General features: G+C 35.0%; 9 protein-coding genes and 1 long non-coding RNA gene across 18 annotated transcripts; 4 read left to right on the plus strand and 6 right to left on the minus strand.

The window, feature by feature from the left end:
• Positions 1-2,863: 2,863 nt before the first annotated feature.
• Positions 2,864-5,456, minus strand: rdgBbeta. The gene is made up of 7 exons (XM_053753252.2): positions 5,261-5,456; positions 5,031-5,179; positions 4,289-4,377; positions 4,179-4,186; positions 3,800-3,871; positions 3,362-3,616; positions 2,864-3,007 (listed from the first exon to the last, which is right to left on the minus strand). The coding sequence occupies exons 1-7, from the start codon at positions 5,309-5,311 to the stop codon at positions 2,864-2,866; spliced, it is 768 nt and encodes a 255-aa protein (XP_053609227.1). The 5' UTR covers positions 5,312-5,456.
• A 690-nt stretch (positions 5,457-6,146) lies between these two features.
• Positions 6,147-7,960, minus strand: LOC128674579 (uncharacterized protein). The gene has a single exon (XM_053753234.2). It carries the CDS (start codon positions 7,461-7,463, stop codon positions 6,255-6,257), a length of 1,209 nt encoding a protein of 402 aa, XP_053609209.1. The 5' UTR covers positions 7,464-7,960; the 3' UTR covers positions 6,147-6,254.
• Positions 7,961-8,828: 868 nt separating this feature from the next.
• Der-2 (Derlin-2) lies at positions 8,829-10,996 on the plus strand. Its single transcript, XM_053753244.2, has 5 exons — positions 8,829-9,229; positions 9,402-9,635; positions 9,965-10,087; positions 10,327-10,490; positions 10,575-10,996. Exons 1-5 carry the CDS (start codon positions 9,137-9,139, stop codon positions 10,672-10,674), a joined length of 714 nt encoding a protein of 237 aa, XP_053609219.1. The 5' UTR covers positions 8,829-9,136; the 3' UTR covers positions 10,675-10,996.
• A 123-nt stretch (positions 10,997-11,119) lies between these two features.
• On the minus strand, positions 11,120-22,395 carry LOC128674580 (uncharacterized protein). Its single transcript, XM_053753236.1, has 5 exons — positions 21,870-22,395; positions 19,794-19,973; positions 19,187-19,385; positions 15,275-15,534; positions 11,120-12,614 (listed from the first exon to the last, which is right to left on the minus strand). The coding sequence occupies exons 1-5, from the start codon at positions 22,096-22,098 to the stop codon at positions 12,565-12,567; spliced, it is 918 nt and encodes a 305-aa protein (XP_053609211.1). The 5' UTR covers positions 22,099-22,395; the 3' UTR covers positions 11,120-12,564.
• Positions 22,396-22,518: 123 nt separating this feature from the next.
• Positions 22,519-27,346, plus strand: AP-2alpha (Adaptor Protein complex 2, alpha subunit). Its single transcript, XM_053753231.1, has one exon. It carries the CDS (start codon positions 22,773-22,775, stop codon positions 25,560-25,562), a length of 2,790 nt encoding a protein of 929 aa, XP_053609206.1. The 5' UTR covers positions 22,519-22,772; the 3' UTR covers positions 25,563-27,346.
• Positions 27,347-27,436: 90 nt separating this feature from the next.
• LOC128674582 (uncharacterized protein) lies at positions 27,437-31,469 on the minus strand. Of its 4 annotated transcripts, none has more exons than XM_053753242.1 (6): positions 31,346-31,469; positions 30,800-31,006; positions 30,315-30,499; positions 29,689-29,803; positions 29,213-29,409; positions 27,437-27,589 (listed from the first exon to the last, which is right to left on the minus strand). In XM_053753242.1, exons 2-6 carry the CDS (start codon positions 31,001-31,003, stop codon positions 27,535-27,537), a joined length of 756 nt encoding a protein of 251 aa, XP_053609217.1. In that variant the 5' UTR covers positions 31,004-31,006; positions 31,346-31,469; the 3' UTR covers positions 27,437-27,534. The 4 variants fall into 4 exon arrangements, with proteins under 4 accessions (XP_053609217.1, XP_053609216.1, XP_053609215.1 ...); XM_053753241.1 differs by having other exon boundaries at positions 31,327-31,452; XM_053753240.2 differs by having other exon boundaries at positions 31,224-31,438.
• Positions 31,470-32,656: 1,187 nt separating this feature from the next.
• On the plus strand, positions 32,657-59,631 carry clu (clueless). Of its 2 annotated transcripts, none has more exons than XM_053753041.1 (24): positions 32,657-33,061; positions 42,848-43,060; positions 43,135-43,814; positions 44,888-45,049; positions 45,161-45,314; positions 45,825-45,958; positions 47,390-47,526; positions 48,704-48,933; positions 49,135-49,271; positions 49,744-49,938; positions 50,101-50,313; positions 50,718-50,892; positions 51,255-51,360; positions 51,439-51,818; positions 52,298-52,500; positions 52,841-53,047; positions 53,184-53,414; positions 53,756-53,838; positions 53,922-54,051; positions 54,654-54,926; positions 55,146-55,271; positions 55,612-55,827; positions 56,238-56,458; positions 56,863-59,631. In XM_053753041.1, exons 1-24 carry the CDS (start codon positions 32,944-32,946, stop codon positions 56,984-56,986), a joined length of 4,848 nt encoding a protein of 1,615 aa, XP_053609016.1. In that variant the 5' UTR covers positions 32,657-32,943; the 3' UTR covers positions 56,987-59,631. The 2 variants fall into 2 exon arrangements, with proteins under 2 accessions (XP_053609016.1, XP_053609015.1); XM_053753040.1 differs by having other exon boundaries at positions 32,658-33,061; positions 42,845-43,060.
• A 415-nt stretch (positions 59,632-60,046) lies between these two features.
• Positions 60,047-63,929, minus strand: caly (calypso). The gene is made up of 8 exons (XM_053753042.1): positions 63,438-63,929; positions 63,118-63,265; positions 62,338-62,521; positions 62,078-62,226; positions 61,731-61,922; positions 61,394-61,464; positions 60,874-61,083; positions 60,047-60,524 (listed from the first exon to the last, which is right to left on the minus strand). Exons 1-8 carry the CDS (start codon positions 63,810-63,812, stop codon positions 60,330-60,332), a joined length of 1,524 nt encoding a protein of 507 aa, XP_053609017.1. The 5' UTR covers positions 63,813-63,929; the 3' UTR covers positions 60,047-60,329.
• A 789-nt stretch (positions 63,930-64,718) lies between these two features.
• Positions 64,719-119,827, minus strand: LOC128674552 (uncharacterized). 5 transcript variants are annotated; one of them, XM_053753168.1, is made up of 4 exons: positions 116,321-116,472; positions 108,692-108,803; positions 67,331-67,572; positions 64,719-66,547 (listed from the first exon to the last, which is right to left on the minus strand). In XM_053753168.1, exons 1-4 carry the CDS (start codon positions 116,345-116,347, stop codon positions 66,248-66,250), a joined length of 681 nt encoding a protein of 226 aa, XP_053609143.1. In that variant the 5' UTR covers positions 116,348-116,472; the 3' UTR covers positions 64,719-66,247. The 5 variants fall into 5 exon arrangements, with proteins under 5 accessions (XP_053609143.1, XP_053609145.1, XP_053609144.1 ...); XM_053753170.2 differs by lacking the exons at positions 108,692-108,803; positions 116,321-116,472 and adding an exon at positions 119,484-119,827; XM_053753169.1 differs by lacking the exons at positions 108,692-108,803; positions 116,321-116,472 and adding an exon at positions 113,125-113,280.
• On the plus strand, positions 87,602-94,995 carry LOC128674554 (uncharacterized). The gene is made up of 2 exons (XR_010370058.1): positions 87,602-88,051; positions 94,012-94,995. It is a non-coding gene; the product is annotated as an uncharacterized LOC128674554 (long non-coding RNA).
• Positions 119,828-121,580: the final 1,753 nt, after the last annotated feature.

Consider the following 121,580-nt stretch of genomic DNA (forward strand, 5'->3'; position numbering starts at 1 on the left):
TTTGTATAGATAGATACACGCAGAGATGGTATTTACGCCTGGTAACGCCAATACAACTATTAAAATAAGTACATATATAAACATCACAATTATGGCTTAAACATAGCGTCATTCATTAAATGAAGTTATACATATATATAGTGCGACAGAGAAAAACAAAGCATCCGCCTACATTCTAAAAAAATAATTAAAATATTCTGATAACAATAGGTTATACTGCCGCACCCTGAATGAATCATTGCACCAGCAGCCGAACCTTGGTACCTAAAAGGTACATGATTCTACAATATAATTCATACGGAACTATTTACAAGTAAACTCCAAGATTAGTATTTTACTGTAGGTAGGTATTAAAATAAATCTCATCTTCTTGAATAAGGTAAGTAAAATGAGTGTAGATAATGAGATGAATTTTAAACGAAAATATGAACAAATTAGATATATTTTTATAGTCCCTATAACATTAGTTATAAAAATCAAGGAACCATTCAGCAAATCAATGTCATATCAAATACGTCGACGCACCATTTTTGCATTGTTCTGTGTTGATTCTTCGACGAACGTCAACGCAACGGAATATGACGGAGCAATGGGGCCGCGCCCTTGTTTCACTAATATCATTAAGTTTCTATAAGGTTAGCCTATAGCATATACAATTGTTCTAACATATCATTCTGAAATCTGGTTATTATATAAAGAAGGATATAAATACTATAAATATATCACGCACTTTGTACTTTATTGAATATCGTTTGAAGATTAAAATAAAGCCTTCCGGACCATTATGTAACCAATTGTGTAATTCCAGAAATGTTGAAATCCAAGTATGTTGAATTCCAATAAAGTTTAATAGATCCAATTTTGCATTTTCAAGGTCTAATCTATATCAAAATCGGTAAATAAAGTACTTATGAATTTTATCAATTCACTGAAGACTGTTGTAAACTCAATTCAAATAGAGTTCACAGCAGACTTTACTTCTAACACCTAGAGTGTGAAGACAGCTTTCAAAATTTCACTCATGACAATATGTCCACAGAAATATAACAAATAGAGAATAAATACATCTTATAGATAAATCTTATATTGTGAAACTACAACAAATATCCAGCCATTTTATGAAATTCTTCTAAGTAAAGCGCCAAAATAACTTTTAATTTACTTACGTTAACTATATAACTTTGGTCTAGATTATCAACTAACGGATTTTGTGTATTATACACATTATTTGTATTAATATATTAAAGTGTGTATTAAAAATTAATTCACTATATTGTTATACACACAACCTGTTAAAGGATCGTATTTTTTCAAATCATTATGGGAAGTTTAATTTTAAAGCTGTTATGTGATAAATTTGGACAAAGTATAGTAGCTAAACCAACACAGTTTGACTAGTCTACAGAAATGCACAAAACCGTGATCTTAAATTTAATATTACTAATAGAAACATTTAGGTATAAATATCATGACCTACATTTTGTTCCATGATTCAGACAAAACTCACGATCATTCCATAGCAAGAAATTCACTATCACACTTTGCAAATAATATAAATTATATTAAATAATATCAGCTATTAAGCTCAATGCTAAAGTGTATATTTTCGTCATTCATAACCAATTAAAGTGATAGCCAACGGTCTTATTTTTAAAACAAGACTAATTCGAGACAGTTACCTTATAAGGCTTTTATAATAATCATATAATTGATTAACATTTAAAGATGTAAAGTAACAAGAATATAAAACAGATGATCCATTGCAATTATACCTGAATAGCACAATGGCTGAAAAAAACATACGTCGCATTCATATTTTATATCGAATGATTAGTAGAATCAGCCTATGCTTTCTGCAACTTACGTTGTATTAGACAGAACATGAAAAAATACCTAAAAAATATATGAAAATAGGAATTAACATTGGAAGCCTTCCATAACGATGACATGATATGGTTTCAAAGGCATCACATGAACACATGTCGAAAATAAACCCTGTTTGGACAGCATGCTGAGACCATAATGAACAAGTTGTATATGGGCCATAGCCGATTTATACGACACTGCCACTCGACATAATTATGTTTATTGAAAAATGAACTTTAGACGTACTTCACATTGACAACAGAATATAGACCGTTCGCTGAATATTCATTAAATATTGACAAGGATATCTGGCCAGAAGTCCACGATAAATTCTTGTTATCGGCAACAGTATCCGCTTAAGAAAAAAATGTTATATCATAATGGATTACTGGACTGAGCATTTCTGTCCTCCCTCTCTATTAGCAGAGAAGCTAATTAGAGAGGGCCATCTGCCCCTAGGCTTTCTATTTCCGCGCGATAACAAATTCCAATTTTGCTTGCCGGATATAGGTTATCATTCTGAGAGCTGTAGCTCTAAGTGATGGAAAGTATGTCTACAGAAGAAGCTCTAAAGCTCACTTTTCAAGGAACGGTTTTTTTGCCAGGTAGTTGCGGTGCGGTTCCAGTGTGACCTTAAGACCACATGAACCATGATCTTCCTTCACCAGTCGGTGTAGAGCTCGAACTTTTAGGTGTTTTAGGGCTCTTAGGGCTCTCGGGTACAGATTTTTCACCTTCTTCCTCTTTGCCTTCAGCATTTTCAATAGTAGTTTTCAACTGAAATAGAAGTGATTTTTTCTTAAGCTTTTATTGACATAATGTACCATTAGAAATTTTAATGCAATAATTATGTATTTATCATTAACATAAATAAATGAGGTCGTTGTCTTCTTAGATGGCAATTTTCATCAACCAATCTTGACCATTCTACTTGGTATTGCAATGGCATAAAAATATTGTTTGTTCAAAATACGTTTTCTTCTCTTTAAGAGATTCTTTATGATGAATGGTTTACCTTAATATTAGTTTTCTCTTGCATTTCGCGTTCATACTGCCGGACATCCTCGATAGTCATATTGTACCAGTCGTCCATCCAAGCGAATGCTTGTCGATGCCCAAGTAATAGAATTTCCCTAATTGCCTGTAATATTATAAAATACCAAATATTAATATTGATTATTAAAATATATTTTACGACAGAACCAGTCAACAGATACTTAACCTAGACCCAAATTTATTGTTAATGCATATAAGAGTGCATATCATGGCAGTATAGAAATCCAGGCACTGGATAACTTGACAAGCTACCAAATTTTGGTTAACAGATATATTTATTTTACAACCATATTTTACAAACACCCTACATTTCAAAACAAAGTAAGAGTTATAAGAAAAATGTTTTTAATTAAACAACATAGCAACCTAAAAATGCATTGTTTACTTATACATATGCCTAGCAGTTTAAAACATAAATTGATCATGTTAAAAAACTTACACCTTGAACATATTCTTCAACTTTGGTCTGCAAACCCCACACCTCAAACTTGACATTGACCAATTTGTAGCAGCACATTATAGGTTTCTGAGTATCTCTCCATCCTTCAACCAACGGTCCACGCCCAGTCTTCTCTGACTTAAAGAATTTAGGGTCTTCAGCTTCCTTATAATGGTGTGGTTTTATTTCATCATAAGCTATGTCCAGAAAGTCCACTTCTCTTTGCTCCAACTCTTCAGGACTTAGCCCCAAACACTGAAAAAATAATTTATTATTCAAGCATTAGGTTCACTATAAAGAATATTTTTAATAATTTTATTTCATTTTTTTTTATTTCATGCACAATCTTCTTCTTTCTTCATTTGAGTTGAAACAGCAAAAAAAACTATAATAAATTATTTTAAGTACATTAATATATATAACAAAAGTTTTACTTACATTGTCATTAGTTCCATTATTATCCTCATATCTTGTTTGAATGGAAATAGAAAACTTCGGTATGAAAGAACACTATAAAATAAAATTTAAGCAAGCATTATTACTATAGAAACAATTTACCAACAAAGATGAAATAATTAAAGACACTATATCTCAAGGGAAAATCGTTAGCAATAGTATCCCGTTTTATCTAACATTTTAGAATATTTTTAATTCCTTATTCAAAACTTGATTGTGCAACATTTTAAAAAATAGGTATACATAGACTTACACCAATTGGCTTTCTCTACCAATAAACAATTACACCCATCAGATATAGCAATGTGGTGTAATAAATACAATAAATAAAGTAATATAAACTCAATAATACAATACTCACTGTGTATTCTGGTGTGATTGGAGGAAAACATGAAAATAAAACATAGTATCATACATTTTGTAGGCAAAAATAAAAAACAAACTTATAAAGTACACCAAGTAACTATTTACCTGTTATGGTATAAGGATAATAATTCCATGCTTTCTCAGTCACATAAAATATTTTTGGAATGAGTGACTGTAACCAGTAGGGCAAATGACTGAAATAATAACAATTTCATGCTTTAGTTGCAAAATAAAATTAATCACTAGTTTATGAATTCATAACACATAGGTAATATACAATTAGTTGTAGGTGATATAGGATCACTATGTTTTAGCTCAATTTAGTAGTACCTAATAATATAAATGCAATTAGAATACATAATGATACTCATAATTTCATTAAATTTTTGTACAGTTTAATTTATTTCATTTATATCATAAATTGTAATTAAAATTACATTGTAACAAACTGATATGAGATTTAATTCACTGACACAAAAAAGTAACCATCAATACTTATGCCTTAAAATTGAACAAAATAGATATGTATACGAAATTCTAGCTGTGTCATTCAAACTCCTCCAATTTATCAGATATGTGTTATAAACAAACCATCATTTCTGCTTTAGATATTATCTATTCCAAATTTAATTCAAATTGATCTAGTGGTTTAAATGTGAAACTGACAAACAGCTTATTCACTTTTATAATATTGATTGATGATTGATATGGATGATATTTCATTGAAGTAAGCCTTACCAAACTAAATAAATAAATTTTGTGCATTTAAAACAACAAGCAATCAATAAGAGAACTGAATTCTGCTCATATCAACATGGTATTTTGGTAAATCTAATTATGTGATTACCTGGACAAATGAATCCTTTTTTCAGTAAATTGACCAGTACCATTTTTATCATCATTGACTTCTTCATTGGCTACCACTTCCACACCCTCTCCATTACTGGATTGCTCAAAACTATGACGTGCTATCATGTACAATTGGCCTATTTGATACTGAAATATTTCAATTTGTAAATGCAAAATATCTTTCAATTTGCAACAACGTAAATTAACTGAAAATGAAAATTCTCTCACCTCTTTAACCTCCATAGGCATACATATTCTATATTCTTTAGACAGTACCATATTTACTTAGGTAGCTTATTTTTCTTCTAGAGGAATGGAAAATCTGAAAAACTATTTAAAAAACTTATTTCTTCAAACCAGAATTCCAGATCCAAGAACAAGATTAAAGTACAGGATCAGTAAAAATCTCATTGGTTTTGTCAATGTCAACTTGAGTGACATTGACAAACTAATAGTCTATTTTTTTTTTAATTTTTTGCTAAAAACTTTTCATTCATATTAAAATTAAAAATATAAATAAATTAGGACAAATCACACCACACAGATTAAGCTAGCCCCAAAGTTCCAGACTTGTGTTAGGATACTAACTCAACGATACTATATTTTATAACAAATACACATATAGATAAACATCCAAGACCCGGGCCAATCAGAAAAAGATCATTTTCCATCATGACCCGACCAGGGATCCAACCCGGGACATTTCGGTTCACAGGCACTTGCCTGTGAACCGTGGTGGTGGCGCAGTGGTTAAGTACTTACTTAACCACTGCGCCACCGAGGTAATCATTTTAAACTTCTTGAAAAAACTTGGGTTTACATTCCATGATTTTAATCAGCTTAATAATCACAAAGTAAATAGAAAAATATTTGATTGACAGTGGCTAGGTGGCTACAAAACATTCGTTAGATCTAGACACTGAATTTGATATGCAAAGGGGTCAAGTTTATCTGCTCCAGACATTTTCTCCATAGTGTGGCTACTATTTTGAAGACTTGTGAAAATAAAATTTGCATAGCTTTGAACATGGAAGAAACAATAATTGTCAAATAAAAGTTGCTGAACCTGATTGTGATTATTGAAGAATGATTGAAATATTAAAAAAATATATCATTTGCATTACTTAACTATTTTATTTTTACAGATTACAATAATAGTAGGTAATAGGTTTGTTAAATTACTTAATTTACATATTGTTTTATACAAAGAATTGACATTTAATTAACATACATACACATAAGCTAAATCATCATAGTCATAGGTTCTTTTTAGAAATAAGTCCACAAGGGACACTCCTGTGATACTATGCAGACCAGTGTTAATAGGTAGAGCTGTCAAGCTGAGACAAATTGAGTTGCCTGGCTCCAGTGGGCCTAATTTTCTATTTGAAATGCCACACCATATAAGGCTAGAGTCCTGCAAAGATCGCAATTTTAAAATAAGATTTAAGGTGCGTTCACTGGCATTTGTTATTTTGCACTGGAACATAAAAGGCTGATCCACTGGAACCCTACTTGGCAGCTTTTCATATGTTACTCTAATGTCTCCAAAATCTGGAGTCATTCTCTGTAGCTGGCTTGTCTGTAGTCTACCCTTTTCACCTAAGTTAGACCTCCATACAATATCTAATTTTCCTATATTCTTTGCTGCAGCCAATAACTTAATATCATTGGATATATTTTCTCGGGGTCTCAGACAATATAAGTACTGACAGCTCTCCTGAGGTTGAAGTAAAGTTATATCTCCAAACACAGATTCTTCATCTTTTACTTCATTCAGCGACTTGACAGAAAACTGCTGAGAGCTTTCTAGTGATACTTGTTCTAGGGTAATTGCTCCAGATGTGATATTCTGCACCTGAGCCTCTAGGTATACATCATCAGATTCTGCATTATAAAACTTAGTTTTCACATCCAATGGTTTCATTACTTCAAACTTGAAAAACTTGCGGAATGATTGCAATGTGTTATAAATAGACATATAAGTTACTTCACAAACCAGGATGTGTGTTCCTAGATCCTTAACTTCATGATGTATGACATCACTCAGAGTTTCCTCCACATCTAGCATTGATGGTGTTTGACTTTGTTGTGTAGTAAGTGGTATTCTCTGGGAATTTGTTTGAAGGTCTGCCTTTATAGATACACTTTGTACTGGCAAATTAGTTTCATTATGAACACAAACATAACATGAAAACGTCTCTCCAAGATAAATATTACCAAAACTCTGGGGCAATAATAGAAATTGGCCTGCAGCAAGAGTTTCCATTTGAGAAACTGATGTAGCGTCATCCTTTAGGTAGTTGTTTAGAATGTTTCCTGGCAAATCTTTCGAATCACAGGTAACGATTTTAGGGCTTATGAGCGCCGGTTTAGTTAGTCTCATAACTTTTAATGCAACAAGATGCTCCACAACTTCTTTCGGATCCATTGTACTGAATCAATTGCTTCAGATTCACCTTCCAACAAACTATTTAGTGAGTCAGCCGTAATTGCAAAATTTTGTCGGAATGAGAATACCAATATTATTTCTTCTTTTTCTCAACAAGGGGAGGAGAAACTTGTATTTTAGAATAGGAAACAATAGTGACGGATACAGAACAACTGTATGGATGGAAATAATTTGGAATGAAAATGTTCCTTTCCGTTCCGTCCGTATCATGCAGGGTCTACAACGTCTACAAATAGGTATTGGCAATTTTTGACATTTTAAAATATTATTAAAATTTATTGTATTCGCGAGGTCTACGTTCGCGGCGAACAACTTGTAGATCTACGAAATTGTTTTGTATACCAATATTGAAAAGATTTAAGATCCTATTATGTTTGTGTACGTACATTTTGACGTATTTTGTATATATTCATTTTTATGAAATTAGCAGCTATTATTATGTTTTAAACGGCAACACTGTCTCGTTCGTTTTCCCGTTTTCATCCAAAATGACATAACAGACAGCTAAGAGTATAAGGGCGTTTGTCCACCACCGTCGTCACCGTCACGTCACCGAGAACGAGATGACGCTACGGCGCTGAAGTAGCGGTACATACATTTACTTAGCCGCGTGTCCACCGCACATTCGTCACCCGATACTCCCAATTAATACGAAGATTTTGGATAAGTTAGTAGGTACTCCGTAGTACTACTAAATCCATGGTCTATATAAAGTTATGTAGGTACCTTTATCTTTAACATGCTTAGTTAACATGGAATATTACTGCACATTTATCCCGCTAGAGTACAGCACTGTATGTTAGGTACATCTTCAGTCAAAATCAAGTTTATATCAGTTTATGACCACATTTGACCAAATAATGGAGAACATAACTTAAAATAGTGTTATTATTTTCAGGATAAGACACTAAATCCTTCTTTTGTAGAAGGTATTTTTGATCGTAAATCTGCAACAACTTTGAAAATTGGCGCTTTTTGCCTCCATTGGCAATGTTTATGTACCTTAATATACATAAACATTGCCAATGGAGGCATATAAATAATAGTTATACCACAGCGCCATCTGCGCTGAGCTTTGCGTAATATGTCATTATAGAAGGTACTGCGTAATCCGAGAATAACCTGATAGGTATAGGTAATTTCTTTAATATTGTAGTGAAAGTTAATTTACAGCCTGCCTTACCCTTCACGCACGTGAACATTTTCAAGTACATTCAGTACTTGATCATGCATGAAAGTGGACAGCCTTATTCATTTCGTCGCAGTAATAGTAGAAAATCGAATTTTATAATAGCAACATCAATACACATATAGTGTCCTTTTTTAATTATCAAATAAAGAAAGAGAAAAATACTGATGGATGTCATTTTGTCATGTCATTCATTTTATTCTACGAAAGTTTTGTAAATGTTTCCTCTTCAATAAATTTAAACGAGTTTGCGCTAAAAACAATAGTTTTAGGGCTCTGTCGCTTTTCTATTTTAAATATTATGATATCATTGAGTAATCTGTGATGGTGTGATAATGAAGAAAATCAAATAAACATGCCGATTGTTTCGTAAAATTACTGATGTGGACCAATCATGTTCAAACTAAAAGTGACATATTAATTGGCAAATTCGTACGAAAATCGTTGGTTTATTTTAGTTAAAATGGCATATCAGACTTTATTGCAAGAATATATGCTTATACCTCCCGTAACACGAGCATATACAACTGCTTGTGTTGTTACCACCTTGGCAGTTGTAAGTACTACCCACCTATTTAATTATTTAAACTGCTATATTGAGACTATTATCCTAAAAAACATAGAAAGTTTATATAACACTACTTTTAAATTAGTAATGTACTTATTGCACTTTTTTCATGTTATTCATATACTGAAGTTTCCAATTCAAGATTTTTTTTTTGTTTCAGCAACTGGATCTAGTGTCGCCCTTTCAGTTATACTTCAATCCAATTCTTATATTAAAGAAATACCAACTATGGAGGCTGTTAACTACATTCCTTTTTTTTGGAAATCTAGGATTCAACTTCTTTTTCAATATAATATTCACATATAGGTACTGTAGGATGTTGGAGGAAGGATCATTTCGAGGAAGAACTGCAGACTTTGTGGTCATGTTCATGTTTGGAGGTGTTCTCATGATTGTATCCTTTTTTATAGCACCCTGTACTTTGCATTTTTATTACTAATGTAAGGCTGCTAAATGAACAGTGCCTGTTAGTGATGCTAATACTGTTAAATTGGATGTTTATCTATATGTGCATGTTATAGAATATAGTATCATCTAATTATTATCCTAAGACAAGTCTCGAACTTACCTTTTATGTTTGTCCCTATATATTTATTTATTTATATTATTAGTTTATTTCTTCGAACAGCTAACTAAGCTAGTTGGCTGTGATATGTAGTATATTTTAACAATTATGTAAATTAGGATCTTATGAATACAATATTTTCCTTAATGACAATACAGTTGTGTGCTTTTTTTGTAAATTTATTATTTTTAGGTCAAGCTTTTACCATAATGATAGTGTATGTCTGGTCAAGGCGTAATGTGTTTGTTCGAATGAACTTTTTCGGCCTAATGAACTTCCAGGTAAAATATTTTTTATTGCATTTTCTTTCAAATTTGGATTTGTATTTCAAAGTTATGGATCCAGGTTATCTATCAATGGTGTTTCATATAAACTATGACCTTTGACATAAAGTATTCCAATAAGAATAAACAAGATTGTGTAGAATTCTTTCATATAAATCCAACAGTGTTCATAAAATAACAGATCCTTTTTTTGTTCTATACAAAATATATGATAACACTGATGTTTTAAATTTCAGGCTCCATATCTTCCCTGGGTTTTGCTTGGGTTCTCCGTACTCCTTGGCAATGCAATTTCTGTTGATCTTGTTGGCATGGCTATAGGACACATCTATTTCTTTATGGAAGATGTATTGCCACTACAAAATGGAGGGCAGAAGTTGTTGAAGACACCGAAGTTCCTGTAAGTCCCATTTCAGTCAGTCTACATATGCATATGAGACACTTAAGAATGACTATGTGACTATATGACTATATTTTCTTACAGGAAAAAATTATTTGATCCACCTGAAGAGCAAGAATATGTTCCTCTGCCTGACATGGCAAATATTCGCCCCGGTGGGTTCGACTGGCAAGGAGGACAATAAATCAATCAGTATATTACTATAACAGTTATAAAAATACAGTGATTTTTTCAGGCCAAACTTTTAAAATATTAGAATAAGGTGATTTTTTTTTCTTATCTTTGTTTCAAGTAGCAATTAGTCTGGTGTTTATTTTTAAAATGGTTATTTTCAGAAAACAGGTAAGAATGAAGTGTTATTAATGTAAATGCAGTCATACTGATATTAAAACATTTTGGTACAAAATGTATATTTCTTCCAAAGGATATTAATTTGTTTTGTAATTAGAGTTTTAAGTAATATAAGACTAGGATTTGTGAATATATGTCATTATAATAAAAAACAACATTATTTTTAATCATCATAATATCAATAGCATCCCATAAAATCAAACATGATTGTTTTTGTAGATTGAAAAAATTTTTAAAGAAAAATGAAGTCGTTTTTTGATCAGCATCCTTTATTTCAACTTTCCACAAAAGTTTAGAGTACATTGATAAAATTGACGCAGATTTTGGAATTTCTAATATTTTCATTCAAAGGGCATGGGCTCTGATAATTACGAAATTGAGATATTACAAATTCAACATCAAATGTCTCCAATTCTCCATATAAAATAATCCAGGCTAAAATCCGCAATGACTATAAGGACAAAATAAGACTCGAAGAAAATTACTTGATAAAAATGTACAAAAATGAAATAAAAACGTTGCATAGAATCGTTAATAAATGATTGTTTGAAATGTGAATTTATAACATCTTATCAAATCTACAGTAACAACAAGAATAGTAAAACTATATCAGTCTTCATTCAACCTTTGAAACATACATCCTCAAGTCCCATAATGATTTGATTCCCCATCTCCTAAAAGATGTTTTTAACATTCTCGTATACAAGAAAAAATATATTATAAAATCAAAATTGTAAAGTGACAAAGAATGCCCTCAATATGGTAAGAAATCAAAGTTGTGTTGTCAATATGTTATATATGTACCAAAGTTACATTACAATTTTAAAAATCAATATTTGCATGTCAATTGAAGTGAATTGATATGGCATAAGGTAACGTTTTAGCCCAATTTAGCTCCTGTACATGTTTTTTTTGTAAATGTACATCACAAAATGTTCATTTTGAATTATAATTATACACAAAATGACAAGACAATGTTTTTATACAATGTTCATTGCGGCTGTTATATTCAACATAAGAGATCAGGTTAATTGTAAACATTTCATTCATTAATGACAACTGCACATATAAAATTCAATATCACTATACAAGTGACTAGTGTTTGATGCTGTCATTTGCTAGGTAATCACAATTTGCAAGCAGAATATTCAGATCATACCATGGGGTCTTTGCCCAAAACACTGCCCGCGAGCTCGTCATATATACAAGTAATGAAAACCCAATATGACGTTGCGTGGTGGGTAATGGTCCATACTCCTTATCCATCCATAAGGAAGGCCTGTACCCCAGCAGGGGACGTTTAAATGGTTGCTGCTGAGTTATGTTTTTGTACTATCCAGATAAAATCCAGGCGCAACATTTGCAAACCACAAAGGCTTTCCAATTCTGAGAAACCATACAATAATGACATTAACAATTAGTTTTTATTCCAACAAAATATATACGGCGAATTTCCAGTGCAAGTTAAAAAACTACACGAGCAGTGTATTCGGGAGTTGTTGCCCATTTTCGCAACGTGAACCAAAAAAATAGCAAACATAATAACCGCAATAGATAAAAATATGTTTAGCTACTTACATATCCTGATTAATTTAACAATATTAAAAAAAACATGACACAGTTTGATTGTTTTGGTGTCGTTGTATTGCTAATTCTCCTAATTTCGCATATGTCTTGAATAAAACATGTGCCTAAAATCTACCTAAATCACATGGAGACATGTTCATAGTGCTACAATTGCTAGCAGCACCGTAATGTCGTCTGGTTTTCCGCCTGTAAACAAAGATAATCCAATGTCAACAGAGTCATAGCGAGTGTAGTCACTGATTGCAAATGTTGAGATATGATAATTATCATTTACAATAAATTCCTGGCACTAACGAAATAATGAAGTACATTAATACTTTTTATTTATTTTACCTATGTATTAATGACTATATAAAAAAATTTACTATACGTATGATATCAAAGAGATGAAAGTGAAAACTGAAGCGTATTCACCAAAAATAAATAACCGGCCATGTGCGTGTCGGGCTACGCACAATGTAGGTTTCCGTAGTCTTATTACAACAGCCAAACAAGTAGGAGTCGGATTCACCGACCGAGAGTTTCGTACCATGACACCAGCTGTTCGAAGTTTTATAGTAGAATATATAATACTAGCGTGAATTTCATAGCAATATTTCAGTATTTTTTATCGCGTATTCTGTAAGACTGGTAAATATATATGATTCAAATTAGTATTTTTTCTCATATAGTTTAATTTTCTGTTTCCCGCTACGTGCCTCGTCTCGCAACTTGTATGTAGGTATCCCGTATCGTTTCCTCCAATTGTGCCATCATGGTTTTAGGATTGTCTACTGCCCCTTTTCCACTACTTGCCTCGCCCATTGTCCACTACGTGTCTCCGTCGCATTTCCCGCTACGACTCTCACTTCCGCTTTCTGTAACGCATGCCATCCCATTTTCCATGACATGTTACGTCCCGATTTTTTATTAACATAAACGTAAATTAAACATTTTATGGGTCTCTTCAAAAATAATGAAATTTCCACCCCTATATCATTTCCCTAGAGATGCAATTGTCAAAATATAACTTACCTAACATTTCAAATTATTTACTACAAAGAATGTGTTTACCAATTTTCAGCTTTTTATCTCGAAAATTGTATTAAGTCCCATACAATCTTTCACCCCCCTTTTAAAGGGATTGAGGGTTTATTTTCAGAAAAATCATAAACACGTATTCATTAATTTGTTGTAAACAACTAAAGTCCAAATTTAACTTCAACGGTGTAGAACTTTCGGGGTGGAATTTCCAGAAACCTCTCTTAGTGCTCACCTACATACACTCTTCAGGGAACCTAACTAGGCTATAATTGTCTGTAAGAATACGGACCAAAAAATCTAAATTTGAAGGCTAGATGTGGCCAGTAATCGTGGTGATAGTAAAATAAGATCAATAAAAAGTAGGTAACTGTAAAACTCTGCTTGCGAAAGAGATTGAATTATAAAGCAACTAGCTGCGCCCCGGAGCTCCGCTCCGCTCCCGTGGGAATTTCGGAATAAAAAGTACCCTATGTGTTATTCCAGGTTATTTTCTACCCGTGTACCAAATTTCATAACAATCGTTACGGTAGATAATGCGTGAAAAGGTAACAAACAAATAATCAAACTTACTTTCGCATTTATAATATTAGTTGGGATTGGGATTTGCGCCGAACTCCTCATAATAAAGAGCATAATTCAATTCATAGCATGATAATTCTAATTAGTGCCGTCTGCTGATGCGGTTCAAGATTAGTTGTTTTTCGCGATACGATGCAATAATTCCGTGCAATCAATCCTAATATAGAAATGATAATAGATAAGTAATTAGAAACACTAGTTTATGATACAATACTACTAATTCGAAAGCGTAGAGATTTCACAATTAATACAATATCGCCGACATTAATAAAATCCGTACTTCCATTACGAAAGTCTCTGTCACTTTTTCATGGCTAAGCCGCTGGGCTGATTTCGATGAAATTTGGAATAGATATAATAATCAACGATCCGGGGTCAAACATTGGCTACCGAAGGTGGGGCTGCTGGCACCAGTTTATTTCATATATTGGTATAGTATAACATGGTATTCAGTGTGTAAAACTACTTTTTAACTCTAATTTCCTTCGGGAGTGAGCCCTGAGGCGCAGCTTTGGTTTAAGAACTGCTTTCTTAATGTTATTAGTAAAGTGAGTGGAGAAATATGGTACCTGATACATAACTAGCGTTTGCAGGCCATATGCCAAAGATTATTTCAAACTTCCTCCTATGAGAAAATCTTATCGCCGTACATTTTACAATCTGTTATTCTGACAATCCTATGAAAAACATCAATCAACACGTCAACATTATCATTACAGCGAGTTTATCATATTTCGGTTTATAGATCAAGGTTTATGTCGGAAGAAAAATCCTAATATATTAAAAAATATTCAGTGCTTAGTTATTTTTTATATACCTACCAATATTTTTAAGTACCTAAATGGTTTCACTGTTTTAAATAAGCATTTGCACAGTACGAAGATAGGACTCAATGTAGAAATTCGAGTACTCGATATTGCAGGATCCCATATCATTTTCCAATTATTGTCCCACATCGATTACAGATGGCACTGTGCGTGTATCGAGCTCCATATTATTTTGTACTCGACTTAACTTAGAAACAGACTTAATTTAGACCACAGTGTCAACGTAATTGCCATGTAGTGATTGTTGTTAATCGAGCACCTTTCTTTTTTTATATTATTATCACTAACGTTGCAATTTTAACGTTGCAAGGCAAGGCAGTAGAAGTACATTAATTAATCGACAAATAATTTAAACGCGCACTTAGACATCGTCTTAATTTGTTGCAAAAAATTTCTAGAACGTTGAACAAAGCTCACCAATAGCATCGATGCCATTCTGACGGGCACTCTTCGCGAAGGGCGACATATAGCATCCGTCGAAGGAGAGGTTCCTGGCCATCCAGGCGATGGAGTTGGCGACCGCCTGCAGCCGCTCGGCGTCGCCCGCGTGGCTCTGTGCGCGCCTCATCTCCGCAACTAACACGGGCTCGGGCACGTTGTCGAACACACCGTCGGTGGCCACAAGGATCACGTCCCCGCATTCCACGGGAAACTCTGATGTTTCCGCTGACTCTGGCCTGGGGATGATTGTTTTTATTTTAGTCGCGATTGTTTCCAGCTAACGATGTGAAAATATGAGGAACTATAAACAACAGATGGCCCGTATTCTTGTTTTCAGCGACGTAGCGCTACGACTGCGGGACTTCTTTTGTGTTGCGGACTCTAATATTGATTTCTATAAATGACGAAATGCTTTTGTCATCATTAACGTTTGTAACTATTTTAACATTTTAAATACACTTTAGAACACGATGACACCTTATCTTACATCAGCAAGTGAGCTATGCTGTCACATATGCAACAATGTGATAAGATTTTCACGAAACGGTTTTCTATGTTAGTGGCAAATTTATGGCCTATTTAACTATAAATCCCGTTAATCATAAAACAATAAAGCATACTTTAAGCTAAAATATGTTTTGTCACTATCGTACTTTATAATATTTGCCATTGACAGAAAGAGACATAACATACTTTAGCTTAAAGTATAACTTTTTTTATGAATAATAGGGTAGACTACTAACAAAATAACTTTCACTCAAACCAGCAATTACGCAACTTGAGCGTGAATTAAACTAGCAGAACAACAATGCAACTAGCTTCGTAATAAGTTTGAAACCCTGATATTCGCTGTTCCATAAAATTGGTAAGTCCCTTGTTCTCAGCAACACAAGACAATGTCCGGGTCAAATTACACCGCATTGAATAACATCACATCTAATTTCCTACAAATAGATCCGGAAGTTTACATGTTATCTATCATTATTACGCTCCACTGGCTGAATGGAATGATGACTACATAATTTACACAAAATCCATCGATATATGTAGAATTAAAACGTTTTTATTCTATAATCTAACTAAAATAGTTACAGAGAAACTTTTATACTTTTGGCTACTATTTATTAATACTGGATCAAAGTTTGAACGGCTTTGCTATCTACAACGTTTTAAAATATTGTATCTCCAACTGTAACTGTGATTTTGGAGCATGTTTGGTTTTCATGGTTATGGTTATTGTTTGTAAATAACCAACGAAGACGTAAATAATAATTCGTTGAGCATGTAATATACTCGTAGATACTCGTGTTAGATTATAAATTCTGATGTGGAAATTACTTGTGACATAAGATATTACAGATAATCAGATCAAGAAACATGAAATTTCACTTTGTTTCATATTTATATACATGTAACTATAAGAAAATTTCATAAATTTAAATCAAGCACGTGAGTCTTGGCGTCTATCCAATAAGCTAAAAATTCTAATATTAGTGCATGCAGAAATACAAGAGCGGTGATTGTGGAATGAGCACATGACTGCTGATCCCGAGGAAATCGGTCTCATGACTGTGGAAAACGTAAAAATACCACGCACAAAGTTGTATTGGACTTGTAAACATCTCTAAATTTGTCACTTTATCGCTGTGAAACATTTTTATAGGTAATTTGGACCGTGTTCTCAGAAAACCCTTTGGTACATTATGTGGAAAAACACAGACATAACTTGTTGACTCGTCAGTTCTGTAGAAGCACTGAAGTGTTTAAGATTCAACACTTATTACTATTGAATACTTGAAGGATTCCCCTAACTAAAATTGTACAATGATAACTGAACACATTATAAGGTTACTAGCTTTTGCCTACAACTTCGTATGTGAGTAGCAATTTCAACAAATCCCTTCTTAGTACTCCCCTACAATGTCCTAGGAAATTACACACCAAATTTCAGCTTTCTACGCCCAGTAGTTTAGGTTGTGCGTTCTCTGTCAGTCAGACAGTAATTCAGTAACGCATGATTTTTATATACATAGATAGTGATATTCTTTTAGACAATGTAAATTCTATTTACTTTAACTCATCGTGCTTTATCTCTTCGTGCTCTTTTTAGAATAAATTACATGTATAAATTTTAATTCATTTACAATTTACACATGTAAATGAAACACTAAGAATAGAGAGAAAAAGGCTAACTGATAAAAACATATTTGTTTTTAAAAAAATAAAATTTCCATCCATTTTTTATCTGAGGACTAAAAACAAATAAATTAGAGCTCCGTCCTACTTCGCTCGGGTAAAAACATAATTAATTATACACCTAAACCTTCCTCAGGATTCACACTATCTATTAGAGAAAACCGCATAAAAATCCATGCAGTAATTTGTAAGTTTATCGACAGATACGGCAGAGGACTTTGTTTTATATGACTGGAAGAGATCGCTTTAGCGACAAGTCCGCCTTTGTGCCTTTTTATTTTATTTTTGTATTGTTCTTTTTTTGTAATTTCGCTTTTGGTGCAATAAAGAGTATTGTATTGTATAATATGTATAAGGATAACGATATCCAAAATAGCATTTTAGGGTATTTTTCTAAATTGTTCATAAAATGTCTGGCAATGAGCCAAAGCCAAGTCAATAATGTGGCTGTCACGAGTTCCATTAGCGACGGTAAATCTATATTTAAATCCTATGATTTACAACAACCATGTATGTAACTGATGCTGCAATAATGGATGGCACACACGCTCAACTGACACACACAGACACATGTACAGTCGACTGCACGTTATGTGGATCTTTATGCGCGGTAATAGAGGATAGTCTGCAATTAATTTGAGTGGCTTGATTTGCTGTTGCCTGGAATTGCAAAAGCAAGACCTTGAATATGAAATTCACACTGTTATCTTTATTGAAATAACCTTTTGCTATTTTACTAAGCATATTCTGCAATTAGTGACGTACTTTCGTCTTGTCAATATAACTTTGGAAGTTGTACTGTATATATATTTTAAAAATATTTATTAGACTGTCTATAATTGTCTAGTACACCACATTGCTATTTGATCTTGTATTTTACTGTTTCTCGCCATAATAAATATAATCTAGAATTCTCATACTAAAAAACATTTAATGCGATAATTATGTAGATAAAGTTTGGGTGGTATATACGAGATATAGTTTTACAGTTTGTCCCGGCATCTAATATAAATTCATTTCATACTCAAGATGTTGTTTTAGGTCATGTCTGCTGGCCGCATTTTCGTGGAAATTTTTGCCTTTCAAGTACTCTAAACTACTAGTTCTAAACTACTCAAGGTATTTTTTTAGGTTTATCACATTGTTTAAAAAATACTTAATATTAATATGAGTGATAATGGCAAAGGAAGTAACCGGCCAAAGCCTTTGACCGGTTACTTACAGTTAAATTCGAAGAACCTTTGGCAAAGGTTCTTCGAATTTAACTGCGTGGGGAGTAGTATTTTATAAAAAGTACACCTACTAAATAACAGACAAAATTAAAATTTTATACACTAAGGCTAATTGAATACTGTAATCATATTTTTTTTGAACTATTGATTTTTGTATAAATGTTATATGTTTTATGGTTTGAATAAAATTCATAAATCATAATCTGTCATTTCCACATGTTCCCAACTTGGTTGTAGCGCCGCGAAGACACAGAGTAAAAATAACCTAAAAATTTTGAAGATTCTGCTGTAATTTTACAACCGGATACCTGCCCGACGTCAACCCTTTTTGGGAATGCCATTGTTGCTTATCAGCTGTCTAGGCTGTGTGTCCCTCAATCTTACGACATCCACGGCATGATATTGAGTTGTTCTATTCTAGGGCGGAAGCACGCGCTACCAGATGTGTTGAAAATGTCACCTGTCGCTCAAGACGTTCCTGTCGTGCCCAGGGGGCGGCAGACTTAGCTGGTAGGGGGTGTTAAAGTAGTGCTGCTGTTCGTGAGAGCGGTGGACGACCCGGCCGCCGCGCACCAGCATGTAGCCAGAGTCCCCGATATTGGCCGCGCGTATCACGCTCTCTGTGCGGTCCAAGATCATAACACATGCTGTGCTGCTACCTGGAATTGGTAAAATTTAATTGCTTCCGTCTTGGAGTTCCGCCTAGCGTTTATTGGTATATTATATTTGCTCAGTTGAAAGGTGAATTTGAATATTTCACAAAGAATCATATAGATATCAGTGAACAATATTTTTTAATTATCAGGGCAAAGCTTTTTTTCGAGAATAGACATATTCCGCCGACCCCAGATAATGGGATTAGGTAAAGGCAGATGATTATACGACAAACAGTGATAAAAATGTAACAAATACATTAAATTGAAGAATGTTCACATTATTGTATTAAGATACTAAATACAGCATCACATTACCTATATACAAGTCCATTTCTAGGAGAATGACACAGAAAAGTTTCTTGATAAAAACACGACATATTATGTATTATTTATCTTTGACTCATACTGTACCTAATATTGGTTTCTTGTGTTCTAACAATTCATAGTAGGACTTCGCCAGCAAATCGCTAGGTTCAGAAAGTTTGAAGTGGCCCATTTGGACCAACCTCTCGCAGGTCCTCATGAGATACGAGGAGAATTCGCCCGGATCGATGCCGTACGCACGCCAGCCTCCCACTCCATCTGCGACACCTGGAAATGAAAAATAAATATTAATTTTAGAAAACATTTAACAAATTGCCTGTGTTACATCCAGTTCTTTGGATTATATGTGACATTCCATGGTTAAAAGGTACCTTATGGTTGATGTTTTGTTGCCCATATTTCTGCAATATGCTACTCAAAACTATTAGGATTTAAAATAAAAACACATTTAAAAAACATTAATATGGTATCTTTACCCCCTGGAATGTCATATGTACATGAGCAAACCATTTTTTCTTACACTTTGGTGTGGTAAACATGTGCCCAGCTTTCTAATATTTTTTGCTGTACACTCATTCACAAGAAATATAGCCACCTTATGGGGTGCAGCAGGTTTATAAAATGAGTTATTTTACCTACAACTAAATTAATGGTATCTATTATTTATTATGCATTATATTAAATAGATTTAGTTATACCTGTATGTTGCAATACTGCATACCTTAGAAATATTATTCAATTTCAGGGATTTGGATTTTAAAACTTTTTTTGGTGAGTGTGTATGTAAACTAAACAATAGCCCCAGAATGGCAAAGCAAAAAAGTACTGAAGTGCAAATTATTTCAACTACCTAGTTGGTAGGTTTCCATTATCAAAATTTTATCTAACAGATTCAGTGTTGAGAATATTATCATGCTTGACTTTCAATTAATGAATCTATTGTTGTTATTTATGATGTTATGTGTAGGAAATGAGCATTAAGTATGACCCAATTTAGAATAGCAGGAGAGTGACCTTAGGGTGTGGCAAGATAAAGTTAATGCTTTATTCTTATCATTTTTCTGCATTCTCTCTTCATAATAAAATTAACTGTTTGCTTGAACAATTCCTAATATGTATAAGAGCTAGTATGAATGAAGACTCATACTTTTCAAATAGGTAGAAAGGGGCAGGGGAAGAAATAGGCTTAAAAATCCTTTCAAATAGAGTAAAAGATAACTAAGCTTTGCCATTCTTCTGATGTTTCTTACAAAATAAACTTTTATTGCAACAACTCTCTTAGTTACAATTCTCACAAGTTTTTGTTTATATCTAAATAACCTCAAAGACCTAGAAATGTTACATGCTGCCTGTACTCTTCCTCAGGTCTAAATATATAGCTTACTAGCTGCGCCCCGGGGTTTTGCTCCCATAGGAATTTCAGGATAAAATGTACTCTGTGTTGTTCCAGGTTATATTCTACCCATGTACCAAATTTCATAACAATCGTTCAAGTACATTTTGTATGAAAGAGTAAACAAACATACATACTCACAACTTTTGCATTTATAATATTGATTAAATTGTAATTTTGGTTAATTAATTACTTATAATTAAATTACAAATGCTCCACAAAATATTGTCTAATAAATTTCCATGGATATTATTTTCCTAATAATAAAATAATAATTTAGGTTTATACTTCATAAAATATAAAACATTAATTGAGTGGAGTCCTCATAGCTAATAATTTGACCTGAGTTTTGTTATAAAAATGTAAGAAGTTTTGTTCTCTTACATTGTCAGGGGTTACAGATGAGGGCAGAACCTCAAGTAGGTAGGTTCTGTTTCAGAGGGATAGCCTCAAGTAGATTCTGTTTCCTGTGTAAATGTTACATAGTAGGTAATGTCCTTTTTCTGTAAACTCTGACAATGTAAGAGAGCAAAGCTCGTTACATTTTAATAACAAGGGAATACATTCTTACAATGCCTAGTGAAATCTAACTAATAAAACATGAAGTTAGATTTTTTTAACATAAAACGACGACGATAAGAAACTAATAAATTAACTTGACATGTTATTTTGTTTTGGGAAAATAACAAGTTCAAAGGTTAAATTGGAGATATAGAGAACTAACAAGACTAGATACTAACTACTACTAAATTATGATAACCCAGACTTACCAATAACATCCGCATTGTTATAATTTGTGGAAAACCATGCGTCGTCTCCGAATTGACCTTTACGGGTTCTTCCATGAGCAATGTCTTTAGGAAAACCACATACCACAGAAACTAAGTACGGGTGTTTTTTATTCGACACATTTAATTCAGTAGCACTAGATAAATTCGAAATTCCATTTCTTATAGCACGTGATAGCACTCTGCCTGTCCAGAATATAGACTGCATCATTCATCAGTTGTTCTGTACTTTGACACCAGCCATTCACAATTGAATACGCATTATATTCATTTTGGACACCATGATTATAGAAAATGAATTACTTTTATACAGCAAGTCACACAATCCACAATAATATTAAAATTTCGAAAGCACACTGCCTACATTCAACAATGAAGACGCATTTCTACTTTTTCGTCTGTCTTGTGATCGAGCAAGCAACCATAAACTAAAACCTAAAACAGTCAAGCAAGACTAAGACAGGCACACCAAATAAGATTGAATGAATAAAAATGTTGTGCTGTTCTGATGGAATGAAGAACTGAATTAAATATCATTGTGTTGCCATTTGTAAAATAAAATCATGGTAGGATTTGCAAGAGAGGTAACAACTACCAACATGAAGAACAAAGTGATTTGACATTTCGATATTGATCCATAAACAATTGAGATCTGCCTGACGTTTCAATTTCAGATCTATGGATGGAAGGCGTTGTAGAAGAAAACTCATCTTAGTCTTTCGGCCTAAATGTAATGACGGCGGCTGATTGATTTATCGTAATACTTCGATACGAATACTCTTCTTCTTCAAATCTTAGTGTAGTGCCGGTGTTCAGGAAGTGCCGTTTTTCGCCCAAGTGTAAAGAAAAGGCATAAAACTGGTGTTCGATAAGTCACTTGGCAATATGCCTGCCGTCAGGGGCGATGGAATGCGAGGGCTCGCAGTATTCATATCAGATATAAGGAACTGTAAAAGTAAAGAAGCTGAAATCAAAAGAATCAACAAGGAGCTGGCAAACATAAGGAGCAAGTTCAAAGGCGACAAAACCCTCGACGGTTATCAGAAGAAAAAATATGTCTGTAAACTTTTGTTTATCTTCTTACTTGGTCACGATATTGACTTCGGTCATATGGAAGCTGTCAACCTACTATCATCAAACAAATATTCAGAAAAGCAGATTGGTTACCTTTTTATATCTGTGCTGGTGAATACAAACAGTGACCTGATTAAACTCATCATCCAGAGCATCAAGAATGATTTGCAATCACGCAACCCCATCCATGTTAACCTTGCTTTGCAATGCATTGCCAATATTGGCAGCAAAGATATGGCAGAAGCATTTGGCACAGAGATACCTAAATTGTTAGTATCTGGTGATACTATGGATGTGGTGAAACAATCCGCTGCTTTATGTCTTCTCCGTCTCTTTCGTAAGTCCCCAGAGATCATTCCAGGTGGAGAATGGACATCGAGAATTATTCATCTGTTAAATGACCCTCATATGGGTGTGGTGACAGCTGCAACATCACTCATAGATGCTCTTGTTAAGAAAAACCCAGATGAATATAAGGGATGTGTAACACTGGCTGTTGCAAGATTAAGTCGCATAGTTACAGCAAGTTATACTGATTTACAAGACTACACCTACTATTTTGTGCCAGCACCATGGCTCTCGGTCAAGTTGTTGAGACTCTTGCAGAATTATACCCCACCATCGGAAGAACCGGGTGTGAGAGGTAGACTCTCTGAATGTCTGGAAACAATATTTAATAAAGCTCAAGAGCCTCCCAAATCTAAGAAAGTTCAACATTCAAATGCCAAGAATGCTGTTTTGTTTGAAGCTATAAGCCTTATCATCCACAATGATAGTGAACCCAATTTGTTGGTCCGTGCCTGCAACCAACTTGGTCAGTTCCTTAGTAACAGGGAGACTAATCTCCGTTACTTGGCTCTTGAATCAATGTGTCATCTGGCCACATCCGAATTTTCACATGAAGCTGTGAAAAAACATCAAGAAGTTGTTATACTCTCCATGAAGATGGAAAAAGATGTGTCTGTGAGGCAGCAAGCAGTAGATTTGCTGTATGCCATGTGTGACAAAACAAATGCTGAAGAAATTGTTCAAGAGATGCTTGCCTATCTAGAAACTGCAGACTATTCAATCAGGGAAGAAATGGTTTTGAAGGTTGCTATATTAGCTGAAAAATATGCAACTGACTTCACCTGGTATGTTGATGTTATACTCAACCTCATTAGAATTGCAGGAGACTATGTTTCTGAGGAAGTATGGTACCGGGTCATTCAAATTGTTATAAATAGGGAAGAAGTGCAAGGTTATGCTGCTAAAACTGTTTTTGAAGCTTTACAAGCTCCTACCTGCCATGAGAATATGGTCAAGGTGGGAGGGTACATTCTTGGAGAATTTGGGAACCTGATTGCTGGAGATACTCGTTCCTCTCCGCTGGTACAGTTTGAACTACTGCATTCTAAATATCACTTATGCTCTGCAGCAACAAGGGCTCTCTTATTGTCAACATACATTAAACTTGTTAATTTATTCCCTGAGATAAAAGCTCGTGTTCAAGAAGTATTCCGGGCAGACTCTAATCTGAGATCAGCTGATGTGGAGTTACAACAGAGGGCTTCAGAATACTTACAGTTAAGCATAGTCGCCAGCTCTGATGTTTTGGCAACAGTTCTTGAAGAAATGCCTGCTTTCCCAGAAAGGGAATCTTCAATACTAGCTGTTTTGAAAAAGAAGAAACCAGGTCGTATCCCTGATGAAGTCAGAGATTCAAAAAGCCCACAACCTTCATCAGTTCCTGCTCCAATAATAAATGCTGCTAACACTAACAATAGCTCTAGTGCAGATCTCTTAGGATTGTCTACCCCACCTGGCACCACTGCACCTTCTACTGGTAATGGTTTACTTGATGTTTTGGGTGATTTATACACTGCTCCTAAAATCAGCCCCAGTTCTGTTCAACAAAATAACATAAAGAAGTTCTTGTTTAAAAATAATGGTGTACTTTTTGAGAATGAATTAATTCAAATAGGAGTCAAAAGTGAATTTAGACAGAACCTGGGCCGAATTGGTCTTTTCTATGGAAATAAAACCCAGTTTGCTATTCAAAATGTCCGTCCTGAACTGCACTGGACTGATCACCACAAGCTGAATGTTCAGATGAAGCCCATGGAACCTGTACTAGAAGCTGGAGCACAAATTCAACAAATGTTGACTGCAGAATGCATTGAAGATTTTGCAGACGTACCTAGTATGTCTATATCATTTATGTATAACAATGTACCACAAAAAATTACAATGAAATTACCACTTACATTGAACAAATTCTTTGAGCCAACAGAAATGAATGGGGAATCTTTCTTTGCAAGATGGAAAAATTTGGGTGGTGAACAACAAAGAGCACAAAAGATATTTAAAGCACAGGGTGCAATTGACTTGGCTGCTGCTCGTACTAAACTTGCTGGCTTTGGAATGCAACTGCTGGATGGCATTGACCCCAACCCTGATAATTTTGTGTGTGCTGGAATTGTACATACAAGAGTTCAACAAGTGGGCTGTCTCATGAGGTTGGAACCTAACAAACAAGCTCAAATGTTTAGACTGACGGTAAGATCTAGCAAGGAAACAGTCTCCCAAGAGATTTGCAATCTACTTGCAGATCAATTTTAAATATATTTACAGAGGACCATAATAACAACAACTATGTGCGACAATGAAATTAATATATACCTATATTATGCTTAGAGATTCACCATTGTTTATATGTAATTGCTGTGTTGCAGCACTATCTAGAATGTTAGCATGAGCAATACACTTGTGAACTTTGCACTAACACAGTACGAAGTAAAAATCTCTTGTACAATTTTAATTTTATTGTATGAATAATTATTTTTGCTAATTTAGAATTAGGTGTTTTGTATACTGAGACACATTTTATTTTACAAACGAAATGAAATCCATTTTCCTTTCAAATCATAAATTTATTAAGCTCCTCAAACCTTATATTTTGTGTAAAATACTAAAGATTGAGGCCTTATTTATCAACATTTGGTTTTTTACATATGTATTCACAATATCTATAACATATATTTTTTTTCAATCTGGTATTAAGAAGTTTTATTACTATTTTGTGTATTACATATAGAAAAATTTTGGGAGTAATACCTATGTATTCTTACTTTAAACCTATGTCATATCTGTAAGTCTTGGTTCCATTGAATCATTTATCATTATACTCAATATTAAATTATATGATAAAAAGCACTTCATTTAGGTTTACTAGAAATATATATATAAGAAACTGTCTCTACTGTTTTTCTGATGAAGTTTATGTATTGTAGGTAATGTAATTGTACCAAAGTAGGTAAATAATTTGGCTGTTATGCTTTTATGCATTTTGTATGAAAAGGGAAAATTTATGTGCTAATTGTATTGGAAATTTACCCATACATATTAAATTGCCATCTGGGTATTCTTCTGAATAGTGCATTATACTATTGTCTCAAATATTACTTGGTAATATAATATCTAATATAAGCAAATATCATGTTAAAATGCTATAATTGTTACATAAAATAATGTATATCACAAACAATATAATTTTCTTTGATTAGAAAATTCTGTGTTTGCTTGATTTTGTATTAACTATTTATGGTATTGTTATTACTAGATACCTAAAAATAAATGCAAGTAGATCTCGCTTTATATTCCAATCATGTTTAATATCAGAACTATGATTTTGAAACAAAACTGATTTTTTTTCATGACATTCCTAAGATATAAGAATATAAATGTTCGACTAAAAACAAACCTACAAATGTCTGCAATATATTTTAAATCTTTGTAAAGTTGGCCGCCAAAAGTGTGGACTCACCAACCAAACAGCGGATGTGCTGAATCACAGACGTAAAATTAATGATAATGAAATTAAACATACGTAATGTCAAGAAAATGGTAGCTTTGTCTATGTGGAAGAAGATATATTGATTAGAAGATTGTATAATTTCATTTAACTCATTTGCGCATGAGTTGACTATACGAATCTCACGGCACTAGATGATTTTTTTTCTTATATATCATGGAATAAATAGGTATAGAGTAGAGTTACACAATCTAGTATTATGGACATGAAATGTTGTTATCAAATCTTTAGCATACTGAATATTGCATGATAGATTTGGTTGAGATCAGAATAATATATATAATTTAAAACATTAATGTATTCATCTTGTTAAGAAAATGCTATAACTATATGTATATTATGAGATTTATTAGGGCAATGTTTAGATGCTTACTTGGTATATCATAATGTACATTATGTATGATGTGATTTATCAATATGTACAATATTGCATGAGAAATTTGAGTGTGAATCAGTTATAGAAATAGATGTTTGTTCTCGTGCTTCAAAATATTGTAATTGTCTTAAATAAATATTTATCCGATATATATTACTTTTTTTATAAGATCCTCAAATTACCTCAAATTCACTGGGCTTTTTGGGTTCGGCGTAAGAAGTTATAGGAAAAAATAAAACTAAAAAGTGGATGAAAAATTCTATATTTTTGTTATGACTAATCTTACTCTCTATCGTAAATACTACGAAATGAATACCTATTATCATATCGAACCATATGGTTTGCTAATCAAACCACTCTTCCACATTTGGGGAGTTTTCCAACACGTCATTAGATTCACTGAAACAAAAAAATATTGACTTGAAAATAATACATTAGGTAGTATTATAATAGCGGTTTTAAAAGTATCGGATGAGGCGCTACGAAGAAGATATTGGTCAAATCAAAAAAATACTAACATTTACTAGTTAGTATTTTTTACGAATATTTATAATATTGATATATGATTTGATTAATTTTGCTAAGCCAGAGTTCATGAACTTTATACAAAGTATTACTAATACTAGTTTCGGCCGTTACGAAATTACAAGTTTTAATTCAATTTTACAAAAACGTTCTATCTTTTAAAAAAATTGAGAACCACTGTCCTAGATAATGAGTTACTAATCGGCTTACCACGATAATAATATAAACCTATCTATTTACTGTGGCTAAAATCAATTGACGTTGGCGAATTTCAGCGTTTTCGGTACTTATATGGAAATAGAAGTACCTAAACTATATGGAAATAGATTTTTTCGATATTATTAATTTTTGGGATTTGAGAAATATCGCCAACACGGAATTCTAACACGATATAAAATTACGTCGTGGATGAATCGTAAGGTTATCTATCTCCTGTGAAGTATTAAAAATATCATCATAAATTCTTGTTTTTAACCTAGCTGCGCACACTAGCGCCACCATCACATTTTTGTCAGTTGTTTTAGTATAGCATAAGATAAAAAATATCCGTACAAATACCTTACTTGATAGATAATTAAAAAATGAATTTTAGCCTTTTCAATATTGTTGCAGATTAACAACCAAAAATACCTTCTACGCAATCGTGGTGCGAGTTTAAACTCGCAAGGAGGTAAGGCAAGGAAAAAGGAAGGATTTAGTGGATTATTCTGAATAATAACACTATTTTAGGTTATGTTCTGCATTATTTGTTCAACTGTGGTCATAAACTGATATAAACTTGATTTTGACTGTAGAAGTCCATATTTTATTAAGTCTTCACGTGTGAAGTGTTCCGAGCATTTTTTCGACCGTATACTGGCTTAAAAATTTTACAGCGTGAGGCGTATCCCATAGTTTTCGAAGTTTTTTATCTTATGGGAAACGATTTTTCCCAATATTTCGGCACCCGAATATGCTACAGTGTTGTAAATTTTCATAAACGAATGCTTACATAATGAAAGGATTAATAAAGTACTCTAAAATAAACGTTTTAATCGACATAGCAAAAGGCGGCAAAGCTTTTGTGTACCTAACATACAGTGCTGTAATACTCCCTATTAGAAATTATATTGTATTGGAAATAGTTTTGTAATAGTTGATTGTTGAGATTGTAAAGTTTTGCATTGGACACTGTTGCCAATTGCTAAACCGAAAATTGGCCCAAAATCCATTTGTAGAGAATTGTGGCTACATTGTATAACGTAAAACAATATTTTTTAATAATAACACATACTGGTGTATCAGTTAGTGGCAACTACACCATTAAGAATCTTTTTAAGATTAGCCAATTATTTAACCTTAAGATTCTACCCGTTTAGAGCTCTGGCTCTAAGTGCAATTTTAAATTGGTGCTGTACTTAATAGGAATAATTTGAATATTATTAAATAGCAAAAACAGAGACAGGGAAAAAAATATTGATAAAATGAATTTTATTTTTTAATTTTAATGTTGAATACCTGTCTAAAGAAGGATCATTGCTAAACATTTCGGTAGGGACGGTGGGTGGTGCCCTCTCAGGTAATAGCTCCAGATAAGACTGCCGCGACTGCAGATGTCGTTCCACCTCTTCCGGCGTCATGTGGCCATCACTGGTTGACAGCCCGAAGCCCAAAGCTGGAGACGCTTTCGTCAACATGGAGCCGCTGCTCTGATGCTGAAAAACCAATTTTCACTAATATACTTATTAGATCCATCTGTCTATTTATTAACAGTGGCGGGCTGCTATACTTTGACCATGCTGGGGCGAACACGTCTTACGGACAAATCAAATACACTTAGGACACCGGACGCGCTGAAGACGTGGTCGCCTCAGTGTGGTCAATGACTAACAATTTTCTAAAATTTCATTTCGCCAATTTTCCCGCCTATTGTAACCAAAGTTGCATATTACATGGATAGAACACAAATTTTATAGCTGTCATAAATTAAATACCATGTGGGCCATATTTGGAGTCTTTTTCGGTGCAACAGCTCTCTTTCTTTTGACTGGTCCTTTATTTGCAATTGGTGCAGACACATTCTGATGAGATGCAGTGTCGAGTTTCTTTCTGAAATGATAAAACAAATATTTATGATTTATTTCTCAACTGGGACTTCACTTTTGTGAGAAATTCGAGATAAAAAGTTTATTTATTTATTGAGTAATAGACAGGCAGCTTCAGCACCTGTGTCTATATCAAGCAGCATTGAAAGTTTCTAGATATTTCACTATAAAAAGTCACTGATAACTTTATTCTAATTCAGATTTTATGCAATTATTATTTATTTTCAGATAATATTCTACACACATATTACAAAAATTTCATTGAAATCTGTGTAGTAAATTTTGTTTGATTGAATTAAAAATTCTCATACATATTTAAACTTTAGCAAACTATATATCTGAGCATTTTCCTGTTTTCTTCCTATGCCATGAAGAGATATTGTTTTAATCAAAAAGGTAACTCTAATAAAATAAAATTAAACTCTGTAAACTATATATAATCCAGGCGCAATGCCCGGTCAGGTCAAGATAGAAAATGATATTTTTCAGATAAGAATAATATATTTTCAAATCACCTTTTAATAGCATCAACTCGGCTGTAGTCAGTGTCTTCTGATGACTCTGTGTCCTCACTTTCAGATGTAGTGCTTTCTTGCTTCTCATACTGAAGCAATCTATCCAGCAGGAATGAGCGATCTCTTGATACTTTTAGTAGTCTCTTCTGACTGCATCTCAGTGCATCTTGAAAACATTCATTTTCCTAAAACATAAAAGAATTTATTGGATCTTTTTAATCAATATCAAACAATTTGCACTGACTGTCAATTACAAAGAAATAATACAAAAAAATATTTTAACTACAAGAAGGATAATTTAAAATTGGGAAATTTTGATACCTACTACAAGACATATAAGATGCAGCAATTAATTTCTGCAATATTTTATTTTCTATATATGTTTAAATTTGTTTTTATTTATATCAGACTAGGACATCAATAGCTAGGTACTAAAGAAGTACTAGAATAATAAAATGATTTAGGCAAAAACAGCATATACTTACATATATAAGATATTTCAGTTTCTTCTTTAGGGAAAGGTATTGGGCGCGGAAGTTTGGCTCCGGGTCTGGCTCACTGCTGCTGTCACTTGAATAATTCCGTGAGTCCCTTGTGTTTGATGTTTCAGCAGGAGTGCTACTGCTTACACTCGCTGCCTCGCTTGCCTGCATATTCGCTATAGAGCGACAATACCACCCATCCAACATTTTCTAGAAATTATTGATTGAAGATAAATTAAAAAATTTCAATATGTATGGACATAGAAATATACTCTCTATAATGGGTTGGTATCCATGGATTACTTTTGTTGACGAACTAAAAAATAATAATATTTTTATAGATCTATCTGTTAAGTGCAAGCAATTTTTTTGAGACATTAACAAAATAGAATAGCCGGGTAGGTAAGTTAATTAAAACTACCTGTACCTTGGTATAATTTTCGGACGCCAGTTCGATGAATAATTATTTACCAATAAAGGTGTATAAATTAAATATAAATATCTTTTTCCTCAAGGAATATCATACAAACCAACAACAATTTCTTTCACCTATTTTATTTGGGGTGTACCACGGGTTGGGTGTACAATACAAACAAGGGTACCTAGAGGTACTCCTATTTATGTCAATGTCATGTCATTTAGCGCGGCCGCACTATAGGTTTAAAAGGGCGGCGCGCGGGCCGCAACTGGTTTCTGTAATCCGTGTTCGGAAACCACTTCTTTTCTTTCTTAAAATGTTCACACTGTCACACTAGTTTCTTCCTTTTAATATAGTTTATTCTAAAATAAGTAAGTAACTTTTGTAATAAATTCAGTACGTTTCTCCAATAATATAAACTAGCTGTTTACCCGCGGCTTCGCCCGCTTGAATTCCCTCAGGAACAGTTTTTTCTTTGGGACAGTTGAATTAAAATATCCATACCTAGCGCATTTAAAATACACACAGCACCATCTAGTGTTTTTATATTTAGCGCCACCTAACATAGAATACAGGTTTTTCGCAAATTCCACGGGAACAATAGTTTTTTCCGAGTTGTAAGGTAGCTATGTCCTTCTCCAAACTGTTGAATAGATAACGCGTGAAGAGGTAAGAAACAAACAAATTTAGGTACTTTCGCATTTATAATATTAGTTGGAATTGGGATTGGTAGGAATCTGCATATCCCACTCGTAGCGAACAGAAGCTTTGTTTTAAACGAAAGTTCCATGGATTTAGTAAGTACTACGGAGTACCTACTAATTCTATGGAAAGTTCTAATTCACCTGCGAAATGATTCACTTCATTTCTTCTGTAAAATGACAATGAAATATATCTGAGGACTTAGTGCGGATTTGTATTTCACTTCTCATCGTTTCGAGTCGATTTGAAGTGAAATTAGTGAGACGCAGACGCAGCGAACCAATCACATTTCGCTATTGTAACGCAACGACAACTAACACTATGATGTGATTGTCAACTCACACTAAGCCCTATGACACTGTAGTGAAAGAATATCAACCAATGGTCACGAAGAGGTCACGAAGTATAAATGTTCTCTAGGGCACAAGTTAAGTACTGAGTTCGGTCCTGTTTAAATTGTAGAAGTCATTTAAGGCAATCCATTTCCGATAAAACCTAACCTTGTATTGTAGTCCGTTCAATAGAGACAAGTTTAATAATATGCCTAGGTAGTCAATTGGATTATATTTGCATATTGCCCTCTCATTTTGTTCATATTTTCACCAAAACATTACTGCGGGATAGCGAGTGTCCTAAAATATGTTGTTTTGATTTCTAAACGAAAAGTCGTACGTCAGTATCTGTCATTGATTAAAATTTGTTTCCATTTTATGTCAACAGATGTCGCGAACGCGTATTACGAAATAAATTAAAATAGACTTTACCTATGCATTTTCAGTAAATTCAACACTAAGTTTCACAAAATAAACATCAGGTTTTTCATTACTACAAGGCTACTCAAGTACTAAATCAAAGTTTTCTATTCTACGACGTTTACAACATGGAATTCAAATTGTCTTAATTCCTTGGACTTCGTCCTCTGCATGTTCAAAATTGAACCTTATTTCTACCGCATGTGCTCTTGCAGCTGAGTGTGGAGCCGTGCTCGTCGCGGTCAGTCGCTGGCGGATTGATTCCTCGTGTTGTGATGGCTCTCGGTAGTGAAGTGAATGATAACTCTTCTAAAAATACTACTCAAAAAGTGAAAAAATGTCCTGTAAGCAGTAATGGGAGCGACAAGAGTGGTAATGAAAATGTCACTAAAGGTAAGTTTAAAAATGTTCTTGCCCTCAGTTATGTAACGTTGAGTTTTCAGTAGTTCTAATTAATAATTAGACTATTTGGAAGGTATCAGTTTAATGCACTAACTGAATGCAGTCATGTGATGATAAAAATCATGTGATCCCATTTATTACTGATAACCATACCTGCCATGTGCACCTATTTTTTTACTTATCAGAACCGTCTGAGTAGGTATCTAATTATCATAAAAAATGACATTGAACAATAAAAGCACTACTTATTGATCTGTTGAATAATAAAACAAATATAGCCGTATCGACGGCAAGTTGCGTGAGTGATGGGAAATCATTACACAACTTGCATGTTGTGTTGCATAGGCTTACTTAGGTATCTATACCTACCTATATCTTCCTTTTTATTCTCATCAGTTGCAAGAATGTGAGACGCATAGTTTAAAACAGCTAAACTACAAATTTTATAACTTATGATTATGATAACTATTAGGATTTATGGACTTAATTATTTTTGGAATTTAAAATGCAAAGTCAGCAGGAAAGTCATTAATAATTACAAAGTCAGCAGGAACTTAATGTTATTTCTATCTCATTTACTTACATATATCTTCATTCTTCAAATTTATTTAGATGGTCAAACTATTTTTTTAATTTTATGTACTTATTTTTTTTTTACCTAGATATGATTTACCATATCCATTAACTATATTGATTATTTAGTACAATTATTAACAGGCATTTTATGGACTGTACATTCCATACAAATCTACTACTGTCAGGTAGTAAGTATGTACATTATTATTTTCTATTATACCTAGTTCAAAGACAAAAATTATATAAATACATTATCTATTATTTTTTGACAATGCCTAATGATGGACATTTAAAAAATAACCCTCCGTCATAAAAAAAAGTTTACTTTAGATAAAATATGTTATCATGCTTGACAATAATTGATGGAATGAGATGAAACATATTTTAGCTTAAAGTATGTTTTAACTTTTTTATGAATTTGATTTTTATTACTGTTGACCTCACCTACTTCTAAGAGTTAGGTTATCACTGCATTATCTATGTCTGGCCATGATTTACAAATATATAGACATCAGTTAATTTGTGTTAAATTTTAATTTTATTTGGTGTCATAGAAATAGTCTATTAGAAAATGGTTATATATGCTTTTTTGTAGTTATCCACAATATTAATAATTTATCTATCCAGAGAGGATTGCAAGATTTTATTTACATCTGTCAGAATAAAATTCATCTGTCAGAATAATAAAAGTTTAATCACATAAAATAATCATAATCCTATATACAATAAATTATGACATCATTTGATAGGAAAAATGGCAAATATGATTTGATTAAATATTTATTTTTATTATTCAAGCAAAAAAAAAAATTACGGACAACAAAGTGATCTTAAAGGTTTTTAATTTTACTTTTGAAGTATCCAAATCCAAACCCTGAATAACCATTTGGACTATAGTAATTCTAGAGAGTGAAGCAAAAAACTTTTTTATCTTTTGTTCATAAAGGGATTTCAATGGAAATAATATTTTGTTATGCTTGACAAACCTTTCAATCAACAATGATGGATTAACCTCCACTAGGGACTTTTTGTTATGATCACATCTGTGTGACATGTGTTGAAAATAAAAAGACAACATCTTATTAGTAAAATAGTCATATTCAATATTTTAAATGACAATCTTTATTATTATTATTTACTTTCAGTTGTTGCCACTTGTATAAAAGAAGTATGTTGTATTTAACAAATAAACTTATAATTAAATTTTCTTTTTGACTTTCTTCAAATGTTTACGGCTTATATATTAATGTTTACAGATGATTTGGTTTGGCTAACGCCGCCAACCGGCCGACAGAGTGTGAAGCACTAATTTAATAGAATCATCCTGCTTATCTTTCTTTTGTTTCTTGAGAGATATGGTGGCAATCATAACTCTTTCGGTCGGTTAGGTTAGATTAGGTCTGCCACAGTTTCGTCTGATCGTGTCAACACAGACTCGACGTTATCCATTAACACTTTGTTAAAAAAGCATACTTCCAGGGCAACTGCTAGTACAAATATTGATACCCTCACTTGACTAATCGAAATTTTCGAAATGTTAACGGTCAGGTTCAATCCTTAAATTAGAGAAATATCCTTCTCAGAATAACTTGCTACTAGGTGGCGGTAGGTAGTCTGAAAAGTAATGTCAGATGCGTTTAGGCGACGTGAGTAAAATCTGATACCAATGTTAGCAATGACACACTCGATAAGAAGACGAATCGGAGTACGTCCTGAGATTGAGTTAGGTTTAAACTAACCAACAGAGGGAATCTTATCACAAAAAGTAGCCTAATCTACGTAGTTCTTATGCGCAGTATACCTTTCTACATAGATTTCCCATGAAGTGGCGTAACTTGGGTGTAGGCAACCTGTCAGTCTCAAGACGCTCCAGCGCAGGTTAATGTAACCAGGAGTGGCTGGTGCTGAGGCGAAGGAGAATTGAAGTATTAGCAGCCTCTGTGCATATTGTAAAAGTCAATCAAGGAAAGGAAAGAAAAAGAAACTGTCATCTATCAACAATAGGCATTTATACAACTGAACGTGGCTTTAAGTTTCGCAACTCTTGGCTCTGTAATAAAATAATGTCATGATACTGTAAAGTGGTTACCTCTATAGTCACGTTCCACACACTCCACAATACTGTATCATCCCATGATGCAGTTTTTGAATCCATATTCAAAAACTGCATCACCTAGCAGGCTTTTAGTATACCTAATTACTACTCCGTGATTTAGAACGATCTAAAGACAGGAAGATATATTTAATTGTTGCATAATAATGCAGGTTATATTATAGTTGTAAATGATTGGTAAGAAACTAGGGACGGGTCTTACGCTGGTTATCAACTATTTCGTCATCTTGTACACGCTTCGCCGTCATTCGTATGATAAAGAATTCTGCATATTATCATAAGCAAAAACATAAATTGTTTCTTAGTTTCATACAAAATGTGCACTAAAATTAGATTTCTCTCTCGAAATACCAATATGATAAAGTAGTGTTATCCATACATATGTAGTGTTATCAAGATCGAAATGTATCTTATAATGTTGTGGGGCGTTATTGGCAGGTTTGTGATTGATCTGTGATATCAATGTAGGTAGATGTTTACTTACACATGATCTGATAAGAGCTTGTGATTTTAGCACGAATGATAAGACCACCCTGAATTTGTATTTTTCCCGTAATTACTTGTCTCATGTTGTTATCAAATAACTCTAAATTCGAATCCATGTCATCAAGAATGATATGCGTGCCAACGGTCTGTCTGACAACTAGCGACATTGACGACGATCGTGTAAAATGGAGATGAAAAAGTCGGAAAGCGGACCTGGGGCTCCGACGCTCAACTATGAATACAATCAGATGAGAGAGAGAGAGAGAAGGAACTACGTAAATCCAAGTGTCACTTTACTGGATATTGAAAAGATAAAAAGCACGAAAACATACTTCTAAATTTTTGTTATTTAAAAATAGTTTTTTTGTAGCCGAAAGTGACTATAATTTTTATGTTAATCCATACTAATAATATAAACAGAAAATATTTGTATAGAGTTACAAAGGCTATTTTTTATTATGGTTTTACCCGAGCAAAGCCGGGCCGGGCTGCTAGTTTATTTATATTCCGTTACGCCTGTTTAGCCACAGATTATGCCTATCACAGAGAACCGACTGTGACAAGAGAGGAACCTATAGGTTCTGTTATTTTTATTTGGATGTAATGAACCTTAGAAATATGACCGCGCTACCATGTTGAAGTCACTGACGAGTTAGTTCAACATTGCAGCATACTATGTCATTCGTGACCGAGCAATTTGAGGGCCAGTAAGAATACCAGAGTCAACAACTTTTATTATTAAAATATCAACACAGATGTTGAATATTATATGTAGGTATAATTGGTGTAAAAGCTGCATTCAAAAAAACCAAATAATTCGATTCGTATTGTTCAATTGGAACAACATATAGAATGTGAAAATTATCTAGGCATAGTATCTAGGTAATACTATTGGGGAACAAAGGTGATATCTGAAACTACACATTTTCTTTTAATCTTGTTATTATTCCAAGCCATTAATGTTTCAAGAATTCAGCCAGCGCTCTACTTCGCTTCGTACGCTCGTAATTAATTTATCATTCGTCAGTAATCAGAAGTTTATCATTCATCTGTTCGTTTTGCGAAGCCGGTTGGTTGGCTGAGGTCCGCGCTGATACTTTTTCTCCTCCACTTCGAATGGTCTTCGGCGTCTTTAGTTGTCTCACGATTGGCACACATATATCATGACATATTAAGCTAAAATCCTTGGTTTTGCCCCTTCTGCCAGGACCAGAATCAGATTATTTACTAGTAATTATTTTCAATTGATTTGGAGGTTTCTCTTTGAGTTTGAATCAGCGCTACCACTAGGTTTTACTTCCAGTAGGTCATTGGCGGCTGCACGCTTGACTGGCTGGCCGCTTCATTAGCTCTTAAAGCTGCGTAGCGCAATTAAAATGTTTCGGTTGATGTGTATTTACTTAACTATTAAATTTTAAGTTGTAAAGGCCGATTTCACTAATTGCCAATAAACGTTCCGTTTACCTAATCATATTTATCAGCAATATGCAAATCGTGTTTCAAAGTGTCAAGGATAAATTAATTTTGGTCGTAGAATCCCTGTACGTACGTATGAGGAAATTTATTTCCAAATCCAATCATATGCTGGAAAACGATGAATGTAAGCTGTAATGGGAATGTTTGTAAGTGTTTTGTAAAACATTAGTTTGCAGAACAATCGAAGTTTAATTCCTATGCTCAGCTCATCTTCGCATTAACTTTTTTGGCAAATGGAGTCGTCATTTAATAAAAAAGCACACCGACAAGAACAGAAAAAGGCCCAGACAGACTGTGACCCAGTGGACCTTAGTTAACGTGCTATACAACCGAACTACTGCTACTCAAAAGTTGCATTCGTTTTTTTTTAACTTATGCGATTTATATATGGAAAGAAGTTGACAGCCAGCAGACAAAAATTTAAGCAATCTAGGAAGCAACATTTGTTTGTGCAAACCGTGTCAGTTGCTTTTTAACACGCTTTTATTATGTCGGCCTGTATGTATGTAAAAAACTATGTACTGGAATCTGAGGTAACTAACTTAACCATCTTCCAAGGATCATAAAAATTGGCAGCTGTATGTAGTTCTGATGACAACACAATAATATGGTACTGTCGATCTGATGATGGAGCCGGAAGATATTGGAACTTCCTAATGGAACATCGTATCATACCTGTGTTTGGGTTGGACTTGTTAGAAAAGTTTTGTAATGAATTTTGACCACGATTAGGTATCAAGGTCTTGATGATGAAGCTGGAAGATATTCACTGGCACTCCATGAAGGAATATCGTATCATAGCCGTGTTGGGACTTGTTAGAAAGATGATGAATGATGTTGTACTTGGACCACGATTAGGGTGTTTTTCAAACTATTAATTTATTCCTCTCTATCTGCTCTGGTTGACTATGGACAGAGATACATCTGAAACTAAACTACAAATTAGGATTCATTTGTTAGTTTAAAGCGGCTTTTGTGAGAAATAGTTTCTAATTTAGGATAGCCGGAAATACACTTTGTAGAATACATAAGTCATACAGATAGCGAGATGACATTTTGTTTATTCCTAGTTACCCGTGCCGTGAGCTGTGTGTTCAAAGGAACGTATTGATTAATGATAATTTTTACATAGCTTGAAAAGACGAACTCTGTTTTCTTCAAGGAAATAACAATAGTTAATAATAATAATCGTTTTACTCATTTCTTTAGACACGATTTGTACGCTTGAGCGATAATTCACATCGCCTCTTAAGAATTTATCCATGAGTGAAATTACTTTTCAGTCGTCCAACTTTTAATTACCTTCTCATCTAAGGAAGCCTACTGTTGTCCAATCCAATTACAGTCAGCACTTGTAAAAATACGTCTAAAGTCTGTACTTTGGACGATCTATTATGAGAATCTATCGCGTCAGTCGATTGAACCGGCGACATTACAGCCCGTTCATTATTGACTGTCTATCCAATGATTTGCAACGAGAAATGGCTTCAGTAAATATTCAGTGTCTCCCCGCAACGTTCGGAAGCGCCGACTCGTGCCACCGATTCATACAAATAAATGCATTCAGCTTGTTGCCATGCCCACTATGCAGCTATTTCGAACCCGACGCTTGTGCCACTATAAAATTTTAGTTGTACATTTAAGCGTATAACCTACATTCGACCCCCAAACTTCGTAACAAAATAGTAGTTCTTATCATAATTGTTGTAACAACTTTTTATTTTATATATGTAAACATTTATTTTTATTGCGTTTTCGAGATTTTCTATTGCTAAGATCTATTTTATAGGTATTCTCAAGTTTAATTGTCGCATCCCCGTACTGTCTTGATTTGTTTAGGTCTTATTGGCGCCTTGATGTTCTCAAGCTTCTTCTGATTGTTATCAACTGGAAATATCCCATATCGTTTCCTAGTTAGCCAATCCAATTCTTATCATTAATCGATTAGGGAAAAAGATCTGATTAGATTTTTTATGGACCTTTGTGCGTATTTGATTTATGTCAAATGCCAATCTTAGTTTGTAAATACGTCAAGTCAAAATATAAACAAAGTGCAGGATATTCTAATGATTTTTCCTGCGTTACTTAGAGGGCTAAAATAAGTATCGTCGCTCGAGGAAAGTTAAGGTCAAGGAAATACTTCAAACAATAATCCGTGTGCTAAAGGTTAAATATTCAAGCTCCGTCACCGCCACTTTGGCGTCTTCTTGCATTATTCATTGATGGCCGTTGTTGCGTTTCGAACAACAAGGGGCGATACGATGCTTATCTAAATATGGAATCTAAAATCCAGGAGTTTGGTCTATGTATGTATCGACTGAATGTGCTATATCGTCACAACATTCGTAAACTGTTCCTGACGATTTAAAAAATAACTAATCTAATAGGCTTTTTTGTGCCTTTATAATTTGTTCCATTTCCACATCGTTTATTTAGTTAGGTAACGTAGGTATATTAAATAACTAATTATTATGTTCATTAGGCTTGGATGCTTTCAAGCGAAGGCGTAGTAGCATAGTAGTTTGTTTTGTGGCGGCATAGCTATTGCATCTGTTGTGTGTCTTTTGTGCCGACATGACTTTAGTATTGTGCAACTTGTAACGATGCTCATTGTGTGCATTTTTTGTTATGTTTATGGGGCTTATACACTTCAATTGGCTTGACTACAAAAATACTTGAGTATGTATCAATTTGATTTTCTTGGTAATAATAGTGCAATATTCTTAAAATGTTAGTTTTAGAAACAAAATAACTACTCGTATCCTTAGTCCTAGTCATAATTTTATAAACAAATCCTTTCTGATTGGTTTAGTTAGTTTAATTTCAATGCACTCATATTAATAAAAAAATAATATGTAATATTGTAATAAATTAGCGTAGTCTTATTTTCCTTTGGGTCCTTTTTGTTGTGTAGCAACCCGGAAAGTCAACGTCTTGTTATCACAATTTTGATTTGGGCCTTATCTTGAGTCCCAGGCGCTTGTTTTGTTATCTTGTTTGAATAGTTAAGAAAAGATAACATCAATTTTTTGGTGATAAACACGTTAATATTAAGTTATCAAGCAAGAATGAACATGTTGTAATAAATGTTGCAGTGACTGACAGCACTAAAACCCCAGAACTGCGGAAATCAAGCTGTCTGACATAATTTTAAAATCGTAAGGATGTGCTCATGAAATGTTTTGTATTTCGATACAACAACAGTGGGCGAAGTGCGGGTTTGCATTTCACTTCTCACCATCGAAGCGATTTGAAGTGCGACACAGCGAACCAATCACATTGCTCCATAGTGTCGCAACAGCAACCACACTGCGGTGTGATTGTGATTGGTTCGCTCCGTCTCACTTCGGATAGATTCGATGGTGAGAAGTGAAATGCAAACCCGCACTAACCACTCAGGATTAAGATAGTAAGGACATAGTTAGTCGATAAGACGCGACGAGATAACTTGACCAGCAAGGCTCAACGAGTCTGGTCTGTTTTTATTTTAAGTGACTAAGATCCTGCAATTATAAATTTTAAAGTTTATAATGATTCTTTAGTCGTTGAAAAGACGAAACTTTTATGAATTAGCGAATGACGTAGAAGAGTTAAACAACACAACAATTTTTCCCCATAGGTATCAAAATTCAGAATTTAGGAATGTAGACACATTTACGGAACATGCCAAGGGACCATGAACTACCTATGCAATAGCAACAAAACACCGGAAAATGTTAATTTACATTAATTTCAACTTGCAATGGGGTTTATAATCATAAGTTACAACGACAAATGTATGTTGTGAATTGTCTCTTTAGAATAGCGGGCGGCCTATCAATTACTATAACTATCTTTTGAATTTGGGGACTCTGCTCTAACGCTCTAAACGGCTTCTGAAATAAGAGAAACAAATAAAGTTTGGATTGGCGGAAGGAAACTCAAACAAAAACAAGCATTATGGCCGATTTATTTTTTGGAATTTTTACAAAACGACGTCAGACATCAGAGAAATATGTGTTCCCATAAAGGTTTATTAACGTATGCATTATGACCAATTGTCAATGTTCTCCTTATCATGTTTGTGTGAAGAACTTAGACTCGATTGTAATCTAGGCCACGTCGTACTTTATCATCGTCGTCGTAATATTATGCGTTCAGTTAATTATCTTACGGTTTTTAACTGATATATTAAAATAGCCTGTTCAAACGACAACGACCTAAAAATAAGTGAAGATCGGATACGAAACGGTGAGCATAAGACAGAAAAAATAACAATTACATATTTGTACTGAGATGTAATTTATTATTCACCCAATAACTATGTTCACGATGTCGTCGTCAACCAATGCATCAGTGACGTATTTATTAGTAGTTGTGTACAATAAAAATAAAAAAATAGTACATATGCAGATAAAGCTGTTTCGCCGTCGATGGCGTCTATTGTTGGCGGCATCCCGTTGCCGTCTATTATTGACTCGCTGCTGGAGATAGTTGGCGTTGCGCCAGCGAAGACCACGTGCTCCGTCGCCATGGGACGCACTATCTTCTCTTCGCTACCGCCTCTCTATTCGCAGACCCAATACTACTTTTAAAAAACAACACCGTCTGCCACGCATTCACCAAGCTGACAGATATTGAAATAAATTACATTTGTCGACCGTGAGAAATGTCAGTAAAAAATGTAGATGTAATACCGGGCGCGAGTTTTCAGATTATATGAAAAGACATTTCATTATCATAATCCCATATTTAAAAACAAATCTTTATCGAAATCTAAAATACTTTAATCAATTGGCAATAAACAGGACCTAACTTATCTTTTGGTGGGAGTGGCACTTATGTTGTGAGTAGCTGATAAATGACTACCTATTTCCTTCTTCTTGAACTTTCATTTACTTTAAACCTCAGGTAATCCAATATATTCTATACAGAAGATTTAAACTAAAGACAGATACGGAATTATGGATTATTTTAGACTTATTAATAGGCGCTTAAATAAATTTTACTTCTTTTAGTCTTGCGTATTTGACAAGTGACAAGATATGTTATTTTATTTGTGAATGAACTGGAACAAAATGATAACATTCTATAAAATGATTTTTTTTTTTATTTAAGAACATAAGTATGTTTCCTTGTTACAGTAGAGAAACATGAAAAGAAGGCTCCTAAAATGAAGAAGGAAGTCAGTGTAAATGTGTCATGTAGCAACGGGCATGCAAACACACCGAATGGCCGCGCAGATGACGAAGGCGGTGGTGGAAACGCGACTGCTACGCGTGTTTCGTATGCGGCCGCTGCGCGCAAGCCTGCCTCCCCGCAAACTAATAGCACACCTGTGCCCTTTTCATTAAGTACAGGTAGGTACTCATAAACTTGAAATACATACATAGGTACAGTACGTTTGTGTTACTTACATGTTATTTTATTTCAGAATCCCAGAAGGGCAAGGTAAATGATAAGTCATCACATCATAAATCCGTTAATGTTACGAAAGTAAATGGGGATACGTTGTCCAGCGACCCAAATAAAAAAGATTTTGGTACCAAAGAAACAATAGTGAACGGCACACAAAACTCAATTGAGAACATTTTGAATGGTGACCCCAAAAAAGATACAGATTGTGATATTATTAGTAGTAGTGATAACCCTAAAGTAGTTACTAATGGAATTAACAGTGATTCAGACGAGACTAAATCGAGTAAGTCTGACGAAGGGAGTGTAGTCGATGTAGCATTACCAGCAGTTTGCCCCGTTAAAGTGTCTGAAAATAAGGTATCCGATAGAAAGAAAGAAAATAAAAAGGCTAAAGCGACTGATAAAAATAGTGACACTGAGAAGAAAAAAGAACCTATTAAAAATAAGGTTACTGAAACTAAAAAAGAGGACGACAAACCCAAAAATGTTGAAAATGACAAATCCAAAAATGTTGAAAATGTATCTGATAAAGTTAACGGTGAATGCAGTAAAATACTTAATGGAGAAAAGGACAGGGAGTCGACTCCTAGTGAAGATGGTGATGACAAGAAACGAGATGCTGAAGTTGTATTTATACAGGACATGGGATTCACTGTCAAAATTGTTAGCCCGGGAGCAGAGCCTCTGGATATTCAGGTAAGTTTAAAAGTTTAGAATTTTTATTTTTTTTTAAATTATCACTGCATTTCAAAAAGAGCGCAATATACATAATCCATACTAATATCACATATACGAAAGTCTGTCTTTTCCGCTTTCACCCCCACAAAAATCTACCCCCTAATGACTATAATAGAGGAAAATTTGTATGGGAATCATGTCTGTACCGTTTTCGCAAAGAAATTCACTCTGTCCCGGACAAAAACTAGCTATAGTAAGAACAAGAAATAGACTAGATAATCTATCGGAAAAAAATGTGCTCGATGTTACATTGCAAATTGTTGTATGATATTAAACAGCACTCATCAATTGATACGGAGTTTAATATGGATTTACGGATATCTTCAGAAATGTACATTCTCATCTCTCTCATCTCAGAGCAAATTCTTGGATAAATTTATTGTACATCGATAGAATTGTCTTGAATTCTTTTCTGAGTTGAAGCAGATTGTTTATAATTAAACAGTACAGATGTTGTCATTGCTACTACAAAACAAAGAAGAGGCAATTGTGACATCTACAGCTATGAAAACAAGAACCGCCGTACTTGTCATATGGTTCGGTAAAAAAAGTTCCAAAATAAATCAATAACTCTTGAGAGCTTGAGACCCTAAAATACCTAGCTATTGTCAGAAATGTAATTACGACAGTTGAGATTGTATTTTATTTTCTTTACTTATTCTTATTATCTTAATAGCACATTAGGATAAATGTATTATCTGTAATAGTTTGTTTCAAAAATGTCTTTAGCCATGTATGCAGATTAGTCTTGGCAGGGTCGCCATGTGGCGATGACTGAATATTCGATATTCATAGTTTACTCAATATTTTATTATTGTCGAACGCACATTATATATTTTTTGCTCACAACCAAGCTTAGTAGGCTTGGATGAGATGACAGAGATTGAATATAAATCCCTATAAGTCATTCAAATTTTAAGCACCGACCTCGTGTGACAAGACGTTTGTTATAAATTTAACCCGTTTCGAAAGTCACTGTTTGTGTTCTTCTAAATAGGAAGAATACTATGTTTAAAGTATATTATTTGTAGGTGTCCAGTATGGAGCTGGTACAAGAAATTCATCAGGTGCTGATGGACCGCGAGGACACGTGTCACAGGACCTGTTTCTCGTTGCAACTTGACGGCGTAACGTTGGACAATTTTGCCGAGCTGAAGAATATCGAAGGGTTGAAAGAGGGATCAATAATCAAGGTACACTTATGTTCTATTTTATATCTGAAAATATTTATATGATAGCTTTTGCTTAAGCCAAAATAAATTTATTTGAAATATGTATGGTAAAATTGTTTATTTCGTCTACAGGTTGTGGAAGAACCTTACACTATGCGCGAAGCTAGGATCCATGTGCGTCACGTCAGAGACCTACTGAAGTCCATAGACTACACTGACGCATACGCCGGACAAGAATGCAGCTCGCTCGCTTTCCTCAATGTTATCACGCAGGGTGATATCTTAGGTACCTACTTTCGATACTTCGTTGATATTATGTCATGCCTTGTAAGTGATAAGAAGAATTTCGAGAACATAAACTACTCGAATTTTCCAGTTTCACAATAAAAATACAATTTCTCTACAAAACATTTTTACTGAAGAGTAAACTACGCCAATTGCATGCGGTTCATCCGACAAAGCAACACTCTATAATGCATTAATAAAAATAAAAGGTGTGCACGATTGCTTTTATCTCCATCATTAAACTCTTGAAGAAAATAGAATCCAATCACGAGCCAACATTGAACAACATTGAAAAGTACCGCTTGGCTAAATAATAATGAAATTGTAATTATTCAGAATATTTAACGATATATCAAATTTTAACACTGAGAAGTCTGATTTTCAAATTTAGATTTTAAATATACTCTATACACTGTGTAGTTTCGTTTTCAAAGTTCTCTATTAAAGATACATGAGTTTTGATTTCAATGCCACATTGGCAAGCTATATTTGATGTCATTTTGTTTGACAGAGAAAAAGAAATCACGCCCGGAAAGCGTAGACTGCACCCCTCCGGGGTACATAATGCCCGGGAGCACTGAGCGACCTCTCCTGCCCTTGCATCCAGGACTGACCAAGGAGAACAAGGCTCCTCAGTGTCTGAAGGTAATGTCAACTCTTCACAGGTTCTGGGTCAAAACTTTATGATTTTATAGATTTTAGTGCTAATTTGCTATAATAAGGGCCGCCAAATATGATGGAGTAATTTCTTCGTAATTCGTGTATAAATTCTTTGTCAAGATATTTTGAAAAACTAAGTAGGTGAGTTGATTTTGTTAACTCGTTGAAAACTTTTCGCCTTCTTCTAGAAATCTATCTTAAACCCAAAATAAGTCGAACAGGAATTGGTTTTTTAGGTCACATGTTAGGTAAATTTATTAATCTGATAAAATCATATCGCGCGGAATTTTATTTGCAATAGTATCTATAGATAAAAAAACAAGAATCATGAATTATATAATTTATTATTACAACCAAATTAGCTTTAAGTTCAGGACTTATATAATTTATAATTACAATCAAATTAAGTACTTTTTTATTAGATTTGTCCAGTCATTAGAACTTTGAATAGTCAATTTAAAATTATTTTTTTGGGGGTCGGAATGATTACTGCTGGGAATTGGGTTTGTTTAATGTTATTATATTATACTACTGCTAAGTAGTATAATATAATTGTTGTTAGTGTAAGCAAGCTGTCCCTGTCCCTGTAAAATATAACGTTACTCAAAGCCATTGAAACTAGATGTGTCCTACTAGAGTTACATGTCAATTAAACAAAGCGCTAACCGTCGCAGTTTAGTACCCCTTTATGTGGTAGCCGAACAGGCAATTAGAATGATATTTTAGATGCACTATTACGTGACACGCCTTTATGAGCTGTCTGAAGGTTTAGCAACACAATGTACGTTGTGTAAATAGTTTGTTACACTTAAGTAAATAAATTATCAAATGTTTTAGATTTTTCACTGCAATATCATGCTTTGCCCATCTTGAAATTTTTTATAACGTCAGAAAAAGTTTTACTAGACTTTTATATAAACCGTAACAAAATAAACAAACCCAATACTAATGTACAAAAACCAAATGAATAGGTATCATAGAAATATGTATTTAGTAACGCTATTTTTTATATATTTTGAATTTATCAATGAGATGTTTGTAGATTTTTAAAAAATCTATGGAATTTTATCTATTACATTACGAAATTAAAATGTAAATAAACTATGGACATACTTATGTAAAAGTGGAAGAGTATGTTTTATTAAGATTGTTATACATTTTCAGGACAGAATCTGATAACCATGCAAATTCAGTCTGTCTATAATGTATAGAAAACGAGTTTTTAACAAAGTACATATTTTGCCACTGCAATACCAAATGGAATGGTCAAGATTGGTAAACGTCCAGTGTGCTAGCCAAGTGCCCTCAATTATTTTCTACTCTTCATACACAGTATTAAAAATAAGTCTAGTTAATTGATTAGTAACAAAGTCCACCAAAAGATTTACGATAAACAACTATGAATTTGATCAACAGGTTCTGACGACATCAGGTTGGAACCCGCCCCCCGGGCCCCGCAAGATGTGCGGGGACCTCTTGTACCTTCACGTGATCACGCTGGAAGACAGGCACTTCCACATAACTGCGTGCCCGAGAGGTTTCTACCTTAACCAGTAAGTCTCGACTATAACTAACAACTTAATTTTACTTCAATAGACTGCCACAAGGGGAGCTTGTGCTCCCCCTGTACATGTGTACAGCTAAACGCTGCCCCATAAGATAAAAAGATGTTATACTTTATTTATATTGATTTACTTCAATAGAAATGCGTAAATTGTGGACTTGAAATCAGAAAGAAGATTGGAATAGAATAGAAGATTGGAATTAGTGATAAAAATACGCATTAGAAATTACACACCTACTAATATCATAAACCTACACAAATATTATTAGGATCATTCATCTATATACGTATATAAATTATCTGTATTAACGAATTATGTACCTTGTGAACCCACGGCAAATTATGATGTTCACAATGGAAATAATTTGGACTTTGTTTTTTTTTTTATATACGCACATATTAAAGTCATAAAGATAAATATATGTTTATGACAGACAGAAGACTTTTTTTATGCAGTATAGAGATATGGTTTTATCTCTATATTAATGTTCCCATTGTAATTTTACATATTATTAAGAACCATGAAGTTTATGCATACCCTATTATTCGTCAGAATAGAGAATAATATTATAGAGAATAACTATTGTAAGTAAAGCCAGCTTTTCACCGAGCTCATTGTGATAATGCGTTTCTTTTTTCTATTGATATGTAAGTTGGCTAATTTGACCTGAGGGTTATTTGTATTCTTAACTATCTATTAGCGTTTTGTTACCTTGATGGTTTTGTTTCTAATTATTTCCACTTTCATTTTTAATTTACATCGACGTAACTGTAAATTGAACTAGAACTCGAATGCCTAGTTTCGGCTATTTGATATATTATGTATGTCATCTTTTTATAATAATATTGTAGTAAGTTTTAGTATAATCTGGCAATGCTTTTGTTTTAAAATAATAATTTGTCGCGAGTTATATAGCTCCGAGGGAAAAGAACCGGAATGTCAACCAAAGTTGGAGATGGCGGGACGATATTGACAAGTTCTTACTAAAATGATACGAGACGATTGAGACCTTGTTATTGGGAAAATGAACCTTTGCCCAGCAGCGGGACATAACAACAGGGTATTTAAAAATCATCGCTAACCAAAACATATGTCATATATTTAATTTATATAATGTCAAACTTATTATGACTACAGGAAACGAACAATATTTTTTCATTTTTAGGTCCACCGAAGAAGTGTTCAACCCTCGACCATCAAGTCCGTCTTTACTTTGCCATTCGTTGATCGAGCTGCTCAGCATCATCTCGCCAGCCTTCAAGCGGAACTTCACACTGGTCCAGAAGAAACGCATGCAAAAACACCCCTTCGAGAGGGTCGCCACCCCTTACCAGGTGTACCAGTGGGCTTCGCCGGTCCTTGATCACACGGTCGACGCGATTCGTGCTGAAGATAGTAAGTATCTAGAATTTAGAAATTGATGCGTCGAACGGAAGTACGCAGCGGAATGTGCGAGTCTTAGTTACTAATCTTACGTGCGAAGTAGATAGGTGCGAAGAATTGAATTAAGTATTGAATTGTTTTAAGTCAATAATTTTGAATTTATTTTTATATCCAGTAAAATGGCCAATTGTAATGTATGGAATATGATTGCAGCTTTCTCATCAAAGTTGGGGTATGAAGAGCACATTCCGGGTCAGACGCGGGACTGGAACGAGGAGCTGCAGACCACGCGCGAGCTACCTCGTGCTACGCTGCCGGAGCGGCTGCTGCGCGAGCGAGCTATCTTCAAGGTAATTATATATTTACTGAAGAGTTTCCATCGAAGTTGGGGTACGAGCACCTCATCCCGGAATAAACGCGGGACTGCACTGGACACTGCTGCTGCGTGAGTGGTACATATTGTATAGGCAGACAAACCCCTCCACCTCGTTTTCTATTGGACACAATTGCTACAATTTACTAAAAAGAAAACGATGGCCACCAAAAACCTTGTCGTAAATTGTGACTACATTTTGTCTAATGGAGAACATAAATGTCTAATAAAATCCTGTTATCCAGTGGGTTTAGCAAAGTGGTATTATTTTTTAGTTTAGTAGCTGCACTTAGCTACTAAACTAAAAAATAATACCACTTTGCTTGGTTTTGCTTTCAGTCTTAACTATTAATTAAAAGAAATTGGTGGCGCTAGTGAGCTTTCTTCAAGTAGCAACCCCGATTTCAGATGCGAATATTGAACTCTTTATTGTTTTGTTTTCTTTACAGGTGCACAGTGACTTTGTAGCCGCAGCCACGCGCGGCGCCATGGCGGTGGTCGACGGGAACGTGATGGCCATCAACCCGGGCGAGGAGCCCAAGATGCAGATGTTCATCTGGAACAACATCTTCTTTTCCCTGGGCTTCGATGTGCGCGACCATTATAAGGACCTCGGCGGCGACGCTGCGGCTTTTGTGGCTCCTGTGAGTGTTGATTACTCTCTTTTCAATAATGCGGTTGTGTATCGATTTCAATGTTTCTTTCTTTTGATTGTGAAGTTTTCATTGTCATCATAAATATGATGCTGAGCCAATAGGAGGTACAAGTGTTAAAAACCATATGATTCTCTACGTTTTCTATTACAGCGTAACGACCTCCAAGGTGTACGAGTATACAGCGCAGTGGACACGCAGGGTCTGCACACCCTGGGCACGGTGGTGGTGGACTACCGCGGGTACCGGGTGACAGCGCAGTCCATCATCCCCGGCATCCTGGAGAAGGAGCAGGAGCAGAGCGTGGTCTACGGCAGCATCGACTTCGGCACCACCGTGCTCACACACCCCCAGTATATGGAACTGGTCAGTGTAGATAGTGTACTAAAAACATCGGTATATTGAGAGTTAACCATGATTTTATTTATGCAATGTTGATAAACGGCTCATTGACAAAATAATTTTCATTTAGTTATTACTTCAGCACAAACAGAACAGATATGACAAGTGTTACATACAAAGTCATGCGAAAAAACAATGCTCAAACTTTATTTGTTCAATACAAATGAATGAAAAATGAGATTATTCTTTAAAAAACTATAATATATAAGTTAATAAGTTTTAATATATTATTTTTTTACCTGAGTTTGATTTGTCTAGAACTATTTAAACATGCAGAGGGAGTGTTAACATAACTCTTTGAGCTTGTAGTGTAATTTATCGCAAACTGTATAAACAAACGAAAGCTATTAAATCAATTTGTCCCTCAGCTAAGCAAAGCAGGCCAGCAACTGAAGATAATGCCCCATTCTGTAATCAGCGCGAATGGAGAAACTGTCGAATTGTGCTCCAGTGTGGAGTGCAAGGGAATCATCGGCAACGACGGTCGCCATTACATTCTAGATCTATTGAGGACTTTTCCGCCCGACGTCAACTTCCTGCAATGTGAGTTTATCATTCATACATTTTGTCATTATGTAAAATACGCTTCACGTGACATTTTTTATATATATCAGGAAGTATATGTTGTGGTTGAACGTTGCAGACCTTTGACCTTTCAGTCTCTCTTATCGCAATATCACGCTAACACTGGTGTCCGGTTTTGTTCGAAGGCATCTGACATGACTTATACAACGACATCTAGTGACAATTAGTCGCATATGCATTAAAACTAAATAGTCAACCAGAGTCCAGGTTTTCTACCGATGTGTCATCCCTTCAGTGGTAGTTAGTTATTATTTGTTTCTCAAATTGGGTGTAGATTAATTGTAGGCATGGTATAAAATGTGTTTTTTTCTTCTTTTCAGTGGAGGATGATGAACTGAGAGAGGATATAAAGTCTATGGGTTTCCCTATAATCCACAAGCATAAGCTTTGCTGCCTTAGACAGGAATTAGTCGATAGTTTTGTTGAGTAAGTATACATCTGATAATTGTTATAATATAATTGATGATGTGTAGATGGACAATTACTAATTTGCCTTTTTTATAGGGCTCGTTACTTCATGTTTATTCGTTATGCTGCGTTCCATTTACAACAATTAAGTGCTAAGAGACAAAAAGAAACTCCTGAACAAAAGTCAATTGAAGCTAACAAAGAAAACACAGTAAAGAAGTCTGAAGAGAAAGAGACTAAGAGAGATAGCAAGAGTCAAGAAAAGGAGACAAAAGATAAGAAGGAAAGTAAAGAAAAAGAAAGTGCCAAAAATGAAGAAGACAAAAATGTTGATAAGGATGATAAAAAGGAAAAAACCAAAGATGACGAATTGTTATTGAATGAAAATTATTCAGAAATCGACACAGATGTTGCCAAAAAGATTGTTGAGAGTATCACAGACTCGATCTGCAGTGGCGATAAACAAGAGAGCGATTGTAAGTACTTTTTATTAATTTTTGCTGATCAACTGGCTTATAGAAAAGAGTAATATTGATTACTGTAGCTTATAGAATACTTAGAATACATCATAAATCACTAAATTCAGTATGAACTATTGATATCATTAAATATATATACAAAGTTAACTGTTATCTGAACTAACCACAGACAATATTTGATTCCTTTTCTGTATTTAATTTACAGTTATTTTTTTACGTTCACAATTAAAATTATAAATTAGAATTTCATGCCTGTTTGTTTTATTTTATTATTTAAAAAGTTTTAAAACAATATGTTGCGCGTCAGTTGTTTATTTGCCATTGCAATGGCAAAAAAATATTAATAATAAAAGTAGAATGATCAAACACTTGGTACTGCTGGCCAAGGGGAGACAGCGTGTTCATTTATTTTGTACTCTTTATAAATAGATTGTAGACACAAGACTGTACTCAAAATATTGAATGTTAACAAACAGCGGGTGAACGCTCTCGCGCGGTGGTAGCGGCGGCCGCGCGCGCGGTGGCGTCCCTCAAGGAGTCTGAGTTCGATGTCCGGTTCAACCCTGACGTGTATTCCGCTGGCATCAAACACGCGGCCACCCCTGAACAACTCGCCAAGCAGCGCCATCTGGTGAAGGAGGCCGCCGCTTTCCTGCTCACTACGCAGATTCCTGCATTTGTGAGTATTGTATATTTTTTTAGTTTTTAGGTCTCCACTACTGTACGAACTGCACATAGTAATTACATTAAACAGCATTTTTTATGTTGGTTGAAATTATTCTGTCTTTTTTGAGAGACATTTTTTCAGCTGATGATTTTCAAATGTAGAAATTGAACTGCGTTAGTCTCTACGATTAAAGCTATTTTAAGAAGTTCAAATCGTGACAATAGTTGCTTTTACTGCAATAAATTCATCCTTTTTGAGTATAGTATCGAGTAGGGCTGCAAATGTGTTTCATCGAGGGTCGAATTGAATCAGTCACTACTTTTATATAACTTAATCCGCATTTATTCTCCAGGTCCGCGAGTGCCTGGAGCACACATCGACGCCGATGGACGGCGCGGGCCTGACTGAGGCGCTGCACGCGCGCGGCATCAACATCCGCTACCTTGGCCGCGTGGCGTCGGCGCTGCGTCCGCACGCTCAGCTAGGGTACCTTCACGCTATCGCGGTCGCCGAACTCGTGTTACGCGCCGCCAAACATGCTATCACCGCATACCTGCAGGTATGCCTGGTGCTCAAACATTATATAACATATATCAAATATTATAAAAAAGTTATTACCATAGCTTGCCGGTTGACAGAAATTTAGAATAGATATGCAGGCAACACGGCCAGTACTGATATAATTCGTGTACCAGGGTTGCGAGCCCATGTGCACGGGCTCGGCCGTGGCGCACTTCCTGAACTGCCTGGTGGGGAGCTGCGCGGCGCTCAGCGCCAGCGCGGGCGACGCGCCCGTGTCGCGCGCGCGCAGCACTCGCTCGCGTCGCGCGCGCAGGCAACACCACGCCGCGCCGCCGCCGCCCGCCGCCGACTGGCAGCATCTCACGCAGCGTTCGCTGTTCTCGCAGATACGGCAGGAGCTCAAGGTGACTATATTCTGTTTTTACGAGTTCTAATATGTAAACGATCTTCACAGTACTTATTGTTGAATTTTGTTGCAAATATAGCAAGTTCGAAGTTCTTAGTTCGAAAGTTATTAAACATGAAAGTAATGTCCTAAAAAGCTAATTTGTGACGTGATGAAATTGTGTAAAACCAACTGTACATAATTCCAATCACCACCACGAGAATTTTAAAACTCTAAATATAAACTTAATTTTAACACAAAAATACTATTTTATTTTTGTGAAATCAATATTTTCAGGTAACTATTGGTGATCAATCATTATGATTTTGATTTGAGTAATAATAACACATTTATTTTCAGGCTTACTGGGGATATGAATTGAACGCTGAAAATATGGAAGCCGTTATAGAAAAGAACGGCCTTCAAAAAATATCACTGCTCAGGTATTTACTCCCAAAGATAAACTATAATGTATTTATATTATACCCTATCCGAAAGTTCGATTAACATGTTCACATTGTTACAGATCGTTTGCCTTAAAAGTAGGTTTGCAGCTAATGCTACGTGAATATGACTTCGATAATAAGAGCAAACCAACCTTCACTGGATCTGATATCATGAATATTTTCCCAGTCGTCAAACATATCAATCCTAGGGTGAGTTTATTTCTGTAAAATATTTTCAAAATATAAAAAGAAATACTTCATTTAGATGGTGATGATTAATATGTTTTAAATATCACCGTTATAATTTCGTAATATTATGTTAATTCTTCTTCATAGTCGTATTCCTCACGGCTGAGGGTCGTGGTCATTACGTGGAATGAAACACACACAACTTTCTGACAGTGGTTTGCCATTGCCTTCTCCATTTCACACAGAAGTTAATAAGAATCAACCAGTGTGCACGTTTCCTTACGATGTTTTCCTTCACCGGAAGCAAGTGGTGGTCGATGAAAATTACTATACATGAGTCATATTGGTATACAAACTCATGTGGCACGAGTAGGATTCGAACCTGGAACCTTTCGATCCACAGGCGGGCGTCTTAACCAGTACACCACCACCGCTTACATCGCATTATGTTATGATATTGCAAAAAAGGAATGAGGCATATAAGTACATTCACTTCTTGAAATTTATATCCGTCACTATTTCTACGAATTGTGAGGGTTTTCTGACGAGAAAGTAACAAAAAAATCGCGCATCCATTCAGTATATTTTTCCAATCTTCTCACGTTACTCACGATAATTCCCAGGCATCAGACGCATACAACTTCTACACGACGGGCCAGAACAAAATCCAAGCTGGGGCCGTGAACGAAGGACATGAAATGATCGCCGAAGCCCTAAATCTCCTCAATAATGTTTACGGCGCTATGCACGGGGAAATTGCGCAGTGTCTCCGCATGGTGGCGCGACTGTGCTATGTTACGGGAGAACATAGGGACGCCATGGCGTATCAGCAGAAAGCCGTGCTTATGTCAGAGAGGGTCAATGGCATCGACCATCCGTATACTATCACTGAATATGTAAGTTACTAAAATATTTTTAAAGATAATAAAAACAATACTTAGCTAGACACTTGATGAATTATTCTCAAATCTCGAATGTTTTTTTCTAAAATAGAAATACTAGAAACTAGTCTAGGTCCAAATGTCGTATGAACCAGGTATATTTAAATCAAACAAGCGATGTTGAGAAAGTGTGTAATGTTTAGGTTTATAGCCTTTATTTTGTTTTAATTTCAGTCCCACCTGGCACTATACTGCTTCGCAAATGGCCAAGTGAGCACGGCGTTGAAACTCCTGTACCGTGCGAGGTACCTCGCGCTGCTGGTGTGCGGCGAAAACCACCCCGAAATGGCGTTGCTTGACGTAAGTATATTATTTTTTATTTAAATTATCTGATTCCATCCAGCATGCAGTGAATTTTCTAATAAAGTTTACCAGCTAATTTTTGCCCATAATAATTAATTGAAGCAAGCCTCGAAGCTTCGAATTATTAAGCATCCACATATTAGCAAATTCATTAAATCAATAGTCATGTAGCCGCTTCTGTTTTACCTCTTTTTACAGTCGAAGATTGTTACAGTTCGCATTAAATTGAAACTCAAATAACACAAAGGAATGACAATATATTATAAAATATTTTTCTCTTAGACCAACTCGATGTGCACGCAATAATTGTCATTCATTATATATGAATGTGTTTCAGAGCAACATAGCCCTGATTCTGCACGCGGTGGGCGAGTTCGAGCTGTCGCTGCGCTTCGCGGAGAAGGCGCTGGGCGTGACGAGCGCGGCGCACGGGCCGCGCTCGCTGAAGGCGGCCGTGGCGCGCCATCTGCTGGCGCGCACGCTCTCCTGTCTCGGCGACTTCCGCGCCGCCTTGCAGCACGAGAAGGAGACCTACTCCATCTACAAACAGCTGGTCAGTGCGACCGATGTCGGATGCTCGGATGGCACATTATTTATTTTCAAAAGAACACTGTCGCCGAACTTTGGAGAATTCGGCATACATTGTGGTAAATAAAATCACTCATAAATATTGCGCAATGTTCGGCGGCAGTGTGGAGCTGGTATCAAGTTCTGTGAAGATTGTTTACATGTTTGGACTCGTCAGTAAAAACGGATATTACTTCTAATATTTTGAAATCAAGCGACCATCTTTACACTGAATGAGACAATAGATGAAGGATTTTCCGATGAGATGAGAGTATTTCATTATGCAATTTACTTGTTTTCATTATCATGACATGGAACTCTTTTTTACGCATTTATCATACAGAGTTCCCCGTCCATAGATCTCGGGGATATGCTAAACGAAGCATCTATTTCCAGCTGGGCGAGCAGCACGAGAAGACGCGGGAGTCGTCGGAGTGCCTGCGGCACCTGACGCAGCAGGCGGTGGTGCTGCAGAAGCGGCTGGCGGAGCTGGGCCGCGCTAACTCCGCGCCGCCGCATGCGCCGCACGCGCCGCCGCTGCAGATACAGCCGCCCGGCATGGCCTCCGTCATTGATATGCTCAACCTCATCAACGGAATCCTCTTTGTGCAGATCAGGTAACACGCCGACCGGTCTTGAGCAACTAATGTTGTATGTATATATACAACATTACATTAGTATTGTATTGATTGCAACAGATACACAGTAAAGTAAATGGTAAATTAATAAAAATATTAATAAAGTTGGTAGTTTCCAATAACTTACTGTATAGTGATTCCTGGGGGTATTTACCTGTTAATGCCCCTTATTATTTTCAACTATAGGCTATATATAAAGCTACTAATTTGCTGTTTTTACGCCATATAATAGAAAGGTGCATTAAAAGTACTGAACGGCACACGAAATAAACATAATTATTTAATTGATTCTGCAAACTATTTTTATTAATAAATTGAAAAGATAAAAATAATCGTGAAACGTATTTTCTTATCTGTTTTTTAACCTTCAACATTTGTTTCAGCCGTCACGACATCGAGCAGTTCAAAGCGGAGATCGAGAAGAGGCAACTGAAAGACTTACCGCTCCCAGAAGTGCTCAGCGAGCTGAGCCTCAAGGAGGGCGGAGCCCCGCCCGCGGACAGTTGAGGCCCGGGGCCGGCCGCCGCTGCTGGAGACCGCGGGCTGTAAACCTCTATGCGTCAGGATCTGTTGTCCCAAAGTTGCGGTAATGTGGAAGATTTCATTACGTTGTGCGTCAGACGATATATTTGCGCGCTTATTGCTGTAATGTTAACGGACGCTTAAAAACTATTTTAGTCGTAAATATGTTTTGCCTCGTTCTGTCATGTTTGGAAGGAGTACTAAATACAAAAGATATTTTAGCTAAATGTTAAAAGCGTTCTCGTTGACTTTTTATGAATAAATTAGAAAGTACTATAATTTATATGATACTTATCGCGCGAAATATTGCTAAGAATTTGTTCCGCGTACGGTGACTTTGGGATTCATAGATCCCGCTGACGTTATTTATAGAGATTTATGATTGTAGTGTGAGATATCGTAGCGCAAATTTTAAGTAGACTTTTGAACCCTTTTGCGTCGGATGCTTTTTTAAATATTTTTTGTATAAATTTTATTACGACTATGCAATTTGTTCAACATTTACATATTTTATTTTCAAATTTAGTTGAATTGTCGATCGAATAACTTTGAATCTATAAATTTAATTATATGTTATCATGTTATATTACAATAAAAAGCAATTTAATGAACTATGCTATGAATAACCGACGTTTATTTAATTATTTGTAAGTCTTGTCATTTTCCAGGGTTTGCGATACGATGTCACGTACACCCAGTACATTGTTACTTTATAATTATTGATTGATGATATTGTTCCTTATCTATGAATGTATGCTGTAGTGGATAGTGTGCTAAGGTTTGATGTAGATTTTTTTGTTAGTCAAATTTTGAGGATATTATTTTGATCAAATAATTAAGTGTTTAAATTTAATGAATTCTCGCAGTGCAATAGATTTTATTTATGCATGTGCATATATTTCTATATTTCGCTCAAATCACGCAGATGTAGGTTTAATTTTATGCTTCCGTTCGGAATTCACAATGTATGGACACCCAAAGTAGTGCAATGTCTAAGTAGTGATAATAGCAATAAGTTTTGGTTGTGAACCCGGAGCTCGGCCGCGGTGCTAGCCAGATTCCTCGCGAATAATGATTTTATCAATTGTTAGTGTCGAGTATTATTTTCTTTTTTAGCGCGGGAGTATATTGTTGAATACCCATAGATTTAGTATTCAGTTATATTGTGATTGAAATGTAACAGGGTTTGGAGAAGTCCAGCTCGCTGATCGCTCGTAATGTTCGATGCTAGCGTGCGGACGTAAGAAACAAAGCCAGTCTGTATCAATGAACACTGCCCCTATTGTTACTTTAGTTTCAGATTTTAGTATTTAGTGCCATATAAAGTAGTGAATGTAAGTTCTTTTATGTAATATGTACTTCTGTTAGTCTGTGATATGTAATGTTTTATACATTTATCATCGAGTCACTTGCCTTGTTTGCGCGGTAGACCTTACCTGATAACCTTCAAATGCTTTAAATCTGTTGTTAATAAAATATTCTACTGGTAGCAACTTCTCGCTATCATAGCTTGATGTCAAGGCTTGGTTAGTTGTAAATATGTGTTCTTGTTCTGTGACAATAATATTCTTATACGAAAGGGCGTGTTTTTACTGAAGAACTGAAAGAGTTACATTCTTATGTACCTTCATATTACACTAACGGATTGTAAACATTGACACTTATTAAGTAGAAACGCGCTCTAAATCTGGGCATTGGAATTGATCCAAACACATTATGTAGCACAAAATTGCATATGTCTTTTATATTCAGAGAAACATCAAATTTTTATTTTTTTCATACAACTAAACCATGTCTGCGATTGTTCTTTATTAGCTTATTGCAAATGTAAGCGCAGAATTATGAATGGTATTTATACCACGTAATTATTACACTAGTCATTGACGCATCAGATATATATAATAGAGTTACAAATATTGTTGATATTTTGCTAAAACCGATGTATATCTGTACTGAAATGTTATTATGAACGATAGTTATACTAGAAAATCACACTTATCCTATCGGATTTAGCTTCGATTCTTAGTCTTGTGTCTATACTGAATGTACTCTTGGCTGAATTTGAACCGGATAAATGTGCCTTATTCTGCGTTTGTGTTCGATGTTTGCGTAAGTTAACGGTTCCGTTTAATGGTGTTTCTGTAGCAATAAGCATTATTATTGAAACAGAGGTCTATGAGAAGTGTAGGTGAAGGCGATGGCCCGGGGCGGCGGTGTTTTAAAAAGCTTAACTTTTAGTGTTATCATGGTGAACAACATGCTTTATGTTTTTGATGGATATGCAGTAGTTACACTAGTTACGCCCACTGTTTTCTAAATTAGTATATTAGTATATATAGTAGTTAGTATATAAATATATATATTGTTCTTCAATATTTTCTTATAGTATCAAACAAAACCTAACTTTTACCTGTTTAATTTATGACGAAACTTCTTTCCCCATTTCTTTATGTGTGAGGCGAAACTAGTGCAACGAGCAATGAATGCAATCAGTTTAAGAATGTTGTAGGATGAAGTATGTGCCTAAGCGAACAATAATCATGTTGTTGTTGTTACATTTCTTTAACAATATGACGACCATGTAAATACGGCTCTGTTCGTAGTATACTAATAAAATCGTTTTTAAAATCTTGATATCTTTCATTTAACACTTTGTTATGGTTCATATTTATTATCTTACTGCCTACCCAAATATGTAGCGGTGTTCGTAAGTCATGTCAGTAGCCTTTAGGCGACTTGAATAAAATGACAAGGGCTAGCAATAAGCAACATAATACATTAATAGATGTGAGAGTGTCACGCATTTTAGTCACTTTACAATTGAGTTACAAGTAACACAATATAAGTTAGAATATAAAATAGGTACTTATGTTATTAAGATGATGCTTATGAAGGGGTTGTAGACAGAAATTTGACTAGTTCCCACATTTAAAGTACCAAAGTAAGATGCCAAAATACCTAATTTCATGTTTTCATTTTTAGTTTTTGAAAGGTAATGTATCTTGAAATTCTGTTTTTTGGAACACTAGAACAAAACAGGCCGTTAAGTGAAACCAATATTCTTTCTTGACACGATTTATTGCTATAAAAAATAGTAATACACAAAAGCTGCCGGCTTTATAAAGGGTCAAAAATGAAAATAGTAGGAATAGTACTTTTATATCTTTAGCGCTTTGAAAACATCTACATATAGAGGGTATTATAAAATATCAAAGGTACGAGGTGGTAAAATACGGTTCCTTGCGTAGATACTACTTTTAATATTATTTTCAAAGGGATTTACCTAAGTATTTTGTTACGCCTTGCATATGTAGTTCGGTTGGAGTGTTCACTTCCTAGCGCGGGGCCGGTGTCGGGGCCTGGCGCGGGGCCGCGGACGAGGCCGGCGACGGCGCACGCGCGGCGCGCGGCTGCGCTCGAGCTGCGCCGCCACCAGCTCCGCCAGCGCGCCCTGCTGCGCCAGCATCGACAGGAACGTGCAGATAAACTCGTCGTAGTTGTGTGTCCGCCGGCAATCATCCACCTGGGCATGTTATTTGTATCTTTGTACAAAACAATTGCGATTTTTAGGCATTAAATATAAATATGGAAAGTAACAAACTGCAGAACGTAGTTCTGCCAGCGTAATACTGTCGTGGTTCCGGATTTATTATAACAGCATAACTAGGTAAGTACGAGTATTCTACATTATAAAAAGGAAGTAAAACATATTTTTAAATAGCGACTTTATACTTGAATTTTTTTGTATACTAAAACAATTCAAAATCTAATATTGATGAGCAACAATGGCAGTGGATAAAAGGTTTTTTTGACCTAAATAAATAGTTTAATAAAATCTTGACAAAAAAACTACATATATTTTATTACCTTACCTTATACATATCCCTCTTATCATTTTCGTCGTTCAGAGCCTGCTGACACGACTGCACCTCGGCGACAATGCTGCTCATGAGCGCGTTGAGCTCCGCGTGCGATAGCAACAGCTTGCGCAGCTTGTACGGCTGCTCCGAGCCCATCTCGCAACACATCAGTATGGGCGCTTCATTACTCTTCACTATCGCTGTAGTCGATGTTGGATAAATCTGGAATGTTGGCTCGAGTTGTAAAGTCAAAAATCAAATAAAATCAGACCTTAACAGGCACTTTTTCAAAGTAACCCTTATAAGTATTCATCAAAAATTCAAAGTATTGCTACACAAACAAAACACTTTTTTAAAAACAGCATTTTTCAGAGATCTTTTTACGTCATATTCTCATATACTTCATAAAGCTATAAACTACTCACATTTCGGAACGACCACTGCTGAGAAGAAATGCCGAAAGAATCTTATTTAAAAATCATGCCAGATGGGCTTATCAATATTGTTGTTTATATAGAAATCAAAAACTTACATCACCAATTATTTGATTATCTCTGCTTATTGTAAAAAACTTGACGATGGCACCTTGTTCTACTGAACTAGCTGCAATTAAAAATGAGGAATCTATGATGATTAATTTGTTGGTAAAAAAATTATATATGCAGTACTTTCTTAATGTTCTTCACTTATTACGGCAATATGGTGTTTGTAAATTTGCAGTTAATAATTTTACTTTCGTAGCAAATGTCAACTTTACAGTACAGCACTATTGAGGAGTTCCTGGACTCAGATAATCTATGTCAGCAGAAGAAACCGGGAAAACATAGGACAAAATTTTACTTCAATTAAAAATATATTTCAGTTCCCACCCAAAAGTAAGCTGTTGTCTTGCTGCGGCCGGTCTGTAGCACCAATCTCGATTGTGATTGGCTGTGTATAGTCCAAGTCGTACATCTGTACTTGCGCCGATTCCAGTGAAGACAGCATGTTTTCTTCACTTATTTGGACCATGTTTTCTCCTAACAGATTTTGGTTTGGTGTTTGAATGAGCTCCCCTTGTTCTGTAAATATAAATGTTGATATAAAATTTTCTATATCAACTTAGTTAGGGCCAGCAAAAAGCATAAAATTATAAAACAAGAAGTAAAAATTTAAGAGTGAACTATAATACTCTTACACTATAACACTATAGAAATAAATATTTCATAAAAAATACCATTGTATTCCCTTTTAGCTAATAGGTGGCGTAAATGTTTTCCAATTTTAGACATAGCCTCCTTAACTCTCTTCTGGTTAAGCTCAATAGCATTAAGTTTTTGTGTTAAAGCTATTCTTCTGTCAGGAACTACAGCCATTAAATTAAACCTGCAAATGCAACTTATTAAGTGTTTTTCAAAAACATTGAAACATTTTTTCTGGAAAATATTATTTTATAGATTGATATAGAATTTCAAGATATTATTATGTCTGTTTTACCTAATGTCATGTACTTGTTCCCCAGCATCCCTGCCAAGTCTTTCTGCCATAACTCTCCTAAATTTGTCTGTCCAGTCTTCATCAACTGCCCAGGGGCCATGGTCAGTGGGGTATGGCTTTAGGCCGTCCAGTTCAAACAGATGACCATTTATAGGCACAAAACTGACAAAGTGGTAAGCTTCACCTGAGTGATAGAGAGGAGAGAGTGAGAAAGTATCACATTTTTTGTTGTCCCCATTATATTTGGGGACAATAAAAATTTAGAGAGCATTACACTGTAGATAACAGTAAAAGGCAATGCAAATCTAGGTATATTGTAAAGTAAATATACAGTAAAGTCAAATAAATGTGCCAAACTTGTAACTAAATGATTAATCTTATGGCAAATAGCAAGTGTTAAAATACAAAGTAGACATTAAATGTTTTTCAAAACATTATGTTTTACTTATTTGGAATAAAATTAACTTAATACTTAATTAGATCAAATGAATTTAAATAAATATAAATAATAAATATATTAGCACAAATCACACAGATTAAGCTAGCCCCAAAGTAAGTTCGAGACTTGTGTTATGGGATACTAACTCAAAGATACTTCTATTTTATAACAAATACATATATAGATAAACATCTAAGACCCGGGCCAATCAGAAAAAGACCACTCGGTTCAGAGGCAAGCACTTTACCACTGCGCCACCAAGGTCGTCAAATTTAAATGTATTCAATGTGTATTGCATGTTTAACAAGTTATTTTTCTTTCTTGAATTAAAAAATACAAACCGGTGAATCGGCCAGTGGAGACACCAGCATTCTTATCAGTTTTTTTACGAGCCTGTGGAATGGCATGTGAGTTATGAGCACAGGCTAGTTCGGGGGTGTTGCCTATTGCCCATCCTTTGTTCTCTGGATTCATCCCTACAGTATGATGCTGTAAAAGAATGCTCAAGACTCAGAACTTTACTTTTTTAAGTGCAAGAAAATATAAATCAATAGTCAAGTCTTTGAAAGTTGTGTATTATTTGGTAATTACATTAGAAAATGTATGCAATGCCAGCCCTTATATAAGAACTACTACAAGAAATGTGAACTATTTGTCTTACCTTCAATCTACTCAATGTTTCACCAAGATGCAAATTGGGACAATTCAATAATATAGACAGCAAAGCATGAGTTGCACAGCTATTAGGCACCATTTGCTGCGCAAAGAATATATTGTTGATAGTCTCTTCATCGCGAACAAAGCTCTCTATTTGCTCTACAAACTTTCGACGAGACCTCCTCTCTTCTATCCATCTAAATAGAAATATAAAACCATACACTGGACTTTCCAAAGGCTTGTGCAAATCGTAAATCTCTTCAACTTGAACTCCTTTGACTCCAAAGTCTTCAAGCAATAATGTAAAAAGACCTGGATCACTTTCCAACTCCAACCATCCTTCCGTAAGACTGTTTAACTCTACTGGCATGTTTTTCATATATCCTGATGCTAACCGTAAGGAAATGGAGAGATACTTCGAGTTTCGACAATATTGAAGAATCCTTTTTGTTTACAAATTTTTCTACGGGCAAGCAAGCATCTTGTCATCTTGGCATTTCACTCGATGTCAAGTGTCAAGATGACATAACAAAGTCAACAAGCTTTTTTTTTATTCCGGAGGCGAAGATTAAAGATTGTGCTGCCTAATTACTAACTATCTTTTACCAAGTCTATCTAAATCAATCGAAGTTCGTTCCAGAAAAAACAAACCCAACATTTTTTAAATTACTGGTCATCGAAATGACGTCATATCATAATAATTTTAGTTGTAAACAGCAGGAATGCGACCACGACGACGACTCGCAACGATGACGTCCTTATCGAGCCAGATAATTATTTTAGGTAGGTAGAGTTAGGTCTGGGTGTTTTGTTTTTTAGTGCGGACTGCGGAGGTCCATACTTGGCTATCCGTCGATTTCCTTTCCTTTTGTTTATGAACATCAATGACATATTGGATGGATACTTACTTGCGCTAGTATATCCGGTAAGTTGTATTTTTAAAATTTAATTTTTTACCACTTATACCGGTTTTCTTCAATACCTACTCTTAAGCATCCAAAAAGTAAATACTTAACACAATCCTAGCGAGGCTTAGCTTGGTCAAACAGGCTGTTTCTATTGAGTAGGTAAGTAGTACCTACTCACTTCTAGATCAAATGACACCAAACACAAAATCAGTCTCTAAAAATAAAAATGTTGTCTATTTACGTACTAACGACAGTAATTATCTAGGCATACCTAAATTAGAATGTAAATAGCTCTCTTAATACTTACTTAGTACTTAATATAGTGTAGTGTACCATCTTTTCGGAGTAGGTATGGGCAGATAATAAAATAATATAACTTTATTAAGTATTTAACAACATTTATTTTGTATGTACAATCTTAACTTCCTTTAGTTTGTACAATGTACAAATAATAAATGCACAACTTCAGCATTGTAAAATTCTAAACAAAACTTGCAGGCACGCACAATAAGAATCGGTTGTTACAATGTTAGCAAAAGCACACGTAATTATTTTAATATTCTAGGTATTGGTCCCATTAATATTTTGTGTAACAAAGCTCAAGTTTTTCTGATTTCTGTCATTTTCGCGTTTAGGCCAATGACACGGGGAATTATCGCCCTACAGATACACACATATCACGTTTACATGACTTGCTAAGAATGATTTGTGGTTGTTTTAAAAAATACTGACAAGATTTTCGTTGGATAACGATCTTCAAATCAACTGCAGTCGACACGCATGGCTGCTTGTATTGTCAATATTATGGACAGAAAACAAAAAGGGACAAGGTATTTTATCAATTAAGCCGAAACTATATTTGCCATTAGCGGATTGGAATGATGACAATATTGTAATACAATATTATTTATGTTTTTATGCATTTAACATTCATATTTAAAATGATAGGAAATGTTTGTTGAATAAAATTAATGGTACATGAGATCATATGATGACTCGCCACGTTATAGGTCGTAATAAGATTTATTTTCACTAAGTATCTAATTCAAGTTGTGCAATCAAAATGTGTACAAATTACAAATACACTTGTCCCTCCGAATATGTTGCTTACGACTAGAATAATTATAAAACTGAACGGAATCTTCATATCTTACGTCAATGCAATGATATAGTACAAAACAAGAACTTTCTAACATCATATCATTGTCTTACATCAAATGAGTTCCATATTCCCTACACAGCGAAGTCGTAAATATAACTTCATATTAGTTACATTAGTAGGTATAGGCTAAGCATTTCTAATATCCAGTTTTTAAATTAATTGATTTACAAATCACTTAACCATCAACATACTTAATGCAAGAGTACTTGCATGAACACTCGCGGGCCGGGCGGAAGATTTCATAAACTATATTATCTTTAACATTTAACGAGTGTGCTGGTATTTAGTGTTAGGATAAATACATCTAATTAGAATGGCACAGTGCTTCTACCCTTCTAGAATATTGCTTCTAAACAGTGTATTAGATAATATAATCAATCAGTTATTTTCATATGCTATTAAAGCAAAGGTGTCTGGAACAAACAATAATTGGAAGAGATTTTTTTTTAACTTACATAGCAAAACTTTATACAGAACTCAATTGTTATGTACAGGTAGGTATGACAAGTAACTAAATATTACAACTTTCATAATATCACATAAGTACAATCGCTTCTATTCCTCCATGCTACTATACTACTAACCTATATAAATAAAATAATAAATCGTTTCATGTGTGGATATGTATAGGTACAAATATAACGGGGATTCGTTATAAAATTGTACTTAGTCCTTTTAAACTAACTAGGTTCATCACATGAAACAGCAGTCGATTTAAAGTGACACAGGTTGCCAGCCGAGATTTCATCTGATGGCATGTGTAGGGTTGTAAGGTGGGGGTGGGGTTTTGGGGACTTGGGTTCTGTGGACGGGGGCGATGACGGTGTGCGGGGGGATGGTGGGGGGAGCGTCGTCGAGCTGGCCGGGGATGGGCGGCGCGGGGTCGTGGCGCGCGCTGCTGGTGGGCTGCAGCAGCCGCGCGGGGTTCAGCTTGATGGCGTCGTCGTAGGTCGGAGGCGCGCCTGCCACCGTGTCGTAGTCGGGCGGCTTTTGTTGCATGCTCTCGTCGTCTGGCATTGATATTACGTGGATGGGGTCGTCGATCTGTAACCATAGAGAAAACACATTATGCATGACTTTTGCATTTTACTTACTGATATCTAGATCGATTTTATGACTATATATATATGACTGACACTACCGGTAGATATACTTTCAGGTTTATGTAATATAGAAAACTTATTTATTACAGTAACTAACTACTGAGACTATAACTAGGTACTTAATTATTTTTAATTGATTCTAAAAAAGATAATATACTTAACTAGAAATCTAATTTAAAAGTAATTTATAGCCGGTTCCGTTGTTCTTTGCTATACCTAGGTATATTGATTCTTAGTTGTTGTACAAAGTGGGTCAAGTCAAGATCTGAATAATCTGAATAATCTGAATAATGGAATAAAATATGTACTCGTAATGCCATATTTCAGCTATGTATTTAAACAGTCCAGTGGTAAAAGAGCACTGCCCCAGTGAAGTAGGGTCATGGGTTCGAATCGCCAAAGTAGAGTAGGTACTGCTGGGTGCTGGTGTATCACCATCGATATAGGTAGATATAATGATGTGTGTCACAAATGAATCCCCATTCTACTAATATTATAAAGGCGAGAGTTTATGATCGTTATTTCTTCACGCATAAAAGGCTGGGCCAATTTTTATGAAATTTGGTATTGAGGATAAACATATAGGGTACTTTACGATTCCCATAGGATTTGGTCAGTCTGATAGCGCATTATAAAGTAGATGACGGTAATGAAAATTTTTCTTCAAATAATTAGGTACACGGGTAACACCGCGGGGTGCAGCTAGTAAGATATAAAAGCCAACCTGATGTGTATCAGGCGATGCCCTGTCATGCTGAGGTTGCCTGGCGGGCGACTGCAGCCAGCAGCACATGGCGGCACAGATGAGTAGCGCACCGGCGACGATGCAGGCAACACCCACATAGCGCACCGGCTCCGCGTAGTCCTCCGCCAGGCCTAGCCAGTTGATCAGTGCGCCTGCGCACAGTAACACCATGCCATATCTGTACGGCCTCTGCGACTGTCTGCCTTCGTCTAGCGACATGCCTGGAAATTTGAAAATGTTCATATTTAATTAAATGTCACAGATAATTCAAGACAGAAAACAAATTTAGAGGAGGCCTTCCAGTGGGATACCTAAACAAAAACTTTAAAAAACTTTTTATTAAAAATTACTTAAGCATAGGTTGTTGTACGTATCGTCGATTAAATGAAATACAAAAAAATGACAATCGAGGTAATTTAATCTGGTAATAAATTTGTTTTTGTCTTTATACTAATTTAAAAAATGCTATGACAGCGAGGCCACAATACGCTCGTAAGAATGCCTATGCCTATAGGTACGTATATATTGAACTGACTCTAATAATAGAAGGTCTAGGCAATGTCGTCCGCTCAGTTAATTACCAGATCTAATTATTATTATGCATTATATAAACAGCAATATCATCTAGGTATCTTGTAATTTCATTATATAACCACACCATTAATCCAGGAATTCACACGGAACATCATCGAACGAAATTAACCCAATCTTCGTGACTGTAGGTATATTTCGGATGAGGCTATTCTACAAACTAGTTAAAATGAACATCATACGTGGAAAGTGGACATTACTCTGGTACAAAGTAGGCCAATGGCTCATAACGGGACTCATTCACAACCCGGCGCTAAAACGAAAGTTGGGAAAGTTGCAATTAGATGATACATAGGTAATTTGGACAGTCATTGAGTCAAACTTAAAGTTAAGTTAAAATTACATTCACTATTTGGAACTTTTTATAGGTGCTGTCATTATATTACTTGCAAATTGCAGAAATAATTTACTTGTAATTGTAATAATAAATATGTCAGATGAGTCGTTCGCGGCGATAAAGGAGTATTCCTTGGATTAAGGTGGAGGAATCATTTCGAGGTTCGAAGATGTTTGGTCGCTGATCGAGGTCGGTCGAAAACAATGGTCTCTCAAGATATGTAGGTCAAGTTTGCGAGGCGCGTGCGGTCGAGTGGCGGCGGCTCCACGTCACGGATTCGGAAAATCACAGAAAAACATTACTTACAATGTAAATGGGAACATCTGTGAGAATTGATATTTTTTTATTCTTGCTGTTTCACTAAATATTTTTTTAATAAACTGAATTAGGAATGGATGTATGGATATTATGAAGAAACTTTTATCCATATCTATACTAATGTTATAAAGAGAAAAGATTCTTATTTTTGTTGGTAATGAACAAACTCACAAACTACTAGACCGATTTTGATGAAATTTTGCATTGACATAGACGAAACGGTTAGAAGTACCATAGGCTACTTTTTTATTAGGGATTTTCCCCGAGTGAAGACGGGACGAACCTCTTGTAAATTTATAACTTACAACCGAGCGGCGTTCTTCCAGGAAGTGTCCAGTAATAAACAGAAAAAGCCATTTTACAAACATTTAAATTACGTTACAATATTAAATATTCACTGATTGGCTAATAGATAGCGAAGAAAATTTGAATTTCTAATTAGGCCAACAAACACCATGTCTACTGCTTCTCAATATTTCACTAAATAGAAAAATATGAGGAAATGAGAGATCTTAAGATGAACGTTATCTTATCAGGTATATCGATAACCGATAGCAGGTCATGTGTAACATTGTTTATGCAGATAAAATGTTTAGAAAATCCTAACATTGTGCTAAAAATAAAGATGAACTATTGTGAGAAAGTAGAAATGGAAATGCTCACATGATTATGGGAAAGTACACTCATCAAAAGAGGTGATTTTGTTCTAAAGCAAGTAATTTACCGGTCAGACTGGACATTTATAATTACATAATCGATTCTCAAATATCACCTTACAGTAAAGAAATTATAGGTCACCCATTAACTCGGCAACACCTCGCGGTCCGCGCAGGTTTCAGCGATTATAAAGATCGACAGATTTAATCCAGGTTTAACAAAACCAGTGCAAATTGGCCTATGACATTTCTAAGCAGCCCACGCTCACACGTCCCACAGTGAGGCTTCGCTATGTAAGGCGATAATATCCGCTAAATGGATTACTGGTCTCTGTTCCTGATATAGTAATGTCACTAGTATTCGAATAAAAAAGGATTATTGTATAATTAAATTAATTATATTACATATTAAGCAAAAACAGCTACAAAGCAAAAGCAGCGATGTAAATATCGACAAGCGAAATTTTATTTTCGTAGCACACCACTACAAATAGCTACGAATTGGATCCTGCATTGGAGCGCTACGATATAACCCCGTTTCGTAGCTTGCTACGACTGTTTGAAACATAAAAAACAATGCGCCCAAAAAAAACACATGAACTGAATTGTTTATTACTTATGAGAGATAATTTAAATAAAATTTACAGTACTTAACTAGGTAGTTAAGTACAGTATATTATATAGGTATATAATATCACGAGGACGACAGGCCTGTCTTAATAGAGTTATGCAATTAACACTCATGAAGAAAATCGACAGTCATTCTGGTTTCCTGACCCACATTCGTGATCACAATAGCAGATACAGGATATCGTCTAATTACCGGTAGATTATGAAAAGTGGCTGTGACGCAGCAATTTCAGAATAACGCAACTACGGACATGACTAGATTATATATATATTACGTTGTGTATTTCAAGGTAGGCAACTTTATTTAAATTCAATTAAATGTGAACAATAAAATATAATACGAATTAAAAATATGTATTTTTATGTAAAATATCACTGAAGTACCTAATTAGGTAGGTAAATTAGGTGTAACTTGTACCGGTACTTGTGTTGGGTGATGTCGTACTTGTACAGTGTAAATAGTACTTGTACTGTATGTATAGTATAGCCTTTGAAAATGCAAACAAAACATCACAAGAACGGCCAGATTTTCAATGATAAATAATCCCATTGTTCCATACAAATTACATAACGAATGATGATGCAACACAATTCTTGGCAATTGTTTAGAAACGAAATCAAAGAATACTCATAATTACCAAGAGGTTCAACAGATACTTTCCCTCGATGCTTCATGACCAAACATTTATTTGTTTTCTAAATGCACTTAGACATATATATGTGTGTTCGTCACCGCAGTACAATCCTAATAATCAATCCTCCTTTATCTTGTCACAATCAATAATCTATTGTTTTCTTTTAACATATGTCATGCAAATATCAAATAGTATGTAATAAAATATGGGAATTGAAGGCGTTATTCTTTGCACATCCAATGTTTTTCAGGGGGTTTTCTAGACTTAACTGGGAAAGAAACCCCATACAAGCCTGTAATGCGTATTTTTCTGGTACTTTCTGATAAACATTTATAATAAACAATATTTTTCTGAAACCTTTTCATTTGCAATAAAATCATACTTCATTGATACACAATTAATTTCCTAGTTTAAGGTAAGAACTGTAAACCGACTCAAAACAAAAGTCCCTTGTATTAAGTGACATGTTAATACCAGTAAACTCAACCACATCACACGGATACAGTTACCATAGGTACGTAGTGGTTTTACAACGAGGTCGTTTAGCTTTAGCTACTAAGTAGCTAGCATTACAGACAAAAGTACACTAATATTTTTTCTGATTCTATAATATCTGTGGTAGTAAATATCTGCTGTGAGGCTGTGACGCGTCGACAAACTAGAACCACAGTATAATAAAGAGTACTGCTAGAACAGAAATTTGCATAAAAATAAAGGCTTCCCTATGAGATTAGTCTGCTGACAATGGACACATAACAAAGAACAAAGTTCAATTTAATTTTTAGTTACCATGCATTTTCAATTACCATATCACGTTATACAGGTGTAAATTATGGTCATAAATACACAGAAATCAGAAAAGTATTAGAGTTTGACAAGGTTTGGAAAATTAAAAAGAAGTATATCAAGTCTCTTATATAAATATAATAATTACTTTTGCGCATTTTCTTTTCATAGAAGTACAATATGTACATTTTACATTCAAAAGATATTTGTATTTTATTACTGTCGTGTATCGTAGGTATAATATTTGCCACAAAGTAGTTTTGTGCAGTTCTTACTAAAAACGTTGTTCTGATCTAGCAATACACTACTTAATTCTGATCATATTTCATGAACAGATGAACACTGACTTCAACTGTAATCATAGTTATCTTTGAACTTAGAACTTAGATACTACTCAATATACGATTCATGTATAGGTTCTTGTTCGTTGAAACGATCTTTCGAAGAAAAGAAAGAAACAAAAATAAAATTCAAATTAAAACAGCGTGCTTAATTAACAACATCGTTTTAATTATTTATGCCGATTTATGTAATAATATGACATAGACATGGTTCCGCGTGTCGGTAGAAGGTACCGAGGAAACCAGTTCTGTGAACTTGAAATGAAATTAACAGTTTGAAGCTACGATGTTGCTGACAGGCTGATTATTAGTTAAAAACCGGTCAAGTGCGGTCAAGTGCGAGTTGAACTCGCGAGAAGAAGATTACGTACAGCCGACGCGAATGCATGAACATTGAATAGTTTGTTTGGGTGCTTTTATTTACCTCAATGAAGAATCGGCAATGTATGCCGAATCCGGCAAAGTTTGACAAAATTTTGGTGGATTCGGAGTATATTGCCTTTCGCGTATCGTGTGGAGCCGGCATTATAGGTTTTCCTGTAATCTACTAGCAATGAATTAAATTTTGTATTTTTTTCTCAAAATGTTAGGTCTCAGTAATTTCGGAGATCAGGGGGCGTCGCTATCAATGCCAGGGAGTATTAGTAGACAGACACACGAGTAATCATATAAAGATTCCGTTTTTTGATATTTTATTGTACGGAAACCTAAGGTATATTACTTCTTTACATAGAACTTTTTTAAAACATATCGGCCAGTGCCGAATTAGTTAGCACAAGCGCACTGGGCAAAGTTTCTAAAGCGCGTCCATCCACAATGAAACAGCTCATTTGCATAAAATGGACGCCCTAGTACATCCTATTCTCAGTGTCCCAAGCGGTCCTTTGATTCATAGAAAAGGCTCGCACCCTAGGCTAGGCACAGATAACCCAAGAAGAAGGTTACTCGACTGGTCACGGACGATTGATTTGACTTTTTTCGAATTGATTAATGAATTTTAGGATGGTCTGCATTTATAATTCAGTTTTCTATGGAATGCATTAACCTGCGGTATTTCGGTCCTGTCCCTTGATGTGTGAACCGAGCCGAGTGATGGCAGCGTTCCAGCCCTGACAGGGCCACATTTAGGACAAATCTAATTTTAAACTAGGAATATATGCCGGGCCCAAGTTAAAATATTATTTGAATAATAGTAAATACATTATTTGAATAGGTAAGTCAAATGTATTAATAAAAAATATATTAAAATTAAAATTAATTAAATATTATCATTAAATAAAATCTAAAAGTAAATTTAAAATGAACTAAAACAAATGTTATTACAAATTAATTATATGGACGTCCATCAAGCGTGTTGTCCTGTGGTAAATCCTAAAAGGCTGGCAGGCCAATTTGCACTGCAATACTTAGTCTCTGGCCAAAAAACTTTCAGCCTTTTGGTCACGAGATACCGCGACCAGTCTTTTTGAAACATAAATCTGAAGGACCTCATGGACCTAACGTTTCCACACCGAAAGGATAAGTTATTTCCAATAACCACATATTTGCGCCTTTTGAGGCTCTATGCTGCAGTTACATAGCAGCATCGGCCTTCGACTTGGGGCTTGGAGGTGAGTTGGTGCCAGGGTGTTAACGCAAGTAGCGTTCCACACGTCCATGGCGTCAAAGTCATACCATCCGGTCTCTTGCATCATCCCGAGCCAAACTATTGTGCCGGCTCCACACTATCGCGGACCAGTTCGCTAAACTTGACGGATCCGTAATACATTGCTGGTTTTTAATTGCGTTAAATAGAAGCACGAATGCGTTAACATTGTCGGCATCTGTCTGAGTTCGACCATATTGTAGCTCACGTATCACATTAGAATTTAATGTTAGAATTTAATGATAATCCACATTAGATTCTAAAGTGGTAAGAGAGCGGTGTAAATATGGTTTAGAACATGACGTCCGAAATGACCGGCACTTCATTACTTAGTATTAAGTGTATCACAATAATTGTATCTTCATAAATAATGTATCTATTAAATCAGTTAAGAATATGTATTTAAAAATGCTGCATATCTTAGTGTTTTTTTACACGTGTAACGTATTTTTTGTATTAATTTGCACATATTTTTTTCTGAGACTTTCACAAGGACTTAATTTCTCTCACAAAATTTGCATATGTAATAATTTAACTACTTCTTTTGACAACAACAGTTGTCTATATTGTCTGAAAAGATTTTTTCTTTCATTTTCGTTTGCTAATATTCGTATTGCTAAATGATATTTGTAGTGATATTTTTAAAAAATTGCAGAAGAATACAGTACATTTACGATTATTTAGATAAATTTATGTATAATGCTTATTGTAGTAAAGTGGTTTAGCCATTTATTTAAGTGTCTGGCAGTCGGTGTTGGCATGGCATGCAGGAATCATTTCCCGCCGAATGTTTTGCTCTCACCGTTGCTTCACTTTAAATAGATGATTGTGCTATGCACATTATTTGCTATTCATTGAAGTGTTGGATCTATCAATTGCCTAAAAAACAAACGGGTAATTCGGTACATTGGAGCGATATTCGGTAAACTGTGACCATGGCCGCGGATGACCGCCAAGTTCACTGAACCACTACGAAAAGTCAACTATTTTAAAGCTCAGATTTGGCTCAATATTGCAACAACAAATTGTGTACTCAGTTTGTTTTGGTTTTGTGTGTATTATGATACCTATTTTTTAAATATATTTATCTTGTATCTATTTGACGACCTCGGTGGCGCAGTGGTAAAATGCTTGCCTCTGAACTGCGAGGTCCTGGTTTCGATCCCCGGTCGGGTCATGATGGAAAATGATCTTTTTCTGATTGGCCCGGGTCATGGATGTTTATCTATATATGTATTAGTTATAAAATACATTATCGTTGAGTTAGTATCGCATAACACAAGTCTCGAACTTACTTTGGGGCTAGCTCAATCTGTGTGATTTGTCCTAATATGTTTATTTATATATTTATTAATATATATATTATTTGAATAGTTCGTTAAATGCCTAATGAATGATAAAACAAAAGTAGGTTTTCAGTTTGAGTACTTTTATTAACTAACACACATATACGTACCTATGTGAGATTTCACATGATATTTTTTAATTTTAGTACCTACGTATCACTTATAAGGATATTACTATTCTACCCACCGATTCTACGTGGCACTGAGTCTAACCTAGAATTTACTGTTGTGTATTACCTATGAAGGATTGCAATGAAAAATTAAAATTGTGTTGTAGGATCTGCTACTATAGCAACAGTAGCATTCGCTCGATATATGGGGCGAGTTTATTTGAATATCTTTACGTATTATCAGCGAGTTAGCAGCTGACATGACGGTGCCATATGGACGGCGGCGCGGTCGCATTCGTGCGGTATCGGGTGTGGGCTTTCAACGGAAATTCCCATAAATTAGGTAGTAAGTATAATTACGTTGATAATTTTCGTGGAATATTTGGAATTTTCACTTCAAGTTCAATTAAATATACCAATATAATACCAATTACTAAATTAATTTGACAACATCTAAATCACTAAAAATAAAACGAAACTCGTGAGCGCCGTTAAAGCCTTATGTTTTTTTTTTCTTTAATCAGACATGTGAGATTATAATGTAATTACTACCACTCTACCTTATCAGAGTTGCGACGAAAATACAAATCTAGTGTGGTCGTCCGCTTACCTGCAACAAGAAAATAAATAAATAAATGCTATGTCTAACTAAGTATTAGCTATCGTTTACCATTTAAGTGTGGGTTAGGTACTCTACGTAAATATAAAATTTATTGGCACAAATTTGCGCGAAAAATATAATGTATGGGATGACATCATACAGAATTACATCATATGCACTTATATACTTATTTCGTACATAGTAAAAGAAACGACAATGGCTTTCTGGATACACTCTGGCATTGTGCTGTCTGTTGACACGGGTTCTTATTAAGTACAATAGAAGAATGGCCTAGTACAGTGTAAAGCGATTTAAAGGGCTCGTTTCGTGGGCAAAGCCCGTGAAGGAGTACCGTTCTGCGCAGGCGCAGATCTTCTGCCCGTGACCGTGACTATCGCGATCTGTTTTCGAGGGAAAAGCGCATTGTGCGTGGCCAGTTCGTACGATTTAAAATTAGAAAATGCGATATGTGTTGCCAGAATAACATTGTCGAAAACAAATTGTTGTTTTTTGCGTGCTTACAGCATACAAAATATATCTACAGCGCTATTCGATTCTAGATAAGTATATCATTCTACAAAAATTTTGATTTGTATGTTTGTAACGAATAAATTCAAGAATTACCGGACTGATTACAAAAGATGCCATATTTTGTTTAGGTCATCTAAATCTAACTTTATTCCGATGATCAAAACATATTTATATGAAATGATCATTATAATATTTCATATGCAGTGTACTGCGATATCATTAGGCATTGTTATTTTTACATCAGAAATGGTTACAATAAGCATGTATATTATCAAAATTGACGACAATTTCGTGGACTTTCATCTTTTATGTCCAAATCGTGCTTGCTCTCACGATTGCACTGATCCAATAACGTATGATGAACGGCCATAACGCTCACGATTGAACTATTTCATACAATATAGTAATGACTACGGCCACAGACTACGGCTTATTGTCATAGATTATATTCGTTTTGTTATTGTTTCACTTTACCCGCACGTACCAATGCTTATGTTTGTTATTGTCCTGTAAGATAATCAATCAGTGATTTATGTCACTAGGTAGGTAATGCAGCTCCCTCTGCTAATCACGCAAAGTTTTTGAGCGTGATAATGTAAATGCATAGGAAATGATCGTGTTGCAACAACTTGATATGGGAAAATGTGCAAGTAGAACTGAAAGTTATATAAAGAAATAATACACTTGTATGTTTTTGAGTACACCTGAAATTTATGGTTGGTGAAAAATAATGCATTAATTGTATTTTGAAAATTGCTACCATGTTGCAAGTCTATGTGGAACTACGTCATTTTTATATATAAAGTGATTTTTATAAATTAACAAAAAGGCTAATAACATTTTTTTACGTTTGTGGTTGCGTGGTTCGTGGAAAATAAAATAGGGTACGTTGTGGTAAACGGGAGTGGAACACGATGCAAAAAACGGGGCGAGACACGTAGCGAGAAACGAGACGGAACCAGATACGTAGCGGGAAATGGGACGGGACGTACGAGTACGATACGGGATACAATGCGCGAAACGAGATAGGATATGTTTCTGGAAACGATATGAGACTTTTTGCAAGAAACGCAACGAGAGACCTAGAAGAAAACGCCCTGAAATCGTAGTGGGAAACGGGAATTTGGACTAAAGACAAGAGTCAAGAATAACAAGAATCAAAAAGGTTTTAGATCTGCGGAATATGCGATAAAACGCCTGAGAGATTTATTTTGATTCTTTATTTAGAAGATAAATTCACGCAAAAGCTAGATTCGTCATATTACTTTGTTATTTTTGTACGATAAACAACTATGTGTACAAAGTTTTGTTAATAATATCTGTCATATATTATCTACTAATTTTAATTGACCTGGCTTTTTAATTGACCTGGCTTATTAATTGACCTAAAATTGTAATTTGAAATTGAAGATTCATCATCATCATCATCATCATCATCATCATCTGCAGCCATCCGTGACCCACTGCTGGGCATAAGCCTCCTTCCGTCTCCGCCAACCATCTCTGTCCTGGGCCATCCCTATCCAGTTGTTACTAGCTCTATTTCCTTTACATCGTCGAATTATCATGGCATTAGCCTATATAAAATTGCGAAAAATTAATCTTCAATTTCAATAATTTTCAATTTATGAGAAAATAATCTTCATATACTATATATCAAAGCTTATACCTAAAATAAAAAAATAGTTATTTATCAAAGTTAATATATAAGTTTGAACAAATTATACGGAGTAATAGTGAGATTCCTTGTCTCCGCTTGTTAAATTCGTGAACAACGACTGTAACAGCACAGGTGGTCAACTAACTCGATAACCAAACATAATGTGGTGTGTGCTCATTTTGATTATATTTTAGCATTTCCAAAAGGTGAATTTAACTCCGTTGTCATTGATATTTGACTCGTGCTAAACGTTTATGCGACCAGATTCAAAATTTATCGCAGCACATATTTTAACATCTATGCTAATTCGATGTTTACCTTTAAAATTACATTATTTATTTTTATGTTAACGCCGTTAAGTACACATGTACCGGTGCGTACAACAATATATCCAGGTAGGCAGACAAGACGAACATGTGAATAAATATGATAATAAATAATGTCAAACCTTATTTACCATCGTTATCAACCAAGTATGTTTTTGCAAATATCGTGAATGGAGTTCAAAGACGTCTGTATAAATATATTTTGTCTTTATAGTTTTAGATAAAATACTTGTGTACCTACAATAAATTGAATGAGAGTAAGTCATAAGGTACCTATACTTTTAAAATAATAAATAAAAATATGTTCTTAGTTAAATTAAATACAATACAGGTGAGGGGATCTCCTTATTTGCCTGTGAACTTTTGAGTTACTTTTATTTTATGTAAGTTTATTTTAGTTTTGGTTTTTATTTAATATTTGCAATCCCATCCAATGTTACTTTTGTTTCTAGATTTGTGTACCAAATAACAAAATGTTTGTATAAATGGTACCTAAACGATATATACAAATAACAAAACAAAGCCTCTTCAAAAACCGGTTAACGAGGGCTGCATATTTAATTTTTTTTAATAATTATACTTTGTTCCATATTATTTTTATGTTTAAGCGTTATTACTTTACTGATCTCTTCGCCACCCGGAAGCCTCGATGTTAGCCTTCAAATGTACTTGCTTAGGTAGGCAACTATTCGCCTGTTGAACCACTGTATGGGTATAATCCGATTGATCTTTATAGAAACTTAGCAGCTCGTTGGTCTATGGAACCACCACGCTTTCTATGAATTTTAAGAATAAAAAAGGTTCTTGGGCCAGATATTTTATTTACAATACAAAACAAAATAAATATATTGATGGAGAAATCGATGTAGCTACAGGTTTATTTATAGGTGCAACTGAAATAGAAACAATAATAAGATAAGGAATTCAGAAGCACACAAAAATAACAACATTATCAAAACCGTATTTAAAATTACCACAAAGAGATCACTGAGTTCGTAACCGGTTGCTGTTTACGTCACTTTATAATGTAGTATTATGAATTTACGACTGATTGAACGTGCCTTGAAAATCAAAATGTTGTTATGAAACGTTACTTCGCAGAAGATTACCCATTCTGATTGATAGAGAAGACAAATCTTATTTTATAAACCGACTGCCTTTTTAACAATTTTTTTTCAACGGTTTGTAATGTGTAATGTGTGATATGATATGATATGTGTGATAAATATGTAGGTTTATTATGCCTTATATGTACTTATATTCGGGTTCTTTGAACAGTATAAATGGTAAAATTGTAGAGCGATGTAAGCTGACATAATTAGCTTTATTTATATTTTAAAGCATCTAAGCTGCTTAAATAAGGGATTGATTTTTCCATTGTACTGAGTTCGCTTACTATCGCAATGAAGGTGCACTCTACTTCCCACGTCTGCCGGGAATATCAATGGCGTCATATACATAATGGCCTCCTTGCGCCGGCCGGTGACCGCATGGATGTGGCCTCACTTTCACTCCAAATATCAAACCTTCTTGACGCTACCAGGATGTACTTGTAACATCATCACCTTTGTGACATCATCAGCTTTGTGACTAAGTTTATTCACATCCATTTATTTTGTAAAGAAATTGCAACTTAAATATCTACTTACTACTACTAATATGATTAAAATTATATTATTATCAAGGGATAATAATATAATTTTAATCATTTTCAAGTCGTCATTTTAAATATTTATTTAAATTTATGTACCCGTGTTAATACTTCATGATTTGAATAAATTTTAGACATACCTAATGAAGGCAAATGGTAATATAAAAGTTCCACATTCGACGGGTTTGTGGGCCTGTGTTGTTGTGTGTCTAATGCCGCCCTTGTACCTACATAAATAAACAAACCTAGATATAAACAGTGTGCGAGCCATCGAGCAAACAAATATACCTGCGATAATGGAATTGATCGGAATACCTGAAATAGTACCTATGTATGTTGGTTTTATGCCATTTTCGGGAAAGAATGAGGAAGTACAATGTTCAACCAAATGCACCATAGCTTAGAGATCCGTGGGAGGATAACATAATATACAAACTTTGGATTAGTTTACATTTGTTATACACTTTTTTATTGACAATTGACAATACAATCAATTTTTCTCGGATCCCATAAATAAGTGTCCCATCTCCAATGTATAACTAATTTCTTGATTCAATCACAAGTAGTATTTAAAACGAGTTCTTTTATCTGTTACGTTTATGTACTGTATCTCTATCATAAAATGATTAGTGTTTTGATTTATCTCTCAAGTGAATCTAGAACTCTCTAATTCCATTGGTGATATCATTTTACAAATAGTTACCTACCTACTTATTACATATCTCTACTTATGTACCTAATAATAAAACATTTATAACGTAAGTACATTTGTTTTGTTTAACCTCTACGTATCTACAAGTCAAGTAAAATACAATTTCAATCTTGGTACACTTTCATTTCGGTAAATCCCCTTCCGAAAATTTAAATAAGTAATTAGACAAATAAGACATTGATATCAAATTGTAAATATCAAAATATAACCTCCTTAAACCTATGGATGTTAATTCAGTATCAATGTATAATGCATTCATCGTCATTACTTTATGCCGTCATACTATCGTTGAACTCAGACAATTGCCGACGCAAATGAATGAACATTGCGTAATTTGTATGAGAGCTTTTATTTACCATAATGAAAAACTAACAATGTACCTCGAATACAGCAAGTTTGGCGAAATTTTTCCCGATAGTGCATAGCTGGCATTACACGAGTACCAATCCCGGTCAGGAGAAAAACAGGAAAATAGCAACAGGAAGTTCATTCTACTCTGCAACAGTTTACGCGCGCGGGAAAATCGCAACATGTATTTAATTTCTTTCGTAATTCGTACTTAATGTGAGCTAAATTTCAAAAAGAAATAACAAACCCAATTTCACATAAATATTAAATGGGACTATTTTACGTCTAATCATAAAAAAATAGCAGGACTGAGAACATTTTTAGTAGATGATATGAATGTACGAAAAGTTGCTTTTAGTTTAGCTATTGCTCTATGTTATAATTTTATCGTAGATATCTTTTGGTTATTCGGATTGCAGAACCTTGCAGTTTTACAATGTCGGGGTTCCGCAATGCTTCCGCTGAACCTACGCGCCCCAAGGTGAACTTTCCATAGGTACGTCTGGACCGATTTTCCAGTAAACAGATAATCATAACAAATCGATACAGTTTTGATAACTTATATTTTCAAAGCCATTTCTTCCCTGTTTACATATTTCATAGAAATATGCTTGTGATCACCGGCTTATACTTGCAAACTAGGCTAGTGCCTTTTTAAAATTTTCTTTCCTAAGAAAATTGTAAAACATTGTAAAATGGAATATCTTACAGTGTTGTAAATAACGTAATCAGTTTCGTGTGAACATTATTACTTTTTTGTATTCTTACATTGTAGATATTTTTCCTCGAACTAGAGATTAGTCATTATAATCGAAGCTGCGTGCGTGATGCATTTATAAGGCGACGTCATGTCGTATCTACGGATTTACCTGTATTTTCTACATATTTCCACGCATCTGTCCCTACCTAGATATTAAAAGATTTTTTTAATTATAAATAAGTTTCCCATTTGGCGATAATTTTCGATTTTAATCATTTAAAATCTTTTCCCTTATACTTGTTTTGCATCCAAATGAATTAAAGGAAAACGATGACGTCCGTTCAGGAATTTATGTATAGTCAGGACAGCATTCAATGCGCGCCTACTTATTTGCTTGCTTATATAACTTCTTTCGTGCCTTATCTTCCTCGAACTGTTGTTTAGTTGCATAAACATTCAAAACGCTATGAGATAAAAACTGTTTTTCCCGCGTAGGAAATAAGTAATAGGATTTATGATCCTGTTTATCGCAGAAATGTGCCAAGTTTTCTTCATTCTCTCCGTTGCTGGGTTATAGGCGATGAGTTTAGAATTTCCCTACACTTCATAAACTATTTTATATTCTAAGCCTACAGCAAATGTATGCTATAGTTATAAAGGAATACCGAATAATATAAGAGTACGTTCAATTTAAAATGGTATGGAGATCAGTACTGACTTTTATATCGTAGTAGATCCTACAATAGCAACAGCCGACCCATTACCTTATTTTTTAATTAATTTAATATTTTCTGCAAAATTAAAAATATGTTAATTTGACTATCCAATCACTCCTTTCTGAAAGCCACTCGAAAACATGTAAATAAGTGTTCCAAAGGTTAAGGCATTGCCAGTGGTCAATCTATCCTTGTCATCAGATGGCTGGGACCGAATATGAGGCAATACAGTGATAACATCGCACACACCTCAATTACGAACGGGACATAATTGGAGGTATGCGACGGTCAAAAGTGCTAATACAATTTGGGATGGTGACATCAAATACGGAGCCGTGATTCATCATATGATCTTTTCCTTTAGCTTTATTGATATTTTTTGTTCCTATTATACTGAAAATTGTATTGTTATGTAAATTAATAAAACTTATCACGCATTAATGGTTCGGATCTTGTTGTTAATGCACGACAATTTCAAAGAAATTTAAATGTGTCTAGTAGCGGTAGATAAAGTAGAAGAATGATATGTATAACTTAACTTTTGGTAAAACGTTACTCTACACTCTCTACAGATACATAAATGTTGTGAATGTTTTTACCTGTTATTGCTTCCGTTTGACGATATAGTAATCCAACACTAATTTTGTTAAAACAGCACAATTTGAACAAGTTCAGTTCAAAATTCAACTTCACTAGTTATCTCAAAAGATTAATAACAAATTACAAAAGCCGGGGCGTTAAGAGCACTCGAAAATCTGTTATCAGTAAATTGATAAGGTGTGTGTAGCGCGGCCGGCGGGGTCGAGGCGTGGTGAACATATGGTGCCGGCCCGCAGCTGCGGATCAGTTATACGCGGTGACAAGGAGCTGGCGAGCCGTGACGCGAGGGGACGTCACCACACTCTTACATTACAAACGGCGTCACTTACGTCATATGACGTCACAAAATTTACGTTGTCCAAAAAAATCTCCACAGTCTAATTGCTTACATTGAACTTTGACTTTTTACGCTGGACATTACAGACATTGGACGGCACGTTCAATGTTCATATATCAAGTATTTATAAGTACTGGATATTTTTTATTGCCATTTAAAGATAAAAAGTGATGATATTAAAAATAAAAATATTTTATATAAGTGTCATTTCCTTACTAATTTACACTTTTACGTCGTCACGGGGTTACGCTCTCATGAGAATCGTGAATTAAAAAATACTAGATATATAGCATCGGGGCGCTCTCGTGGGAATTTCGGAATAAAAAGTATTCTACCCGTGTGCCAAATTTCATCAAAATCCATTTTGTAGATTTTGTGTGATAAAGTTTATAAACACACATTAAAAAATATATAAATTCGCATCTATACGTACTAGCTGTAGCCCGCGGCTCCGCTGCGAAGAAAGTAGGCGACCAACGACCTCCACACAAAAATGCTTCATAAAATTCATCAAACAGACGTGCAAAAAGGACAAACAAAAAATGGGATGATTCGGAATACATGATTCAGGTTCAGTAATACGAGAAAAGAAGTAAGTATAAGTAAATGCTGTAGGTATTTAAGTAAATATTTATTCTCATTATCCATCAATATAAAAAGTTACAAGATTACGATGAAGTCCTCCTACGTAAACTTAATTCGGAATCTATTATTTAGGAATCAGAACTACGTACTATATAATTAAATCTAAACGAAGTTCATGAATAAAGTCACGTATGCAGGCGATTTAAATTACCTGCCTGTGGAGTAAGCAGATGAGATCAACACAGATCTAGACGATGTAAACAAAGGTCTTGTTTTAAAGTCTGATATAACCAGTTATATAATTAATGATAATTGTCGGAACCTATCCGTAATATAAATATTTTATGATAACTAATCCATTATAAATAATATGTTTTGAGTATTTTTCCAAGGAAATACCGTAGTTCTGGTAAACAGAATGACCCAGAAGAGCAACGTAACAAAATATTTGCACCACCAATAATAAAAATTATCTTATTCGTTTACTTAATACATACACTTCTTCATCTTTGTAACAATTTTAAAAATGTATTCAGATTATTTTTACCTGGAAATTTTGTGCAAGTACAAGAAATAATTTCCAATTTTAAATCATCATGTTACGCAACAGTTTGCAAGAAATAGATTTTAAAGCCTAATACACATTGAATTACTGGACGTTACGTGCGCGACGCGATAACCTATTATAAGGCTTCAATAATAAAAAAAAAATGTTTTCATGAAATTCACGGAACTGGAGGATACATTCTGAATTGTAGCATGACGAAAAAGGCGAGTTAGATGTAATTCTTTACAATCTTACGCAATAATTTAGCAACATTTTGAATTAATTAGGTTGATTAATTTTGGATTTGTTTTTCTTTGTTTAATTCAGTTCAATTCAAATAAAAATCATACCATTGTCATTCCGACGAAGAAGAAGAAGTCCATGGTCCAGGAGTGTACTTGGTCTTTCAACCTGAACTACTGAATATAACGGGATCTCAGGGGAGACATTTACGCGTTACATATTATTTATTTTAATGTTATGGTACCTACTGTAGACGAACTTACAATATAAGACAAAAATAGATTAAACTTCTTTGACAAAGAAAAGGCTGTAAGTAAATTCAAAGATTTTCCGTAGAGCGTGACAATAAATGAAACTATATTAGTTCCATGATAATGTTAAAAACACACATGATGGCAACAAAGCATACATGCAGCTTGAAATAGTATATTTATCAATCTAATATCGCCTTATTAGACGTGCGACAAAGTGGATTAAATATAGATGTGTCTAATTATATTACGTGTCGTGTACTAATACGAATTGCTAATGGAAATAGTGGAATATCTTCGTCTGAAAATAGCAAAATAAATTTCTGCTAGTGCTCTAACGCGCGAGACACACCTCCGCTATTGTGGCTCTCGGTTCTATTCCTGACTAGTGTTAATGACTTCACGGATACACTCGCTTGTTGACATTTAGGTCATCCTATTGTCAAGTCAACGATAACATTTCCTCTTGAAGAAGTCATAGCAAACTATTAAGGCAGTAATTGGTGGTTCATCATATTCTAGATCGATGTCATGTCGGTGATTCCTTCCAATAATATTTGATTGGTACTTGTTTACGTATTTATTAATCATCACTGGAAATATTTCTAAGCTAGCTTTATTTTTTTTTTTTAATAAGTTATTAAATTTCGGTGTTAATTAGTGGGCAAACATTGTAAAAATTGAAAGTCACACATTGTTAAAAAGATGTCAGGCTTGGTACAGATACTTAAACTATGCAAATAGAACATTTGTTTTGTACATGAAAACAATAAATTTGCAACCTCATTACCTCCTTATCTTTTTTGGTGGTTGACATTATTGTTCTAGATAAGTTGAGTTTGGTGTGCTCAATATAGGTATTCGTCATAATGTGAATAAACTGTGATATAGATGTCACTTTTCTTTCATTTTGAAGACAACTGGATAAGTATTTCAACTACAACGTAAGGGAATAATAAAAGTTATACATTTACTAAACTTCATCAACGTCAAAAGAAAATACTTCCCTACAAATGAAGGGTTGGTTGGTCCGCTGACCTACTTTCCCTTTATAAAGAAAATATAAGTAACAGGCGTTATTTGGTAGGGAAATTATAATAGGGTTACGAATTGAAAAGAGTTTTGCTTTATTTCTATAATTCAAATTGTATAATTAATGCCACGGATGTTAATGCCGTTGAATTTAAATGTGCTTTGTGGCCAAAAAAGATAATATTGTTCGGTTTAATAATTTTTATTTAATTAAACTTTATTGCACAACATACAAGTTAACAATAGGCGGACTTAATACCATAAGGCATTCTCTGCAAGTCAAACCTATGTGGATGCAAACAAATTGTCGCATAATATGGACAATAATCAGCTACAAAAAGACAACGCAAATGTCAGCGTATTGACAGAGGACGCGCTCAACCGGCTCCTGGCGCCAAACCAGGGCAGTACACAAACTTCCATAAAATCACGATTCAATCTTTAAAATAACCTACATAAGGTTCAAATTGCAAGAAAATCGCACAAATGACAAAACGAGCAGATGAAAGCCAAAAGGTCGCAAGACCTTCGCAGTTAGTGGCGTAGTTACCATAGGACTAGGCTGTGCTTGTATTACACATGGGGTGACCCCGAGTTTAAAGGGGCAATGAACATCGACCTTTTTTTATCGTTGTACAATCATCATCCATACTGTAAAACTATAAATACCAAAGTCAGCCTGACGGTCTGTCTGTTTGAAAACCTTTCACCGAATTTTATGAAATTTTACATATATCTATATGACCCGATGCCAAATATATGTTACCGCAGGCGAATTGAGGGTAGTTTCATTTAATAAAATTTAACAGCTTGAGTTGGGGCGGGGCCAGAGGTTATGGTGTTAAAAAAGGTCAAGAAGCTTCTATGTCTTTCACCCATCCCCGTATGTTTGACATGTGGGGTTTAAATCGATACTTATTAAAAATGAATGGACGACTGAAGTAATCTATCATTCTATTATTCATGTACATGCTTGCTTCATTTGCATGACAGCTAATTACTGGTGTTATTGATAGTAACGATAGTACCGGAGTACTAAAGTAGGTACATATAGGTATATATGAAAAATGAAAAGAAAACGATTGTTATGTTATTATGTCTGACTCTCTCTCGAATGAGGTACCTAGTTATAACGTAGATCCACTCACTAACAAGATAGTTAGATTATAATCAATAAATATATAGAGACAAAATATCACACTGAGTTAGCCCCACGGTACTTTGGGGCTAACTTAGTTACAACTAGGTACCTCATCTCCAGTGACCATTATTACTCCAGTGGCCACGGAGGTCGTCAGATTAGGTAATATAGATTGGAAAAATTTAACAAAATTTAAGATTTGAAATCTGAAGAAAATACCTTCCAAATTTTGATTACCAATCATTCTAGAATCAATAATGACGGATATAAAAATAGGATACGATGTTGTATATTCAATAATCCTTTCTTAATTTTATATTACTGAGCAAGCAAACGCGCTTGCGGCCAACCTGATGGGAAATGGTCACCGCAGCCTAAGGACGCCTGTAGCACCAGGGGTATCACAAGCGAGTTTCCGGCCCTGACTAAAATTTTAACGCCCTTTTTGAAGAAACCCAATTTGAATGCACGTTATTACAATTAAACTTATGCTATAAGGTTATCTAGTTGATATTTTGAGGATATCTCCTCCTCGTTTAAGACACTGACTAACCACTCCATTAATTTTGCCAACAAATTCGTTGCCTATTTTTCATACCATGGAGGAGAGAAGATCCAGAACACCACATTGTGTTTGATTTCCCAGTCACAGTATAAGGTGGCTATAAAATGGCACTTTCTTTCGTAATACTGCACCAAAGAACAAAGGAAACATTTTAGTGCGGCCGTACGTGCCAGCCGGTCGTAAAGCAACACATACATTTACAACTTGAGTAATTAGACACTTTTCCATGAGGAAGTAATACTCGTACATAGCACTGCGCCGGATGCTGGTCAAAATGCACCAATTTTTACTTACATTTAGAAAGCTAGTACGTTACGCGCAGCTAATACATGTAAAGTGCAGCGCAAGCGCCGGCCTGGATGCACCGCGTGACGACAGTCGCCTACACGTGCCGCCGAGTCAGCGCAACGTGCCTTCAAATCCGGGAATTGCGCGACACATCGCGCAATACTCACTTTTGGTTCTAACATCGACCATTAGACTTCATTTTAGTTTTATGTTGTAATTTTATTTCATTTAATAAATTAGTTAAATAAATTTTGGTTTTTTTTAAAGTCTTCGGCTGCAGTAAACTTAACTGGCGCAGTCGGTAGGATCTCGAGTCAGTTCGTGCGCGACAAGATTTCCGCTATATCCCGGTTCGAGTCCCGCGTGACTGACTGGCATTCCAGCCCTCATCGAGATCGTCGAATCTACGGAATCTGCAGCCCGGAGGTGTATCCGAACATTGATACAGCAGAAAAACCAAGATATGTATATGTGAGTACTTTAGAATCATTCTAGAGTTGCTTTCCTTTATTTTCCTGTATAATTTAATTTATCCAAGATTTTCCATCCGAGGCAATCGAGGACCCTTAGTAATAGTAGGAGTAGAGATATTGACCTCCATAGAAATTTAAATTTAAACGAAAGTAGTGATAGTTTTAATTCGTTAATTAACATGGCACAACTAGATGATATTTGGAAGGCCCTTCGACTGGTGCCTGAATTTGATGGTAACCCAAATGTTTTAACGAGATTCATTGGCTTATGTGATCAGTTAGTAGAACAATTTATTTCATCAGATAATGCCCTTATAAATGCGGCCTTAATTAACGGGATCTTAAATAAAGTGACTGGGTCTGCCGCTCGCCTTATAAATTCTAATGGTGTACCAGATAACTGGCAAGGTATCCGCAACGCTCTGATCAATAATTTTGCTGACCAGAGAGATGAAACCTCACTTTATAATGATCTTGCACTCCTGACTCAGGGCTCATGCACCCCGCAAGAATTTTTTGAAAAATGTCAAAATCTTTATAGCACTATTATGACTTACGTTAGCTTACATGAAACTATTCAGACTACCGTACAATCTAAACGCGAATTGTATAAGAAACTTACTTTACAGTCATATTTGCGCGGTCTAAGAGATCCGTTAGGATCGCGTATAAGATGCATGAGGCCTGAAACCATAGAGAAGGCGCTTGAATTTGTTCACGAGGAAATGAACACCTTGTATCTGCAACAGCGAAATGAAGGCAAAACTCACCATATGCTTCTTAGTAAAAATAATTCAGGTTATACACCACCGCAACAAATTTCGCATAATAAGCCGTTTACTTTTAATATGCCTGGGCCCTCTCGCCCACAGCCACAACCTATGCAATTTGCACCCCGTGCACCTATAATGTGGAAACCTAATTTTAGTGCTCCTAGTAATCAAAATATTCAATATCGCGGACCTTCACGCACTCAGCAGATATTTGGTGCTCCACCTCCTAATTATAATCCTCGCAGCAATGTCTTCGCTCTACCCCAACGACCCCAAAATGCGAATAACGCACCGCGACCTATGAGTGGTGTTAGCCACTTTGCGCCTAAACCACTACCCCCATCTGGACATGACTGGAGGAGGTTTGGTAATCCACCACCCTCCAACTATTTCAAAACTCGTGAAATGAATGTTAACGAGTGCTACGACTATCAGTACGATCCCTATAATGACTCATACGATAACCAACCCTATTTCGTGACCAACCCTGACTTAGACTATTACGAGCAAACAGACAACCCTTATGATAATAATGAAGAAACCTACCCCTCTTACTATGAACCCCGTGAGATCGCTGAAAATTCGTGTGGCAATGACCAGCAGGATTTTCACAAAGGCAGTCCTTCAGACAAACAAAAATAGAAGTTAATCTACTGACTCAGCGACAGCTCCCGTACATAAGTATATCTGACCCACCATTAAAATTTCTTATAGACACAGGAGCTAATCAATCTTTTATTAGTCCTGAGAGTGTAGAGAAATATTACCCTAACATACCCTTGACATATGACCCTTTAGAAATTTCTAACGTACATGCAACCACTCGCAGTGACTATTCAGTTACATTACCATGCTTCCCTGAAATTAAAGACAGTGGCGAAATTACCTTATTTCTTTACAGATTTCACGATTATTTTGACGGTTTGATAGGATTGGATCTACTCGATAAATGGGAATCTAATATCGATCTAAAAACGAAAACACTTAATACAAAGAATTCAATTACTCCCATACATATGTATAATTCGCGAAACTGTAACTGGTACGAAGATATTATCCCAGCTAACTCGTCAAAATTAGTTAAAGTCCCAATTAACACATGTGACGGCGAAGTAATAATTCCTGAACAAACTATATCAAATTGCTTAGTACATGAATGCGTTACTATTGTAAAAAAAAATCGCGGTATAATAGAGATCAGTAATCCAACTAATAATGATCTAATATTTTCAATGCATATGCCGATTAACGCAGAGGCTTTCAATATAAATAGCATAGGCAATGGACAATTAAACTCTTCACGAGTGGAACAAGTCCTTTCTCGTTTACGTACCGACCATCTTAATGATGAGGAACGTATTAATTTACAGAATCTTTGTTCTCGTTATGCGGATGTCTTTTATATAGAGGGTGAGCCTCTCACATTTACGAATAAGATAAAACATCACATCCGTACTACTGACGAAGTGCCTATTTACACGAAAACCTATAGGTACCCTTTTATCCATAGGCAAGAGGTACAACAGCAAATCGGAAAGATGTTAGAACAGGGTATAATCCGTCCATCAGAATCCGCATGGAGCTCTCCGATTTGGGTAGTGCCCAAAAAAACGGATGCCTCCGGCAAAACCAAGTGGCGTATAGTAGTGGATTTTAGAAAACTAAATGAAAAAACTATTGATGATAAGTACCCCATCCCAAACATCACGGATGTGTTGGATAAGCTTGGTAACTGCCACTACTTCACAACCTTGGATTTAGCAAGTGGATTCTATCAGGTAGAAATGAGCCCTGAAGATGTCCCTAAAACAGCGTTCAACGTAGAGCATGGGCATTTTGAATTTTTGCGTATGCCCATGGGGTTGAAAAATTCACCCTCTACGTTCCAACGTGTCATGGACAATGTGCTCAGAGACCTGCAAAACACCATTTGCTTGGTTTATTTGGATGACATAATCGTCTTTAGCACATCACTTCAGGAGCACATGGTGAACCTGGAAAAAGTATTTGCCAGATTAAGGGAATCCAACTTTAAAATTCAGATGGATAAGTCTGAATTTTTAAAATTGGAAACATCTTACCTTGGTCATATCATTGGCAAAGACGGTATCAAGCCTAATCCCGACAAAATCGAGGCTATCCAGAAATTCCCAATACCCAAGACAGCAACAGAAATCAAACGTTTTCTTGGTCTGCTTGGCTATTATAGAAAATTTATCCCCGATTTTGCCCGGATTACTAAGCCCATGACACAGTGTCTTAAGAAAGGTTCCAAAATTGCTCTTAACAACCCTGACTACATAAATTGCTTTGAACGTTGTAAGATTCTTCTTACCAACGATCCAATACTACAATATCCCGATTTCAACAGGGAGTTTGTTCTCACTACAGACGCATCCAATCTGGCTATAGGTGCAGTCTTATCTCAAGGCCCTATAGGTTCAGATAAGCCTATTGCCTACGCTTCAAGAACACTGAACGATAGTGAGACAAACTATAGTACTATTGAAAAGGAGTTGTTAGCGATTGTTTGGGCTACCAAATATTTCCGCCCATACTTATTTGGTAGAAAGTTTAAAATCGTGACTGACCACAAGCCCCTCCAATGGGTAATGACTCTAAAGGAACCTAATGCTAGATTGACTAGGTGGCGGTTAAAGTTAAGCGAATATAACTTTACCGTTATCTATAAGCAGGGTAAAACTAACCTTAATGCAGATGCTCTGTCCCGTGTGGAAATCCACAATGAGGAGATTAGTTCAATAGCCGTGCAACCGTCAGAAAGATGTCCATCCTTATCTCGATCCACCACAGTTACAGCACATACGAGTGCAGAGCACCCTATTTTAGAAATTCCGATCACAGATGACCCTCTCAACAAATTTCACAGACAAATATGTTTAATGGTAGTCGGCGACATAAAAAGACGCCCCGCTATTAGCAAACCATTTGAATCTCATATTAAAACAACTATACAGTTATCAGAGTCCAATCTTGAAATAGACACTATCAATGCAATTAAAGAATACGTCAACCCCAAAGTACGTACAGGCATTATTATTATTCCCCCCTTAGCTATGTACAAAATTATCCCAATTATACAAGAAAATTTTAAAAGCTCAGCTATGGACCTTGTCTTAACCAAGGTAGAAGTAGAGAACATTAAGGAATACTTGCAACAACAAAATATAATTAGAAATTATCATGAAGGGAAAACTAACCATCGTGGCACCAACGAGTGCTATCTAGCACTGTCACGAAAGTATTTTTGGCCCAAAATGAAGGAACATATATCAAAATACATAAATGAATGCAATATCTGCGGAATGGCAAAATATGACCGCAACCCCATAAAGCAACGGTTTGCTATAGTACCACCCCCGTCTAAACCTTTTGAAACACTACATATTGATCTGTTCACTACTGAAAACGAAAAATATTTAACTTTGGTTGACGCATTCTCTAAATACGCACAAGCATACCATCTCCGAGACGGAACGGCCCTAAGTGTAGTACAAGCCCTCATCAAATTCTTTACACACCATGGCGTCCCTATAACTATAATTTCTGACCAAGGTCCTGAATTTACGAACCAGATGTTCTCGGAATTTACTAAACTTCACAAAATTGAACACCATAAAGCCTTGGCTCACAATCCTAATAGTAATGCAATAGTTGAACGGTTTCATTCTACCATCCTTGAGCATCTCCGAATTCTCAAATTAGAGCAACGCAATGAACCCGCTATAAATCTTATGCCATATGCTGTGCTAGCATACAACAGTTCCATACACAGTTTCACGAAATGTAGGCCCCTCGACGTTATTACAGGTCATTTCGACCCACGTGACCCGGTTAGCATAGATATGAATGAACATCTTCTCCAACAGTATATCTTAGATCACAAACATCGTATGAACAAAGTATATAACATGCTGAACGATACTTCACTTCATAATCGCACCCAACTTACTGAGGCTAGGAACAAAGACAGACAACCTGAAAAAGAATACACCCCTGACCAGCAAGTATTCGTTCGTAACCCCGTAGCTAGTAGACAAAAATTAGCACCCCGGTTCACACAAGATGTAGTTTTGGCAGACTTGCCTATACATATTTACACAAAAAGGAAAAAGGGACCCATTGCTAAAGCACGTCTCAAGCGAACACCTAAAATAAACCCGTTGTTACAGGATCCTCCTGACCATCACCCTTCATCTGACCATGGCACAAGACGTGACGCTTAATACCCTCGACAATGGACCAGGTATCCTACCTTTCAAACTTGGACCCACTAAAATGATCACTCACTACCACTCCTTCCTGTACTACATTGACTTAGACATGATTTCTCTAACAATAAACTCAGTTAAATCCCAAATTGATTCATTTAGATCCGATCTTAATAATAAAACGGCTTCTTTATACGAACCCCACATCTCGCATCTTTATAATAAAATAGAAATGTTACTCGAACAAATTCATAGCTTCCAACACACCCGTAGCAGGAGAGGTTTAGTAGATGGTCTCGGTTCAATTATTAAGAGTGTCTCGGGTAACCTCGACTACACAGACGCTATAAAGTATGATAATGCAATTAAAGTACTACAAAATAATGAAAAACAATTAGAAACTGAACTAAATGAACACATAAGTCTAGGGAAGGAATGGATAGCTAAACACTCAATAGTACTAGACAGTATAGTCAAAAATCAGAATAGGTTAGCTAATTCCATTGATCATATTTTAAATTCAGATGCAAGTAGAGATTATGATATGATTAAGTATGCCCATCTAGCTCAATATCTTATTATTATATCAGACAATACGGATAATTTATATGAAGAGATCCATAATCTCGAAAATATGGTAGCCTTCATTCAAAGTAAAACTACAGCTCACTATATGATTAATATTAGCACGTTAAATAGTACTATAAGTAGATTAAGACAGCTCTATTCTGAAGAGCAGATAATTAACATTGATTTAAGGGAATATTATGAGATAATTAAGACGGGATCATATTATGTAGGTAATAAATTAGCTATAGTTTTCATGGTACCGATTGCTTCCCCTCTCACCTATACACTTTACAAGTTATCCATCGCTCCTAATAAACAAAATCAAATACTTGTCCCTATCCAGCCCTATGTAGCAATTCAGGAAATTGATTCTATGTACATAGCGACAGAATGTCCGAAGGTCAACACTTGGTACATATGCAAAGAAGAGCTGCAACAAAAGATTCGAGACAATGAAGATTGTATCCAGCATCTCATCATGGACCAGTCAATCAGTTCATCTTGTCAATTCATTCATGCAAACCTTACCAGCTCAGCCCTCGAGAAGCTAGACGATCAACACTATACTATCAGCCTGCCAACCACAACCAGACTACATATATCCTGTAGACAAGAGTATTACAAGAATCTCCAAGGAACCTATCTAGTGTCCGTCCCGCCTAGTTGTATGTTGAAAACGTTGGACTTTGTTATCTCAAACGTTCAGAATCGTATTAAAGGACACGCTGTACAAATAGCGGAACTACCAACTGAGGAGCTCGCCACATCAAAGCTTCAGCCAACTGTAAGACTAAACTCCATCAATTTAGAACATCTACATGAGACGAACGCTAAGATATCGCTACAGCATCCTGCGACATTACAGAAAAACGATCTGAGCAGCCTCTACCATACCACTATACCTTCATATACGTTATTATTTGGAACATTCATATTCGCCCTCATCCTGACATTATACTGGAAACTCCGTCGCAGAAGTTCAAAATCAAAGGATGAAGATATCCCGAAGGCTGATTATCCCGATGGACATTATTCCCGTATCCAAGACATCAAGCCTAAAGATGTGAAAATCGACATCAGCAACATTCCGGCAATATCCTCAGTAAGACCTACGGATAGTTGCCGATCTGCGGGGGGAGGCGTTACGCGCAGCTAATACATGTAAAGTGCAGCGCAAGCGCCGGCCTGGATGCACCGCGTGACGACAGTCGCCTACACGTGCCGCCGAGTCAGCGCAACGTGCCTTCAAATCCGGGAATTGCGCGACACATCGCGCAATACTCACTTTTGGTTCTAACATCGACCATTAGACTTCATTTTAGTTTTATGTTGTAATTTTATTTCATTTAATAAATTAGTTAAATAAATTTTGGTTTTTTTTAAAGTCTTCGGCTGCAGTAAACTTAACTAGTATGTAAATATTACGCCTGAAATATTTATCAACTGATATGAGAAAAATGATTCTTGGCCAAAAAACTCGATATAAATTATCCGGAAGTATTATAATGTCAGCATTTAATTTATTTACATCAATAATTAGTATAAACGTCAGTCTGTAAAATGTCTGTTATTCATTTTAGTAAACTACCTAATGAACTGAAATTGACAGCTACTTTTCAAGAAAGGCCTTAACGCGCTTTCACTTAATTGTTTAAGTAACCTTTCACAGTGCAGAGGCGAAATGGCTCGGGACAACTGACAGAAGCGCATTTGTTAAGACAATATTTCAGCTCTCCGAGGAAAATTTTTTCACCCGACAAGCTGAATCTATCAGTAATTGCTCTGCAATTTCTAGTTTATCTGTTGTAGTAAATTTCACAGTGAAAATAAAATTACAGAAATGTTTTTTATGCTCAATGCTTTGATCTGATGTAGTTATTAAAAAAATGGAATTTTATTCATATTCCATCTAGGAAACTAGGTAACCGGCCTTTGCTATCACACGTGGAATCAACGTAAACCTTGTGTACTATAATATGAAAGCATTTGCTTCACTGGAATAAACTAACGGGTATTTCGTGTTTGATTAAAAATCAGATTTGGAACAAAGTTTTAGGTTTGTAAATAAATAAAAATATTATCGCTCGTTTGACATCAAAATCGTAACAATATCTTCATACATAATCAATTTGGACCGCGTGTGTTGCTTGCTAATCAAACTAGGTAGGTAATTCCATATTAAAATTCTTCCAACTTGACGAGAAATACTGGTCGTAGAAAGTTGAAATTGTAATCATTTCCACTTCTCAAGCAAAGTACTGAGAGAGAATTTTCCTAAATTCTTTTGGGAACGGAAAAATCTGATTCTTTTACTATTGCGTACGAGCTCGCGAGCACAGCTATTCTCCTAATATCTAAAATATTAAACACCCATGAAAAGCATGCAAAAAAGAATTTCAAATCAGTGTAACAATGAATAGTCGTTATAAAGGGTTGTTTCGTCCAGGGACATTAAAAATGAATGTATCGCGTGACAATTTTAGTAGCAGACAGAGATGGGTTTACGCCCAGTATTAGCCCGTTTCTTTCCACTACTTTACTCTGTTCTTTGGGTTTGCTCCCGAATTTTTGGGAAAAACCTGGCCACACTTTCACTAGGCGTAAACTTATCTATGTTAGCAGAGAAATTACGCGGGCTTCTGGCACGCTGGCTTTTATTGGAATTAATTTACTTCTCTATTCTAAGTTTACAATAACAACAACTGTAAATATGTAAAAAACTGTATTAACAATCAACAATAACGCAAAATTTTGTCAATGACAATAATTACGATAGAATATTAAATTATGTAATTACCAGAAAATAAATTATTTTGTTTAATAATTAAAACAAAACCCATTTAGATATTTAATTGACATTACAGACAGACACTTAATTTTAATAATATGTATTTATGTATGTATATAGTTTTGTATGAATTATTACCGAAATGTTAACTTTTTCACTTTTTTTTTTAAATACTCATAAAAAATGAAAGCGGTTCGGTCAAATAAGCAAATCGGTACACGTGTATTGTATTGTATGCATGGATTTGAACTGGTTGATTAGGTAGGTAGCGTAATATGAGAGTAAACGGAAACTAATGGCGATGCGTCAAACCAAACCGACCCACATATTTTGTACTGGAATTAGCATTTATGGTTTACAGTCATTTGTAACGATCTCACGACCGGAAAGATTTGTTTTTATATGTCAACTTTTAGATTAGCGTGTATGACGAGTAATCAATAAATAAACTTGAAGTTTAGACATGAAAATGAAAAACTAGACTTTGGAATGATGAAATAATCTTACATATACCTAATATATTGTTTTGCGCTACCATGAAATATAAAACACGTAGCACAATAGATAAATTGATTAAGTTATGTCCTTCAATAAACAATGACCAGCGCGTACTATCAGTCCCAGACGACCCGATCGATACGGCGAAAGTCACTGTCGATGTCGATGGAATCCTTCCAACAGCATTTGGAAAAATGCATATAAAACTCTGTCTCACGATGACAGGACATTTCGATTCGACCTCATACACAGAAGTGCTTTGTAATTCGTCAAATGACAGCGTCCGTATGTACCACGAAATATCGCAAGGTCATCAGAAAGTTGTAAACGTTTAAGGAAATCGTTAGCTGGAAGGCTTTTAAGAATATAGCTTTGACCCGAGCTTTCGTCTATCGCCATGGATACGACCAACATCAACAAAAAAACTTGCGCTTATACATTATATAGATTCTATAAGAAATTAACTATTAGTATATAGGTAATTAAACCCAATTCTATTTAATTTCATGAATGATAAATTGCTGCTGTTTGGAAAATTTTTTTTTTTTTTGCTTAACTAGCGGCCCGTCCCGCCTAAGTTCGAGTAACATATATAATACATTATACACCTAAACCTTGAAAAGGAATCACATCATCTATTAGTGAAAACCGCATGAAAATCCGTGCAGTTTTTGAATTTATCGCGAACAGACAGAAAGACGCGGCAAAGGACTTTGTTTTATAATACGAGTATGTAAGGATAAAAATAATATTTCTATTTCAGAATTTCTATTTCACCCTATCCAAAACCAAATGTAGATAGAGCCAAGACTCGTGGCTCTATCTACGCTACTATAATATATAACTGCAATATATGTCACAGATAAAGTAACTATGTCCTAACTGATAAAATAAAAATAACAAGAACACCAATTAGGTACCTACCTACTACTTAATAAACGACCGACGAGCAATAAAATCCATTTAGTTTAAATGAGGCTAATATGAAATTCCCATATTGCTCATATGCTGACCAACGCAACATCAATTTATGATATAAGTACCTCTGATTAGTAGGTAGATGTACATAAGTATTTATAAATGAATATTGACAGTATATTTACCTACATTGACGTGAATTAACAACCTCGTGCGTTTCAAATTTTGACATATTTTCTATTTTACATAATGTACTTACTTATCCTTGAAAAATACATTATGAAACTGATAAATAGGTATGTTATGTCTATATACATGTGATTACAAGATGAAACAAGTAAGTACAGTAAGTTACTTATTTCTTATTGAAACATGTGAAAATAAAAAATATAAGGCTGCAAGGCAATTGTTGTTTTCTAAATCTAAGTCATTATGTCATTCTTTGTCATTATGACATTCATCTGGTTCTGAAAAATAAATATATTTATTTATTAATTTATCAATTGAAAATGGAACAGACAAGATCGACTGATCGTTGAAAGTACCTAATTGAAGTCAAACAAAAATCTGGCCCGAAAAATTGTATGAAATTCCACTTTACCGACAAAAACAAGCGTTCTTTCAACCAGTTGCGTATTAGGCACGTGATATTCGGCAAGATGTACGGTATTCAATAAACTCTTTATTGAGTGCAGGGAAACCAGACGTAGTCGTCCCGTCTAATTCATTAAGCTAATTCAGTTTTAAGTACACGAGGCCGTAGGTCAGACAGATGCACTTAAGAATTATGAAGTAGGAGGTCTTAACTAGCCCAATCACCTGTGCTATGGGAAGAATTTAGCATGGTCCCCTGCACCCGTGCTCACCGAAACCGGATGCAATACGTACGCAGCACGATTATATGGATTTTTAACGAATGCACGCGTACATACGCTTCTTCAAGTGCGTTAAAATTCCATACAGCAAGTTTATGTGCATGTCAAACTAAGGTCTAGTTTAAATAAATCTATGAAATTTATTATGTCACACATATTAAAATTAAGATTCCAAAATATCCACTAGTACTTACTAGTAAAGGTTAACCCCGTTTTCATAAAAAAGTTAAGGCATACTTTAAGTTAAAGTATGTTGAAATTTACAGAAAGAGACAAAACAGAGTATAACAAAGTTTCATGACTTTTTTCCCGTTATAATAGGTTAATAAAAATATACAATAAAGCCCGAATAAAGGATACCCTTTATTTTTTTACAGACTGATATATACGTTTCTTAATACAATATCAGTCTGTAGATTATATTTACGATCCTCAGAATAGAAATGGACGAATTGTTGAAATACCAATTCAGATTATCAGATATAATATGCCCTAGTTATTATGACTACATTATTAGAAACGTATGTGTAAACGTTAAATCGATTTTATTAAACAGTATTGTGCGTTCCAACTCATCTAGTAGCATATTACATATGTAATAATAACATGAAGCTAGTTTAACAATATTAAAATTTAGTATCGTTCAAATATTATCAAAAGAATATAGAAAGCAATATAAAAAAATCGTTGTCCTTGTCAGTTGAATTCTTTTGCATGTCCCACCGCAAAATCCGCTATGATTTATTATAGCACATTAGTTTAGTATGTGTACAATTCATGTTCATAATGTTACTCATTAATCAGCCTGACGGCTTACTTTTAACAAATTTTCACTGTAAAAATTACACGGTTTCTTTTATTTTATACAGGTTTCTTTTATTTCTGTGTTTTAGTATTAAATACATATGAATAGTAATATGAATACTTTCCGGTGATTTACAAAAAAACTTTATATTTATATTGACGTCGTCATATTTTATAGAGTGCACTCGAGCGGTGCGTGGTGAGCCACTTCCACCAATTAAAGAGCCTTCTGCAGCCACGTGACGCTCCATGTCGGGCACCAATAAAAATATTCGAATCGGAATCCAGATCGTACTAAACGTAAAATTTGCACTTTTACACATCACATAAATTACTGTTCTTAAAGCTACATACTACTAGCATTTATATGACAACATCTGTAAAAAGGGCACTACGGACTATATAGATAGATACATAAAAAAAATATTGTTCTCCTGTAACACAAGTTATACAAAAATTATAATAAAATAAACTCAAAACGAATCATAAAACACGCTCAGCTTTAATTTGGCCCGAAGAACAATCACTGATTTTCAGCTGCTACCTTCACGAGAAGCTATCGTGTAGCAATATTTAAATATAAAATAAATTTGTCTTAAAGAGTATTTAAACCAGAAACAATTACAACAGACCCAACTTTAAATCTTTGCATAATGATCCATCGGCATTGTTATAGTTTATAAATTATCGCAATGATCTTAAATAGGTATATAATAATAATGATTTATTGATCTAAAAAGTTGTACTTAAAAATATTATTACATTACAAATACACATATAACATAGTACTCTACTTACTGTACATATGCCTTGAATTAATATCAGTGTTTGCTACACTTCATCGATTACTTTTCAGTTACAGTTACGGCTCTCAAAATTTATTTAAGAAGTTTTAGCAATTTGTCACAAGTGAGATCTTGTTTTTGTGTAATTTAACTGATACTATCTGGATTAATGCGTAGACTATATTTTATCTCGAAATACTCATTCGACATAGGTAAGAAAACATCGTTTGTACTACTTACTATAATTATCTTTCCCATATCAGGTTTGTTAACTTTCAGTGAGACCTACTTGAGCAGCGGACAATGCTACGCTGCGGCTGTGGCCTTGTCTTAATTCTAACAATTTACGCGTTAAATTATTTTTTAATTTTTTCCAAGCAAAGAAGTTTTTTCGAATCTTATGACCAGTCACGACTCGACCACGGTCCGCTGCTGTGACGAATGGATTTTGCGGGACATTTCGAGCGAACCAATCAGCTGTGACCGATTGCCGATCAGACATTATAAACTGATGACGACATTGTTTGAATTCGGTTTAAAATTAATATCGTTGTATTTTGTGGCTCTTTCGTGATTTAGAATTACTACCACAAGATAAGGTAGTCCAGGTAAAATTATCATCCCTGAACAACAACAAGATCTGATAGTTAAGTAGATAAAAATCTAAATTCCAATATGTGTAAATGTAAAACGATACAGATTTCGCCAATTGGATAAAAATATAGAACACAGATTAATTCATTATTGACATCTTTAAAAAACATCTCAGGTATTCCCAATATTCTTTATTGGGAACTGCCATCAAGTGATAAATGTGTATCATTGTATGTCGATGGTTGGTCAGCTGACTGTAACCAAGAAACACGTTTTCAGTGCCTTTGTGATTTGAATCAGATCTGACACCGGTTTCAGTAGCACACTTGATAAGGAAGAAGTACCTACTTGTTTCTACAGGATTGATTCCTTGACGTGTCAAGATTTATAACCATAACTGAATTATCAGTCTACCTGTATAAGAAGCAGATAAAATACATTGGCAGAAGTAATTATCCAAAAGGATTGATAGTTAACTTAATATAATCAGTAAACACAAATGCAATAGAGACCTGATATAAGGAATTACGTAATAATGAGAAAACAACAGTGACTGACAAAGTCAGTCTGTTCTCGCGTCGAGGCGACGACGATGGGACCTTCAGTCGAGGCCCATTCCGAAACAAAAATAAAAGTAATAATAAAAAGTAAAGTAATAAAAAGTTTTAAGGGCAGAAATTAAGTTCAGAATCAATTACTAAATACATAATATAAGTAAAGATAAAGCTTTTAAAAAGAATATGTATAATAAATTTACGTGTCTTGTGTCGCGGTGAAACTCCTCTCTAAACCTAGACGAACACATAAATGCATAATTCATATAAGTATTATTTAATATTTTATTTGTGGTATAAGTACAGTTTAAGCTGCACTTGCAAATAGCTACGACAAGAGAACAACAGTGCAATGCAAGGTTTTGTGGACAACAGCTATTCATCAATCATAGCTCCACGGCGCAACGTACGTATGAATAGAGTTGACACGGCAGTGTTGGACGGTGGTAATAAACGAAGACGTGATGAAAAAATTATAGGCACTCTCAATGTGTTGAACCTTACAAAGATCTAATGTATCATGAATATGTTAACAAAAATAGTAATGTTGATATATTGACCGACTGATTTGTTCATTACAACTACAAAAATACCGAAATGGGCGGTCATATAAAAAAAAATTTGCATCATAGACAAACGAACTGAACAGACGAGGTCGAGGCTCCGCAACGCCAAATTGTGTAGTGAGATCAAAATCAATTGATGGCAATGAAACAAATTAAGATTCTTCTCGCTCGATCAAATCAATACCTAATGAATACTAATTTTAGGAGATACATTCTGCTTTCAAGTAAAGTAGTAAGTAATTTTTAAAATAAGGTTGACAATTTGTATACCTACTTACATTTTTGTCATTTTGTCAAAATAACTGTCATTGTTTGCATCTTTTATTAGAGTTATAGTTTAGTGAACTTTGTCCACAAAACACCATTCCGGGATATATCCTCGGAAAGTTTACGGAAAAATATACCTAGCTCCATAGCTTTATAAATTTTGCCTTTGCAATATTTATTAAAAGGGTCAAAAAGAGCATAATCTCTAAATTCAATACTATAAAAAGTAATGATCCAAGGTCTTTAGGAATACTTATTTGAACGTTGAAATTACAAGTAAATAATAACGCGCAAGTACTAATTACTGACCATTAGCGGAACTGTGAAACTCCGTGACTTCACTATCTGGCGAATCAGTAACAATTACGATAGCATTGTTATGTCGAACCTAACAGGACGGATGAGTATGAGACAGACGGGCACTAGGCGTGCAAAATAAGTGTATGCAGTACACGTCGCTCGTGCGAAGGCATTGTGCTGTATGCGGCGGGTGCCGATGCGTTGTTACCGCACAATTCGTAAGCACAACAAACCCAGTCTTCATCGCTTACATGGAGATTAGCTTTGGGTAGTAATAGTCTTACAGGTTACGTGACTGGCCCACATTTTACTAAGGAAAAGCCTTTGTTGCAGGCATTCTATCCCAGCAACAATGTTAACTAGCTGGCGATAAACTTTTCCTTCCTGTCTTCGTGAAAACTCACTAGGTAGCTTGTTTTATATTCGTTTGATATTGTCGATGATGTATATAATGTTACAACTAATATTATTTACCTCAGTTAACCACCTCATAAGTTTGATGGAATGGAAATCTGACAAAATGAGTTCAAATTAGAAACCAACCAAGTTTATATTGAATAATCATGTATAACTAATTACACTACAATCAAATTTTCTATTAAAAAACATCTTAATAAACACGCGCTTAGAAATAAAAAAATGTCCTAATTAGAAATCTTTATATTATAATAGTCGCGTGGTAAATAGTCCTGCGGCAGCTCGATATTCAAAGGTTAATAAGAGAAGGTCAGCCACGTCCTAACTAGTATAGCCAGCATGGCAGAACGCCGTACGGTCATGCAATCTCGACGAACTTCAGACGACCACACAAGGCAAACTTGACCTCTAGTCGTTTGCAGCTCAGCGTCCCTCTCAATTAGTTACAATCAGATTGTAATCTCAGACAATTAGCAACACGGGAAGTAGCCAGCAGAACCAGTCATATTTGTTGAACTTCTAATTGTAAATACAATTAGAAGTTCAACAAATATGACTATTGAAAATATGTAAGTACATACATAAGTTAAATAACTTATGTATGTACTTACATATTTTCATATTAAACCTTTCTTTATGGCCTAATATTACTGGGTAGACATTCCTTTGAAATATAGTGAATTATGTAGGTATACATACATAACAAACTATAGTTTGTTTTATATTATCCTTCTTACGACAGGAACTACGTGAGTAAGTTATGGCCATCAGAGCGAAAAATGAAATGCTGAGCTTGGGCGATCAGAAGATTTACTATTTTTTACTGCAAAATCTTACAATGCCATTGTTATTCATATATATAAGAACATCTAAAGTTGCAAGACTTGCATTTATGCGTGTGGGAAACTAGGTATTACAATACAACTGATATTAGATTACGTTGACAGAGGCAAACGTGTCAAGGTGTAACTCGATGCAAGGATCTCAGGCACAGGCCTACTGCACTCGCATTTTACAGCAGGAAATATATCTTGTGCTACCAGTATAACTTGAAGGTTACCGAATCGCTACAAGTTTATAAATAATCCTTCATTTATTGGTGGCCCTGAATCTTTGCATGGCGAGATACGTTCTCTCTATCGTATAACTCGAATAAATAAATTTGATAAGATTTGCAAGCGTCAATGCCGTCGCATGCGTCAGTTTGTGTGTAAATTAACTTGTTACCTGCATAGGTTATATAATTTTTATTGCAATTATGTTGTCATATGCGTGTGAACTATAGGTATACAATGCACATGCACAAGCCCGCATCTCATACTGCCTTGACACGTTTGCTTATTTATTTATAGCGGCTGATAATACTCATCACATCGCAACAAATTGCTTCACTGATATACTTTTAATTTTATCTATTCGTTGATTAAATTTATTTAGTCGTTGTGCTATGATGATCTTAATGTTTGTCTTGTAAGTTTTCTTCAAAAACAAGCACAATTTGCCCTCGATTTTTCAGTACAAGGTTTCGTGTCGTCTGGCTGTACAAAAAATGTAATTCAGTTGTCAGATTAAATTTAACTATGACATTGTCATAATCACATAAGAAGCAGCATGAAAATAAGTATAAATTTATATTGAAGTATCTAAAGATTTTATATTTATTATTTTGAAATTATTAGCTTTTACCTTTTTAATTTTAATTCTACTTTTTAAATTCTACAATTAGATTTGACAATTAATTATATATTATAATTTCATTCAAAAACATTCTACAACAACATTTGACGATATCATAAGATTACAGTAGACAAGGTTGCCCTATTCGACGCCGGTTGTTTAGAAAGGACTCAGGCGTGTGGAGCTCGACTCGGCTCTGGCCGCGGTGTTGGTGCAGCGTGCGATTAGAAAGCGGCTGAAGAGCTCACCTGCTCCGCAAGAGTTCCTCCAGAAATCGTAAAACTTGCTGCACGAACACATCTCGGTCGGCCGTCACTACGCACTAGTGCCAATGTATTTTTAAACTTCACTTGTATAGTTTCGCAATCCTTCAGCGGAGCGCATTCACACTATTCAGTTAACGTTGACAGTTAAGAAAACTTTAACGTAAACATGTCAATGTAACGGCTCGGAAGGCGGGTTTGGTACCGTTTGGTAGAAAGCGTGCAAGCTAGCGCGGAGTGGACATCGCGCGAGCGTGCGGGGAGCGGTGCGGCGCGCGGCGTGCCGTCGGAGCGGGCGCCTTCGTGCGACTGCCGCGGCCCGACGCCTCCGCGACGCCGGATATAATAAACCCGGAGGGAAATGGACAGATTTTGCTTCTAAATTATGTGATGAGAGTATTACCCTTGATTGACGGAATTGGCGGTCTTCTACTCCATTATAGCAACGAGAAAGTACGGATCTAACGTCAAACAGAATCTGTTTAGTTATATGGAATTTCCACCAATACAATTTTCTTTTGTACAGGTACATTATGCCTTTCATAATGGAAAACTAATAAGTATTTCTACTTTGATACATTTTCTGTAATGGGCTTTTCTGAAAAAGGAACTTTTAGAGATTCCTCGAACGCGTCCATACAAAAGAGTTCAACGATCGGAGGGACCGTGGAGGGACCCATTTGTACCTCAGCGAGGTCGGAGTTTAGATAATCCATTAGCATATCATTTCAAAATATCTTATGATATTAAGCTATTATCCGTACTTTGATTACATTTCTAAGTAATACCTACCTAAAAAATAAATCGTCTGGGATCTGAGAGCTGGACGAATAGGAATATGGATATCGATGGATAGGCAGACAGTAACCAGGGTTTCGGTTCCGTCAAAACTTATGATTATAATCATATCTCTTTTTTTCCACTTCCATTATTTATGTCCACAAGAAAATTTTACTTGTAATACAATTGAATCAAAATTATGACTTAACGTTAACAGAATAACGTTAACTCATTAGAACTGTTAATTAAATTTCAATTAATAAAAATATATTAGTAGACTGGAAGCGACACAAACATGGCCACATAACAGGTTGGACGACAATCTGTGCGTGTGTGTATGTTTACGAGTTTACGACGCGACATTGAAACAAAAACAAAAATAACGAACCTATAGAATTAGCATGTAATTATGTACTTAATCTTTATGTACTTAATAATCTCTTATAGAATATTGGTTTTAAGACAACTTCACAATTTCTCAATAAATAGTTACATCAAGTGCAATAGTCATTAAACTGTTACCGGTGATTTTTTCGAAATTAGTAAAAGTATTAGTAACTGTCTGAGGTAACTAACTATCCTTCTGTGATATCTAATTTGTTGAATGAAGGCATACAAATACAGCCTGCAAAAGGGAAGTGATTGAACATGCTCGCAAGAATGACTTACAGCCTGAGAGGCGCAGTAGTCTATGGTAACAAAATAATAAACATTAAATAAAGGCGTTATGACAAACTAGCTTTGTCTGCAGCTTTGCCCGCCGCCGTAACCTATATTTGACCCCGGGTCATTAACTACCTACACGTAGTTTAAATTTCTTTAAAATAGGCCCATCGGTTTAGCTATGAAAGCTGGAAAGACATAGACAGATAGACTTTCGTATCCATACTTATGTAATAAAGAGGAAAGTTTTTATTTTTGTTTGTAATTAATAAATTCAAAAACTGCTGGACCGATTTTGATGAATTTGCAAAATTTGGCATACAATTTTAGGAACGTAACATAGGCTACTTTTTAACTATGGCCGAGCAAAGCCGGGACGGGTCTCGAGTATACCTCGTACTCTATAGCATAGTATGCAAGCTATGCATATAGATTAATAAATTTGGATAATAATATGTTTATATTATTTATAATCGTAAAGTCAACAGCACATGAAGTTACCCTACATAAACCTCTATGGCGCGGTAATAGCGGAGAGTTTACAATGAATTTGGGTAGGTTGATGTGCTGTTTACCTGTACTGTGTAACTGTACAAGAATTTTTATTTCTACTTATTTAAATTTATAGCTTATTGTGGTTCGTACATAGTATCATAACATCCACGCCGATTGCTGAACAATATTCCAATTTGACTTGCCCTCGACACAAGTTTAAAATATGGAGTATTAAAAAAATGTCTAGACATGCTATGAGTACAGGTTTACCATATATACAAACGTATACAAATAAAAAGCCAGTTATCTGTGTTAAAAGAAAAAAAATAAGTTTTTACCGATTAGGAATTCTTGGTGTCATTTAAAACTCATCATTGTTCGATTACGAAGTCATTAATTATCTTGTTTTATTTGGATTGAAGATTCGAGTAACCACCTCAGCCGATAACCCAGCTAAAGTTCATTGTCGTCATAGTTTAATTAATTCAAGAATTAGCTACATGTATACGCCTCCTAGTAATATTTTATTTTATAAGTTACAATAAAGTACAGTACATTTTTTTCGCTAAATAAGCACATGAAAAGTGTATCATGTGATAATCTCAACATAGATTTTATCATATTATTTCGAGGTATCGTATTCGTAATTTTAGAAATTAAAATGAACTTCCTTGCTAATGGCCTTCCTTATATCCGATAAGATTTTCGTAAATTAGTCGCTAATACGAAATAAGGAAGTTTTTTTTTATTATTATAGTTTATTGCATAATTATTCAAATATTAATGTTTTTTTAGATTATTGAATTATAGCGGCGAGTATTTAAATTGATTTGTTATACATAATGTCACACATGTTTTTTTTTAATTCATTTGAAAATAATAATATAAATGCGAAAAACACTCACTGAGTTTGTTCACATAGATTGTGACTAGGAGACATCCGCTAAGAAAGGATATTTCGAAATCCCACCCCTAAGGGGGTGAAATAGGGGTTGCCAGTTTGTATGAAACTTCGTACTTTTTGAAGTGAGACACATTAAATTTTTAATTTAAATTTGTAGTTGGTAAAAATAAAATGCATTAATTCGATTTTGAAAATTGCATCTCTAAGGGAATGATGTAGGGATGGAAATTTATGCAAAACTTAATTATTTTTGAAGAGAGGTCCATGAAATGTTCGGCACGCGTTACGGGAAGCGGGAGTGGGACACGTAGCGGGAAATGGGATGGGTCACGTTGTGGAAAACGACATGGGACAATTTGCAGAAACGAGACATGATAAGTTTCGGAACGAGACACGTAGCGGAAAACGTAGCGGGAAACGGGGAATTGAACGAGGGATGACAGGAAATACGAATTTGAATCATAGTAATAAATAAATTTTACTAGTCTTAGAATATGCGATAAAAGAATAACTGAAATTTTATTTCGATTCCTTTTAAGAAATGAAAAATTTACATTGTCATCATCTCATATCATTACCAGTATCAATGTAAAATTTACATTGTCTCCTTTCGCTTTTTAATAGTAAACCGAATAACATATTTTTAATCGCTTGATACAGACAACAATTGAAATCTTGTTTAAATAAAATATACTTGCATAATTCGGATGATTTTCCTATGAAAATGTTTTTCCAATTAAGTGCAAATAATTTTTAACATTTTTTTAAGCGATGAAGACAACGAGAATATTCTCCATGGATGAAGAGGTCATAAGTATCAAGAAAATGGTATATCAAATGGATCTTACGTAGCATAGTATCGGTTAACCCAACAGGGAAAATACATTAGACGAATATGTTATGATAATATCTCACCAATGCGACTAATGGCGACCTGTGCTTGCGGCGAGAGCGGCGCAGCGTCAACTGCATCTCTTTCGGACTCCCGGTGAACTCTGGGGGGCGTACTCTCTAAATTGTCACTTACCTGAAACAAATTAATTAGAATAAATAAAATCTTATTTACAAACAGACATCATCAATCAGAATAAGACACAAATTTAACCCATTGCATATTCGTTTCAAGTGCAACTGCCTCGTCTGTCATGTTTCATTAATATAAATTTTGTAAAAATGCAACTAAAAATAGATATTCATAAACATACGGGGTGACTATTTGAATATCAAATTTTATATGATGACGAAATTTAGTCTGAACCCAAAGAATATATTAAAACTATTTTTTTTTACTTGTATCGTACAATCTCACTAATCAATTTAGTATTGTAATCGATATTTATGATGTTTTCTTGTGGAAGTCGAAGGAAGAGAGGTCCATATGCATATTTAGAGTGTTAAAATAATTACCTACCTTGGTTGTTATAAAAAATTAGTAGGGAAAGAAATTATAATTTCCTCTCTTGCATAGTCGAGTAAACAATGTGAAATATAGATGCTAGCTGCAGAGATGCTATTGGGTACCGACATCGACAGTTTGCAACGATAGTCACGTCTGTGTGCGCTTTCTTCCTGATAACCCTACAATAAGTTCAAGTGTACATTCATCCTTGAGAATATTTTATTGGCGGATAATAATCTTAATTAGTGGAGACCAAAACAAGTACATTTATTCAATCCAACATTTTTTTTTTGTACTTCATATTTATACTTGTTATAACTACATACTACTTACTACATAGACATACTTACGTGAGAACATATCAATGGTCACTTGTTTTATATGAAACGTGTATTTAGATACGTACGACTATTGAAATTAAAATCAATAAATAAGTTGCATAGTTATAAGAGGGACAGACAGACAGCGGGATAGCGACTTTGTTTTATACTATATATTGAAATGATTAGATGTGACGTAAGCTAGTAGGGGAAGCTATTTGAAATTTACAGTAATAGACAAACTATACTTTAAATGTGTTTACGATATGGTGGAAGCGATCAGCGGGGCAGTGTGCTCCCGGTTCGAATCCGGCAACCTTGACTCACTCTGCGAATACATCACAGGAATAGATGAACTCCAGCACATTCCGATCTGGGAACCTGGGTAGATGGCGTAATCAGGAACAGAATACTGCGATTAATTCATAGTTTATTTATTTTTCATTCGATATTTTGATGATATCGTTCGTATCGAAATTGAAAAAATTATACCCAAGTACGCGAGAGTACTGAGATCAAATGGAAATTGGTAGTAGCACTAGTCAATATTAGTAATGACCACTAATTTTATAATTAGAAAGCGCTTTTGATTGTCTGTTACGCTTTCGCGCTTTAACTCCTCAACCAACGGACAAGGGCTTCATCGACGATATCTAAATTATTGGCAAAAACTTATAATATAATTAAATCCCGTAAATATATAACGACATTAGCAAAATGCAAGACAAGTAGAAAAAATTATAATCGCACTAAAGCCATCATTTTGGTTTTGCCCCTGATTTATTGGGGAAACTTGGGAAAATACTGGGCGATCTCTACAGTGTCACTATTCCATAAAATAAAGTATAATATAAATATATAAATTCATGTAAATTATAAATACTTAATAATAAACTTATTCAATCAAAAATGCTAGGTGACTACGCCACGATGTTATTCGAATGAATGTATACTCTATGGTACGATTTAGAATACATAATCTGAGAGTGGGGGGCACTGGGGTTCACATCGAAATTGAGTTTGCATTGTTCGAACGGACGTTTTTCAATTAAAAGCACTGCGATGCCGCCGCCACAGGGTTGCCAGCTACAGGGAAACAAATTAAAATGTTACCGTCAAGTGGATTTTACGTTTTAATTTATTTCCCTGCAAATATAAAAAGATGTCACAAATTTAATCTTTTTCCTTTATTACGAGTATATTTGCTTTCTATAAGGACACATATTTACTTAAGGGTGATAAGGTAATGTTAATATAAGTGTAGGTGTATAATAAATAAGTGACTCCTTGTCAGCAAAAGAAAATATATAAAACATCAGACCTAAAATGTAATTATTTTTGACCGCATCCGCCATCCGCATGACCGCGTTTTTATATATTTCTTCACAATATATTTCTGCAACTATAATAGCTATAATTATGCTTATAACAGCATATATTTATTAAATATTAATTTTCATCGGTCTCGCCATGCGAATGGCTCTGGCTCCGTGCCGACCATAAATCCGTGCACTCTTAATCCCTCGTTAAACTTTGGGTACTTATCCTCCGTATTCACGTTTAATGGCCTTGTGCATTTCCCTGCATACGACGAGGAACTAATTTCCCGCGGAGGTATGCAAATCTTCGCGCCGGAACCCTAGAACGAGGGCAATGCACTGTTTTTACTTAGGCTTCGTTGGTGTATAAAACGGTAGAAGTGGACTTTGAAATCGATATGGGAATGACCCAATTGGCTCATAGCATAGACAACTTTTGAAAAATCAAAGAGATTTCGTGCCTGTAAAAATAATTGAATGGCACAATTAAAAAAAATTGTTAATTAGAAAATATTAGCACAAATGGACTCTGTCTATAAGGTAATTTGTGGAAAGTAGTAATTAAAATAATTTTCTCTGGAAAATGATTAGCAGAAATGTAAATAATAATTAGTTCGTGACTTAAATTCCATCATACCTAATTGCAAACTAAAACATTTTCTTGTATAACATAATTGGTACCTAGGTATTTTATACCTATACATATAATAAATATATCCAAATCACTGACAAATTAAACCATGGGCAGTATCTAACCCACGCTCCAACCGTAAATTTGAATTTTTAAGTTATTGAAAATGAGCCTGCCAAATTAAGTCAAATTTATTTCGAGATAAAAATACCAAATTTCATAATAATGCGTTTAGTACATTTTGCGTGAAAGAATAACAAACATACACTGGGTGTATGTATGTTTGTTACATCCTCAGAATAAATATTAGTAAGATTTGTACGTAGTTAACAAGCAGCGTAGGGGTAGTAGAAGACCGCGAAAGGCATGGTGAGATGATTTAGATGATTTAAAACAACAGGCTAGAATAAAAAGCTGCAGAAATTTTCACAGCAGCTTTGGATGCTAAAATCCAGGGAAGTAATTTACGTGAAAAGTGATATTTGAAATGATAAACAAGTTTTTGTCATTCTGTGTATAATGTTAAGGTAGTTGAGGTAATTCATATTGAAGATGTGTAATTTCAATTGAAAGATAAAATGCAAAACTATTTTTTTTTCAAGATGGCGGCGGCGGGCAGGCTTCTATCCGGCAGAGAGAGTTATCTAAAATTATCCGGCTAGATAGAATCGATACTGGCCCTTCCTGTGGTGTCTAGACAGGCATGATATGCCTGGAGCACGTACAAATTATTGTACTTATGAACGCTCTTTTTGAAGTCAGCTCGATTGTAAAAAAAGTCTTTTTTTATGTAAAATGCTGTTCAAAAAACTGATTAAGTGATGGGTTTATGAAACATTGTGAAATGTTTAAACAAATCCGAAAACTTGGAAGTATATACAATTTAAATGTGAAACTTTAAAGATATTTGGGAATCTAAATCGGATGAAAAGCGTTTATAAAAAAATAAATACATAACATAAATAAAATGTTTTCAAATGCATTTTTTTTCAAAGTGTAAAAATAACAGACTTTACCTAACTCCTATTAGTTAGGTAAAGTCTGTTATTTTTACTATTCGTAAGGTTGCGTAGGTACATATAGTAAAACTAACTAAAACTTCTAATAAAAAAGCTAAAGTAATAATGAGCTTGAGTGTCAATAATTATAGCTCGTGCATCGTGCATCATGGGTATGAACCTTCCTTTTGAATCACTTTACTAAAAAAATGTTTTATACTATGTAATGATGATGATGTTGTCAGTTCATCAGTATCACAGTACCGCAACAATAAGCATTTACCTGCACCTAGTTATCTAATCAGTACATGCAAACATTACTTTTGTATGTAAATTTACCTATAAAAAATACCAGTACGTCTTCCGTGACTGATAGCTATGTAAAACACCAAGAAAACATGGAAATGACAATAAACAGTTTAGATAAAAGTAAAGGTGAATTAATTTTTTTATAATTTATATAAAAAAGCAAATTACCGTCTTATTGTGTACAGAAAACAAATATTTTTTTTAGCACCACTTACGACAGCAATAGCAGGCAGTGTGTCCAGAATGCTGTCGGCATTACCGCACTTCACTGCGAGACTTATATTACATTATTTACTTAAGTTTACTCGAACGAACATCACACATGTACTTGATAATTCGACGACGCAAAAAAAACATCCGGGAGTTACTTACCGTTGATGCGTCTGTCAGAGAGGGTGTCCTCCTCATCCCACCAGGGCTGGTCTGATCTCTGCGTCGATTGCCGCTCGAAATTTCCATAGTATTGAAACTCCATCAAGACATTCGATCACTTCATCACAAAATTTTCATTTAAAGAATATACTAGATGTCGCACAGTATCAGACTGCGCGCTTCGTTTGCTGTTAAAGCGATACTGATTTGTTATTAACTAAAGCAAACTTAATGAGATAAAACATGACTGTCTCTAAATAACATGCTTTTGTTGAGCTAATTGTAAATATCAGCTGTTGCGAGGGGCGAGCACCTTTGTCGTAGAGATACATTATTTTTCCTACGGCTTTGTTTCTCGCCTGTCAGCAGACGACAAACACTACACGAGTCAAACAAACATGACTGTGTTGAGATTGCCACGAGCACTGGATACAAACTGAAAAGTCTATACCTAATGTAAAGTCTATGTTACTACATATTCCATGTGCCTAATGTAACCATTTTGGTTTAATAACCTTGACATAAATGTTTCAGGTAACCTGCATTTCTGGGTAATTAAAAGGACATTTAACTTTATAATGTCTTCTTATCACTTCAATGCTATTTAATACCACAGTTTTATTGGTTTACACACGTTAAGATTATAGTGTAGTATTTTCCCTCATATATCGTATACTAGACCAACTTTTCGAATAGGTATACGCAATCAGCTTTGTTCTAGTAGGCCTTTTGGTAATCGACAAATCATTTGCCGCACGATTCTTCTCATAAGTATTGAACAAAATAACCACACAAACAAACAAAAAAAAACAAACTGAACAGCGTACCTACATTGCAAACCAAACAGAACGTTTAGCACGTCTTGTCGACCGATTTGAACCTTACCTACGCGTTATTAGTACGGAGTGCTAATATCGGTCTCACTACTTGAACGATCTATGTTTTGTTTATTTATCAAATTTTCATGTCAAACACCAAAATAGTAGGTGTGTCATCGTTATACAGGAACCCTGTCATTTATGAAAAAGATAAAAGTGTACTTCAAGCTAAAGTATGTTTTGCCACTATCGCACTATACAAAATATGCCATTGACAGAACGAGAAAAATATACTTTAGCTTAAAATATGTTTTATAATTGTTATGTATAGGTAAAAGGGAAAGACGTCAACACCGTCATTAGGGCCATCTCGATTCTGGGCCCGTAGGCCGTATAAAAAAACTTTATTGTTTATAATGGCAGGTATAACTATACCTATAACAAAATGACTAACTAGTCATTTTGTTATAGTAATAACACACGATAGAGTTCTATTTTTTACAAATTTACACAATATTCAATCTTCACACATGTAATGAAGGCAGCATCATGTGAACCATGTCCCGCAAACAAAAGACACACAGCTCCATTGCAAGCAAACTCTTAAAATTTATCAATTATTTTGAGATAGCCAGGGAAAAACTGCCCGAGATGGGTATAAACAAACATGTTGTGAACTATCGCCGTAATCACCTTTACCGACCTTATCGACTTTATCAGCAGGTTCGTTTCTAGACATTACATGTAATGAATTCACTACTTACAATCAGAAATTTCATTAATAGGTTAAATAAAAATCATGTAATAATTTTTTGTCCACGTCATAAACGATAAAACTGAGTTTGTACGAACATGCACTCATTTTTATGCAAACTGCTTATCACGGTTGTAAAATAAAATAAACAAAAAAATAACCCAGTGACGCATAGCGAAACTTGACAATAATCATCAAGTCGAAGATTAATGACCTAATTTAGAGCATAAAATTATTTTCTTAAAATAATCTTTTCTTCCACTTTCACTTATATAGTATTAATATAATAGCTACCCTATTTTCCTTTGAAAACGTCGACGGAAAATGCATAATTTTCATTATGCAGGGAATGTTCTACAAATCTGTTGACTCTTGGACTGTCGTCATCGCGGCGCCAGACTAGTCACGTAGGCACGGCTACGACGCATCGTAGCCGTAGCTCTAGGCTACCCCTGTTACCATGTACGCCTTACAAATTATACTATTCCAATATTTGCTTTAAAATTTATGATAGTTTCGTCAGATTTGATGACGGCGACTACAGACATACCTTACTACTTAGTTTTCATTTACGATCAATCTACTGCAGAGCTACGGGTCAAGCACTGGACTTGGAGATAGGCCGAAAAGTTGTATGAAAATGTTCTGTCTCACTTGGTTATTCTAGGTCTTCAGTTTCCTTTTTCTTTGATTTAAATACTGCTTAAATAATATTTGATATTGAGTATAAAAATAAGGATGATATTCCATAAGCACGGTGATTTCGAAAAACTAAAAAAAATTATGATTGATTACTTATACTATGTAGAAATATGTACATGATGTAGAAGTATGGCACAGTTATCATTATGAGACTGACCTCGACGTAATGGGATTGATACGCGCCTTATGAACTTAATTGCTCTCATATGACTCCACTTGAGTTAGCCTCAATAAATAAGTTATGATTTGGCCTGCACTTGCTTACACACATGCGCATCTACTAGGTATAATTTTATTAATAAATACAAAACTTATAGATATATAATGTTTTTAGTGTCAGTGAACCAGTAACTATAAACTGTAATTTATAATATGTTCGTCTATCTGTGGAGTATTCCAGAGACTGACAAGGTATGGATAATCTAGTTGTGCTATATGCTGTGATTTGACATAATTTAGGTACCTACAGGAAAATACACAATATAAGTAAGTATATATAATAATAAGTAAGTATAAGATAAATAAGTAGGTACGAAGAGTTTTCTTGTCTACCTTCGGGAGTAGATTTCCGAAAATCATTTCTCAATCCGTTTCCATTTCTATAAGTATAGAAATACAAGTAAGTAGCTAACTTATTCTATACGTTTTCAAGTTATACGATTAAATGAATGATAATGAATATTATTAAGTGTTTAATAACTTGATAAAAGTCAGCCGTTAAAGTTGAACAAAAGGAAAAATAAATACGCTTATCTAGTTATAACGAGAATACGATTCTACAACAATCAAATAAAAAGCAAATACTTGTCAGACTGACATAAAAAAACTTTTACATATTTGCAAATGATGTAACGTGACTTAATATTGTGAAGGTAAAAATTTACAAGATATACAAAAAAATAAACAGATAATTAGTACTCACAGGGAGATCCCTGAATAGCCCGTACATTTTCAGTAGCTCAAGTAGCACAAATCACATTTTTTTCAATTTTATCTCAGTCATACCGCGTCTCGCGCGCGAGTCCTCCGCAAACTGACGGTATTTAGCTAACGTTTGCGAAGCGAGTAAAGCCTTTAATAAACACCCTATTACGAAGACTTCACATTCAGATTATACGATGTTTTTTGACAGATCTAACTAAGTACTCCTATACAGACTCTGTTAGTACACTGTCTATACTCTTTGTAAGTAGTATAAGCTGATCTCATATCGCAATGGTAAAGATCAGTCGTCTCTGAATCATTCTCCATACTAATCCATACTAATAGAAAAGCAACTCCTTTGTTGGCTTTTACCGCTATAAGATATTCTGTTAATATTTGTTATATATTTTATACATGAAGGGTAATTGGAAAAGAGACGGGAGACGATTATCAATCCTTCAGATCAGAAAAAGAATGTCGGAAATTATATTTCGTCTTTGGAGGAATAGTCAGTCGCGAGCAAAAGCTAGTATTCTACTCATACATAATCAAAATCAATTATTTTACTTATTATTATTAACTAGGTAAATAATGTGCATTTCGTGTTATAACCGTAAAGTACTTATGTGTATTTAACTTCGTGTGTCATACAACAATAGGTTGAATAATATGCTATTCTAATGAATCTCGTGATCTACCTACCACTATGTATTAAATATATTGCATATTGTTATAAAAATTACAACGTAAGTCGCAGGTATACTGCAGAATCCGCCGTTTTACATATGTAAATTGTAAACAGCCAAATATCACATAAACATTTCTGTTTTGCTTTATAAAAGATCGGACCAAAGAACCATCTCTCTCCCTTTTGAGCGTGTTCGCGGTTTCTTCCACAGCCGTTGAGGGTCCGAGCGGATCAGCAGCTCAGTCTTCGCACGCAGAAAGGGCTCATACAAGAGGCCTAAGTGCGGAAAATTGTCCTCGAGGGAATGAATTAATGAGGGTCCGAGCGCAGGGTCCGCTTTCCTACTTCTTCGTCTCGCCTCGCACGGTCGTCGGCGTGATTCTCAGAGTGTTTTGACCTCTGCGGCCGCGCTGTCATTACGATCTGTCAATTTTCTTGAAGAAGGCACAATTTCTAAAATCAATCTACTTATACTAATATTATAAAGAGTTAAGCGTTTGTGAGTTTGTATGTTCGAGGCGGGTAATCTCGAACCGATTTAAAAAATTCTTTCACCATTAGAAAGGTAGGCTATAGCCTATAGCTATCTTGGATAATGTTCCTTTCTATTATTCTATCTCAAAATTTCCACGGGAGCGAAGCCCCGGGCAACATCTAGTCATTTATAAAATTGACATTACTATAGTACAGATTAATTATTTTAAAGTCCGATAGTAAAACAATTTCTTGTCTTTTTAAGCGGTCAAAACGCTCTGAGAAACACCTCGACATTTCTACTTACCAGTGGCACGAATTTTCATGCTGTTTTCACTAAAAAAACACTGTGATTTCTGAGGTAGGTTTACGTGTTATAATTTAGTATCTTTTTACCCGAGCGAAGCTGGGACGGGCCACTAGTTGTTTAAAAAGTCCCAGTTTTTCGAACAAATAAAAAAAATAGATAACATAAATCAGGTAGTTTCATGATTATATTTAGTTCTGCTATCATTTTTTCTTAAAACGCAGCGGCTCTCAAAGTGTTTTCATGAAGTTCACAAAAATATTGTTCACATTGCAAGAAAAATTAGTATCCTTATAACATGAAAACGTTTGGGGGAAAAGATTTTCAATATGATTTGATTAATTATGAATTATTTAAATCTCTATAAAATATTATTCTTATTGAAACTCTAATAACAGTCAGTAACAGCCACAGGTAACAGCGCTGTTGCATTAGCAGTCATAAGCAAATTTTAATTTAACGAACTAATTCCTAAATTAGAATTTTATCTATTTATTGTTAATAAAAAATATTTTTTTGGCAAAAATAGGGCGTAATTTGCCAAAAAAAACATTTTCTTCAGTATAAAGTTTGAGAACCGCTAATCTAAGTAGGTACACAAACTACCTACGTCAAAATATAAATTTTAAGAACAATGGCGTTTTTGATATTTATTCAGTGATTGCTTTATCAAGTGTAAATGTTAATGGGTATCAAGTTTATTGCAATGAAATTCATGTAATAAAATGAGGCACATACGTTAACTAATTACTATATAAATAACATGTTTGATGAACCTCAGATGGTTGTTTATCTAAATTGACTCCGAATTAATTATATTGTAAAACTTTATGTAATTTCAAACAATGTCGATTAAACAATAGGGTGCCACCTACTCAGATAACTACCTACCTATGCAAAAATGAATTTAAAACATTGCATTGCATTAGGTACTTAGTTCAACTACCGTTTAATTTGGTCGGAGAAAAAACCTGCCTGTGGTTGACATGACATAAGTAACGCCATCTAGATAACAGTAACTGAACATATGCGAAATTGAAAATCAGGCAGTAGACATCAAAGCGGACATCATCAGCGACAAAATCGCGCGTCTTTGAGGCTCCTCTCCTCTCTCAATAAATTGCTAATTTTATATTTATATATCTCTCTCACTCATCATGGTGCGATGCCGGGGTCATCATAAAAAAATAAACCCTGATACTTTCAGAATTCGGCTGTGATTTTACGATAGCCCGCCTGCCTGACGTCAATTCTTCTTGGGAATGCGATCGTTGGCAATCAGCTGCCAAAGCTTAGTCGCCTTATACGACCTCCACGGAAGTCCCTCCTATCGAGTGGTTAGGTCAAGTTCGAGAATACACACCTAAAATTCATAATTTTCTATCGCCCCACGGGGCGCGGGCGTAATAGGTCGTCGCATATCCTCACTGTATTATAACAATGTGATCAATGATGACTGCTGGAATATCACTGCTGTGCTGGTTTCTATTTTGTTGATCTATGACAATCGTAGCCATTTTCATGATCGTCAATAGATCAACATCTAAACGAATCAAAGTAAGCAAAGCAAATAAAAGTAAAATAAAACGCAAACGAATAGTTCTAATTTTAGTCAAAGCTTGGTGTAACCTACGTGAGATTGGGCGCAATAAAGATATAGTAACTATAGTACTAAGGTAAATGTTTACTCACCATCGTCGTCTTTCCCGAGGCCGATCACGAGCGCGCTCCGCATCAGGTGAGCCATCTTACCCAATCACAATGCTGAATTTGTGCAAAACTATACCAAATAACAACATACAACTTTTCTACATATATAATTGCAAATTAAACACAACTACTTCGCTAACAACTTAATGGTTAATAAGAAAACAAAGGATTAAGATTGCTGATTACATTAAACTGATAACAGTTACCGCCCTGGTCGGTCAGAACGGTAAACGGCTACATCTCTGCAAAAATTGGTTTATTGATACGCTTCTATCGTAGAAGAAAGTCAACCGAATGTAGCTCGTATCGGAACCGGTGTATAAATGAAGTAAACTGTGCGCTAACCGAAATTATAGGTCGCATTAGGAGGAGGAACAGAAGAAACTGTGGAGTAGCTATTGTATTTGCAAACCGAAAGAAAGATTTTTTTTAATAGAGGTGAATTCTACCATTAAATCGTAGTAGCTATATCGTAACATAATGTTGTTGGCTCGTTTTATTTAAATTGTTATAAAGGTAAAGGTCGTAATTGTTATAAAGGTAAAGGATATGTGTACGTGACATGACAGGATAAAAACGTAAGTATAAAATTTAAAAGACTTATAAAGAGTTGCCTACCTACAAGTCTATTACATAGGTACGAGTAGACCAACGAGGATAACGTCGTAGCCACTTTGTAGCACCGCTACTGGAATTGTAGCCCATCTCTATAAACATCGTATCTGCCTGCCTCATCAGCAGCGTACGTCAATCGTCACGCGCTCATTTTGCCCGGTTTGGGTCCTGAGAGCAATATTATATTTTCAGTCACATAAAAAATAAGTTTTCAAGCCACTCCACGCTCGACGCTGTTCCCGCCAGTTGTTGACTTACCGGCGAACAATACGGAGTTATCTACGCAGACTGACGACGCGGAACAAACAAGATGCTCCAGCGTGCGCTCAGCCTCACACTCGATTGGCTATAATTTGTATTGAAGCGACTGAAATGGAATCATAATCGTTTCGATATTACTTAGGTACAGTACTTATATTTAGATCTACGATTTAAACTTCTTTAATACTAATATACCTAATACAATTCCTCTTAGCCGATTATAATAAATGCGAGAGTTTGTATACTTATTTATTTGTTACTTCTTCACTCTTTATTTACTCAAATAATAATTTTGAAATTTACATACCTAGGTACATAAAAAGTTAAGGAAAATGAATGAAAGGTACCCATTCTGAAAACAGAATTTTCACGCGAGTGAGTACGAATGCTTGTAATGTTGCGGGCTTATCGATGTAATTGTTACTATGTAAGTATTTGTTCTTATTAAAAGAACAAAAAAATAGTAAGTAATCATGTAAATCGCGTTACCTAATTAAGTATTAAAACTAGTAATTAAAATGAAATCAAAATATCCTTGTTATTTAGCCCACCATAAATTACCTACCACTTTTTCCGGACCAAGACTCATGATTTCACATAAAACTAAGTTGCTACCTATTTATTTATATACCTAATTTAAAAGGTAGTTGATCTTCTTGTCCTTCATGGATGACTTTGGAGATACACACAAATAAACATACAGACAAATCAAACAAGAGAAATCTTCCTCGATGTAAGCATTTTTATTTTATAGAATTTATGGCTGAAAGATACCACAAAAATATAGGTAACAGCCCGTGGTAACAGCTATGTCCCGGAATGTTATTTTATTTTAAATGGGTCATCATTTGCCTTACCTTGTCCCATCATCTGGCGTCGTCGGCGCCAATTGTCTGTTCCCTCCACAATTCTCTATCTTTTGCCATATATGGATCCACCCCCAGCAACCTAACATATCCTCCCTGACACAATCCATCTTTCTATCCATCCATCTTCCTAGGCCTTCCTCGTCCTCTATATCCATGTACCTTCCTACTTAAAGCTTTCCTCAGTAAATGATTATCTTCTCTCCTCATCACGTGTCCAAACCAACAGAGTCTATAACCTCTAATTTTATCATTTATATGCGCAACTTTCAAACTTCCTCTGATATAAATATTCCTTACCCTATCCATTCTTGTAACCCCGCACATCCAGCGTAAC

This window comes from Plodia interpunctella, chromosome 13, assembly GCF_027563975.2.
Source record: "Plodia interpunctella isolate USDA-ARS_2022_Savannah chromosome 13, ilPloInte3.2, whole genome shotgun sequence".
Classification (NCBI taxonomy): Eukaryota; Metazoa; Arthropoda; class Insecta; order Lepidoptera; family Pyralidae; genus Plodia; species Plodia interpunctella.

Coding starts and splice junctions, on each gene's coding strand:
- clu (XM_053753040.1), top strand. CDS start 32,944: ATGGCTCTCGGTAGTGAAGTGAATGATAACTCTTCTAAAAATACTACT. Junction 52,501..52,840: donor CTACGCAGATTCCTGCATTT/GTGAGTATTGTA, acceptor TTTATTCTCCAG/GTCCGCGAGTGCCTGGAGCA. Junction 54,052..54,653: donor TCAAACATATCAATCCTAGG/GTGAGTTTATTT, acceptor GATAATTCCCAG/GCATCAGACGCATACAACTT.
- LOC128674552 (XM_053753168.1), bottom strand. CDS start 116,347: ATGTACGGGCTATTCAGGGATCTCCCT. Junction 67,573..108,691: donor GGTCGCCATTAGTCGCATTG/GTGAGATATTAT, acceptor TCAAATTTCCAG/GCATGTCGCTAGACGAAGGC. Junction 66,548..67,330: donor CATCGCCTGATACACATCAG/GTTGGCTTTTAT, acceptor CTATGGTTACAG/ATCGACGACCCCATCCACGT.
- rdgBbeta (XM_053753252.2), bottom strand. CDS start 5,311: ATGGTACTGTCTAAAGAATATAGAATATGTATGCCTATGGAGGTTAAA. Junction 5,180..5,260: donor TGCCTATGGAGGTTAAAGAG/GTGAGAGAATTT, acceptor GAAATATTTCAG/TATCAAATAGGCCAATTGTA. Junction 3,617..3,799: donor ATAATGGAACTAATGACAAT/GTAAGTAAAACT, acceptor TTATTTTTTCAG/TGTTTGGGGCTAAGTCCTGA.
- Der-2 (XM_053753244.2), top strand. CDS start 9,137: ATGGCATATCAGACTTTATTGCAAGAATATATGCTTATACCTCCCGTA. Junction 9,636..9,964: donor TTGGAGGTGTTCTCATGATT/GTATCCTTTTTT, acceptor ATGACAATACAG/TTGTGTGCTTTTTTTGTAAA. Junction 10,088..10,326: donor TCGGCCTAATGAACTTCCAG/GTAAAATATTTT, acceptor TTTAAATTTCAG/GCTCCATATCTTCCCTGGGT.
- caly (XM_053753042.1), bottom strand. CDS start 63,812: ATGAAAAACATGCCAGTAGAGTTAAACAGTCTTACGGAAGGATGGTTG. Junction 61,923..62,077: donor AGCTAAAAGGGAATACAATG/GTATTTTTTATG, acceptor TTATATTTACAG/AACAAGGGGAGCTCATTCAA. Junction 60,525..60,873: donor ATAAGAGGGATATGTATAAG/GTAAGGTAATAA, acceptor TAACATGCCCAG/GTGGATGATTGCCGGCGGAC.
- AP-2alpha (XM_053753231.1), top strand. CDS start 22,773: ATGCCTGCCGTCAGGGGCGATGGAATGCGAGGGCTCGCAGTATTCATA.
- LOC128674579 (XM_053753234.2), bottom strand. CDS start 7,463: ATGGATCCGAAAGAAGTTGTGGAGCATCTTGTTGCATTAAAAGTTATG.
- LOC128674580 (XM_053753236.1), bottom strand. CDS start 22,098: ATGATGCAGTCTATATTCTGGACAGGCAGAGTGCTATCACGTGCTATA. Junction 19,386..19,793: donor ACACAAGAAACCAATATTAG/GTACAGTATGAG, acceptor TACCAATTCCAG/GTAGCAGCACAGCATGTGTT. Junction 12,615..15,274: donor GAATGGCATCGATGCTATTG/GTGAGCTTTGTT, acceptor CTTTGTTTACAG/GCGGAAAACCAGACGACATT.
- LOC128674582 (XM_053753242.1), bottom strand. CDS start 31,003: ATGTTGGATGGGTGGTATTGTCGCTCTATAGCGAATATGCAGGCAAGC. Junction 30,500..30,799: donor AACTGAAATATCTTATATAT/GTAAGTATATGC, acceptor TTTATGTTTTAG/GAAAATGAATGTTTTCAAGA. Junction 27,590..29,212: donor AATGATCCTTCTTTAGACAG/GTATTCAACATT, acceptor TTTTTGTTTCAG/TGAATCTAATGACGTGTTGG.